Here is a 144,179-nt window from a genome sequence, read left to right on the forward strand (position 1 = left end):
TGATACTGTTTAAAAACAGCTGGGTTTCAGTTATGGAACTTTGTTTCCCTGGGGGTAGAATTTACATGTATTAAGTTGACTTTGGTTTACCATGGATTCTCTAGTATTTAATGTCTGGAACTAATTTGTCCACACTGAAGAACACTTCATGCAGATTCTCTGATGCACCATGAGTTTTGACCTTGGGACTAAGTGATTCTGCGTTCTGAAATTAACAGGGCTTCTCTTCAGAATAACATTTCAGGTGTACAGATTCTCCTTTCTTACTTTTGTTGTGTTCCATAGTGTGAATTATGAAGTTTCATTTATTGCTGTCAAAATTCATTTTGTAGGACTTCTTTCCTTAGTGGGTTACCTCATGTGTGATGTTTTCTTGGTAAGAGCTTTGATAGGGTTTTGTTTTCCTATATTTTTAGAGTAAATGAGCTCTGATCTCCAAATGAAGTTTTCCTCAGCTGTTTCTTCCAATATAAATTCTCTGATGGACTGAGTTTTGACTTCTAGTTTTTTCTTCCCCTGATATTGGGGCACTTTGTCATTGAGCCCTTTAATTTTTTATTTTGAGACAGAGTCTCACTAAGTTGCCAAGGCTGGCCTTGAACTTGAAATCTTCCTGCTTCAGCCTCCTGTATACACTTTAAAACATGTTTTTTTGGTGAGGTTTTCCCCATTCTAAACTCTGTGACTTAAAGTTAGAATGACTTCTTAGTAAAAGTATTTTCATGTTGACTGCACTTTTAGAATTACTCCCCAATGTGAGATGTTTCTTATTTATTCTGGCTTCTGGCCAAAGATTTTCACATACTCCTCACCGTCATCCTCCCTGGCTCTATGATGGTAATTGTTTTTTCTTCCCTAGGTGCTGGGGATGGAACCCAGGATCTAGTGCATGCTAGACAAATGCTCTACTTGTTGAACACTGAACAATGCCCCAGTCCCTGACGGGAACTCTCTGAATGAGTTCTCGCTTCCTCTGTGGGCTCTGTCACATGCAGTTTACTTGCAGGTTATCTCCACAACATGAACTATTTTGTGTACTGTGGGGCATCCTCTATTATTAAAGGGGTTCTCATATTTAGTACATTCATGGGGTTTCTCTCCTTTCAGAATTCAATGCACTTCAAAGGGATAATTTCTATAAGAGGGCTTTTCCGTATTCAGTGTATATAAAATTTCCTCCTTTCATCTTTGTGTGTGTGTGTTTGTGTGTTTTCACAGGAGGCCTGACAACACCCTAAAGATTTCCCCATAGTTTTTTGCTGCCTAGTTTTGAATTCCCTGATGTTCAATCAAACAAACTCCTGAATAAAGTTGCATTTTTTTTCAAAGTATGGTTTCCCTTCTGTTGAATAAGAGCTGAGTTATAACCTGAAAGCTTTTTCTTATCATTGCCCTTGAATTATTTCTCCCAGGTATAAATTATGTTCTAGTGAAAGCAGAGTTTTGGATTAGAGGCTTAGTCCATATTTATCACAATTACAGTTTTTTCCTCCAGCACGAGTTCTCCAGGACAAAATAAGATTTCATCTTGATGCCAACTTTACCCACCATAACAACTTTATCTAGGGTCCTGAGAGCTTTTTAATATTAATTATGTTCTTAGACTTTCACCAGTGTGAATTTTGGGACACATTTATTACACAGTTTTGTCACATTTATTTTATTTTTTGTTCCTTTGAAATTTTTATATATTGAAGTCTCTTTTATGAGGGCGCTAATCCCCTTCATGAGGGATTAGAGCCACTTTCCTTGACCTAATCATCTCCCACAAGAATCACCTCCTAACACAATCACATCAGAGGTTGGGATCTCAACACTGAAATTTTGGGGTGACACAACATTAAGTCTATAGCAACTGCGGTGGAGGATACTAACTAGTCCTCTGCTTCCCCTCTTATTCATCCTACATATGAATCAGAATAGTTGTTCCATGGCACATGTTGCTGTGACCAATTGCTGTAGTCCCAGTCCTCTCCTAGCACCACAATCTGGTTGTGATTCATTCTAATATTTAGCTATACTAAAAAAAACCCACACAGAAATAGCAGGAAGGATACTTTAATCTAGGGGATTCTGGCCCCAGGTATAGTTCACTGATATAATATGCTGGATTAAGTACTCTCAGGTTATTCTACCAAAGTTCATGAATATTGAATTAATTTGTAGTGTCAACCTCTGAGTTATTTTTCCCATTGTGATTTGACAGGGGAAAATCAGTCTCCTTTGCCCCTGCTAATCTATACTTCCTTAACTCAGCTTTCACATCTTGAAGTCGTATTATATGATGGTTGAGACTTCTTGAGATCAACTCCAGCTCTGCTGCTCACTAGCCAGGTGACCATGGGCAAGACCATTCACCTCTCTCACAGTTAGTCAGCTTCCTTAATGATCCCTGCACAGATGCCCCAGCCACCACTCTCACATATCCCCTGACTCTCCCAGTTCCACCACACATCATGCATGGAGACCCCACTGATTAATCAAACCTCACAGCTGAGCAGGCCCAGGACTCAATCTCATACCCAAGGGCTCCCTAATCACTGACTCCCACTGACTGCTCATTCATTACTATTCCATAAGTATCTTTGGGTGCTTATTCAGTGGACTAAACAGAAAAAGCTTATTTCCTTCAAGGGACTTAAACCTTAGTCATAGGGACAAAGAATGAACAATGTACAATATGAATTAATAAATCACATAGTATGTTAGAAGGGGACCAGCACTGTGGAAAATGGAACAGAAGAGTAGCCTAAGTAGATGAGAAACTAGAGGGACAGGCAGCAAGTTTGACAGTGTCCAGAGGAGGCTTCAGTTCAGAGGTGAGGAGTCATCCATGGGGATCTTTGGGGACGGGGGCATCCCGCAGATGTAGTAGTGAGTGCAGAATCCCCAGAGTCGGGGTATGCCTGGTGTGTTTGGGGATTCAACAGAGACTGGATGGCGTAGGTGAGGGAAGGTGAGATATCAGTCATGGTTCTCCAGAGAAATAGAACCAGGAGGATCTACCTATCTACATTCTATCTATCTATCTATCTATCTATCTATCTATCTATCTATCTATCTATCATATCTGTCCATTTTGTGCTAGTATAAGAGAATATTGCAGACTGGATAATTTATAAAGAACAGAGGTTTATTTCTAAAAGTTTGGGGAATTGGGAAGCCCAAGGTTGAGAGGCCTGCATGTGATATGGGCTTTCTTGCGCCTCATCCCATTACAGAAGGAAGAGGGCAAGAGGGTGACCACAAGTGGGCTGAACCCATCCATTGATAACTGCCCCATGAGCACAATAATGGCATTAATTCAATATAAGGGCAGAGCCCACTTAACTTAATCACCTCTTAAGGCCCCACATCTCAACACTGTTATGTTGAAGATTCATTTTCCAACACATGAACACATTCAAACTAATGTATACACATAATGTAAAGTGATATCTTTTAAGAAATTGGCTCACAATATTGTAGGAGTTGGCAAGTCTGAAATCTGTAGGGCAGGCAGAAGACTGGAAGCTCAAGCAGGAATTGATGCTGTTGCCTGGAGGTAGAATTTCTTCTGGGAAACCTCATTTTTTGCTGCTGAGGCCTTCAACTGATTGGATGAGGCCTACCATATTATTAGGCATAACTCCTTTGTCTTAAATCAACTGATTGGAGATGTTAACCCTGTAAGGTCAGGCAAGAAGCAGCAACCAAAGGAGGAAGATTTAAAAAGGCCACTGAACAAGGCGTTATTGAGACTCACTCCTGGGCGGAACTCTTATCAGACTGACAGAGTGGACAGGAGAAGGGTCTGAGGAGAAGCCTGGTGGCGGCGGTGGAGGGAAGCGGGGGCGCTCCACAGGACTGGAATTTTATGGGGCTTACGACAGGAAGGGAAGGGCTTGGGACAGGAAAGGGATTTTTAGAGTCCCTTGTCCCAATGGAGTTGGTCAGGGGAACTGGCTGAGATCCAGGATTGGCCAGGAGACCTGCTGATTGACAGGCAGTACTATAGGTGCCAGATTGATGTTTCTTTCACGCCAGAGGGCTGCTTGGTGCTTTGTTCCTAAGTCACCACCAACAACCTGACAAACCTCATCTATAAAACACCTTCATAGCAGCACCTAGATTAGTATTTTATTAAATAACTAGGTGCTATAGCCAAGCCAGTTAATACACACAGACTAACATATGAGGAAATGGGAACATATGTGCAGTCCCCACAGGCCATTATAGGTATGGGACTTCCTTTTACTGTGAGATGAGGAAACATTGTAGGGTTACACTGGAGCATTTTAAGAGAGGAATGAAATGGTCTGACAAATTTAAAGGACCACTTTGGCTACTGTATTGATAATATATTAGAAATAGGCTTTTATGTGTGTGTCTTTTCTGTGTATATTACATGTGGAGTTGTATGGCACATTCATTCACTGAAACAACCCTGTTCTCATTCATGCCTGCAAGGTGCATTTCAGAAACCTTTTTTATGTATGTCTTTAAAAAATGTCTTATAGGCAGAACCATAGAGCAAACACATTCATCCATTAACATGCACTGTCCCAAACAAGTACACACTGATATTTTTAGGAACATCTGATATAGTCTTATATTTTGGGAAGAAGATAAAAAGAAAGAGAGAGAAGGTGAGCAAAAAACTTCTGTAAGTCAGAGAGACCCACGAGACTCCATCTGCCTGGGGAGCTTTCTTGGGCCTTGGCAGAGGGATTTGTCATGAATCCGAGACGTTTGTTGCCCCTTGGTGCCTATTTGTAAAGTAATAAACCTCTGTATGTAACTTGTGAGTGTTCTGTCTCACCAGACTCAGGCAAGTAACCAGTACACAATGGGCCTGCTTTGAAAGTATTCTATTCCATTTTCTCATTGTACATACTACAATTACTTGCTAATTATTTGCATTTCTTTCTTTCTTTTTTTTTTTTTTTTGGTGCTGGGGACTGAACCCAGGGCCTTGTGCATGCTGGTCAAGCACTCTACCAATTGAGCTATATCCCCAGTCCTATTTGTATTTCCTTTTGAAATACCTGTCTTTCCCACTTAATGCTCATGAAGGCAGTAACTATATTCATATAAACCACTGTATACTCTAAACAATCTCCCATTTCTATATTTCTGGCCACTAGGCTCAGCTTTTCTCTTTTAGAACACCTCCAAAACAGGCATTACTACCAATAACCTTCTCATCTAACCAGGGCCCAGGACTTGCTGTGGTTATCACAGACTGTGCCCATGAGACATCACAGGGCTATGGTGTCAGGCTCAGATATGTCTGTGAACCCATGGTTTCTGGACTCTCAAGGTTGGAAAGACACCTTGAACTCCTTCCACTACGTTAATCCGGGGCTAAAGAAGGTCTTCTTGTGGAAGAAGTATGTGGTGTGCAAAGCCAGGCTCAGAAACACAGTTGTAAGACTAAGGACTCACCACACAGTCTCCCACTCATGAGCTCCTGTTAGGGTCTGTAAACAAGTCAAGATGGCACCTGGCATTTTGCCAGAGGTTGGGGTTTGTGAAGTAACGCCAGTGAGCCATTAAGTGTGGAGATTCCTTATTGGTTGACTGCTGTATCTAGTTTATGTTAATTAAGATAAGCTGTGTGTAATGTATATATACCCCTCCTGTCCTACAATAAAAGGCTCCCACTCCTGCTGTATCAATGTACACAAGTTGCTCGTCACCCCCCCCACCCCTGTTATTTTGCTGCAGCCGGACTGCGGCAAGCTCCACCCCAACATCTTAAGCCAAATGGCTCTTTAATGTGGCCTACAACACTTCATAAAAGAGGTGCCCTAGAGCTATATCATCTGGAGTTTACTCTTTGATTCATCATTTACCAACTGTGTGACTTACAACAAATTTCAAAGTCTTCCATCAATATTTGAATTTTTTAAAAAATTGAACATTTTATATTATTTTCTGCATATAACATTTTGACATCTTAAAGAAATCATGATGGCTGGGGAGAGACTACCCAAGGCTGGCCAGGTGTGTCTTCAATATGTAAATTAACCAAGCAGAGCCGCACTGTAGAGGCAATGTTCCTTGGCCTCAATCATCCAAGGACCAGGAACAAGGCAACCAGAGAGCACTCCTACTCCACTGTTGTTCAAATTAGGAAATCCTAAACCTTTCTCCCTGCCCTGCCTTGCCTTTGGCTTAGAAGCCAACAAAGGCTCTGGCCTAAGGCTTTCCCCTCTATCTTGTCTTCTGACTCTGACACCCCCCCATCCCCCCCACAGTGTTTTTTCCATTTGGCTGTGCGTTTTGAGCCAGGCCTGCCTTAATACACCTGTGAATATATTACACTTTGTTTTCTTGAGCCTGTTCCCTGTCTCCTCCTGTGGCTACATTTGATTAACTGTCTTATAAGAGAATACAAAAAAGGATGGTAGGAATAGCATTAAGTGGATTACTATGTACTTACACAGGACCTGGCACAAGGCATGTCCTCAAATGTCAACTGCTATCCCCAGTGATGGGTGGTAAACTCTTTATATCCATAGCCTGAACACTATAGTTTCTGGAACCAGGTAGAAACAGATGGTTATTTTGGGGAGACAGATTGGCCATTGAGAAATAAAAACACTGAAAAATATGACTTCTAGTCATGTTTTAGTGATATCTAACCAGATAACCAGGAAACAAAAGTACAACTTTTGTAGACCACTGAGTACTTTACTCATTTTATTTTCATAAAGACACACTGATGAATAGTTGTTCATCAACAATTTTTTTTGGGAGGGATATCGATGTGTGATACACAGAACACAAGGAGTATGTTAGTACTACCAAATTCTGGTACTTGCAGGGAATGATAATTAGCAAACTGAGAAATACAGAAGAGATGAGAAACAATCAAGCCTTGTAAATTTTTCCCCTTCACAAACTGGTATAAAAATACTGAAAGTGAAAATATTACCAAAAATATATTTAGTGCTATTAGGTTGGCCAAGGAGAATGGAACACCTCATGCTAGACAGAGAAGGTGTCTCTGTCTTTGTTTCCACATTGTCCTGCTAGCTAATCCAGTAGTTTATGGGAGGGTAGGAAAAAATGCAAAGGGAAAAGGAAGGAGAGGAATTAGACAGCAGGAGGCTCAGGCATTGCTAATGTTTGAGTGAGTTAAATTGTTTTCTCTACCAAAGGCATATAGTTTAGCGTTATTTTGTTCTAAGACTCTGAGGCTCAGGCACAGTCTGAGTCTGCTTTAGAGTCAAAGAGCCATTAAAAAAGCAGTCACTGAAGGGCTGGGGCTGGGCTCAGTGGTGCAGCGCCTGCCTCGCATGTGTGAGGTGTTGGTTTCAATCCTCAGCACCACATGAAAATAAATAAATGAAGATATTGAAAAAAACTAGACAATTAAAAAAACAAACAAACAAAAAGCAGTCAGAGGAAGGAAACACTTCAGGGACATGCTCCTGCCAGAGGTAGGTGAACTTAGAGGGGTAGGGAGAAAGAACCCCATTGTAAAATCAGTCAGGGGAGATGAGGAAGACCTGAGAGAGGAGGATTAGAGGAATTTGAGAAGGGAAATTTGCTAACAAGTCTTCCCCCAAAGAGCAAGCAGTTTTATGGCTGTTCATGGGAGCCCATAAACATGAAGAATAAACAAGTCTAGATATGACTCCCCTTCTCAAGTCTTTCTGATGGAATTGCCCACTGGGCAGCTTCGAAGGAAGAGAGGAAAGTTCTCATAGGGGAGGTGAGTCCTGGGTCTGCTTCTCTTGAGATGGCATGGTCACATGTGTCCTGGGAACTGTCTTTGTGTACTAGGTGGAGAGGTAAAAGAAGGTGGGCTGGCAGCTGCTGAAGATGGCACATTACTAGCTAGAGACCTCTAAACTCTCAGGGTCTCAATAATGGTCCTTTACTTCCTGCCACAGTCAGGGTATCTACGTGGCCAATTGACTAGAGAAGCAAGGATGGGGTGAACAGCTCTTCCTAGCACTCCCTGCATGTGTTGGGTATAATCTGGCTCAGAAAGGGGCAGAGAAAAGTTCTTCTGAGTAACTGCTAAAATCTTGCATGCCATGCAGGTCAGCTGGCAGAAGAGCTCATGCTGAGGAACTCTGGGTTCTTAAAAATGCACGGTTATGGACTGAGTCAAAGGTAATGCTGGGGCAGATTAGAATGCCTAGGTGGATAGCCATACTACCCCAAATTAGAAAAGTAGAGAATAGTGCTCAGGCAAGGGTGATTCCCTTAGTCAAGAAGCTCATACAATAAACTGTTAATCATACGGAATATAATAAAGCCACTACCAGGCAAGCACTATTAACCATAAATATATTCAAGTTGGCTCAGGAATATCAAACAGGCCACTTAGTTACTTTGTGGTTCCTCAAATATGGATGAATGAATGAACAGGCATTTCAGAGGTCTGATTTCAAGAAGACTCATACCAGAAGGAGGTGTACTCTGGGAAAGCAGACTGTAATCTCAGTGGAGGGCCTTCAGACTGCAGCCATTTTGATAGAATACATCTCCTGGATCTGTCACCAAGATGCAGGAGGCTCTTAACCTGGCAGCAGGCCTTGGCCCAAATACAGGCCTATGCCAAGTGGCAGTGATTCCCCTGCTTCCAACAAACAAAATGTACAGTGAACCCAGCTTAGCAATGCATTTCCCAGGGATTCAAGGCAAAGGCAGGGGAGGAGGTGGTAGTGACAGGACCAGGCAGGTCATGGAGATAATGGTACTAAAACATGGTTTTCTAGGCTTATTGTACAATCTGGAGGTGCCAGTCATGCAAGGCTACAAACGAATGTGTGTGTACCCAACATAACCCACACCAAGTAACCTCTTGAAATGCTGCTTCACATGCATGGGGACAAAGCATGAGGTGCTAGTCACCTAACAGGAGATGCCTATCGAAACACAGGTGGCTCTTTATTAGCCAGGAGCTGAATTTAGAGAAATTGGGCTTGGAAGCTGAGAGAAGCTTCTGAGTTTGTGTCAGCCTAGAGTCTGACATGATACTGAATATCCTCTTCTTTAATCTGAAGCAGAGGTGCAAAATTTAGAGGGGGCCAGAAGGTTGCCCAGATTGACAGACAACACTTCACAAACCAGGAATCTGTCCCTTTGCTTGCCAGAATTTGTTCTGTCTTCATTGTGGAGCATGTCCCAGGGTGCAGTAATACAGGTTCCTCCATTCCTTGTGGTGGAGAAGGGGAGAGTGCTCTCATAAGCTATGCATGTGAAAGTGCACAGATTTTTATCAAAAGCACTAAGGATTTAAGATGGTGAAAGAACTGTACCTGCAGGATTAGTGTGTCACTCACAATTTTGGACATGGCCACAGCCTTGGTTAGAGAATGTCAATGGTGCTGTGGACTACTTCTGGACCCATGTTATTAATCAATATATCGTTCACCACTATCAAAATGGCACTGTCTTCAAAGGGGTAAAGTGCCCAGATGAAGGAAAAGAAATGCTACTTTCAAATACAAAAACAGAAATTCAAGGCTGCCTGCTTTCCTATGGACATGGAATCATTACCTTTGGAAACATAAATAAACCTGGCCAAGGACAAGGATACAGCAGTTCAGTTATTTTGGGAGTAGTTAATAGGCTCTAATGTAGTGTGGACACAGAGACTCCAGTCAAGGGAAAGAGAACTAGAGCATTTTCATAACTGGCTCTCATTTCTTATGTCAATTGCACAGTGGGAAATGGCAAGTCACAGTAGATAGAGGTGGCTGGGAATCCCCACCAACCACTAGGTGGTTGGGATTATCATACTGGAAGCCCAGCAGACTTCTGACTGCTGTGTGTGGAACACAGCTGGAGGACAAAGGCTGCACAAGTAAATCCTCTTTTAATGGAGAGGGTTAGTGTCAAGCTGAGACCTGGAGGAAGAATTGTGGAACTCAAGAATTTTGATCAAACTTTGTCCCCTTGACTGAAATCCCGAGTTCTGAAAGTTGGATTTGGGTACACTACCCAGAATCATGGATATCGATTCTATTACTGATTCACAGTTGATTCTGTGATTCCAATCAACTAATTCAGTTGATTCTGACTCATACTGTGTAAGAGCTCAGATCATCTAGTTCCCAAGGGTGGTAGTAAGAAGTGACATGATTCCTTAACAGTTAGGAGTTAAGTTAGAAGAGGGTCATACCTTTCAGTTGAATTGGCTCAGGAGAATGCCAGTAAGAAGCTCATGGACAGATAGATCTGGGAAATCTGGCAAAAGATGATGTGAAGTTGAAGGTGGGAAGCATAATTTAAATGATTTCCAGGCTGGTGAATGGATGACTTCACTTTATTTATACTGGCTGTCAGGAGTATGGGCAAGGAGAGAAAAAAAGAGCTCCATTAGAGGTGGCAACTCTCTTATACAGAATACTCCAGTAGAATGAAATGCTTATGGGTCACTTTCTTACTATTTTGTTCTTTTAATTCTGGACCTTAATTTTTATAACTTCATAATCTTTTAACAAACTATAAATTTGATAATCTATTTTTATGTTGTTAACAAATCTCCATTTTGGTTCTGGTTCTTGATAATTCAGGTTAGTAAAAAATACTTCTATTGCTAGGCTTGGTGGCCCATGCCTGTGATCCCAGAAGCTCAGGAGGCTGAGGAAGGAGAATAGCGAGTTCAAAGACAAACTCAGTAAAAGCCAGATAATAAGCAACCCAGTGAGACCCTGTCTCTAAATAAAATACAAAATAGGGCTGGGGATGTGGCTCAGCGGTCAAGTGTCCCTGAGTTCAATCCCCAGTACCAAAAACAACAACAACAACAAAAAAACCCCAAACTGCTATTAATTTGAGGCCAGTACTAAAGAGTGGAAGGGTGTTTGCAATATTATAGTCTCAAAACCCATGATATTGTGACGCTTGACTCTCGAGAAATACAATGACTATCCTGATTTAAGTTTTCATACTTTTCTCTAGAATGGATTATCTTATATTCAATAGTTAATTTACTGAGTCTCAAAACTCTTCCATATAAACTTAATTCATGTCACTTATCTCCAATATGATGTCTCTGATGTTGAATGAGATTTGCTGTTTGGTTGAAAGCCTTCCCACATTTATTACATTTGTAGGGTTTCTCTCCTGTGTGAATCCTCTGATGTTGAGTAAGGTGAGTGCTTCGGATAAAGGCCTTCCCACAGACTTTACATTTGTAAGGTTTTTCTCTTGTGTGAATTCTCTTATGTTGGGTAAGAGCAGAGTGGTCACTGAAGGCTTTCTCACATATGTTACACATGTAAGGTTTTTCCCCGGTGTGAATTCTCTGATGTTGGGCTAAGGCTGACTGGTCCCTGAAGGCTTTCTCACACAAGCCACATCTGTAAGGTTTCTCTCCAGTATGAATTTTCCGATGTCGTGCAAAAGACGAATTATCTCTGAAAGCTTTCCCACATTCACTACATTTATAAGGTTTCTCTCCAGTGTGAATTCTTTGATGTTCTGTAAGGGAAGAATTCACCCTAAAGGCCTTTCCACATTCATTACATTCAAAGGGTTTCTCTCCAGTGTGAATTCTCTGATGCTGAAGAAAACTTGTACTCTGATTGAAGGCTTTCCCACATTCGTTACACTTATAGGGTTTCTCACCACTATGAATATTCTGGTGTTTGGTAAGATGTGCCCTGCACACAAAGGCTTTTTCACAAATGTCACATTTGAAAGGTTTCTCTCCAGTATGTATTCTGTGATGGTGGGAAAGATGTATGTTTCGGATAAAAGCTTTTCCACATAAATTGCATTCAAAAGGTTTCTCTCCAGTATGGATTTTCTGATGGTAAGTAAGTGAGGAGCTCACTGAGAAGGCCTTGCCACATTCTTTACATTCATATGGTTTCTCACCAGTGTGAATTCTTTGGTGATGGATGAGGTGTGTACTCTGGTGAAAGGCTTTCCCACATTCTCTGCATTCATATCTTTTCTCTTTAATATGCATTTTCTGACTTGTGTTGAGCTTTTCACTATGAAGTTTCTGATGCTTGTTAAGGGTAGAACTCTTAGAGAAGACTTTCCCACACTTACTACATTCAAAGACTTTTTTACTTGGCTGAAATTCCTGGTCTTGAACAAGAGAGGAGCTCAGGGTGCTGCCCTTCCCAGATTCACTGCATTCCTGTTCACTAAACCCAGATGGGGAGTTCTGTTGAGTGAGGACCACTTGCTGCAAGCTGATCTCCTGACCTTCCTGACACTGCCATTCCAATAGGTTAGCATATTTCCAGTGACTTTCTCTGGTGAATCTTTCCTTTATTGTCCACTGACCTAATTCTTCTTTAGAAATATCTGCCTTGAGAGTAGTTTTCTTACTCATAGGCATTGTCATCCAGTCTGAAAGACATTAAAAACAAAAATGTCTGTTTTACCTGAGTTCCTCAAGATGGCATGAGATTATGAACCTGTTAATAATGCTTAACAAGGAGGATGTGGTGAAGCTTTTTTGAGAAATTACAATAAGAAAGGAAAGAGAAAGAGAAGTGAACACAGGACTGTGGTGGGGTTCATCAATACTTCATGTCTAAGGCAGGGGAGCTTGGGCTTCTTCCTGTTCTCAGAGGTCATAGGCCTGGGGTAGAATCCAGAGTACCAATAATTATTTTCTTTGTGATCAGAGAAAAATTACCTGACTGTAATATAGACCAGAATATTCTAACATATAAGAAAAAAAAAGTATCTTCTCTATTTTAGTACTATGGTCTTTAAGACAAAGATTTAGCCTAAGGAAACCACTGAAACTAGACAAAACTAGGAAAAAACATCAAGAACAATTATAATACTCTCACATTTTACAGACTTATTTCAGTATGTAGATGGACAATAAAAAGCTAAGCTGCCCTTCAGTTTTTTTTTGTGTGAAACATTTATATCTACTAATAAAATAAGGACCTACTACTGCTTGTAAGGAAGCAATGTCTTCTAACCCATATGATAATGTGATATCAAATGAGGAAATCTACCATGGTGATGTTTAAGAACAGAAAATTAAGAACAAAGCAGGACATCTGCAAGGCTATAGCCAGTATGTCTCGGAAGGAAAGGCTGTAAATCTGGGTTAAGAAATATTCATTAGAAAAAGGACTCTATTACAAAACAGTCCCATGAATTGTCTAACAAAATAACTCTTTTCCTCTGACACACTGCCCGCTGCCCCCCCCCCCACCAAAAAAAAAAAATTCTCATGTAACAACCTTCTTACACTTCGTTTCCTGGGTATCTTGTTATTGACAAGAGTTCTGGATTGTGTGCTATTTTTCCTTACATTTGTGAATGGCCACCTTTTAACTTAAGTCTGTTTAAGACTTTGTACTAAGAAACATAATGCTAAGGACAAGATACTAATACAAGATACTAATTTTTCCAGGGTAAAAGAAGAAAGTAAAAAAAAAGATATTAATATGGATGATGCAAACAATCCTTGGAAATTCTATCCAGAACAAGCCTTTCTCATCTCCTCCTTTTCCAACTCCAGGAAATTTTACAAAGAAATACAATAATAATAGTAATTTTAAAAACCTTTAATTATCTGAAAAAGAAAGATGAACAGTCAGATAACAATGGTATCTGCAGGGAATTGATTCTAGGATTCCCCACAGATACCCATCCTTACAGATACCACAGAATGACTATATTGTCATTTAACTTTAATCATTTTTATTGTGAGCAAGCATATATTACTCTGAGTGGGAAATTTTAGCCTTACAATATATGTGTTTATCTTTCTAAAGGCCTACCAGAGAAGAAATTCTTTGAGGAAAAAAAACTACTAGGTATTGGGAATCACCTTCCTGTATTTTTCTTCTCTCCCAAATCTTAATGCTTTGGGTGATATGCCTTCAGGCAGATTTTTTTTTAATTCATATTTTCTAGTTGTCTTTTGCAGAAATTTGGTCTGCACAAGCTACTCTGTATTGGCCAGATGTGAAAATCCTTAATATTTTGAAGTTTGACAATACAGTCAAGACTCCTCTGCCACTGCATTTGCAGGTTACACATCTGTGGATTCAATGAACCATGGATTGTATACTATATAGTTAAGCTTATAAAAATGATTGCTTCTGTACTGAATATGTATAGATTTTTTCTTGCATTATTCCCTAAACAACAGAGTAAAACAACCATTTACACTGTATTAGGTAGTATAAGTAATCCAGAGATGATTTAAAGTTTATAAGAGGTTGCACATTTTATATAACCTATACACATTTTATTTAAGCAACTGAACCAAGAATTTGATTAATACTTAAGCTTTCCAGGGTAAAAGAAGAAAGTTTAGTAGAAATTCAGAATTTTCTATAGTCTTTTGACATTGTGGATCCCAAAACTATAGTTTGGGACCATCCAAAGAGAAAAGTTTGTAGTAAACATGTGAATCCCTTCTAGAAGTAAGGAAAAACAAGAAACTGAAAAAGCTCTGTAAACACTGGAACTCAATCTCTAGCTATTATAGTGCTTGGCTAGATTAAAATGGTTTGTTTATAGTCCAAAGCTGTACCAGAGGAAAAGGCAAATCTTCTTGGGAAGAAACAATATGCAGAGTTCCTATGTTCCTTCTCATCTAATGTCAGAAGTTCAATTTAAAAAAATTGAATGAGGATACAACAACAGATAAAAGAAAAAGAGATCGAATACCAGAGTTATCAGATATGCAGTTAAAAGTAACTGTGATTGATACATTTGAGAAAACATGTAAGATTAAAAACAAGTAAGATTAAAACAATTGGAACAAAAGAATCAAATGAAAATCCTAGAACTTATAAAGAATTGAAATTATGAACTCAATAGCTAGATTTAACATAAGCAGAAAATATCCATGTGCTAGGGTTTGAATATGTCCCCTAAAGCTCAAGTGTTAGAGATTTAACTCCTAAATTCATACATTGATGATATCTAGAGATAGGCCTTTGAGAGAGAGGATCAGATGAGGTCATGATGGTGGCCACGCCCCTATGGAAGCAGTAGTTATTTTTATAAGAAATGGAGGAGAGACCTGGGCTAGCAGGCTTTGCTCTGTCTGCCTATATCATGCCCTTCATGGAGTTATGATGCAGCATGAGACTCTTGTCAGATGATCAGCAGATACCAGTACCCTGCTCTCAGACTTCCCAGCCTCCAGAACCATGAGCCAAATAAACCTTTATTCTTCATCAGCTACCCAACCGAAAACAGACTACAATACCATGGTAAAAGATGCAGAGAGACAGATGAGACAGTGTCAAATGAGTGAATATATATATGACTGGAATTGTGTAATGAGAGGAGATAAAGAATGTAGCAAAATGTTATTTGGAAAAAAAAAAGCTGCAAAATGAAATTTGAGTATTCTATTGTGGTAACACAAACCAGACAGACTAATATAGCCTCTAAATTAAGTAATACATTTCTAAACAACTGATACATCAAAAAAGAAATCATGATAAAAATTAGAAAACAACTGAACTTAATGATGATACAAATAAGAATTGGAACTTATAAGACACAGCTGAAGTCACATGTGGTAGGAAATATACATACACTGACTGTCAATCTCAAAAACATTTAGGAAAACAACAAATTAAACCTAACAAAGATGAAAAGAAATAAAGAAAACAAATTAATTAAAAACTTGATTGACCTCTATTAAGACAAATGAAGATAAGACATATTACCAATATTAAGAATGTTAAGGTGACATTGGGACAGATTCCACAGATATTTACAAGAGAATAAGAACACAATGAAAAAACTTCATGGTAATACATTTGATGACTTAGATAAAAGATTCAAACTCCTAGAAAAACATAATGTAATAAAACAGGTACAAAAAGAAAAAAAATCTAAATGATATTATATCTAATAAATACATAGGATCTTCATTTTAAAACTTCTTCATCAAGCAATTTCTAGGCAGAGATATTCACTAGTGAATTCTTCCAAATTTAATGAATGAAGAAATAACATCAGTTTTATATTTTCAATTGGTTTTATGAAACTGACACACACCAGATCTGATGAGGATATTATAAATGATAAATTCACAGAGTATTCTCTTTTATTAACATAGATGCAAAATTCCTAAATAAAATATTAGCAAAAGAAATATGGTGATATAAAAATATAATATGTCACAAATAAACTGAAATTCAAGGTTGTTTTTGTATTGAATCACTCTTGTCATTCACATTAACAGAATAAAGCAGAAAAACCATACCATTATTTTAATAGATGCTGAAAAGACCTTTGACTCAATTCAATACCCAGTCATGATAAAAACTCATGGTAGTAGAACAGTAGTAGAACTCTTAATTTGATTGAGTTCTTATAAAAACTATATTAAACAACAGTTAATCATAAAATATTAAAAATATTCCCAAGACTGAGATAAAGTAAACATTTCTGTTTTCATTACTTCACTCAACATTGTACTAGAAGTTTAACAAGTTCAAGGTTAAAAAGGAAAAAAAGAAGAAAAGATTAGAAAGGAAGGAATAAAAATGTTATTTATCTGATGACATGACTGTGTTCATATAAAAACACAATATGGAATATTTCATGCACAATCTATTAGAATTAACAGGGAATACAAAAACCAATAGTGTACCTACACACCAGCTACAAATAATTGGAAAATGAAACTTTCAAAAGATATTAATAAATCCATCAAAACAACAAACACTTCTTATCAAAATCTTAGCAGGAATTTTTTAGACGATGAATAGCCAAATCTAAAATTCTAAGAGAAAAAAAAAAAAAGAACAAAACTGGAAAACTGACATTAGCAAGTATGACTCATTATAATGCTATAGTAACTAAAACAGTGTTCACTGGCACAAGAGTAGACAGAAGAAATGAAACAGGACAGACTAGAAATAAACTTGTACACAAACAGACCAAAGGGACAGATTATAGAACCCATGCTTGCAGCTGCACAAACATGACATGTACTTGCAGTCAACTTATGTCTGACAGAAATGACAATACAGAATAATGGGGGAAAAAAGTCCTTTTCAGTAAATGATTCTGGGTCAACTGGATGCCTATCTAGAAAACAGTGAAAAATAAGTCTTTCATGTGAATTGTAGACCCAAATATGAAAGAAAAAATAATACAGCTGCTATATAATACGTGTTTTCATGGCTTTAAGAGGTCTTAAGTAGGATATAAGGATTAACCATAGGAAGAAAAAGAATCCTAATAAATTAAACTATCTTAAAAATTCAAAACTTCTATTTATCATATGATGCCACTATTCACAGTGAGAAACAATATTTTTAATATATATATATATGACAGAAGACTCAAAACCTGAATGTACAACCCTATAAATCAATAAGAAAAAAATTAACCAGTCAGCTAAAATAGAAAAAGAGGAAAGACTTATAGATACTCTACAAAAGAGGATATCTAAATGTTTAATAGAGGGGCTGAGATTGTGGCTCAGCTGTAGTGCACTCGCTTAGCATGTGTGGGGCCCTGTGTTTGATCCTGGGTCAACATAAAAATAAATGAATGGAATAAAGGTATTGTGTCCAACTACAACTAAAAAAATAAATATTTTTTAAAAATATAAATAAATGTTTAATAGAAATAAAAAGATGGGGGCTGGGCTTGTGGCTCAGTGATAGAGGGCTCGCTTAGCATATGTGAAGCCCTGGGTTCCATCCTCAGCACCACATAAAAATAAAATAAAGGTATTATGTCCAACTACAACTAAATAAACAAAATATTAAAAATAAAAGAAAGAAAAAGATGGGTGGGTACAGTGGCGCATGCCTATGATCCCAGTGGCTCAGAAGGTTGAGGCAGGAGGATTGTGAGTTCAAAGCCAACCTCAGCAACTTAGCAAGGCACTAAGCAACTCAGTGAGACCCTGTCTTTAAATAAAATACAAAATAGGGCTGGGGATGTGGCTCAGTGGTTTAGTGCACTGAGTTCAATCCCCAGTACCAAAAAAACCCAAACAAAAACAGAAATAAAAAGATGATCATCAGTCATAAACTTAAATACTCCATACATCCTCTAGAACAGTGAAACATTTTTTAAAATGACAATACTAAGTGTATCAGAAGATATGGAACTCTCAGATCCTGCTGGTTGGAATATAAAATGGCAGAAGTATTTTAGAAATCTACCTGGCTTGGTCTACTAAGGCTTGCAGTTGTACAAGCACGACACTTCTATCTATATACTTACTCCAGGAAAATGTACATGTAATGCTCTAAAAGCTGTATAAGAAATGTGCACGGTAGTACTAATTAAATAGCTCCAAAATAGAAATATGCCCAATGTCAAGCAATGGTACAATGTACAAATATGGATAAGGTTAGATCAAAATGTTATACAGTGAGGGGCTGGGGATATAGCTCAGCTGGTAGAGTGTTTGCCTTGCATGTACAAGGCCCTGGGTTCAATCTCCAGCACAACCACAAAAACAAAACACAATACAACAACAACAAAACTTGTTATAAAGTGAGATGAAAATAAACCACAACTGTCATGACATGTGACAACATGAAAGAATATCAAAATACTGTTGACATAAAGATGTCAGACACAGAAGAGTAAATAACATGTAATACCATTTACATAGTTTAAAAACAGGCAAAATAGGGGCTGAAGATGTGGCTCAAGCGGTAGTGCGCTCGCCTGGCATGCGCGGGGCGCTGGTTTCGATCCTCAACACCACATAAAAATAAAATAAAGATGTTGTGTCCACCTGGGACTAAAAAATAAATATTAAAAAAAGCAGGCAAAACAAATATATGGTCAAGGTAGTTGTTACCTTCCGGACGAAAGAAACTGAGAGGGAGAAGGGGTTACTGGAATGTTGATGTTCTATTTTTTGATATGGGTGTTGATTATACAGATTTATGTGTTTATATTGCTAAAATTTGTTAAGTTGTACACTTATTATTTGTGTACTTTTCTGTATTACCTCACAAAAGGTTTACTTGAAAAATGTGGGAGCCAGGCGCAGTGGTACCTGCCTATAATCCCAGCAGTTCAGAAGGCTGAAGCAGGAAGATTTTTAGAGTTCAAAGCCACATTCAGCAATGGCGAGGCACTAAGCAACTCAGTAAGACCCTGTCTCTAAATAAAATACAAAATAGGGCTGGAGTTGTAGCTCAGTGGTTGACTGGCCCTGAATTCAATTTCTGGTACCCACCCCCCGCAAAAAAGTAGAAAATGGATTTAAAAATTAATCAATGAAAGCACTCACTTCTTGCTATCTTTTCTATCAGCTACTGAATACTTACGTCTGCTTAGTAAAGTGCTTTCTTGATTGTGATAATAAAAACACTTATCCTGACTTTTTAAATTTTTTATATTAGAGAATCAATATATCTTGGTTTTACTACACTGAAAACTAACTGAGGTGTGAGAAGACTAGACCCACTGAAACTCATATGATTGCAGTGTGACAGAGCAGGCTTGGTGGGAGCACTCGAAAGTCAACACTCACTGGGGTCACTGCAGATGGGCAGATTGAGGAGCCATACCCCTAGCTGTATTGGTCTATATTAAAAAAAATATAGTAGTTTTAAAATACACAACTCTAGGGTTTGAAGTAAGGCATGTGAGTAGTATCCTCCTAAAATGTAGTCAAGAGGTCACAAACAGGGAGGGACCAAAGTTCAAAGTCTCTGAAAAGGACTTTAGACCTCCCACTGTTTTGGCAGGCAACTACTAGGTGGCTAAGGAAAGCCTCTTATAAGAAAGACACCAAAATAAACAGAAAATCAAGGAAAACACAGCCTATGATGGGAGAAGAGGATGTTTTTGAAAACCAGTATCTTTAAAGAGATTTTTTGTTTTGTTTGTTTGTTTTTCAGTGCTTGGAATCAAACCCCAGACCTCACATATGCTAAGCATACATTCTGCCACTGAGCTACGTACACCCCCAGCCCTTAGAGAGAAGCTATGTTAACTGTGAAACATGAGTAAGAACTTATTTTAAAAAGCAATAGTCACAGAAACAAGGATTTGGGAAATCAAATGACTGTGGAATTTAAAACTCAATATACAATGCCTGTTGTAAACAATTCAAAAACAGACGAAAAAATCCAATAATCCTGTTTATAGACAATGAACAAACAGCAGTGAAGGATGGTGATGGAGGAAGGGAAACAAGGTAAGACCCTTGGATGCCTCCTGTTTAGTCCCTGGAGGCAGATTCCAGATCACACACAGGGCCATAAGGGCACAGGGTTCTCAATGTATTCAAGTGACAGACATCAGGCTCCCAGGAGGCTGAGGCAGCTAAAATCTATGGACCGCCAAACAGAAAAGCTGTAGAAACTAAATTTAAACTATCCCACAAATTCTCCTACTTCTTGCCCAGAAGGCTCTGATGGTATTATACCATTTAATGAAGAAACAACAAAAGAAAATACTACAGTACAGAAAAGAAGAAGAAGAAGAAGAAGAAGAAGAAGAAGAAGAAGAAGAAGAAGAAGAAGCAGCAGCAGCAACACCAATTCTACACAAAATCTCTCAGAAAATAGAAAGGGAAACTTCCCAACTGTTTTTTTTTTTTTTTTTTTTAAGGCTAACATTATTCTGCTATCAGAAACAAAGATACTACAAGGCAAATAAAACTAACGTCTTTCATGACTGTTGATGCAAAAATCCTTAATGAAATGTCAATAAATTAAATCTGGAGATATTCAAAAAGGATAATAAGTCAACACTAAGTTGGGTTTATCCTAGGAATGAAAATTTGATTTTTGATATTTAAAAATCATTTAACTATAATTTATTAACTCAACCATAACATCATCTTAAGGATTCAGAAAAATACTGGAAAATTAATATACACTTATGATAAAATTATCATCAAACCAGGAGTGTGTACAAACTTATTCACCTGATAAAGGGTATCTACAAAAAATACCCAGGTAACATCATAATGAATGAAATGTCATTATGGCTTTTCCCCTAAGATGGGGAACTAGGCTAGGATGCCCCTCTCATGGCTGCCACTTGATACTGTGCTGAAGGTCCTAACCAGTGCAGTAATGAAACAACTGGGTCTCATGTACATTGCTGTGGGGATACAAAATGGAACAGTTACATTAAAAACAATTTTCAGTTTAAAGTTAAATATGCACTTAATGCACCACCAGCAATTCTTTTCCTAGATATTTACTCTCATGAAAACTTACATCCACAAAACCCATGTCTACACAAAAACTCATACCTAAATGTTCACAGTGCTCAAACTGCAAACAACTCAAATGTTCACTAATGATGAATGAACAAATTGTGGTTTATCTATACATTGAGATGTTACTCAGCAACAGAAAGTAATTATGCTGTGCAAAATAAGGATAAATCTTAAAGATATTATGCTGTGTGAAAGAAGTCAGAGATGAAAGAGTACATACTGTAAAATTCTATTTATATGAAATCCTAAAAAAGGCAAGTAATAGGGAAAGAAAGATCAGTGGTTGCCAGGGGCTGGGGCAGGGAAGGATTAGCAGCAAATGGGGTAAGAGGAAACTTCCTGAAATAATGAAAATGTTGTTTTTATTACGTGGTGATAGCCACCCAATTGTATCCATTTATCAAAATGGATCAAGTTTTATACTTACATTTGCTGAACTTTATTGCATCTCAATTATACTTTAATGAAGCTGACAAAAATTAATTTTAAAACTTCAATAGAGGTTAGGCAATAAAACTTAGGATGTTTGTAAAACACTAGAGCAAAGAAAGTATTAAGAATGGAAATTTTCATAAAAAGATAAGAAAATTAGAAGACTAATGCAGGAGGTTCGATATTAATATCAAGCATTCTGCTAAAGAAAAAAAATTAGCAATAAGAGAACAAAATGTCCTAAAATGAAAGGGCAGGATTTTTGGATGGAAAGCCTCACCAAACAATCAAATGTTTGCTAATGCTCAATGTATGATATTCAAAGATATATCTCTGAGAAACTTAAGGTTATTCAACTAAATGAGAAGAACCTCTGAGTTTTAAGAGAGGAAAAATAGGTCCCAAATGATTACAAACAAGAATTATTCTTTTTAACAGCAGCCTGAGGTCTAGAAAATAATGGAGTAGTGTTAAAATTATGAAGGAAAAATGAGTTCCAAAGCTAAATTCTACCCATTCATAAAGTTTAAGGAAGAAAAAAGACAGACATATTATGTTATATAAAATATTCCCATACATAATTTCTGAAGAAGCTATTGGAAGGACAATGCCACAAAAAGATGAGAGCAAACCAAGAAAGATGACAACGTAAGACACAGTGAATAGGAGATCCAGAACAGGAAAGAGGATGATTCATAAGAGGATGATGGCTGGGCACCAGACATAAATGCCCAGCAACTCTGGAATGAAGCAGATTAGAAGGCTCCGGAAGAGACAAAGACAATTTAGAGAAGGACTAAGATCAAATTTGTGATCAATAAGTCAGATACAGTGGCACATACCTGTAATCCAAGTGATTTAGGAGATTGAAGCAAGAGGATCACAAGTTTGATGCCAGCCTCAGCAACTTAGCAAGACTCTTGTCTCAAAGTAAAAAATAAAAAGGACTGGGGAGGTGGCTCAGTGATTAAGTGCCCTTGGATACAGTCCTCAGTAGAAATAAATAAACAAACAAACAAATACAGAAATAAATTAGTGACTCATAGAAACTAAACTAAGACTAATGAAATCTGGGAATAGGTTGCTTAGGAAAATGGAAATTGTCAAAATTACGCTACATCTGTACTGGAGGACAGGGAATGGAAGACAATAAGCATGAGTAGTTGAAGGGAGCAGAGACTGGGCTTAATCCTCACTTTTTTTTATGGTAATTTTTAAATTTTAAAACAAAATAACTGACCTTAGCCAATATAGTTATCCAAAGCCCCCTATTAGGCTATAGAAGTTTGTGCCTTCACTTCCCATGGAGGCACAAACAACCCAGACAAAACCCAGCAGTCTCTTGAGGCCAGAAGGTTTGCAGAGTGGGAAATGTAAAATGAGGATGAGATTGGTTAAAGGTATAGGAAGGTCAGTATAAATAAGAGACAAAGAGGAAAAGAAGTATTTTTAAACAAAGTCAAACAGCAAAGAACACTAAGAAGCCTCAAGATTTCAAGGGAGACTGACATACCAGTCTAAAGGGCAGGATGCAACCACTAGACAATGGGACTACACTAAGGGTTACCATGCCTCAGAACAGCAGACCTTCCAACAAAACTCAAGCAAGTACACTAGAGAGGTTGCACTCCTGAAGGCTCAGAGACAGGCAAGAAAAGCTTCTACTGTGCTGGGATGGTGATTACTGGGCAAGTGAGCCCTAACTGTGCCTAGCTAAGAGAAAGGGAGAGGGAGGCAAGCCATGTGTTGTGGTTTTAAGAATTTTCCAGTGGTTTGTGTTAATTGGCATTTGGCTCAAAGTATTGCCATGGGTAAGGACACAGCCATGAGAATGAATAGGAAAACTAGCATCCTCAGTTCAGTCTCTGTGAATCCTCCAGCTCCAACCCCTCCCAACTCTATCAACAGTCCCAAGGAGGTGAACCTTGCCTGAAGACAGGATATGCTGCTCTTTCAATGGTCTGCTGATTATCAGAATTGGAGGGCAAGGAGTATTTGAAGTTCTGCCTGTTTAGTTTCACAATAAAAAATAAGCAAAGGAAGGAGGTGGAGAGCAAAGATGCTTGCAGCCTGAATCCTGTTAGGTCCTTTTGGTCAAGTCTCTGGATTTGTAGGCCACTCCTCAACTTTTCAGCTCCTGCACAATTCCTTGGGGCATGTGACTAGTGACTGCATATACACCTGGCTTAAAATTACTGACTCTCTGCCACCCGGAGACCCAGTTGTTCTCTAGACTCATCATCACAATGGTTCCATCAAAGGAAGAGCTGATGCAGTCATATACTATCTCTTGTTTTCCATTCATTTGTAGGTAGGCATCACAATCAGCACAACATTCATATTCAAACTGGTGGATTGTCTTGACCAGTGAACACAGAAGACAAGCTCACAGATGCCACAGATCGTAGACACTGTCTCCAAGGCCATCCTCTGGGATAAAAACAGTGGGGGACATGGCCACAGCCCCCACAACAGAGGAAGTAAACAACTCACTACTAATCCTCAATTTTAATAGAAAAAATTGAAAAAATGTTATCTAAAAAAAGTCAAGAAGTAGCATATAAACATGTTCCTTGGAGACATGAAAACAAATATATCAAATAATCAGCAAAAAGAAGAGAAAGTGGTTACTTCCAGAGAAGAGGAAATGGGGAAGGGGACAAGAAATCACTATTGTTTATAATAAATCTCACAGAGTTTCACTAAGCTGAATACTTGTATTATCTGAAGAAAAAATAAATACTAAAAAGAAAGAAAAAAATTTGAATAAACGCCAAACAAAACAAACAAAACAAATCAGCAAACAAAGAACTAAAGGAAATAAATAGTGAGGAGCAAAAATTAATAAAAATAAAATAGAATGGACTTGCAAAGTCAAATGTTTATTCATTAAAAATTCTAGTAAAAAAGGCAAACCTCTGAGAAGATATATATTTAAAAAGACAAAAAATAAATATTATTATAAATTCATTCCTCCATTCAACAAACCAGTACTGAGACCTGACATGCCAAGCATATGACAGCAAACAAGACTAAATTCATTCCTTAAGGATCTAAGGGGAAAAAAGATATTTAAACAGGAAACAGAAAGCACTAAGAATAAAGATCAAGCCAAGCGTGGTGGCACATGCCTGTAATCCCAGCAGCTTGGGAGGTTGAGGCAGGAAGATCAATAAATCAAAGCCAGGCAAATTCAAAGCCAGCCTCAGCAAAAGCAAGGCCCTAAGCAACTCCGTAAGATCCTGTCTCTAAATAAAATACAAAATAAGGGCTGGGGATGTGGCTCAGTGGCCGAGTGCCCCTGAGTTCAATCCCTGGTATAAAAAAAAAAAAGAAAAAAGAATAAAGATCAAAGAGATAAAGACTAATGTATTTTACTTCATTAAATAAGAACTCCTGCTAGAGACAGAGAGACATGGGGGAAAAACAACAAGAGTATAGATTCCTGACTATATGTAACACCTATACATAATAGAAAAAGATAAGCTATCATAGAAAATGGGCATAGAATAGGAATATTTAAGTGACAGAACACAAATAATCAATAACATGAAAAAAATGTTCAAACTCTCCAGTAAATAAAGGGAATACAAATAAAACCACAGTGATGCTATTTCTTGGGAGCAAGACTAGCAACATTTTTTAAGTTTTACAAATCCAGGTTTGGGCAAGCAACTCCTTAGACAAGAACTTGCATCAACTGTAAGTGTAATTTATAACAATTAACTTGACAAAAAATTGGGGAATATCTAATAAAGTTGAAGTAGTGTATATCCTTAAGCCTAGTATTGCTAAATCTGTGAATATACCCAAAGAAAATATGTATAAGAATATTCAGGTTGTCATTATTTACAACAGTGAAGAAAAATCTGGATATAGCCTATGTACCTAACCATCAGGAGAATGAATACTTTAAAAAAAAGTTTTAAAAAGTAACCTAGAGCTACATACCTCAATATGGATTTGAAAAAAAAGTAAGTTCTGGAAAAGCTTCCATAGTACAATACATATATTTATGGGAAGGAAGATGAATACTGCTTAGAGCTACAGATATATGTGGAAAACCCACAAAGAAAAGCTTGGAAAATACTGGTGTAAAATCAAGCTAATGGCTGTCTCTGATGTACAAGGAGGAAGATGTGATGAGGAGAGCCACAGTGGACTTCCATTATGTTGTGTTCCATTTCTTAAGCTGAATGGCAGGGCATGAGTACTGTTTCCATATCATCCTTTAAACTGTTCAAAAAATTATACACTCTTTTTTTTTTTGTATATTCAATGTAGAGTATTCAAAATAAATGTATTTCCAAGTAAAAAAAGGAAATGATAATGGTAAGTGCAGAAGTAAAATTATATCATGGAAGAATAATATATAAGAAATTATTCTCTTAAAAAAATCCCAGTAAATTTAAAAGAAAAAAATGCAGGTCAACTAGTAAAATGAAAAAGATAACCTAACACATGATGTTAAAACCTTAGATGAGTACTCTTCATGGTTGTAAACTCATGCATTTTATAGCTCAAGGAAAAAAAAAACATGTTAAAGATAAAAAGGTAAAATGTACAGCTGGTAGAACACAAACCTAACAGGGTGATAAATAAGAAACAAATTATATAAGTGATTAGCAAACTACTCAAATTAAGAGATCAGGTAGCCTTTTGTTTTCTGAGTTAATGAAATAAACAATTTCTGTGTAATTATACTTTTGGAAAAGGAAAGAAATGCAAGTTTTAAGAGCTGATAGATCTCATGCTGGTCTTTTGCCAATCTGGATTTACCACTTAATAGCAATAATAAATCAGTTCAGATTAGTTATCCCCCTCAGGCTCAGTTATCTGTGAAACAGGATTCATTGTACTTGCTTCACAGGTTGTAAGAATTAAATAGGCAGCAAATATATATTTCCTGCAAAATCACCAGGTATAATGCTCACATATTAGCTCTCTCTCCTCCCTTTACTACCTCATGGCCCAGAGAACAGAAAAATTAAAAAAGAAAACTCTCTGAAGGACTTTTTCTTACCACGATTAAAAATAACTGTCTATTCTAAACTAAGAGTAAGGTGTGCAACAATGAAAAAGTTCTAGATAGAATACATGGTGAGTAGCCCTTATTTGAAATGCCTGGGACCAGAAGTGTTTTAGATTTCTTTGGATTTGTATATACATAATGAGATACCTTAGAGTTGGGATCCACACTTAAACATGAAATTCAGACAGAAGGTAATTTAATACGATACTTTCAGTGTACCTGCATTTTTTACTGTGGCCTGTTCCATGAAATCAAGTGTGGAATTTTCTACTTGTGGCCAGCATGTCAGCACTCAAAAAATTTTGGGATTTTGGAGCATTTCAGATTTTGAATTTTTGGATTAAGGATGCTCAATTTATATTTTGAGAATCAGAAATAAATCCTATTATTATTCTATATAGTCTTTGGAGTCCTAAACAGTCATTAAGAAATGAAACAGAAATTAGAAAAACTAAAAACAAATTGAATAAACACTTTAAAAATGAATATGAATTAGAGTGACAAGAGGATAATATGCACTTGGAAAGGATTAGTATTTCTTTTTCTTTCTTTCTTTTTTTTTTTTTGTTTTTTTTTTTTTTTGGTACTGGGATTGAACCCAGGGGTGCTTAACCACTGAGTCACATCCCCAGCTCTTTTTAATATATTTTATTAAGAGACAGGGTCTCATAAATTTCTTACGGCCTCACTAAGTTGTGAGGCTGGCTTTGAACCCACAATCCTCCTGCCTCAGCCTCTTGGCCACTGGGATTACAGGCATGAGCCACCAACCATGCCTGGTTAGAATTAACATTTCTTTATAGCAGAATTTCCAGTTTAAAAAAACAAAAGAGGTGATAGTTCTATTAAAAATATACATACATGCATATACATATAAGTTATAATTTTAATGGGAAATGGAGTAAGAAGGAAACTATTGAGTTTTATTGAAAGATATAAAATAACACACCTTCCATGACTGGGAAAAGGACCTGGGAGGAACTGAACTATTACTGTCGGTGTTTTCATGTTATCACCCACACCTGACTATAAAACCCTTCTAGGCATAAACATCTTTCAAAAAAATAGTCTTTCCTGATTGTACTACTCCAGCACAATAGGAAATTGGTGTTAATGATGAGTAAATGGCTAACTGAATGATTCAAATAAAAGCAGTTATATCAGAGTGATAGAATTGTGGATAAATTTCTTTTTCTGAATCCCCTTTCCCTTGCTTGCTGGTTATAACTCATTTGTGTAACATAGAATGAAACATTAAAAATACCTGTTGGGTTGTAATACAACACAGAAACTCAGAGAAGATTCAGAATTCTATTGTAGTAATTTAAAGGATTTTGATAACTGAGTTTTGAAAATAAGATCGAGTCCCAGACATTCCAGGTGTGCAGTTATTTACTGTAAGATATAAATTCCTGCCTACTTCACTGGGTTACTATGAAAAAATAAAATTAAAGGTTTGCAAATATATTTTATAGGATGCAAAATGATAGCTGCAAGTGCAATATTATAGTGTTTTAAAATAAAGGAATGAGCCTTTTGAATATCAGATGACCATGGAAAGATGTACCCCCTACCCTTAAGAACCCAGACCCAATGGACTCCTTAGGACAAGCAATACCACTAAACTGCTGTATTCTCTGAAATCCCAAGCAAAAGGCCTTTGCCACTTACCAGGTGCCAAGCATTGTACTAGGCATGAGCAATACAGCAAAAGATATGACAAACCAAGCTCTCTAGCACAATGCCTGGCAAAAGGTAGAGGACAATGAAATCTTGATTGAATGTATATCCATGTGGATGAAGAAATATGAGGTAGTTGAAGAAATGTGCAATGTTTTGCTAGAAAGAGAGGAGCTTAATAGGCATTTAACTGGCCTTTAAGCTGCCCTGCTGTGTGGTTCCTCCCCACTAGAGACGTTTCAGTAGACATTATACTGTCAGATGTAGTAGAGGAAGCTCAAGCATGGGGTTGGGGAACAACGGCCCAGATGATATTTTCTAAAACTGAAACTATTCATCTATGCCAAACAAGGAGAGAAAAAAGAAATCATGGGGGGAGGGTTCAGAGAGGCACAAACTGGCACAAGAAAGGCATGCCACAATTTGGCAATGCATGCTGGGAGACATATGCAGCAACAGGCCTGGCATGTTAGTTGAGATTTCATGCCTACCCTGACCATTTGGGTCCCTCCCAAGGTCCCCATACTTGTGATTCTTACCAAGAGAAAAGTCTCCTGAGGTGTCCTCTGGGATCCATTCTTCCCCTTTTCCCAGTTGAGAAAATATATCTGGTTTGGGTCCTAACAGTCCTGTTTTTGAGGGGGAAAAATGGACCAATCTGTTCATAATAGTGATAAAAAATCATTGCAAGGATGAGGCCTGGTCCTCAGAACTTCCTAGCAAAGGTAATCTGATAGGAAGATCCAGAGTGGACAACATGTTCACAGTGAGAGAAAGAAGTGGCTCAGGTCTGACAATCTGCTTCCAGGCCCCACCCTGCTGAAAGAGTTCAGGGAGAATTTGACTCCTAGCCACTTTTGAGGCATCTCCACTTGAGACTCTAAAAGCCTGGGGACACCAAGGATAGGCAAGTAGCAGCTTTGAAGATAACATCCTTAATTGGCCCATTTCCAACCCAATGTTTAGTGTGGCTTCAGTTTAAGGGTCCTAACAAGATCCCCAAAAGTGAAGATAAATCTTTCAAGGCTCCCACCTTACCTAATGAGACTAAGTTGCTGTAGTTTTCCAGCATCACATCCTTGTACAGGGCTCGCTGGGCACGGCTTAGTTGCCCCCATTCCTCCTGGGTGAAAAGCACAGCCACATCTTTGAAGGTCACCGAGTCCTGTAATAGCAAATCCATTCTTATTGACCGGGGGCTATTCTGGGGAAGCTGAGACTGGCTGTCCCCAGGAGCTTGTTAGGATTCACAGGACTATTAGCTATAGGGAGCTGGTATACTGGGACAGGTTAGGCATTTCCTCTAGGTCTCTGAAAGGCTTATTTTTGTATTAAGAGTTTTTCCTCCGTTTTGAAGATATAGATGGTAGTGACTGAGCACTAGGACCATACACTTGCTGTTCATTTTGCCCTCAACATTTTCTCTCATCTCCCTCAATCTGCCCAGCCCTGCTTCTGGCCTCCCTCATATGACTAAATCCTATTTAGGTCTCAGCTTGGACATTCCTTCCTCAGCACAGCCTTCCCTGACTGCTTCTACAGTTACCTATGTGGGCCCATCAAAGTAGTGGCCCACTTTATTGTGATTTTTGGTTTACTTTCGGTCTCCCTCACTGCCTATTTTCAAGAAGGCATTAAGCAGTTCTATATCTCCTTTATTTTCTTAGTATCTACAATATGGTTTGAGGAGTCAGCACCTATTATAGTCATGCAACACATAATGATGTTTTGGTCAATGACAGACTGTGCATACAGAGGTGTTCCCATAAGATTATAATGGAGTTGAAAAATCCCTATTGCCTGGTGATATTATAGCCACTGTAAAATCTTAGCACAACATATTACTTTTGTGTTTGTGGTGATGCTGGTGTAAACAATCCTACTGCACAGTTAGTCATATAACAGTATAATATATATGGTCAAGTACTAATATATACTATACTGTACTAATATTTGATAATTATGGTAAATAACCATGTTACTGATTAATGTATTCTCTATATTATATTTTTTGTCATTATTTTAGAGTGTACAACTAGTTTACTATAAAACAGTATGCTGTGTTAATGCTGGCAAGAACCTCATATATCTAGTGTTTCTTGAATCTCTTCATTGTATCAAGATGCCACATTGAGTGACTGATCTGGACCATCTAGATTTTCACTAATACTCTTTATGTTAGAGAAAAATAAAAGGGTGAAATTGCCTAAGGATGCATTTCTCAGAATGTGTTCCATTGTTAAGTGATATAAACTGTATTTGTTTTTCAGCAATTCCTGCCTTTCTTCAACTGCTCATCTGCCACCCCCAACATATGTGCGAGCATGCACGCACACACACATATGTCCCATGTAAACAGTAATTCTGTACCTTGGGTCAATGTCCCCTCAACTACAAATAATCCTTTTCTTTGAAATTCTGTAACAAGGACAGAGAAGAAGCAGTCTCTATCAGGTATATGCAATCTAACATGTAAAAGTCAACAACTTTCACATCACTGGTCTTCTTGGCCAACAGAAGAGCCAAGGGAGCTGGTATACACTGTAAAGAGTTAAGCTGAAGTCAGAAAAGAAAGCCAAGGGTCTAACAGGAAGGACTTTCAGATTATTCTAAAACCCTCTTAACACAGCAAAAGTCTAGCTGTATCTTTGTCTTTGGCTTTAGATAGATACCTCAGTATCTTTCTAGTAAATGCCAGCTTTTGCTTATGGTAGTACTTGAAAGAATGCTAGTGGAAAGATTTTTATTTCAAACAAACCTGTGTTCCAGTTCCAGTTGTGCCATTGATGACCTTTAACAAGTTACTTAACTCCAACACCCGCTACCATGAGCCCAATACGAGTAGGGAGGGAGTGACTGGGGTCAAGTGTCTGGGGGAGGCTAGTGTAGAAGTAAAGCTCCAGCTCAGGGAAAACAACAGCTTCACACTCTTCATATCTAGAAGGCAATTTAGGCAACACTCTCTCACTCACCTGGACTATGGTGGGCAGGTAACTGACAGCCATTCCTTCTTTGATGAGCCCTCTTAGGGATAGGCAAAGTGCTGAGGAGGCAAGTGGGCAGCTTTGCAACTGCAGGATTCCTAAGAGTAGAAATGTCTAGAAACCTGTTATGAGGAGAGGACTGGGTCAAAAAAATACCACATAGCATCTGGGAGTGAGTCTGTAAGCATTCATATCCTGGGAATCCCCCTGTATCCCAAAGCTATGAACTCTTTGGTCTTTCTTTGTTCCCAATTTTCTTTCCTGCTTCTGAAAGCATTTTTCTTTTCCTCCACTGTTAAGTGAATTGCTCACCATGCAACTTTCCCCTCATCACATCTTTCCTTTACTCAAAAACTCCATGCCTTCCCTTCTGTATTTTAGGGAATGAAGTTTTTATTTTATTTTTTTTATGGTGCTAGGGTTTGAACCCACAGCTTAATGCATGCAAGGCAAGCACTCTACCAATTGAGCTATATCCCCAGCCCCTCCCTTCTGTATTTCAATACTTGGACTTCTTGCAGAAAGCCCTGCTCCACTGCCAGCTCTCACACTTTCTACCCATCCTCTGTCCTTTACTGCTTTAGCAGTGCTGAGGAGTCAAGAAATTGTCTCTCCTCCTAGGGCAGCTAACTCGGAGGAGTGAAGAAATCGGGAAGGGGGTGAACTTCCTCCTGAAAAAGGAGGCAAGCTAAGTAGATCTTCATTGTGTATGTATCTCTCTTAGGCTAAGCCCTTCTCTGGGGCCATATGGGCGACCTGGAACCAAAGGCAGGCCAGAAACAATGTATTTGTGGGAGCGGGGTGAGAAAGGAGTACGGGATCAAGAGTCCTTCCTGCAATCACCCTCGGCGGCTTCATTAGGTACTCCGGGGAGCTACTGCAAGGGCTGCACTGCAGCTGTCCCTGCACTAGGCAAGTTCCTCATGCACAGCTCTGAAACGCATCGGGAATACAACTATCCCCGAAGTATAAATGGGCTTTCCAGGGTCCGCTCCAAGACGTGCTAGAGGCCCCGCCCCATGGTCCTCCACAAGCACTCTGATTCGAACCCCAAGCCCAAGATGCCCATTCCAGACCGTCCTCCTTTTTTTATTCCCCCCGCCCCGGTTTGGAATCAAATCTCAGACATACATTCTGGAAAGTTTGGGGCATTTGGTCAGTATCCTCCAGAATGGACCGCAACCCAGAAATCCTCAGTTTCCCTTCCGCCCTTCTTCCCAGACCTGACCACCCCACAGCTGCTTCCGCTCTCCCTTTGCGACTTTGGTCACCGTGCCTGGTCGCCGCTGGGTTGCCCTTGCAGAAGCCTCCGCTGGTGGCGAGAAACCGCAACCACCACATCGCAGTCAGAACACAATGAGCAGGAGTCTGCAGCCTGGATCTGCACTGCGCTTGCGCGTTGCCCTGGGAACCGCGGAGCCGAATTCCCACAAGCCTTAGGTCGGCTGAGCTAGGGCTGCCGGACTCCACTTCCCAGGAGAATTGGCGGAGAAAATGATGGCGTGCGCCTGCGCGGACAATGATCTGCGCTCCAGCGCCCGGGACTAGCGGTTTGGGATGCTGAACTACGTTTCCCAGGAGCCTCGGCGGGTGCATCCTCGTTCGCCTTATTCAACTAAACCTCCACGCATAACCGCTGTGCACGGATTCTGTTCCGTTCTGTGCAGATTCGGCGTGGGCCTCTACCTTGAAATAAAGCCCGGGAAACTATACACCAGGAACAGTTGATCAGCGATGAGGGAGAGTCCAGCGGAGCGGCGCCTGATGTGGTGACAAGAGCGGATCGGTTAAGGTCTCCGGAGACAGTAGGAGAGCCAAATGGCACGTTCTTGGAGAACGGTGCCAAAAAGACTCGAAAAGCTGGCGGGATTGCGCCCTTTGCCCCGAAGAAGCACTGGGTATTACCCATCTGGCCCTGCAGTCGACCAGGGCGTGGATTCCGAGACGTCACGATAATTTCTTCAGTGGGAGGAAATTTCTTTTAGTGCGAGGACAGGGACATTGGGGTGAAGGCCCTTAGAGCAGGGCAGACTGCGACTCAGAACAGAGCTGATGGCAGCTTGAACCCGGCTGGTGACTGAGGGAACCCAGAACGCTACTGATAAATGCCCAAGATAGAATAGACTTAGGTCTTGATAACTTATCAAACAGGGCTGAGGGAGAGGAAGGGAACTTGGATCCCAATGAGTCTTATTCTTAAACAAGTGGATAATGTTTAGAAGTTGGTGTTTATTTTTATTGAGGATGCAGTGATGTGTAAGGATATTCCACTGGAGATATTTAGTTGCATTTGAATACATGACTTTCATGGAGCTCAGGAAGGAAAGATTAGAGGGTTTTAACTTTGTTGTTGGTAAAATAAAATTTAAAAGGCAAGAATGTCACTTGAGATTTGCCACTGAAGGAATTGTTGGCCACCTTTTAGGGAGCAATGTCAATGACTTTATGTGACACCACAGCATTCTATTTGGGGTTTTATTGATGATTTTATTCCACCAACACCTTTATCAACTCTAAATACCCTTCCTCAGGATAATGGCTAGTTCCTACATTTGTTTGCTAAACCCTGTTACAAGACCCCTGCAGTAAGGATGTAGTAAAAGCTTCCTTTAGCTTCACTTCCTATAACTTCCTTCTACTTAACGCCCTAAATATACACTGTATTAGCCTTCTTGTAGTTACTCCTTTATTCACACACACTCCCCCTCCCCCAACTTCCCATTTCCCTTGTCTTCTTTGCACCAACTGGCTCACTCCAATGGTACCCTGTGCTAGGAGCTACTTTGCAGTAGGGACTAGGGGTCTTTCATCCTAGAATTGATAGGAGCTGACTTACACACTATGAGTAGGAGCAGTATCTTATCATACTTGTTCAAATGTACAGTGCAAAAGCAATCAAGTGTGTGGACTGCAGGCATGAACTAACTTATGCCAAACGTGTATATACACAAGAAAGTAACCCACCTCAACTATATCCTAAGCACTCATCCAGATCTGGTGTGTGTGTGTGTGTGTGTGTGTGTGTATGTGTGTGTTTAGAAGCCCAATGCAGTCTCCATGATCATCCAAGTTTAGGGGGCTGTTTATGCATTATCTACAAGAGGGGTACTGGCACCATAGTCTGCTGCTCCACCTGTGTTAAAGAACCCAGATTGCTAACCTATTTAAGTGTGTAAATGGCCCAATTTGTCTTTTGAGCTCAGTTACAGATAAAATATAACTAATCACCCCATTCTGTGTAGTCGCAGAGGACCCTGCGTTTCTTGCTCTTTAGAAGTCATTCAATACATCCAAATTCTCTTTTACTGACTCTCCTGCCATGAATTCCTTTAGGGCTCTCGATCCCCAGAAACTACTGAGAAGGTACTTAGTAAATATCTAAAGGCATGGTCATGGCTATCTGTCTGCTGCTCATAGGCCTGACAACATCTACAGTGACCATATGGCAGCCTCCACCCCACCAGCTGATTGGAAAAGGGACAGATACTTGGCCAAAAAAGTGACTTTTAAGACAGAGCCTGTCTTAAAAGGATGATCTGGACCAATTAGGTTTCTTTCATGAAATTTTAGAATTAAGAGATACAAGGGTCAGATAGGAGACCTGATGATTCTGGGTCACATGAATTTAATTTTAAGTAAAGGAAGCCAAGGTAACTGAGATAATGGAAAAAACATAGCAATGGGAGCCCATATGGTGGTGGTAGTAGTGACAAGGGGAAGGGCACAGAGAGAGTGCACCTACAAATCCTTGGCTAATGATGGTTCTCAGTTGCCAGAGAGTCTGGCTATACTGCATTTCAAGTGGCACACACAAAAAGTCCTCAAATATTATAGAAATTACAATTCTACTTGAGAATTGAGACCAAAGTAAGACTGGGTTTAACAAGAGGACGCTATAACCAAGGTATTCTCGCTCAGACCCTTATACTTTGAATATTCTATCCAGGTGTTTTACAAATAAATATCCTCCTTTCTCTCATTTCAAGCACAGAGGAATGAGGAGGATGGAGCAAATCACTGGCCATGAGCTTCTCCACTATTCTTCCCCATTTCCTGCTTAAACACACCCCTTGACTCATCCTGCTGATTCTGGGGCTCCTTGACTATACTCATATATAAACTCATGGAGTCTTGTGGAGAGCCATTCTCACACGTGACTGGGCGACTCCCGGTTTGGGTCTGAGGCGCTCTGACTAATCTGTGTTGGAGCTTTCCCGGCCCTCTCCTGATGAGAGAACCCGTCCGTGTGGGGGTGTGACTGACCACTGACCCCGGGGGCCCAATCACTGAACCTGACCTTGGAGTGCGGCCCCCCCTCAACCTTCATTGGATGGAATTCTCCCCTGAATTTCTTGTTCCCCAATAAAGGGCTACTCCCTGGCGTGCTCGCCCTCTCTCTCTCCTGCTAGCCCTGAGTAATCCTTGCTGCCCTACGGGTGGTTCAAGGTTGGAGCCAGAGAGGGGAGCCGTCTCGGACCTGGTCATAGAAAAAGGTAACTGAGTCTGTGTGTTTTATTTCGATCTCTGCTAGCTAACTTTTATGCCAAGAACCTCATTAATGAAACCAGTGCGCTGGTCGCATGGTGGAGAGTCTGAACAGGCAAAGAAGGAATTTAACACTGAATTAATTGTATCCCCCGAAACTTAGACTTTCAATAATTACTCTTTCTTATATCCATTCTACTCCTTTCCCTTCATATGTTTGTATTCCACCTGATCTCAAGAGAAAGAAATGAATTAAGAAGAAGGGGGGCAGAGAAGGGATGGGTAGAAAAGAAATTAAAATGATGAAGACAGCAGAAAAATAAAGGTTCAAAAGGAAGGCATAAAACAAGGGGGAGAGAAAGTAATGAAGGTGCTGAAGCTTTGTATGACAATGAGTTGAAGTCAGTAAGATTTTAACCCTGAGTAGTGATTGCCCAGAGACTCTGGACTGCTTAGGAGCTAAACAATGAGAGATCATAGGCACTTACTCCACTATTGCCCACATTTTCTGGACCCACGATTTATTTATTCCAACCACTCTTATTGGAAAGTTTCCCTCCTCTTGTTGAAAGTATTCCTAAAGCCTCTGTGTGCCAAATCTTATTTTCCTCGTCTGAGCTGTACATCTACTCATTGCTGTCTCCTGACTCTCTCATGCCTCTTTTCAGTTGTAAACATAATCATCCTATCTTATATCATGCAAACGCTCCCTGGTAGATGGATGGCTAAATCAGCCCCATTCTCTAACCCCTTAATTGGCCTACCTCTACTACAAAGGCTGAAAGGGCTAGGCTCTCCTTTTTTTAGCCTCCCTTGCTGCTAGGAGTGGTCATGTAACAGTTGTGGCCCATAAGATGCAAGCAGGTGTGTGCTAAAGAGCTTCTGGGAAATCTTTTCTGATAAAAGGCACAGATATTGCTGGTCCTTCTCAAACCCTTTCTTCCTGATTTGAATGCAGACATTTTACCTGAAGCTATGGATGCCATCATGCAACCAGGATGGAAATCCCTTGAAATGTAAATCATTCAATTATTTTATCTGTGGATCAATGCTGACCACCTCCACATTTGTCATTTGAGAAAAACACCCCTACTTGCCTAAAACATTGTTAAGAAGGATTCTGAATATCTGTAGCCAAAGGTCTTCTAATAGGTAAATCCCTTCTCAGCCCTCATTTCCTTGGTCATCTTTCTAAATCTCTCCCATATCAGTAAAGCTACTAAGTCATTTTCAACATTTAACTCACTCTTCAAACACATTAAAATTTATGTGTTTTAAATTGATAATCAAAAACAAAGGTTAGAGCCAGGCACGATGGCACGAGCCTGTAATCCCAGCAGCTCAGGAGGCTGAGGCAGAAGGATCACAAGTTCAAAGCCAGCCTCAGCAATGGCAAGGTGCTAAGCAACTCAGTGAGACCTGTCTTTAAATAAAATACAAAATAGGGCCAGGGATGTGGCTCAATGGCTGAGTGTCCCTGAACCCAATCTTCATTACCCCCCACCCAAAAAAGCAAAGTACAGGGCTGGGGATACAGCTCATTTGGTAGAGTGCTTGCCTCATGCACAAGGCTCTGGGCTCAATCCCCAGAACCATAAAAAAATTAAAGTACTTTATTCTGAAGCATTTGATATTAACTATTCCCATCTCTGTTAAAAATTTCCTTTTACTTCTGTGGTTTCATTGCTTCCTGATTTTCCTGTTTATATTTTTCTTTTGATAGTTCATTCCTCTCAGCTTTTACTGATTCCTCTTTTGCTTCACTTTCCTCACCAGTGACAGTACTCCCAGTGTGCCCTGTACCACTTTTCTTATTCTACTTCTTCTCAGGACTCTTTTCTTGGATGTTCCAGAGACACATCAAAATGCCTTCAAACAGAACACATCATTGTTGCACAAAGATGGCTAATTTATGGGGTTTTAATTATGGAATCCCAATCTACACAAATAGGAAATTTAAGTCATCCTTCTATTTCAAATAGCCATACCTAATCAGTTACAGCTTTTTTTAGATTGTGCCAAATTATAAATTATTGCTTGACTTTTCTTTTCCTATCCCATTATACTGCCACTTTCTTAGTTTATCCTTTAAAAATAAAGAATGAATCTTAAATTATTTTGACTAATCATGTCTAGCCCATATTTAGGACTTGGCAAATTTGTGTGAAAGAAATGAAATTAAACTACTATTATCATAACAGATCTATAAAATATCCCTATGATTGTTCTGAATGTTTTGAGTTGCAAATATTGTGTTAATATGCTAAATTTCCATATTTCTTAGTGTTCATGCCTTCAGTCAATGTCTCTGAGCTCAATCCCTGGTATCAACTATCATTCTGATAGCTGAATATGACATAAAGATATGTATTTATTTGATTCTTCTGTGCTTAAATACAATATTAAATTATGTTGTTTTCTAAATAATCACCTAATTTAACAACAGTTTAAGACTATGAAGAACTCAAAATAGCATGCTATTACATTAAGATTTGTACAATTATTCTATTATCTGGTAGAAATCAGCCTACATTTTAAGGTAGAAAGTAATGCAGGGAAAGAGAGAAGGACATGGAAGGGCATTAGAAATTGGTAGAGGTAGAAAATTTTGACTCGAAACATCCAAGGAAACCTTACTGTGGAAAAGAAGCACCTAGACAACATACATAACAGAGTAAAAGGCCAAAGATTTCCTGGCATCATGGTTTGTAACATTTTAGCTAATAGGGATCCCTCAGACCTTTTACATCCAAAATCTCTCATTTACTAGGTAAGAAAATTGTGACCTGCTAAAAGTGAGTAACTTGTCCAAGTTAGCGGCAGGTCAGGACTACAAACCAGATCTTTGGGCTATCCAGTTAAGCACTGACACATTTTCTCTCCAGTGTGAATTCTCAGATGTCCCAAGGAGAATTTGCAGTATGATACAATAGAACTTACCTTGAGCATGAATGTTCACTGTTTATACATTACTTTTTCAAACCTTCTGTTAAAAAGTACATTTTATCTTTTGAATCAAGATTTCTTCACTTCCATATATATGATTTCTCTGCTGTGGTCTATGTTATCCAATATGGTAGATTGTACATCAACTAAAAATTACCCACAACTGTTACCTTTATTAGGTGTCTACCTCAACATGACTTTATCTGATTACTGAAGAGTTAATCATGATGAAGGGGACAGTAAACACTGTCCTTAGGTGTGAGTTCTTTGATGTCTTGTAAGGTTTGTACTCCGACTGAAGGCTTTTCCACATTCAGTACACTGATAGGGTTTCTCTCCTGTATGAGTTCTCTGATGTACTATAAGGGATGAATTCTTAATGAAAGCTTTCCCACACTGATCACATTCATAGGGTTTCTCACCAGTATGAATTCTTTGATGCTCAATAAGATATGCACTCTGGCTGAAGGCTTTTCCACATTCATTGCATTCATAAGGTTTCTCTCCAGTGTGAATAACCTGATGTACAGTAAGGGATGATCGCCCAGTGAAATGTTTGCCACATACCATACACTCATAAGGCTTCTCTCCAGTATGAATTCTCCGATGTTGAGTAAGTGATGAATTCTTACTGAAAGCTTTTCCACACTGATTGCATTCAAAAGGTTTTACTCCAGAGTGCAGTCTCTGATGTTCTATAAGGTATGTACTTTGGCTAAAGGATTTCCCACATTTGTTACATTTGTAAGGTTTTTCTCCAGTGTGATTTCGCTGATGTAGGGTAAGAGTTGAACTCTTACTAAAGGCTTTTCCACATTCACTACACTCATAAGGTTTTTCTCCAGTGTGACTTCTCTGATGAACAATAAGATGCATGCTTTGACTGAAGGCTTTTCCACATTCATTACATTCATAGGGTTTTTCTCCTGTATGAGTTCTCTGATGCACAGTAAGATTCATGCTTTGTGTAAAGGCTTTCCCACATTCATTACATTTATAGGGTTTCTCTCCAGTATGAATTCTTTCATGTTGAATAAGGGATGAATTCTTGCGGAAGGCTTTTCCACACTCTTTGCACTGATAAGGTTTCTCTCCAGTATGAGTTCTTTGATGAACGGTAAGATTCATGCTCTGACTGAAGGCTTTCCCACACTCACTACATTTGTAAGGTTTCTCTCCAGTATGAATTCTTTGGTGTACAGTAAGAGATGAGCGTTCAATAAAATGCTTGCCACATACATTGCATCTATATGGTTTCTCCCCAGTATGGATCCTCTGGTGCTTAAGAAGTGATGAGCTCTGGCTGAAGGTTTTCCTGCATTCATTACATTCATAGATTTTCTTTCCTACAAACATTCTTTGATTTTTCATTAATTCAGAATTTTGTTTGGAGTCTTTTCCTTGTGAAATCCAATTACAGGATCTTTTTGCCATGGAAATGCTTTGTGGTGTATCAAGGACTGAATCCTGATTGGAAAATCTTTCAAATTCATCCCCTCTACATACCCTTCTCTCTGTGAGGGTTTCCCCGTGGGTAAATGCCATTTGGCCCAGATGTTTCTCCTGTTGCCCCTCTAACCAATTTCCAGGTTCCCAGGTTTCCCCTAAGGTTGAATGCCAGACATGTTCCCTTTCCATTATGACCCCATGGGATAAATCTTCAGTAATGCTGGGTTTTGGAGCTGACTGTTTGTTTTCCCAATCTGGAAAAAAAAATTCAAAGGCATATTAGGAGACAAAAAATTGTATAAGGTAGTAATGAGAAATTAAACTAGAATAACTATTAGATATGTTTTAGAACTTTCAAAGATACCTTTACAATAACATAGAGAAATTGGAAAGGAAGGAAAAAACAGTGAACAAGTTGATGGAAAACAGGGGAACTAGAAGACAGGGATAGAAGATCTACTGGGCAAGCAGAGAAAGGAGTGAGCTCATTAAGGAGTGATGGACAAACAATGAAGATGAACAAAGGGGAAATATTCAGAAGACCTAGGATTGGTGGAAGATGACAGAAAGTCCTGCTACCTCATACTTGATATTCCTACCAGCAGTTTCTTTTTCTCCCATAAGGCTGCTTAGAATTATGTACCAAATAATCTTCATAAAGCATCACAATGTGACATAGTAAAAAGACCGTTGATCCTAGAGTCAGAAAAATGGGTTCAAACCATGACTTTTAACACTTTTTCCTTATTTCTCTTGGTCTGATTTTTCACTGATTTAAATTACAAGTAAAGAAAATCTTATAAGGAGTAGGTAAGATAATGTACACAAACTACCCTTGGGCAACAGACTTGTTTGCAACAAAAATATCTGGACATACTTGAAACTGATGTGATCCACAGGCTTTTTTTCCTTCAACTTTAAGTAGGCTCACAGAGTTAAGAGAATCCTAAAGAGTTCTACACTTTCCTAAATATCTTCTCCAGGAAGGTGAGAACTAGTGGCATGGCAGGGGCAGGCAAAGGAGAACTGTTGAGCTGCTGGAGAGGGCCTAAAGGAAGGAAATTGGAGTCACTCAGACTTTATTTTCTCAGATCCCATAGACAATGGGGGGCGGAGAATAGAAAACTATAATCTCAGGATTATAGTTGCTTATCCAAGTCAAGAGAGCAGAGATAAGACAATAAATCAATGATCTAAAGGCTGTGAGCACAGGCCTGACTGAAGCAAGAGATGCATTAAATGGGTTCCCCTCCAACCTGACCTGTTTATATAAAAAACATAAAAAGGGAAAAGCTAAAAAAAATCAAGACCCCACAAAGTACCCTGAGAGAGGAGATCTATGCAATTAAATATGAAAATATTTGCAGCAACATATGATGAAATGACAGCAGTATCTTGCTCCACCTGACTATGGTCATATCCAGCTATCCAATTCAAGTTCTTTGGGAATAAAATGCTACCCAGAAAGCAAAGCAGAATCCATTCACAAGGTTAGATAATAATAAAGTCTAGAAAGAATTGCCTCCATTGAAAGATACATGGTATCATGATACACAGAAAATATTGAGTTTGTAAAGTATCTAGAGATTCAGGAAATAAATTTTTAAAATTATAATAAGAGGAGAATAAGAACAAAAGAAGTAGCATAAAAACCAAAAGGGTGAATAAATGTTGAGATAATTAAATGTTTCCAGTTACCAAAGACATGAAGAAAGTAAAAATAGCTGGGTGGAGTGGCACATGCCTATAATTCCGGTGGCTTAGGAGACTGAGGCAGGAGGATCACAAGTGCAAAGCCAGCTTCAACAATGGCTAGGAACTAAGCAATTCAGTGAGACCCTGTCTCTAAATAAAATACAAAATTGGGCTGGGGATGTGGCTCAGTGGTCTAGTGCCCCTGAGTTCAATCCATGATACCACCCCCCCACCAAACACAAAACAAACAGAAAATAGATGCTATAGACCAGGAGATGATATGTACAACACAGGACCCATAAAGAACTTGTCCTGGACTTATAAAACAATGTCTATGAAACAGCTAAGCCCATTAGAAAAATGGGCAAAACCTTGAATAAGTACTTATTAAAAGTAAATGTGAATGGTTTGTAAACATAAATAAAGATGCCCAATCTCGGTGGTATACAGAGGAAGGCAAAATACAGGTGTAAAGAGATACCATTAACACATCTCTCTACATAACAAAATGTAAAAATTCAAATAGTTTCATATTTTGTTAAAAAGTATGGTAATGAGAACTTTCACGTGTGGCTGGCTAGTGGGAGTGATTGCTAAAAGTATTGTGAAAACAGTTTAGTACAACTGAGAATAAACAGATTGTGATTTAGCAAATCTAGTTGATAAAAGTACTTAGGTAAATCTGCCTTACAAAGGTATACAAGATCCATAATGCTTTGAGTAACATTATGCACAACAGAAGAAAATTGAGAAAAACCCAAATCTCCATCAACAAGAGAATGGGAAACTAAATTGTCCAATATTTATACAACTGACAAAAGTGATGATGATTAGAAGTGGAGAGAGTGGGTATCATTCCCCTGTTCCTGATCTTTGAAGAATGGCTTGTAGTCTTTCACCATGAATATGATGCTGTCAGTTTATTCATATATGGCCTGTATTATGCTGAGGTTTTTCAGGCCTGGTGGGAATATAAAATAGCACAACCATTGTGGAGAACAGTATAGCAGTTCCTCAAAAAATTAAAAACAGAATTACCATTTAATCCAGCAAATTCCACTTCATGGTATATAACTGAAAGGGTGCACCAATGCTCAAAGCAGCAATGTTCATAATAGCCCAAAGGAGGAAGAAATACAAACGTACATCAATGGATAAATGAATAAACAAAGTATGGCAAATGCATCGATGAAATATTATTCAGTCAAAAAAGGAAATTCTATAACATGGATGGAACCTGAAGACGTTATTCTAGGTGAAAAAAACCAGTCACAAAATAATAAATACTGTGTGATTGAACTTAAATGACATACCTACAGTGGCCAAATTCAGAGTCATAAAGTAGAATGGTTGCCAGAGATTGGGGGAAGTGTTTAATTGGCAGAGTGTCAGCTGGGGAAGATGAGAAAGTTCTGAAGATTGGATGGCAGCGGCTGCTGCATAACAATGTGAATGTATTTAAACGCCTCCAAACTAACCATTAAAAATGGCTAAAATTGTAATTTTCTGCTATGCATGTTGTACCATATACACATATACTAGCTACAGTAAAATAACACCTAAAATTAGTATTATATTGATAGTTCATAATATAAAGGACATATATAGATACTTCAAAAGTATTAGATAATACTCAACACTCACTTCTGATTTGCAAGAAAAAGTTAGCATTGCACTAAGCATAAAAACAAATAACTAGAAGAATTCTCACTGACAAGATCAAGGAAAGGGTTCTTACTATTTATTACTACTTCTATTAAATGTCATTCCACAATTGACCAATACAACTAGGCAATTGAGAAGAGAGGAATTCTCATTCTTCCCTAATTATGATCTATCCACAAAATGACAGATTATTAGAATGGCTTTACTAAGAATTAATGAAGTTTAGTTTTAAGGGTCAAGGACTGAACAATGTTTCAGTCTCTTGACACTTTGCTATGTCATTAAATAGGGACTTTATAAAGCACACAGCATTATGCTCTAGCTCTACCACTCTAAGGGTTCAATGATTATAAGCTTTTATCATTACCGTTATTGTTTTATATTAAGTAATAGGAAGTTCTGTATTCCTTTTTTCTTAAATAGGAGATTTTAGTGATAACTTATATTCCTTTATTGTCTTAGAATGCTTTTTCAGCCTTTCCTGGTTAACTTATAAGATTTCTATAATTTGGGGACTCATTGGGACATGAACAAGAGTCTCTATAACCAAGCACAGATCTTCAGTATTTATGAATAGAATAGGCCATAGCAGATACCAAGAGCTTACATAGTATTGGGGTAGAGATAGGAGGGTTGGGTAGCAGCCAAGGGCAAGTTTTTTTCTTTTATATTTCTTCCACGTTCTTTGTAATAGTTAAAGAACTCATAACAAAACAACTATTTCAGTACCCACCTGACTGAATTTCCTATGTATATACTTGCAATCCTACAATACAGTCTCCACACAGCAGCCAGATCTGTTAAGCATGATAAATCATCATTCACTATTTATTTATTGAGCCAGACACTTAAAAGTGCTTAGGATGAGCAATGAAAAACACAAAATTCTGTCCTTATGGCACTCATACTTTAGTGACAGGAAGGAGAAAAATCAATATAAAAAGTAAAACACCTATTATTTAAGCAGTATGCCTTATGGAATAACAATAAAAGCAACAAAATGGAAATAGGGAATATGAGAAGTAAGGTTTTCAATTTTAAATAGGGTCATTAGGACAGGCTTCATGGAGAAAGTGACTTTTTTGGCAAATTTTTATTTTTAGAATTACTATTACTATTATTTCATTATTTAAGATACACATGACAATAGACTGTATTTTGACATATTATACACATATAGAGTATAACTATTCTAATTAGGATCCCATTTTTGTGGTTGTACATTTTGTGGTTGTTTCACATATGAACACAGGAAGAGAAAATGACATTTAATTCAAGACTTCAATGGGCTGAGAGGAAGTCACAGAAATATCTAAGGGAGAGCAACCCAGAAAGAGGCTAGTGCTGCTGTCCTGAGATAGCAGTGGGCCTGTCCTGTTAAGAATGAACATGCTTTTGGAGTACTTCTACATTTACAATATTCTGTAGGTGAGAAACAAAGATGTGTATTCATTAACATAATGATGTTCATGTTGATATGAAGGCAGATAGGGACTCTGTAACAGTATATAATTCTTGGTGTGTGTGTATGTGTGTTTGCATATATTTACACACACACACACACACACACACACACACACAGAGTTACCCAGGACATCTATAAAAATAATTTAAAATCACATATAAACCACAGGCAATAATCTTCCACATTTAGGAGTAGTTAGGGGTAGCTTCCTGGAGAGCACAAAATATAGAATCCCCAACTATATTTTTAATTTTTACAAAAAAATTTAAAACTTATTTATTTATTTATTTACTTACTTATTTTTGGTACTAGGGATTTAACCCAGGGGCATTTTACCACTGAGCTACATCCCCAGTCCTTTTTTATTTGGACACAGGAACTTCACTAAGTTGCTGTTTGGCCTCAAACTTGCAATCCTCCTGCCTCAGCCTCCACAATTGCTAGGTCCAGTTTTAGGCCCAGTCTTAATAATAAATTTCTAATACTTTATATATATATTAACTAAAACTTTGTACATAATGTTAATTTTTGTTTCCTTAATAACTAAATATGAACTGATTTAAGTCTAATGACCACTGATTAAATTAAAATTCACTGCTTTCTATATTACTAATAATTTTTCTTCATTTAAACAATAACAAGCTAGCTAGCATTAATATTGGCATCAGGAACAGCATTTCTCTTTCCATTTGCTACTCATCTTTTTTCATACAAAATCTAACAAAGCACTCGATAACTATATAAATAATACTTTACTACAGAAAAAGATGAATCAAAAGGAAAATTAGAAGCTCTAGTTTTCTAGTTTACTAGTTATATTAGGAAATAATAGGAAGCCACAGCAAGGCAAGAAATCAAGTTACGATTTTTTTTTTTTAAGAATTAAACTTGGAGACCAAAACACCTATGTTGAATTCTGGCATGTTATTTCATTCTGAGTCCATTTCTTCCACTATAAAAGGGGCTAATAATACCTACCCTGTAGATTTGTTATGATGAGTGGATTAGGTGATGACTGGGGAGGAGCCGAGCACAGTACTTAGTCGATTCTTTCTCTTCTTGGCTTGGACAGGATACTAAGAGGACTAAATAGTAGATTAGTCTGGCAGTAATATCCAAGAAAATCTGGAAAGAACAAGAACTGGAGTTTGTAAGTCATCATGTTCTCTGGGTCTCATTCTTGACAGATAGTTTCTCCTTCTCTATTGGATACTTCTGTCCTTAGAGCTACAGTCAAGTCTTTCTCTTATTAAAAAACATACCAGAGGCATTATACCTCTGTCTGGCTTCTTTCAGTTCTTGTTCTTCCTTCCTTTTCCTTCAGAGCCAACCTTGTTGAAATGGTAGACTGTACTCATGTGCTTCTCCTTCACCTGCTCATTATTGTATTTTCTTGTTTGTTTCTCTGTCACTTTCCCCCCCAAAGAATACTTGCCTCAGCACTAACAGGGCTCTTCTCAGAGTGGACTTAGACCAAGTCCAGAGGCATTTTTTTCATTTCTTTCTCAACCCTGTTGCTTTCCCTCTGCTTTTCTCTCTTTCCTTGACCCAGCTCTCCTGGCAACACTGTTCTCCTCTCACATTCTTTCTGTCACCTTTATGAGAGCATCTTTGGCCCCCGGCCAAATGTTACCCCGGCCTCGGGGTTCTATCTGGGTGCTTCTGAAATATTCTCACACACTCTCTCTGATAATTAACCATTTTTCATTAATGTGAATTTCACAAATATGGTTACGACTGCCGAAGCCACATTTTTCACTTGATTTCTAAAAATTTTACTTGATGTCATCAACATTCACTAAATAAATACATTAAGTATTTAGTCTGGTAGGTAATGGAATAGGCAGGAGGTACAAAGAAATATATGCTCAATAAGGCAATTCAGTGCTAGTATGCAAATAGATATTCAAAGAGACAAGTAAAATACTGGGTGAAATACAATAATAAATGAATAATCTTTAGGATCCAACCCAACAGAGAAGCCTGATGGGGGTAAAGGAGTGAGAGAGGAAAACACTATATCAAAAATGTATTTTCTTCTGCTGTTACTGAATGCCCAGTAAAGTTACAACGTAGTCCTAAATAAACTCACTAAAATAATATAGGGAATGAGGGAAAAATCTTGCATGTATATATACCAACAACCCCCCAAACAACCAAAAAATAAATAAATAATCTTAAATATCTTCATACAAACAAGAAAGGTTAATTAAAAAGACTGCTATCAAAAAGAGGAGGAGCCAGGCATGGTGGTGCATGCCTATAATCCCAGTGGTTCAGAAGGCTGAGACAGGAGAATATCAAGTTCAAAGCCAACCTCACCAACGGCGAGGTGCTAAGTAATTCAGTGAGACCCTGTCTCTAAATAAAATACAAAATTGGGCTGGTGATGTAGCTCAGTGGTTGAATGCTCCTGAATTCAATCCTTGGTACCCCCTCTCCTTCAAAAAGAAGAAACATTTAGAGAACAAGAAAGTAGCTCATGGAAATAAAAAAATCTGATAGAAACATTTTTTTTTTTAATACAGAAGAAATAAAAAGAAATAAGCACTCTCCTCTTCTTCTACCTCAGGTCTTTGCACATGCTATCTCCTATAGTCAGAATGTCCTCCCATATGGCCCATCAATTTATTTGAGCATCTGTTCAAAAGTCACCTGTTCCCTGACCACCCCTATAAACAAAGTCCTGTTAACTAACTTAGTCCCTTTATCCTGCTTTATTTTTCCATGCAGCACCTACAACCATATTATAATCATTAGCTTTCTTTCTTTTTTTCTTACTCTATATCTTGTCTTCCTTTCCTCCCTTCCTTCTTTCATTCTTAGTTTATGGTGTCCTCCACTAGAATGTAAGTACCTCACGGCAGCTGCCTGTTTTTCTTACTACTATATTCCCACAGCTAGTAACAGGGCCTAGTATTCAGCAGACATTTGTGGAGTGAATAAGTCATTTACATATGAATAAACACCAATAGCAACAGTAATCAAAGCCAGAGTAAAAGACAGCTATAATAAAAGTGATTAAAGCTCCCCTAAAAGATCCTGTTTTGCCAAATAAATTAGCATTAAAAACATAAAATAGTTTCCAAAGTTACAGAATATGCAGCAAGACCCATTAAGATGTAATATACTCTTTGACCTATAACTCCACTCCTAGAATCTGATTCTTCAGAGTTTACTGGAAACCAGCAGTGATGGTCCTAAAGTTATTTTTTTCCCCTGTTGTGAAATTGAACATTCTTGAAGAAACTACTGTGATAGAATTTCTTCAGGCAAGCACCAGATGAATAACTTCTTTCACAGGGAACTGTAAACATGGGCAGGCTTACTGAAGTCCTGCAATGGAGGACACTAGAGGATTATAGGGGCTATTTCAGCCTTTAGAAAACATTCCATTCCTTCTGACTTTTGTACCTATTAGATGAACCTGTTTTAATGTTAGACTTAATTGACCAACCATAGCTTGACAAAGAACAGACTCCTGCCTTGACCAATTTTCTCACTAAGAATATAGTAATAATAGGTAGCAGACAGATATGAGCATATGGAATTGAGGGGAAACTGCCCACCCCCCAGAATTTCTTTAAAAAAGCAATTTCCCTAAGGTTACTCCTACCCTACCCTGGTTTAAGTCAATAGGATATGTTATATTCCTCAGCAAACAACCTGTTATCTGCAAAGCTACTATCTCCATCAAGAAGGAGAATATAAGTTACCCTAAAAGGGAGACCTTTATATATACCAAAAATTCCAGGACTCAGGAAGATAGGATAATTACAAACAAAGGTCAATGACCATAAAATCTGTAAGAACAAGTTCCAATTGGAACCAATAAGTACCCGCTGAGGTAACCTAGATTTGCTTTTAGATCTAAATTTAACATGTCCTTTTAACAGTAAAATTCCCTCCTCCCCCCAGTAAGTTTTGCTTGGGTACCTGTGGTGTGGGTAAGATCATGCGCAGTACGGACTTAAAAATCTGAGGCAATCCTACTGTCAGTCAAAAGTTGAAAGGTGGTAACTAGGCAGAACACTCTAGAAAATTTCCTAAGATCTCCAATAAAACTGGGAAACAAAGGGGGCTCATTGTCAATCTTCCCTGAGACTGTTTTGTTTCCCTTCTAATAAACTTTGCTATATTATTACTAAGTCTCGTATCTTTCTGAAATTTTATCATTGCAGAGCACAAGAGCAAGAACAAAACAAGATCTCCTGTATCACTACGATACCATTCAGTCCAGTGGTCAAATTTTACCACTCTATCTTAATTGCCTATGTAATGTCCCCAGATTTGTTATCTATTCAATGTATCAACTAACCTTTGTTTTAGGTAATAAGTTGTAACACCTACTATTTTTTTTTGAAACATTCATTCAAGAGAACTTGAATCTGTGCTCCTGGGCTGAGCCTTGTTTGGCTCAAACTGTTTTCTGATTTCCTTCAAGGTACAGTAGTTACTTTGCATGGATACTTTTATAATTTTTTTAAAATCTCTTTATGAAGGGTCACTATTATGGCAGCTATTATGAAGACAAACAACAATAAGTGTTGGTGAGGATGTGAGGAAAAAGGCACACTCATACATTGCTGGTGGGACTGCAAATTGGTACAGCCAATATGGAAAGCAGTATGGAGATTTCTTGGAAAATTGGGAATGGAACCACCATTTGACTCATCTATCCCTCTTCTTGGTCTATACCCAAAGGACTTAAAAACAGAATACTACAGGGACATAGCCACATCAATGTTTATAGTAGCACAATTCACAATAGCTAAACTGTGGAACCAAGCTAGATGTCCTTCAGTAGATGAATGGATAAAAAAAAATGTGGCATATATACATAATGGAATATTACTCAGCAATAAAAGAGAATAAAATCATGGCATTTGCAGGTAAATGGATAGAGTTAGAGAAGATAATGCTAAGTGAAGTTAGCCAATCCCAAAAAATCAAATGCCAAATGTTTTCTTTGATATAAGGAGGCTGATTCATAGTGGGATAGGGAGAGGGAGCATGGGAGGAGTAGATGAACTCTAGATAGGGCAGAAGGGTGGGAGGGCAAGGGATGGGGCATGGGGTTAGAAATGATGGTGGAATGTGATGATCATTATTATCCAAAGTACATGTATGAAGATACGAATTGGTGTAAATATACTTTGTATACAATCAGAGATATGAAAAAATTGTGTTCTATATGTGTAATAAGAATTGTAATGCATTCTGCTGTCATATATAAATAACAAAAAGAAAATAATATTCCTACAAGACAGCCCGCTAGAAAAATAGTGTGGCTTGAGAGGAGAGCGGGAAATTAGCCAAACATTAAACCTCTCCCAGTACATCCTTTCACAGTGACAGTGAGCCCTGAGGGAAAAGCAAACTTTCATCCCTTCCTGGGTTCATCCCCAGCACCTCCACCAAAAGCAAACATTCACCCTTTCTTAACCACAGTGGGTTCTGAAGGGAGAAAGCAGATACTGAAACTCTGGGCCCTGCACTTTTATCATTTCCCATTGCCAATGAGTCCTGGAAAGAGAAAAACAAATAGTGAAGCTCTAGATAACAATGGGTCGAAGAGGAAGGAAGAACAACAAGTTCTGAGCTTTTCTCAGTGACAAATTTTACAACTGCTTTCCTGAGTTGAAATTTTCACCTGTATAGCTAGGTCCCTGACTATTTGAATCACACATCCATCGTCTCCAATGACTAATTCACCCTCACTGTAAACTGTAAAACTGAGGCTCCTTCTATAACCTGGAGACCATTTCCGTATCCAGAAAATGAGTCCTCCTATGCCTGATGATTGACTCTGGGACAAAATAAACGAAAGCTTGATGATCTGTTTGAGGTCTGCTTCTGTCCCAGTTATTTGTATTTTCATTATGATGTCAAAACCATGTTGGTTATTTTTGATTATTCTTTTTACTTTGATAGACTTATACTATCCAGAGAGCATATAAATATTTACTAGCTCTTTAATATTAAAAAAATATAAAAAGATATGATTCGACTGGGGATGCAGCTCAGCAGTGGAGGACCTGTCTAATGTCAGAAAAATGACAATGGTGAGAACACCAGGTTAAGAGAATAATTCTATAAAATGGGCCCACAGTGCTGACCCTGCCACATTCTTTCTTTGCTAAAAACACAATTTGCATGCAGCCCTTCCTAGCCTAAGTGGACAGGATATGTCACATTCCTCAGCAAATGGAGGCAGGGGTAAAGGATAGGCAATCAGTGTAGGTAATGAATGATGGGGGTTGGGAGGGTGACAACTGGTTATCAATGGGTTGCTAAATGTTAACTTCCACTATTGTGCTCCCTGGTACTCTGAGTTGCTAACAATTAACTTCCCACCTCCTGCTCCTGTTTTCACATATATGGGGAAAAAAGAGAAGACAATAATTAAAGACAATAATTAAGAAAACAAGTTGTACCCCCTCCCACAGGTTTTCAGCTCTGAAGCCCCCTCCTCATCGGGGAAGTCTGTCCTCTATCACTTTCTTAAATAAAACTTGCTTTCTATGCTTGCCTTGGCATTCCTCAGGTATTTAATCGTCAATAGCAGGTTCCCAATCTACACTGGACAGGTATCACTAGCATGCAGGGTTCTGAGGCTTTGGTTCAATCCTCAACATCATGACCAAAAAAAGAAAAGATAAGATACTTTTACGTAACATAAGGAAAATAAAGATCTGAAATGCATTTCTGCAGAAATAAGCCAGTGATGAAATCTAAAAAAAGAACTTTTGGTGGTATGACCAGGAAATAAAGATTAAGAAGCATTAAACATTAAAAGGAAAATGCAATTGGATGGGTAGTGAATGCAGATTAAAATATTGGGGAATGAGGGTTGTGGCTGTCAGTGGTAGAGCACTAGCCTAGCATGTGTGAAACCCTGGGTTCGATCCTCAGCACCACATAAATATGAATAAATAAAATAATGGTATTGTGTCAAACTACAACTAAAAAAATAAATATTAAAAAAATTCAGGAATGAAAACCAAAATATATACAATGGAAGACTGATAAAAATTAAAATGAAGCTACAGTCATTTTTCATGTTTTAAACATAGACTAAAAAACACCTATCTGAGGTAGAGGAAGAAGAATGTTGGATACCTTTAAATGTGAATAAAGCTTCCAAATGTTAAATAGTAAGGGAAGGGAATTTAGGGATATAAGTTACAACTTGGAAGAAAAATTCATGAAAGACAATAAGAGGAGACACATTATTCAGAGGAGATAGAATGATAGAGATTCAATTCAAAGTCTAGATGAAGATAGAAGAGACTTCTAACATTTACTGAATACTTAGTTTGTTCTAGGAGATGAACAAGTTATACAAATGTAGTGACTCGTTTAATCCTTGTAATGTATGACTTCCCTCCAATATAAGGATGCAGGCAAGAGCTAGAAGAATGTGCCCCATCAGTAATCCGAGGTGTCCTCAGAATATATATCAATTGCCACTAGTCTCTCCAGACCCAAGGCTCCCTGAAGTGATTTCTCCCCATTGAAATACACTCAGGTATGTCTCACATAACAAACCCTGACACTTACCTGGAGAAGCACACCCTGGGAGTTCTTTGTTCTTCAGATTCAACTCTTCTTGTTCCAGCTGGGAGATCACAAGAGGTTTGGAAAGCTGATGCCCTGCAAGGGAGGAAAGAGAACAAGTTTGGGTTTTGAACTGAGTCTAAAAACCAATCCCAGTATTGTTCTGATCCCTTCCTTGTCAACGTTTCTGAAACAAAGGAAGGTGTAGCTTATGAAATTTCCCATTTTCCACTCTCTACAGAAAAGACCGTTCACCTTGAAAGAGGGGACACCGAGCAAATACCCTAAGACAATGCCCTATAAAAGCTAGGATTTCCAGTCCAAATTCACAAATTTCAGACGTTGTACAGGATTGGGGGGAAAAGGTGTCAAGAGGTAGGTCTTGAATTACAAGGAGAAGTCCTTACCCAGTGAGACCAGGTTCCTGTAGTTCTCCAGCATCACCTTCCCATACAAGTTCCTCTGAGCAGAATCTAGGTGCATCCACTCCTCCCAAGTGAAATCCACAGACACATCCTTGAATGTCACTGATTCCTGAAACTATAAATTCCTCCTCAACAAGGGATTATGCCAGTAAAACCCTCTGAGGGCCATGAAAAACCAAGTACACTAGGAGGAAAAGGGCTACGATAGAGATCTGTGTGAGAAAAACATGCTACCTTCTGACATTAAAACAACATCTGCAGTGAAAACAGATATTATTACGAGATATTATCAGAGATAAATATAACATAGAAAGTGGTTTGGGAGTCAAGAACAGGAAGAGTTGGTATAACAGAATGCTAAGGTTTGGACTTGGAGGGGGTGTGTCTCCAAAGATTGTGTAAGAAACTTGGTCCCCAGGATGGCAGCATTAAGAGGGTGAGCATTTATGGGGTGGGGCATAGTGGGAGGTTGTTACTAGTACCTCCCTACTCTCTTGACTTCCTATATTGCCACATGATCTCCTTTTCCATGCCCTTTCACCTCTGTGATACCATCTGCCATTAAGCCTTTACCAGAATCAACTAGAAGCCAGTGTCATGCCTCTGAATCTCTAAACCTATTAACTAAATAAGCCTCTTTTGTTAATAAAGACCCAACCATGTTTATTTTGTTATAGTAACAGAAAGCAGACTAATACAGGGAAAGGTAGTAAAAGCTGCTCTAGATTTCTACTGGAGAAGAGGTGATGATGTTCTGATCACTTCCTATTTAGATCATTGGTGAAGAAAGGATTTCCTGCCCTATTCATTACAAGATAACGAAACATATGACATTAGATACATGAGATGTACAATAATTTATTAATCACATCGAGTCATAGACCAGGAAGGAAGACCTCACACACTATGCAGGGTCACACAAGGGTTTCACTCAGAAACAGAGTGAACCAGCAGGACTGTGAGAAGCAGGCTTTGTAGTGACAAGAAGTAACCCATGGTTACTGTGGAATGATATGACTGGCTTATCTGAACAATTTCACAGGCTGACAGGGAGGTGCAATGGTTAGGTGGAGCACTAGGCAGAATACATCTGGTCAAGCTGATGGTGGAGATAATTGGAAGACAGCCTTTCCTGCTGAGTGAAGGCATATATGGTGAGAGCAGGGAAACTTGCCACTGGGTCTCATGGCCTAACTCCCCAGACCATGAGACCTAAAGATGTCAAGAGAGTGTGCTGGCCTTACAATACATTGGGAATCCCACTTATTAGAGGAAATTATGTGCAACAGGATTGACCTAGAATGTGAATTGTTTATCTTACAGAGACCAGCTTCAATTGAAAAAGGCATTTCAAATTTGTAAGTCCATTGCAGCCTTGTTCTCTATTCTCTATCCCTTAATAGAGGAACTAAAACACTGTAAATATTTAATACCTATTAAATGAAGGAACACATAACCAAGTGTGTGGTATCTATAATAATAGCTAGTTGACACTTTTTATTTCTTGGCATTTTAATCACTCATTTCCCATTATCTCCTGTATAGCTCCAAGTCATTAGTCATTCAGAGAAGGAGTAGCAAAAGTGAAGAACTACCTATAGCCAGTTGATATTAAGAATCTAGGCCAATGTCCATTAATGGAAGCTGATTAAGTAAACTATGATACACTTGCACAATGGAAGACAGAAGCCCTTTACATATTGATACGGACAATTTCCAAGATATATTGTAAAGTACAAAAACAAAAAATAAGACATGGGGTGTAGAATCCTGAGTAAATATTAACTTTTGTCAACTGTATAAAAATTAGGGAAAGTATATATACATATGGATTTTTGTTGTTTCTTCTGGAAGCCTCCATAAGAAATTATCATCATTGCCTTTGTACAAGAAGGGATCGCTAGGAGGCTCAGATCAAGGGGAGAAAGCAGAGATTTTTTTTAAGTGCTCATTAATATATATTGGTTTTTTTCTTTGTGTGGTACTAAGGATTGAATCAAGGGCCTCATACATGTATAAAAGCACTGAGCTAATAAACCCAGCCATTCTAATTTTATTTTGAAACAGAGTCTCACTAAATTGCCCAGGCTTGTCTTGAACTTGTAATCCTTCTGCCTCAACCTCCTGAGTGGCTAGGATTATAGGCCTAGGCTACCATGCCTGGCTAACTTACATTTTTCAACATCTGAATATACATGTGAATATATCAGCCATTCAGATTTCAATTAAAAAAAACTAAAATCTGAAATCATGAGCAAATATAAAATAAACCCAAACTGAGAAGCATTCTACAAAATAATTGGCATGTATTCTTGAAAAGTGTCAAAGTTGCTGGGTGTAGTGGCAGATGCTTGCAATCCCAGGGGCTCAGGTGGCTGAGATAGAAGGGTCATGAGTCAAAACCAGCATCTGCAAAAGCAAGGCACTAAGCAATTCAGTGAGACTCTGTCTCTAAATAAAATACAAAAATAGGGCTGGTGATGTGGCTCAGTGGTTTAGTGCCCCTGAGTTCAATCCCCAGTACCAAAAAAAAGGCGTCATCAAGTACAAAGACTATTCCAAATTAAGGAAAATTAAGGAGATATGACAATCTAATGCAATTTGTGATTCTGGCCTAGGTAAAGAATATTTTGGGAAAGGTGGCAAAATACAGTAATGTTTGCAGATTAGCTAATAATGTTGTAATCAGTGTAAGTTTCCTGATTTTGATAAGTGTATTTTTATTATGTAAGATAATGGCCTTAGTTTTAGGAAACACATAGTGAAATACTTTGGAGTTAAATCATGTCTATGACTTTTTCTCAAATGGTTCAGAAACACACACACATACACACACACACACACTCATATAAGGGAAGAAAGAGAATGAAAACAAATATGGTAAAATGTTAGTCCAGGTGAAAGTTATCCTAAAAATTCTTTTTATTATTTTTGCAACAAGTTTTCCCATCTGAAAAGTTTCAAAATAAAAGGTTCCTTTTTTTTTTTTTTTTTAAACCGTGAGATAAAGTTGGACATAGTGGTGTGCACCTGAAATCCCAGCTACTTAAGAGGCAGAGACAGGTGGAACACTTGAACCCACTGAGTTTGAGGCCAGCCTAGGCTACATTAAAAAACCTGCTTCAAAAACAAAAATTAAAATTAAAAAAAACTCCACACAAACAAAAATGAGACAGCATTTTCTATCCTTGGGAATAGCTAAAATACAATGTGTTACAGGTTGAACTGCATCCTTCATAAAAGATAAATTAAAGTCCTAATTCTTAGTACCTCAGAATGTGACCCTATGTGAAAATAAGGTCACTGCAAATTTAACTAGTTAAGATGTGGTCATAAAGGAGAAGGGTGGGCCCCTACTCCAATATGACTGGTGTCCTTATGAGAAAATGTCATTTGAAGACATCAACACGCAAGGAGAATACCATGTGACAAAGAAGGTAAAGACTGGAGTTATGTAGCTGTAAGCCAATGAACACAATGACTGCAGCAAACCACCAGAAGGAAGTTAGGAAAGGGCAAGGAAGGATATTCCCACAGTTTTCAGAGAAAGGGTATAGCCCTGAAATTGCCTTGATTTTGGACTTCTGGCCTCCAAAACTGTGAGACAATCAATTTCTGTTGTTTTGAACCACCAGTTTGTAGTGCTTTGTTACAGGAGGCCCAGGAATATGATATATCAAGCATGGCAGAGGATGCTGAGCAACTAGAATTCTCAGATCCTGCTTGTGAATATTTAAAATGGTACATACACTTTGGAAAACAACTGACTCCTATAAAGTCAAACATACACTTGAGCCAGCAATTTCACTCCATGTATCCATTTATTTATCTAAGAGAAATGAAAGCATATAGTCACACAAAGACTTATACATGAGTGCTTGTTATAGCTTTATTCATAATAACTAAAAACAGAAAACAAAATGTTTATGATGAGTGAATGGATGAACAAAATTTGGTACATTCAATAAACTATTAGATATAAAAAGGAAGGAACTACTGCTACACACAACAGTATGTGTGGATATATCTGAAAAACAGTGTGTTAAGCAAAAAAAGCCAGCACAAAAGTGTATCTCCTGGTATGGTTTCATTTGTGTGAAGTTCTAGAAAAGACATGACTAAACTATAATAATAGAAATCAAGCAGTGGTTTCCTGGGATGGGTGATATGGACTATGATAAGAGAAGAGTTCTGACATGTTCTAAATTAAGTTACAGACCTAATAGAGGGAAGAAAGAGATAAGATAAGGCTACACCAACCCATAGCTTCAAGGTAAGTCAACAGCAACAACAACAACAAAAGAACAACAAATGCTCCACATTCCTTGACTATATGCTGAAAATTACCCATCAAGGCTCTACCTCATTCTGCTTTTGAAACCAACCAAATGAGAAATAGCAAAAACTTCTCTTTATGGACTAACCTATCCCAGGACTTTGCCACCCCCTCATATAGGGCTCTATTTACTATAGGCTCGATGTAAACGATTTATGTTTCTTCTCCCAAAAATTTCATTATAAATGAAATGGACATTCTTCTACCTGATATCTGGCCATGCTGCTGGTGGCCTAGGATTGTCCCAGGACCCATCCTTCACCTTTTGGCTAGAATCTGTATAGCTCAAATACTTTATTTTCAGAGACCTCTTAGTCTTGAAAGCTTCACAACCAGAAGGGGACATGAGTATACTTTCTGGGGCAATGAAAATGTTCTACATCTTGATTGGGATAGTGGTTATGTTAGTACATATATTTGTCGCAGCCAAATAATTTAATGCTTTAAGTGGGTTATTTCATATTCATTATATCTCAAAAAAGTGGATTTAAAATTTTAACACTGAAAAATTTCAAGTAACATTATTATTATTACTACTACTATTATTTTGGTAGCAGGGATTGAACCCAGGGTTGTTTAACCACTGAGCAACATTCCCAGCCATTTTTTATATTTTATTGCTGAGTTGCTCAGGGCCTTGCTGAGTTGCTGAGGATGGCTTTGAACTCAGCATCTTCCTGTCTCAGCTTCCTAAGCCGCTGGAACTACAAGCGTGTGCCACCCTTAATTAACATTAAACAGCAAATCAAATCCAGGCTACTGATAACCAAATTACAATCTTCATTAACCAGAATCTTCCAGATGACCCACATAAACATTCCCCTCTTCTAGAAAACTCCCTTCTCTAATATTCATTATTGCTTTATGGTTTTTGTTTGTTTTCCATGGTGCTGGGGATTGAACCCAGGGCCTTGCACATGGGCTAGGCAAGTGCTCTACCACAAAAGCAACAACTACAGATTCCAGGAAAACTAGCAGGTTCTAATTTCAAGTAATAAGTCAGGGCTCCTCACTTCTGATTTCAATTTCATGGTTTCCTCTTTCTGATTAACACTGCTTTTTTTCCTACACAATTTTTCATTTTTATTTTTATTTTTATTTTTTTTGGTATCAAAGATTGAACCCAGTGGTGCTTAACCAGTGAACACTTCCCCAACCCTTTTTTATTTTTTATTTAGAGATGGGGTCTCACTGAGTTGCTTTAAGACCTCGTTAAGTTGCTGAGGCTGGCTCCGAATTCACGATCCTCCTGCCTGAGCCTCCCAATCTGTTGGATTTATAGGCATGCACCACCTCGCCTGGCTAGAAAAACTTTTATCATGCCAAGTCTCTTAACAAAATTCCTCAGACTGATCTCCCAGGTACCTCTTCCATCCCCAGGCCTGCCAGGTCAACATACATGCAAGCTCCTCTTTCCACTTGACTCCAAATAGGGCATTGGATTCCCTCTATGCCAGTCAAGCATGTCTCACTATCAGTGACTGCTACCCTCACCCCACCAGTGAAACTCTAAACTACCAAGTTCTTGGCTGGACTAATACTAAGGATGCCTAGCAATTACCAAATACCTTCAACATTACAGGAACCAAGCTAAGGCTCTTTTCACTTGCATTATCTTATTTGAGCTTTGAGAAAACCGATGAAGTAAATGAGATGAGCCATAGGTAATTCTTAACAATGCCAGATGTATGGCAGAAATTCAGTTAATGCTGTTATTTCTGTCATCAATATGAAGAAGTGATGCTTTAAGGAAGTCAAGTCACTTGCCTAAGGCAATGCAGATATTAAATAGTAGGGTCAGGATTTAATATTGGACACTCCAACTCCGTTATATAGCAGATCCTCAACATTTATCCATTTTCAACCCTTTAGATGGGCAAACACCCCCTACTTCTCCTAATCTCTACCCTGATATTTCTCTTCTCCAGACTCTGGAACACCAATAATCTGGGAACATAACCATACTTGATCTTATCATTATTTTCATGTTTAATCCTTATAATTGTATCCTGTACAGATGTGTCCTCTTTTATAATACCTGAGAGCCCATAAGCCCTATAAACACAAGGACCATTTCTCTATGATTTTTGTTCCTTTTCTGATCCTTGAACACCATCAAGAACCCAGCAGGCCAGGGTATCAGTGGCCTGAGAACAGAGGGACACTGAGGGAGGCTTTGCAAAAACTCCTCAACATTCTGATCGGCAATAGCTTTGTCCTGTGTAATGAATCCCACACACAGTATGAGAATAAGAAAGAGGTTTGAGAGAAAAAGATGTGTCACCTGAGCTTCCAAAGGCAGAGGCCCTGCAGCCATCGCCTTCTTCCTTCCTGTGGGGTCCTTCCTAGGGAATGTGGAGCTGAGGGAAGGACAGGAAATCATGAGAAACTGTACTCCTGCAACAACAAACAAAGTACCTACAGATAAATAGGAGTGTAAGGAATCTACATAGAGAAAATTACAATTTTTATTTGTAGTTTGCTCTATTAAGTTTATTTAGATATATAAAGAAAGATGAACATAGATATACATACTGAATTCCTGGATAGGATGTCACAGTATTCTAAGTTGTCACTTCCATGAAATGAATTTTTGAACTTATACTCCTAATTAAGCTAAAATGGAGTAACAATATTTTGAAGTTAATTATGCAAATTGTTTTGTACAACAGAAAGAAAAATATTTTAAAAAGAATACTGATGAAGCCGGGTGCATAGTGTGGCACATGCCTGTAATCCAGCTTGAAACAGGAGGATCATGAGTTCAAAGCCAGCCTCAGCAATTTAGCAAGGCCCTAAGCAACTTAGCAAGACCCTGTCTCTTAAAAAAAAAAAAAAAAGTGCTGGGGATATAGCTCAGTGGTTATGCACACACCTGGATTCAATTCCTAGTACCAAAACAAAAAAAATACTGATAAACACTATTATGGTTTGGATATGAAATATTCTCCAAAGCTCCTGTGTTGAAGGCATGGCCCTCAGTACAGCAGTGTTCAGAGATAGGGCTCTTGGGAGGTGACTGGATCAAGAGGGCCCTAATCTCATCAATGGATTAGTGAATTAATAATTTGATCGCATTATTGGGAGGTGGTAGAAACTGTAGGAAATGGGGGCTAGTTGTAAGAAGTAGGTCACTGAGGATGTGCCCTGGCAGAGTGTATCTTGTCCCCAGTCCCTTCCTCCTTTCTTCTTGTTTCCTGGCTGCCACCAGGTGGCAGCTTTCCTCTGCTATGTCCTTCTCCCAAGGTTTCTACTTCCATTTAGGTTCAAAGCAATGGGGCTGACCATGGACCTATGAAATTGAGAGCCAAAATAAAGTTTTCCTCCTCAAAGTTGTTTTTCTCAGGTATTTGTCACACTGACAAAAAGCTAACACAAAGACAAATTCCTCATGTTCACATTCATATGTGGAGACTAAGTAAGTTGGTCTCACAGAAGTACAGAAGAGAGGAGGGGAGAAAAGAACAGAGACAGGTTGACTATAAGGTATAAAAATACAGTTACACAGGAGGAATATGTTTTAATATTCTATAGTACAGTATGGTGACTAGAGTTAATAATAATTTGACGTATACTCCAAAATACCTACAAGAAAGGATTTTAAGTGTTCCCAACACAAATTTTTGATATGTATTTGAGGTCATGGATATGCTAATTATTCTGATTTGATCATTGTACACTGTATACATGTACTGACTGTACACTTCACCTGAACCTCATATAGTCAATTAAATATTTTAAAATAAAATAGAACACTGATGACAGTTTGCCCAACCAGAACTTTTAGTTATTGGAACACAGTATTACCAAATAGGCAGAACACTCATTCACCAAACTATCAACTGTATAAGGGGCTCACCATTTTAAGCTGTGAGAACAATTGTACGTAAAATAGATAAACTCTGTGCCCTAATGAATATTATTATCTAACAGGGGAAAGGACCAATGGAACAATTTGAAGTCTTTCCAATATAGATGATTCGTAAAAAATGTACACATAAGAATTCAGGGGCTGAAAGTATAGCTCAGTGGTAGAGCACCATAAAAAATTCAGGATATGAAAAATGTGGCATTTCACATTAGTGAAGAAAATTATTCAAAAGGACTTTCCATTTGGGAAAAACTTAAGATGTACATGTGTAATGACACAAAAGTATTAGAACAAAGTACAGATGAGGCTCCCTAATAATGATGTTAAAGACCCAAACATGAAGGAATTGTTTTATGTTTGATATGAATATGTAACATCTCTGCTCAGTTAGGAAATATGTGCTTGTATATCAGAAAATTTAAAAATAAAACAAAGGCTTGGGATATATAGATCAGTGGTAAAGTGCTTGCCTAGTATGTGTAAAGACCTGGGTTACATGCCCAGCATCAAAAACAAAAAAAAAAAAAAAAATAGTGAATGCCTGTAATCCTAGCAATAGTGAAGCCTGTAATCCTAGCAGTTGGGAAGGCTGAAGCAGGAGTACTACTTAGGGAGGCCCTAAGCAACTTAGCTAGAACCTGACTGACTCAAAAACTCAAAATAAAATAAAAAGGCCTGGGTACCCCCTGGTTTAAATCCCTGGTACCAAAAAAAAAAAAAAAAAAAAAAAAGCAAACTGCATAAAAATTCTCCTAAATGTTCAAAATGCAACTTAAACAGCTTATCATTAGCACCTCTCAGAAAGTTAAAGAGTAAGAAGACAGGTAGTATTAAAAGACATTGTGCCACTGACCTAGAAATATCCACTTGAAGAGACTGATAGACTGCGACAACAATGCAAAACCGTACCTAGCCAGATTGTCTATATGTATTTATATAAAAATATACTTATATATATTTTTAAAAAATTGGGATGCAAAGAAAATTAAGGACACAGCCATACTTTCCCTCATACTCATTAAATGTCGATGAGCTTTAGCTGTTTTTAAAATTGGTATAAGTAAATGTTTTCAGCATGTTTTTTAAAAAAGTTTATTCTTTATCTCCATTGAGTGGCAGTTACCCAAAAAGTGATGGAGCTTAAGATTCCTGCACTTTAACCTTGCAAAATGCATTTCATAACTCACTTTTAATGGGTAAATGGAGAAGTGATACTAATATTCATATTTCCTTCTAAAAACAAAGTGATAATATACTTATACACATGTACAGATTTTGAGAACTCTCAAATGATTTTTGCTCATCTGAATTTTCTAGTTGACCTACAGTTAAGTTTTAACAGGAAAAATTCTTCAAAAAAAAAAAATCCTGAAGTAGAAATCTGGCTTCCAGGTTCTTTTGAAGAGATGGGTCAAGGGGAGCCCACGCCTACGCCCTTTTTTGGAATCAGGAAACCACTGCGTGTGTTCTGAGTTGCGGTTTACACAAAGGGCTGGAGTGGGAGACCCCGGACTGTTGTTCAGCATCCCTCGAGACTTCCGAGGGGCAGATCCCCTTCACCTTGGCGACGAGTTCCAGGACTAGGATGCGCGGGGCCCGGAAAAGCCCTGGAGAAGAGACCCGGGGTCCGAGCTACTGGCCATGCCTTAGGCCCCCAATGACCCTTCGAACCCCAGAACGCCATGCCAAGTCTCCCGCCCCCGCCGCTCCCGGGCTGTGATCCAGCCTCGGCGCCCTCCTCGGACAGGTGGAAGGTCTGTGTCAGGGATATTCCTAGCTCTGGGGGTTCTCACCACGGCCTGGCTGCTGGGTACCTGAGGGGGCGCACCTGCAGCTCAGTGGCCCGGTGGAGGAGAGGACTCTCCCCGAGCCCAGCCGCTGCCGGCTCCGCCCCGCGGGCCGCAGAGGCCTCCCCCTGCAGTTCTGGGCTCCTCCTTCGGGATCCTCTGAGGCCCGCCGCGGGTGCACTGCATTCACCCTCTCGCAGAACAAGCCGGAGCGGCCAGCCGATGTACGCAGCCCCGCCCGACGCGTTGTACTACATTTCCCACAAGGCTGCCGGGCCACGACGCTAGCGTCAGAGTGCGCAGGCGCGGGGCCACCTTTGTGCGGCGGACGGAGGGTGGCACCTGTGCCTGTTGGGGTTGCCCAGAAAGAAATGGATGTGCATTATGTCTTTATCCCTGCTTCCCCAAAGAAACTCTTCTTAGATCCTGTCGGATGGTAGTGAGGACAGACATCCTTGGCTAAGCCTGATTTTTCCTTCTTGGAAATGAGAGGAACCTAGAGGACCCTTTGCAAAGGAGTAAAGTAGTGACACACCAGGTACGTGGTGGATACTCCATAAACACTACTATATCCGGTTCTCTAGTTCAGTGTCAGGAGCTTCTCTGAGAATTTCAATATTATCGCTGTGTAAAAATCCGGTAAAATCCTTCAGTTAAATGTGTGCCCTGCGTTGAGGTAGTTTCATCAGATCTGCCCCTTTGGAATTTGCTGAAGTGTTTGGCATTTTTGGTGCAGAAAAATGACACCTTAATTTGTAAAATTTGGTTTTCCAAAAATAACTGTTAATTTCTTCTGCCTCTTTGCTGAGACAAAGCCCATGTCTTGAATCAAACTTCACCCAGTCTTCTAGAGCCCTGTTTTGACTAGGTCTCTTGGGACTGCCAAGCCCAGTTTTAGCAAGAATCCTCTTAAGTCTCCCACCCTGGACTGTTGTAGGGACAAAGGAGGCAAGGCACTGAAGATAGTAGGAAACAGTTTTATTTGGCTGCAGCCAGGTTCAGAGGGTATAGCCTTTGCTGTAATCAATCAATCCCCTGAACCCCGAGTTCAGGGAGTTTCGGAGTTTTATACCCAGCATGTAAGGGGAGGGGCTCAGAAGTTCACAGTCTGCAGAAGTTCAGGTAAAAGCAGCTTTTTTCTTTCACTGTCCTGGGCATGTTAACTCTTCAAGGACAACACCTGAGAAGGGGAGAGCTTCATCTCCCCTTTCTTTTTTCCCCCCGCCAACTGTTACCATGGGCCCATTTGTAACTTATCTTAAAAATGTAGACATCCCTGTGAAGCCCAGCTCAAGGCCAGAGGCCTTGTTTGCACATTTCTTCAAAGTACTATACTGGATACCTTTGTGAAAAACTAGTAAGGGGGTGTCCAGCACCTGGAGTGCTGGTATCTTCTCGGCCAGTGGCCAAGTAAGCAGGGTGACATGAAAATAGGAAGTTTATCTACAATGGACTCTTTTGCTGATAGTCCTAAAATCAGCCATGGTGAAGAGGGGGTGCCACTTCAGGATAGCTGATCAAGTTCCTCATCCACTACCCTTAATGTATTAAGTCATTGGCCTGCCTTTAGCAAGAATCTACCAGTTGATGTTTCCTCTTAGTAATTTTTCATCCACTGACACTCTCACCCTGCTTGTTGGCCAAAAATCTGCAGCTGTCTGTGTTGTATTCAGAGTTCAGCTCTGATTTACTGAAGCTGCTCTCCCCCATTGCAATAGTACAGAATAAAATCTGGCTTTACTGCATTTTATTAATGTCTAGCTCTTCTCTTTCACAGTTGTTTGAATTATTTCAAAACATGGAAAAATATGAAAAATTTCACAATTCATACAAACTAAGGTAACTCAGCATCAAGCAATTTTACCAAATAAAAAAACCTGTCCCTGCATCGGGACAGTATTTCTCCAGGATTACAACATAGAAGCTATATGGATATATTCAACACAGTTTTTCTCGTAGAAATGGCTCTTGGTAAAACTTGACAACGTAGAATGTGCAATTTCCAAACAAGTACAAACAAATCAGAAACAGAAAAATTGGGAAAAATAGAAAGTATGTTAGAAAATAATAATAATGATGTGGTGGAAATACCAGGCCTGATTATAAAATGAATATAAGAACTTTATGATAGAGAATCAGTGCCTTGGGAAAGGGTTAATTTCTCCCCTTCCCCTCTGCCAGCCTCTCTTCCTGGAATCTAATTAACCATGGATCCCTATCTATAGGGGTGTAAATAGCTGTCTCTAGGAAGTCTGACAACTCTCTCTTGATATGTAAACATCTCTGTGACAGACTTCAAGACTAGAGATGCAACAGATGCCTGTGAAGTTTCTTCTTTTATTTTGTAAAATGTATAGGAATATAGCTACATCACTTAATTGCTAGTATAAATTTTAGGTCACTATGCCAATTAACTATAACCTCGTAGGCTTAATTCTTAGACATATACCTCTTAGGGAGATAAACTCAAGTCATTTTGAGCTACTGCTGCCTTGGAAAAGGACACTTCATGATAACACTTGCAAGTGTTTTATTGTCTTTGTTCTGCACCTGTGACCTATTTATAAAATTTCTGTACATGGTCCTTGGTCATGAAGTTCAAGTTGTAATGGTTAAGGAATGATGTCAAATTTACTATAAAGAGCCCCCTGTAACCCTAGCTCAGGGCCCAGAATTTCAGAGCACTACCTTTCTGGGTCCCCCAGAGTTCTCCAATCCTTTCAGTGGTGCTTGGTCTCTAGCTAAGCACGATTTCCATAATAAATCCAAATCTATCAATAATTATTAGATATTCACATAGAATGAACTTACCAGTTAAAAGAAAAATATTGTCAGATAATATTTTTAAAACTCTAGCTGCAGTAAGGATACACAAATCTTGAAAGTCAAAGGTCAGATTCTCAAGACTAGGCATGGGTAGCATGGATGAGGCACTGGGTTTGATCTTTAGCACCACATGAAAACAAATAAATAAAATAAAGGTAAAATTCTTATAAAAAAAAGACTAGACATGGAATCTCCAAGTTATAACCACTCCTCAATATTAATTATAAAGAATTAAAGTCTGCGTATTGCATCAATACTTGCATACTCATGTTTATAGCAGCATAATTCATTATAACCAAACCATGGAAACAGTCTAGGTGCCATCCACAGATTAATGGGTGAAGAAAATGTGGTATCTATACACAGTGGAGTTTTATTCCACCATAAAGAAAAAATGAAATTATGCCATCTTCAAGAAAATGGATGGAACTTGAGACCATTGTGTTAAGCAAAATAAACCAAACTCAGACGATCAAAGGTCATATGCTTTCTCTCATATGTGGATGCTAGAGAGGAAAAAGGATAAGAAAGGTGGGATGATCACACATAACTGTAAAACAAAGGGAAATTAATAGAATAGAGGAAAGGGACAGGGGTGGGAAAAGGGGAGGGAGGATGAAGTGCTTAAGAAGGATACTGGCCAAATTATATTGTTATATTGTGTGCATGTATGAATTTGTAACAATGAATTCCACCCATTATGTACAACTTTAATGCACCATAAAATAAATGTGGAGGGAAAAAGTCAAGGGTAGGAAAAAGATATGCCAAATATTAACATGGAAAGTTATATAGCTACATTTAATTCAAAGTAAGACAAAATATTTCTAGAGGTAGAGAAGGAAATTAAAAATGTTAAAAAGATTAATTTATCAGGGAATGAAAATATTCATAAACTTTTATACATTTAATAATGTAACTTCAAAGAAAAAGTTGGTAGAACTACAAAGAGAACTAACAAATATAACAGAGTTATTTTAAACCTATCTTTCTCATTAATTGACAGAAAAGATGATAAAAAGAATGATCATTGGCCAGGAGAGGTGGTACACTCCTGTAAACCCAGTGGCTCAGGAGGCTGAGGCAGGAGGATCATGAGTTCAAAGCCAGCCTTAGCAAGTTAGCAAGGCCCTAATCAATCTAGCAAGATTCTGTTCTTTCAATTCCTGGTATTAAAAAAAAAAAATCACTGAAGATATGGGATATTGGAAGAGCAAAATATCAAACTTGATGTAGTAATGATGTAGACTATTCCATTTCAAAATTTGAAAAGTCATATTTTAAGCACATATTTATAAAAAATGATCTCATAATAGTTCAAAGGTAACCCAAACATATTTCAAAGAACTGGTACCATACAGGCCATGTTTTTTTGACAACAATGCAAATAAGTTAGGCATTTTTAAAAAGACTAGAAACAAATAAAGGGAATATTTAGAGGAAACTATGAAGCTTTCGAAGTATTACATTAAAGAAAATAAAGCAGGTTGGATAAAACACTCATCTATTTTGTTTCCTCCCATTGTCCACTGTGGAAGTTCAGGACACACTACTTCAAAATATGGTACCTTGGTATTTGTGAAAACATCAAAATCAAGAAGGCACTCACACCTTCTCCCCTGAAGCAGGTCATAAAACGCAAGAAGGAATTTCTGACTTTCCCCTGAATCAGATCATAAGGTTCTCACATATGAGATGTGTCTTACTTTATATTTTCTTTTGTTGGGATGTTTGAAGTTTGAGCTGCTTTCCTGTCAAGACTATTATCGATGTAAATGACAAACACCAAAATAATATAGCCTGGGAATTGGGAATGAAGACAAAAGCAGCACATTGATTCTTTCCCAGTGACAGAACAATCCCTAGAAAGGAAGCCAAAGTATCGATCCTTCCCCAAATAGATCCTTTCTCAGTGCCAGTACAATGGGACCCTGAAGAGAAAGAGATAAGCTATGAATGCTGACCCCAGACGCTCCATTCTTCTTCAAAGCAATGAACCTTCTTTTTCCCTTTTTCTCAAAATGGTGTCCTCCTTATTGGATTGGCATCAGGGAAAAGGACTGAGCTTTCAGCAACAAATCTGGCACCCCAGATGGGACCCAAAAGCAGCCCCTGCTCTTTAAAATATTGCTCAGTAAAAACAAATTTTCAAATTCTCACCAACCAGTTTCCTAAGTGCTTAAAACTGACCACTGACCCCAGACTCCCTCTCATTTCACCAAGTTAGACAGACCCTGGATTCCTAAGTGCCCCAAACTGACAAGCCCATTAATTAAGTCACCTCTCAGTATAACCCATATAAGCCCAATCCCTTTCCTTGTCCAGTGGCTCCTTTTCCAGCAGAAAAATGGCTCCACCAGCATCACTGCATTCCTGCATAAAACTTGGTCCCTGAATAAACAGCCAATCCATGAAGTTTGCATCTAGCCCAGTCTTTTGGGGCTAACAAATACCACCACCAACATTTTGGTAAATGGATGCTATTTTCTTGGCATACCTGAAAAATCTCCAGTCAGAATAAGAGAGATAAGTGGCAATCTGATTTTACACTTTCAGAAATCTGACATAGAAATACAAATACCAGGTACAATACCAGTCCTGGAACCCAAGATGAGGGGTGGCATTAAAATACATATAGTTCCATTTGTCTAGTTTTATGCTTGTTGTCTGTGCTTTTGGTGTTGCATCCAAGAAATGATTACTAAATCTAATATTATGAACCTTTTGTCCATGTTTTCTTCTGTAGATTTTGAAGTCAGGTCTTCTTTTTATGAACTTAGTCCAGTTAAAAAAAATGTTTTTGGTATCAGGGGTTGAATACAGGGGTGCTTAACCACTGAGCCATGTCCCCAGCCCTCCATTTTTTAAAAATTCTTTTTAGTTATAGATAGACACAATACCTTTATTTGATTTGTTTATTTTTATGTGGTGATGAGGATTGAACCTAGTGCCTCACATGTGCTAGGCAAGCTCTCTACCACTGAGCTACAACCCCAGCCCTACTTGATCCAATTTTACTTAATTTTTATAGATGCAATATAAAGGCACCTCATTATTTTGCATATTATACAATGTTTTCAATAAATACCAATTGTTGAACATCTTGTCACATCTCCATTATGAGGTTTTGACATTTTGAATAAGAATATCAAGGCTCAGTCTTACTCAAAAACAGGTATAAACCTGCCTAAGATAATGTTTTACTTTAACAATATGGCTTTTCAATAGTTTTTTGTATTATTATACAATTTTGCAGGTGGAGTTGGTCTGTCAAAGGTTAAGTATAAGAAAAAAAGTGTCAAAAGTAAGTGCAAGAAATTTGTATGTGTACATCTGTCTGCTGTAAAAGTTCCCATCTGTCAGCCCTAGTTTTGGTGATTTTTTTTTTTTTTTTTGGTACCAGGAAGTAAACTCAGGGGCACTCAACCACTAAGCCACATTCCTAGACCTATTTTGTATTTTATTTAGAGACAAGGTATCACTGAGTTGCTTAGTGCCTCACCATTGCTGAGACTGGCTTTGAACTCCTGCCTCAGCCTCCTGAGCTACTGGGATTACAGGCATGCATCACTTCACCTGGTGGTGATCCTCTCTTGTCTGTTTTTTGTTTTTGTGACTGTTACTGGCCCTTTAAGATATGGGCCATGCTGCATTGATCTTACCAGTAGTCTCTTGAACACAGAGACCTTGGCTGAGCACAGAGACCTGTCTAAGAGAAAGACAATCTACTATAACAAAATCTGACTTTTGAATAGTTTTTCTGGATTATTAAACAATCTTGACATCGAAGTTGGTCTTTCAGGGGTCAAGTATATGAAAGAGATTCTGTATTTGCATGCATTTATGTAGTTGCATGATAAGGGGTCTGAACCATCAGGAACTGAGCTGAAGGGGCCAAAAGGCACAATCTCTGGTGTGCAAAGACAGTAGGACATGAGAAAAAAGGGTTAAAAAGACTTAAATCTTTTAAACCCATGTCTGGCATTAGTTGGAACAGATGAGATCAGACACCAAAGAATTTATTTGGCTGCAGCCAGGTTCAGAAGGAAAAGCTTTCACTGTAATTTATTAATCCTCCTGAACTCCAAGTTCAGGCAGTTTCAGAACTTTATACGCAGTGTGTAGTGGGAGGGCTCAGAAGTTCACAATCTGCAGAAATTCACACAAAAGTAGCTTTTTCTTTCACTGTTCTGGGCAAGTTAACCCTTCAAGGACAGCGCCTGAAAAGGGGACAGCTCCCCCTGCCAGCTGTTACCATGGAGTCCAATTAGTAAAATCTTCTCTTATCTTTGAAAGTAACATCTTCTCTTATCTCTTATGTACACATCTCTGTGAAGCTCCAGCCCAAGGCCAGGGTCCTTGTTAAAGAATCTGTCTCTCTTATCACACTTTGCATTTGCAAACACACTTGCTTGAAAACTTTTACAAACTATTATATACTGTTCCAATACTAGATAATCCATAAATGTTGTAAAAAACTAGCAAAAGAGTGTTCAGTACCTGGAGTGCTGATATCATTCAGGCTGTGGCTAAGTAAGATAGAACAACAGGAAATAGGAAGCTTAACTACATTGAACTCTTTTGTAGAGATTGTTTTGCTGATAAGATCAATTATGCTGAAGATTTCTGGAGAAGCTTAATTAAGATTTTCTGTGGAGGAGGGGGTGCCATTACAGATACTCCTAGCACTGTTTCTCAGCCTGGCCCCAGGAAGCCACAGATCATCCCACTGTGGTTAAGGATACTAGCACTAAACTGGCAGAAAACCTGGCCCCAACCCTGCCTTCCAGCCCCTTTTGCCCAAGGAGGATTGAGGCTGCTGCCACAAAGGATGTGGCATAAGGTTTCAGCACTGGGGACACAAATAGGCACCCCATTTGGCCAGGGGCTGGCTATCCATCACCAGTGCAAAAAAAATTCTTGTTATAACAGTATCCCCTTAAATTAAGTGCCTAGGGAAACCAACAGAATAAATAATGCACCCAGAAAAGAAAAAGAAACTAAGGCCAAGCCATGTTTTGAAGGTAGCCTCTGCAAAGGGATCTTCAAGGAAGCCTAAAGAAAAGGAAGGAAAGTGACTCCTCCACTGCATATCAATATTCCCAGTTACTAATAGGGCATTATGTAAAAATGTGGATGTGTAACCTATGTGAATCTGCAATCTGTAGTTGGGGTAAAAATGGAAGTTCATAACCCACTTGAATCTAATGTATGAAACATGATATGTCAAGAGCTTTATAATGTTTTGAACAACCAATAAAAAAAAAAAATAAAAAAAAGAAGAGAAAAAAAAATATTCCCAGTATAAGAAAAAGGCCCAAAAGGAGACTCTAGGTACAATTGACAGTGGGGAACTCACTTAAAGTTGATGCCATCATGATAATATACGGCAGGCAGGTCAGGCTCAAAAATATCCTGTGCTCCAACCCTTTGAATGCCACCTGGGAGAGAAAAAGATAAAGGCACAATGTTAGTATATACCATATTGTTTGATCATTCTCCTGGGATAAAATTTGTTGTGAAAATTACATGCATAGATAAAATTCACAAGGATTGCTTAAGAATATGAATTTAACAAAGGGTCTGAAACTAAAAAAGAAAATAAAGGTATAGTTATGGAAACATTTTAGTATGGAAAATTAGAGGGTAAAATAAATGTTTTCAGATGATAAAGTATTTTGTCTGGAAAAGTAAAATTCTTATGTTAAAGTTCAAGATGAAAGAGGACAAAACTAAGGATGTAAAGAAGCTGTGAATGTTTAAGTCACAGAAAATTTGTGGAAGGTAAATATCAAAAAGTGTGTGTTTGTGATTAAATTAGCACAGTCAGTTAAAGTTATTTGGACTTTAATGTACTGATATGAAGCAAAAGCTGAAACATTAATTGGCTTTTATCTGTCAAGATAATTTTTTATTAGGTTTTATTACTTGGGGAAACTATGTCTTAAAGAAATTAGGGTTTGTACCTGTTTTAAAGTCTTAAATAATTACTCTGTAAATGGTTAAATGAACAACTATTATAACAATATAATTAGGTTATAACAATATAATCGACACCATCAATATGTGTGACTAGGTAAGTGTATGCATCTGAAAACTATATCTATCTAAGCCTTATCTAAGTGTTATGTACAAGTTAATAAATTGAAAGTTTGTGTAGGTTTACCAGCAAGATAATCAATAAATGCTGTCTTTTATACATGATATCTGACATAGAAAGGTCACACTCTCAACTGAAGACCTGTCTTATATCTGTTTGCCTTGACTAAGTCCACTTCTGATCATTAACACTGTTTCCTAAATGTATAAGAGTTTTAAGACTATTTTTTGATTTTTGTTAACCCATGCAGACTTGTGATTATTGCTACTGTACAGTATGGGTTCTAAATTGTACTTTAAAAATTAAACTTAGTTAAATGTAAAGGTTAAGGGAAGCACTTTGCCAAGTTCTCCAAACTAAAATTTTCTGTAGCAACAGTCTAGGATTTATATAGAAATAACAAATTTGGTTGGTATTTATTCATGTCATTTGATGTTTTATAGCTGGATAAAGTAACCTGTTGTCAATAAGTTATATATACAATTTTGTGTTACTTTTCACACTGAAATTGGAATTTAAATGTATTTTTGGAAGGTAATAAGGAGAACCTGATCTGTTTAAAGGTGACATTGTAAAACATGAAAGAATTTTGCCACTTCTTCCACAAAAAGACAGTGAAAAGTTCTCTTGGCCTTTGATTCATGTTTCAGAAGTAATGTTGTATTATTTGTGAGGAGACCCAACTTACTTGAGATAAGGCTCATCTTTCCACCTTACTCCGTGTTAGAATGGCTCCAAAATAGGCTAGACTTCAGCTCATTTAAAGTTGTGTTCCAACATTCAATTTTTGTTGTAAAGACTACTATGATCTCAGAATAAACAGGGGATATAACATATCACTTAGTAAATTAAAGGTTTACTAGTTCTAAAATGTTTTTTTTGGGGGTGAAATCTTTGGCATTTTCAATATATAACATGTCAGGTGTGACAGATACTTTTACTTCTTCCTTTCCAATATGGCTTTTATTTATTTATTTTTTCTTGCTCTGGCTAGAACTCTCAGTACTGTTGACTAGAAGTGGCAAGAGTGGGCATCCTTTCCTTGTTCCCGATCTTGCAAGAAAGGCTTCAGTCTTTTACAATCTTGTCTTTTGCTGTCAGTTTTTCATACATGGCCTGAATTATGTTGAGGCAGTTGCCTTCTTTGCCTACGTTTTTTTTTTTTTTTAGTGTTGCTGTTTAATGAAATGGTGTTAAATTTTGTCAACTGATTTTTCTGCATCAATCAAAATAACTGTGTGGTTTTTGATCTTCCTTCTGTTAATGTGGTATATATATGACCTTCATTGAGTTTTATATATAGAACCAACCTCACATTCCCACATTTATTCCTTCCTTGCTTTTCTGGCTCAGTGGTGTGGTTAGGGTGTGTAAAATGTGAACATTTTTCCTACCCACTTCACTGTGTTTCTTACCTGAGGTGCTGCAACCCCTTAACTAGTTTCTGGCATTCTTACAAAAGCAATTTGGTTCACATTTTAATATTTAGTCAATGTCTCCATGGGAGAATGAAGGTGTGGGGCTTCTTATTCCCTCATCTTGCTGATTTTATTCCTCTGAGCTGGGAATTATTTTATTTCAGCACTTGAAAACTGTTGTGGCTTAATGATTTCTGATGAGAAATCTGCTTCCTTTTTTTAAAGAAAAAGTCACTTTAGAAAAGGTGTCATTTTTCTCTCTTTCCTCCTTCCAGATTTTTCCTTTGACTTTGGTTATCAGAAGTTTTACTTTGAGGTGTTTTGGTGTGGATGTCTTTGGATTTATGATCTGTGAGCTTGCTCAGTGTTCTAAACCTGTAGCTGTATGTCTTTTGCTAAACTTGAGGAATTTTATCCATTAGTATTCCAAACTAATTTATTCTTTTCCCTCTTCCTTCTGAACTAATGATAAAAATATAAATTTTTTTGTTACACTCCTACAGGTTCCTGAACCTGCCCCCCCCCCAAATTTGTTATTTCTCTGTATTTAAGTTTAATTAATTCCTATTGTTCTACAATGGAATACAATGATGCTTTCCTCTGTCTACTGTTCTGCAATGGGTTTAAAACAGAATATGATACCTATATTTCTTCAGGTAAAAAATTTCCATGTATTTGTCTTTATCTCTTCTGAGACCTTCAATTTCTTTGCTCAGACTTTTGTTTCTAATATATCAATAATTGCTCATTGAAATATTTTCATACTTTATCACCTTTGTTTTTGTCAGATAATTTTAACATCTCTGTCATCAAATTGTCACTGTCTGCTGATTACCTTTTTAATTTGAGTGATACTTCTGGTTCTTGGTGTAATGAGTGTCTTTTTAACCTTAACATTTTTAGTATTACATTATGAAACTCAGGATCTTATGTGAACTTTTGCTTTCATCTGGTTTGCTTTGATGCTGCTGCAGCAGGAAGAATAGGTACTACCTCATTATAACCAGGTGAAATAGAAGCCCAGATCTCCCACTTGTCCTCTAGAAACCTGAGGTAAGAATCTCCTGTTTATTGCTTGGTGTGAGTGGGAGTTCAAGCTCCTCACTAGGCCTTTACTGATATTACCATAGTTCAGAGGGGGAAAGAATGCCTTTTTACTGATTCCTATTTTGCTTCTGGTGACACCATGGGGTTGAAATGTGGACAGTAGTAAAAGTTTTGACTGTACAGTAGCCTCCGCTGACACTATTCTAGCTGGGAAGTAGTGGGGGCTTATTCTTACTGGTTGGGGTAGAAATCCAGGTCCCCCACAGGGTCTCCACAATTATTAGCAGCATGGGCCAGGTGCCCATTACTAGCCAGTGTGGTCTGGTCTTGGTCTGCTCTGACACTATGCAATTGGGGTTTTATGGCCCATCTTTATAGCCTTGTAGGAGTGGAAATCTATGCTCTGGACTTGGCCTTTGCTGGTGTGTGGAATGATGGGATCACCTGTGTATTGTTTGCCTAAAAGAGTGGTTATTGTCTAAAAGTTTCTGGTCTCGCTAGATGCACCTTTCTTGGTCTCTAGATAGAAAAAAGAAGCTTTACTGAAGCTTGCTATTTTTTTTCTCTTTTCTTGGTGTTTCTGGGATCCCTGTTTTTTCAGCTTAATATCTGATATAGATGAGGCAAAAAGAATCACCAAAATCTTTTTATGCTTATATTATATATGAAGTACAGGGTTTTTAAAAAAGATATATTTAGTAGTAGAAATAGCAAGAAGCACATCTGTTTAGTCCATCACCATCTTCCTAAAATAGTTTAATAATTAGGGTGGAAATTTATTTCATAGAGCATAATTTAGTTATTTGAATCCAACAATACACAATAATGTTAGCAACAATAACATAGAAGTAGTACTATTTCTTTATAGTTCTTTGTTTTCTACTATTCACCTTGGTGGTCTTATACAAAAATGCATATAAACATTTAAAATTTTGAGTTTACCCATATCATTAAATCCATAAAGCAGGATACCAAACACCACTATGGAATTTTTGAAGTTGAAGAAGACAGAAATTATGTAACTTGAAACAGAATTCAGGCTAGAAAATACACAGTTCTCTTGATTCTGTTCATTGCTCTCTCACAGAAAATTATTTCTCAAGATTTTTTTTTTTTTTTGGTACTAGGGATTGAACTCAAGGGCACTCAGCCACTGAGCTACATTCCTAGCTCTATTTTGTATTATATTTAGAGACAGGGTCTCACTGAGTTGCTTAGTGCCTCACTTTTGCAGAGGGTGGCTTTGAACTTTCGATCCTCCTGCCTCAGCCTCCTGAGCTTCTGGGATTACAGGTGTGCTCCACTGCACCCAGCTCAGAAAGTTATTTCAAAATAAAAAAAAACCCTTTCATTTTCTATGGGAAATGTTATGTAAAAGTTGATTTTAACAACTTGAGACAGACTGACATACATGATACTCTAGTGAGCTTTTCATCACTGATAAAATACCTGAGAAAATCAGCTGAAAGGAAAGATTCAGTTTGGTTCACAGCTAGAGGTTTCAGGTCATAGTTGCTTAGTTCCATCACTGTGGGCTTAAGGTGAGGCACCATGTCATGGCAGGGAGCAAGTTGTGGAGTGAATCTGTTCAACTCACATAAGCAAGTAGCAGAGGAGTGGGAGGAAGAGGCCAAAAACACTATACAGTCCCCCAGGGAATGCCCACAAGGAATTACTCTCTTTAACTAGTTCCACCCCATACAACTTTCATCACCTCCTTTTCATTATTAGTCCATTCAGCAATGAATCTATAAGTAGATTAATTCATTGGTGAGATCAGAGCTGTCATGATCAAATCACTCCCAAAAGCCCTACCTCTGAACATGAACCTTTGAGGGAATCCAGATCTCAACCATAACAGATACTGAATTGTTTTGAAGGTCTGATTTTATTTATTTGTTACTTGTAAAAATTCTTACTTTTGACTGGACTCAGATTCAGAAGTGGAAGCTCTCAGAGAGGACAGCCTGCATCTCTTGGAAATCTGTTCCTGGCATTTTTCTTTGGCTTCTTTCACTCTCTTGGCCAAATGTTTGGCATATTCTGCAGTCTTTTTCTTATTCTTCTTAGTACACTGTTTCTTCAATGTTGGTGTTGTAGAGTAATGAGATGATGAATCTTCTGTGCTTTGGTCCTGGGTTTTTTATCTCCCTTGTTTAAGGGTTTTTCTGACAACATATCGGTGGACATCATCTTCCTTAGACTGAAAAGTTTGCAGAATTTATTAGCTCTTTTGGGATTCAGTTGATGAGGCACAGTAGTATTAGTAAGTCCAGGAATATCCTTTTCTCTCTCTTATTACTATTATTATTTTTTACAATAACCAAGTTGAGAATGCTCAGATTGGCATCCACAATACAACCTTGAACAGATTTGTGCTTTCTCTCTCCAGTTTACTTTGGTCTATAACAGGAATGCCCCTTACTCAGCAGCAGGTGAACACAGCCATGAGTCAAGAGATACCCTGCTTCATGGGGAAACCTTGCTTGTCAGTCCCATCACTGATTTGAATCACATAACCCTTCTATGCTTCACCCAGAGTGTTAGCAGCAACTTCTTGGCCATAAGCTTCTCAAAGTATGAAATTTGTGTCCACCCTCCACTTCAATGAGTTTCTGGTAGCCAGTGGCTTGGAAAGATAGTCAGCTTCATCTTGGTACAGCTTCAGATACCAAATTTTATCCTAGGTTTTGAAAGATGATTACATATTGATTTTGAAAAAATAATTATCATATGAGCTTTAATTAAGAATTTTACCAGCTTGGGGTTTGGCAAAATGCCAGACAATTGTCACTAGGAACAGAACTGTATCTTTTCTTCTGAGAACATTTTTTAAAGACTCCCAAACTCCTCCAAGAAGCAATTCTTCCATAAATTTCTCAAGCCAGATTAAACAAATTATCTTTGAAATGACTGACCCATCAGAAATTCTCCTTAAAACATTTGCTCCCCAGAAATAGAGTCAATTAATATTTCCCCTAGGATTATGTCAAACTCTTTCATTTTTAGACTAAAGAAAAACCATTCAAAATATCTCTGACAGCCTAATTTTGGCTTTCATATCAAATAGCATTTTTCTCTTATCAGGAGCACTCTATTCCAGCCATGTGGGTCCCTACAGATGCTGGATTCACTCTTCCTGAGCCTCTCACCACTGCAGTATGCTTGGCCTTGCTTTCCTCTTCCTCTGTGGGTATTGCTATTTCACCCATCCTTCATAATTGGATGGTAAAAATTTATTTCTGCTCTTAAGTTTTTGGAAGACATTCCTGGTAACTTCAATCAGGTTACTACTAGGGAAGAAACCTGATCAATACACACACACACACATACATTACATGATGATACATCATAACCCAAAAGGATTTATCTCAGGAATAGAACATCAAAATTAGGACAATGTAATTCTCTATTAAAATAATGAAGAGAAAAACAATATGATCATTTCAATCAATGCAAAAGATGCATATGACAAAAATACTATTCCCTTTTATGATAAAAACTCAGCACACAGGAGTAATGTCCTTTTTCATAACAAGAGAATGTCCTTTTTCATAACAGATATACATAAATTTCAATTTGTTTGCTAATATATTAAATGGAGAAATACTGAATATTATTTCTATTCAATGTTCTATTGAACCATGCTATGTAGCACTGCAGTGTAAAAAAATAAATAAAAGGTGTTATAATTGGAAAAGAAAAATATAACGTGGTAATCATGTACAGATAACATGGTTGGATAACAAAACTACTAAAAATAAGTAAACGGAGCAAAATTGCAAGATACGAGGCCAATATACAAGTCAGTTGTATTTCTACACACTAGTAAAAAAACGGAGAATGAAGTTGAAAAATACTACTTATAGTAGTACAGACAGCACGTTATGTCCTCTCATGCCTTCTTGCCACAGTGTATGCTTTTTTCCTTACTTATTTCCTTCTACCTTCATATACCTGTTCCAATCCTACATTTCTTTCCAGTCTCATTTTAGACTTTTCACTCTATTAAAAATGTTCTTTCTCTCTGTCCTTGAGTAGTTCTCAAAGTTTAATTCATCAGCAAATCCTTTCCTTAAAAAAGCTAAAGTAACAGATTTCAAATATGCAAAACTGATAAAAGTGAAGAATTCTTAATGAAACAATAAGGAATTAACTCCTGCTTTCCTTAAAAAGAAAAAAACAAAAACAAAAACAAAAACAAAACAAACAAACAAACAAACAAAAAAAAACAATTCCAGAAGCAAAGATTTGAAGCCACTATGATTAAGTTTTTGTCACCTGAATAGAAAGGGCTGTTAACTGAATCTTTTTTTTTTTTTGGTACTAGGGATTGAACCCAGTGGTGCTTAACCACTGAGCCACACACCCAGTCCTTTTTCATATTTATTTAGAGACAGGGTCTTGCTGAATTGATTGGGACCTTGCTAAGATGCTGGCTTTGAACTTATGTTCCTCCTGCCTCAGGCTCCTGAATTGCTGGGAATACAGGTGTGCACCATTGCATCTGGCTTGTTAACTGCACCTTAAAAATCGAGACCTTTTCCCTATCTTAGTGAAAATACATCAGCAACCAGAAATTCCTTTACCTCCAATCAAACTGATTTACATTCCCATCTCTCTGTAGACTTCCCCCTTTCATAAAGTTAAGATTAATTTCTTTACCTTTTTGCAGAATTCCCTCATAACATTTCAAAAATGTGTTCTACCCAGTAATCTTTTTTTTTTTTTTTTTTTTTTTTTTTTTTAATACCGGGGATTTAACTCAGGAGGACTCAGCCACTGAGACACATCCCCAGCCCTATTTTGTACTTTATTTACAGAGAGGGTCTCACTGAGTTGCTAAGTGCCTTGCTTTTGCTGAGGCTGGCTTTGAACTCGCAATCTTCCTGCATCAGCCTCCAGAGCTGCTGGGATTATAGGCATGTGCCACCACACCCAGCCTACCTAGTAATATCTTCTTTAATCCACTCCCAATGTGTGTAAATCGTATTGCCTAAGTCATTAAAATAGACATATTCCCTAAATCATTCTTTTCCCTTCATTTAAACTTCCTGAAAGTCTTTAACATGCTATTAGTTCCTCCTTCATATAATAATCTGGCTTCTGTTCACTCTACTGATATTGTACTTGCCAACATCTCCAGTGATCTGCTTAGTTACCAATTTATTCTTTCCTTATTACTTGACTTTAGGATCAACACATGAACTGTGATTCAGTTCTTTTTTGGATACATGTCATCAATCTTATGGCATTTCTCCTACTTATATAGGACTGCTCCTTTTGATCTTAGCTCAACTCCTCCCATTCCCACCCAACACACCTCCATCAACTTCTATATTTTTTACATAGTTTTATCCATGATCTCTGTTTCTCACTTTAATCTGTTCACTCTCCTGGCCAATTTCATGCACCATGATTTTCACTACCTACTATATTTTACTCATAATTCTAGTTTTCAAACTCACATTTCCTAAAATTGTGTGCCAAATTTAAAGTACAAAATCAATCTTGATAACTTTCAAATTGCCTGTCTTGGTGCATTGTACCATCATCCACCTGGGTAACAAACCTAACTTACCCTTCTTTTTACTCACCAAACACTATTATTCAATTGCAAGGACTATGCCTTATCTATTCTATACAGTATTAATATTGTCACATATTCTTTACCTCACTGTCTTGTGTTTGGAGACTCATTTACCTATCAAATGACTGTAATGGCCTATGTGACTAAACTTGTTCAGCTGTGTTCAACATTCTAAATTCATCCCTTTGTCGCCATAACTGTCTCCCTTACTTAAAATTTGTGCCATAAAACTCAGGGTAAAATTTAAACTCCTTATTATGACAAATAAGATGTTTTGCTATCTCATTTCTGCTTTCTTCTCAAGATTCAGTCTCATCACTTCTTTTAACAACAGACTTTCTATAACTGTGCCATGCCACAACTTTGCATATGTGGTTTCCCCTATTTGGAACACTCATTTCACCTTCCAAAGAATCCCTACTATTCTTCCAAATCTGGGCACAGGTATAACTGTTTCTGAGACATCATCTCTGGTCTCTCCAAGCTCCCTTGGTTAGTCTTCATTCCTTTATTCTGCATCCTCCTGTAAACCTCTATTTGTTCTGCAACATAATATCATCACAAATTACCTAGTTCTCTGTGAAAAATCACTTACAATTTTTTCATTTGCCGTTTCCTTTAACTTCCAATTTCCTACACAAATTAATGACTTCTTGAAGAGAGCCTGTTTCTTTCAGCCATACAATTTCTAGTGCCCAGGATAGTCCTTGGCCTAAGCCTAGGCATAAACAAATGTAAACCACTTCCAAAGTTCATGTTTTTTTTTTTTTTCTTTTGCAGTCTGAAATTGTAAAAACTAGAAGACCTCAAGTGAAAAAATAAACTTTTACTTCATGAAGTGATTCCTTTTCAAGACTTTCCCACTGGTTATAGTTTCTCCCAAATACTGGAATTTTTTTTTCCAACTGAGAAATATAGTTTTAATCTTTTTTTGGTGGGGGGAGGGAGTGAGTATTGAGGATTGAACTCAGGGGCACTCAGCCATGGAGCCACATCCCCAGTCCTATTTTGTATTTTATTTAGAGACAGGGTCTCACTGAGTTGCTTAGTGCATCACTTTTGCTGAGGCTGGCTTTGAACTTGAGATCCTCCTGCCTCAGCCTCCCAAGTTGCTGGGATTACAGGCATGCACCACCATGCCTGGTATAGCTTTAATCTTTACATGATTGCCAAAACAAACTAAAGTTCTATTTAAATTATCCAGTATCACTGTTCAGAGCATAGCAAGTATGGCTTAATAATAAATACGACCTCAAAGCAACTAAGAAAAATTATTCTGAAAACAAAATTAGGAATTGTGTAGAAATTTAAGAGCCTTTTAGGTGTAGTTTATAAAGTTACCGGAACCAAAAAGGAACATATATTTTTCTTTTCTTTTTTTTAAATGATAACCATGCCACTTTGACAGTACATTAGGAAAAGGTGAATTACAGACACTCAGAGGTAGCTCATAGTTTGTTTTCTTCTTTTATTTGGTCCTTTGCTCTAAAAATGCACATATCTTTAAGATCAATTCTTTTCTTTCTTATAAAAGTGTTAGTTGTAATAAATATGCTAGTAGTTTATACAGTTGCTTTTCTAGTGAGAAATTCAGCACCCCTGAACCCAGATGTTTTCCCCCCATATTTACATGTTGCACACTGTATAATGCTGAAAAAGACAGGGTTAAAAAAAGCCCATCTTTTATCTTACAAATGGCTACTATCATGTCAGCAACTGTGAAGTGTCTATGCAGGACATTTTAAAGAGTAAATGACAAATGGCTCAGTGGTGTACATTTGTAATTCCAGCAACTTGGGAGGCTGAGGCAGAATGACTGCCAAATTCAAAACTAGACTGGGCAACATAGTGAAACCTTCTCAAAAAATAGTAGAGCAACCCTTGGTTCAATCCCCAGTATGGCTAAAAAAAAAAAAAAAAAAAAAAAAAAAAAAAAAAAAAAAAGCAAATGACAGGTATGAAAATTTTTCTCATATGATTACATGGCCAAAGTTTAATCCTTGGAATTTATATCTAATGAAGACTCTATCAAAATAGTTTCTTGATATTCCTAATGTTCAATAAATCAATCTTAAGTACATAATCTCTGATAAGCTTTGGTTTAAGGCTTTTAAACATGCAAATCTGCTTTCAAGGAGCCCTCTTCTATATGAATTTTAAAATGATTTGTAAGGGATGACCTCTGGCTAAAGAGTTTCCCACATGCATTACACTCATAAGGTTTCTCTCCAGTATGAATTCTTTGATGTGCAATAAGTGAGGAGCTTTGTCTAAAAGTTTTCCCACATGTGTTACATTTAAAGGGTTTTTCTCCTGTATGAATCCTCTGATGTTGAATAAGAGCTGCACTTTGGCCAAATGACATCCCACATTCCCCACATTGATAGGGTTTCTCTCCAGTATGGATTCTCTGATGATTACTAAGGGATGAGTTACACCTGAATGTTTTCCCACACTCACTGCATTTGTAGGGTCTTTCTCCAGTGTGCATTCTCTGATGCTGAATGAGAGCTGAACTCTGCCTGAAGGCTTTCCCACACACTTTACATTTACAAGGTTTCTCTCCAGTGTGAATTCTTTCATGAATGATAAGTGTTGAATGGGAACTTAAGGCCTTGCCACATTCATTACAATTATATAATTTCTCTCCAGTATGAATTATTCGATGTCTATTGAGTCGTGAAATAGAAGTGAAACCTTTTCCACACTGATTACATCTATAGGGCTTTTCTCCAGTGTGAATTCGTTCATGTTGAATAAGTGATGCACTCTGACTGAAGGCTCTCCCACATTCACCACATTTGAAAGGTTTCTCTCCGGTGTGAATTCTCTGATGATAACGAAGAGATGAACTAGACTTAAAGGTGTTGCCACATTCATTACACAAATAGGACTTCTTTCTGGAATGAATTCTCTGACACCCTGGAAGAGATGTGGATGGCTTCCTACCTGGATTATATCTATTGGGATTTTCTCGAGCATGAATTTTTTGATGCATAAAAAGGCCAGATCTTCTGCTAAAGGATTTACCACATTCTTTACATCTATAGGATTTCTCCACAGTATGGGTTCTTAAGTGCTTACAAAGAGATGCACTATGGCTAAAGGCTTTCCCACATTCTTTACATATGTAGGGTTTCTCGCCAGTATGAGTTCTTTGATGTTGAATAAGACCAGAACTTTGGCTGAAAGCTTTCAAACATTCTTTACATTTAAATAATTTCTCTCCAGTGTGATTTTTCAGATGTTTACGAAGGGATGAATTGTGAATGAAAGCTTTTTCACATCTATTACATTTATAGCGTTTCTCTGCTGTCTTGATTTTTGGTTGGTTAAGTAAATTTGCATTCTGTTTGAAATTATTTCTTTGTATTTCATACGTTAAGGGTGTTCTTTCTCTAGAAATCCTTTGTTTCTTAAATATGACTGATTTTAGGCTGACGTTTTGGCCAAATTCAAAATTTTTATGGCTTTTGTCTATAGTAAGAATTTTCTTATGGGTAACTGAAAATGTTTTTAAGCTTTCATTTTTGTCTTGCTGTCTTTTTAACCTGTTTTCAGATATACAGGGTTTTTCTGATATAACGTCCCAGAGTTCATCCCTTTTTAGTCTTTTCCTCCTCAGCCCTTGAAATGTGAAGTCTTTAGTTTGAGTTGACTTTGTGGTTTGAAGACTGCTCTTATATCCTGAAAGAAAAGAAAAGAAAGAAGTTGCCAATGATTAATGTGATTGAGACTAAATTTATACAGGAAATGTTAGTGATATCTAAATAAGGGTTTGCTACATGTCTAAAAGACACTAGCAAAAGGTAAAAATAGGAAAATGAATGGTGGCAGATGTATTAGATAAAAACAAAAGCAAAGTGTAAGCTTGTTTACAGAGGGCATGCTTGACAAAGTGGAATGGAGAAAATGAACTAGAAGAGGCATATGAGTTGGGAAATGTAGTCTGGTATCTAAAGTCTGTGATGGATCTGTATATCACCTTACTTCTGAAATTATTTCTAATCTTCAATGTCTTGATTCCCTTTCCTATATGTTAAAACCCCTCTGGAACTGTCAGATTCAGTGTGAATGTTAACTCCTCTTACACCTTTTCATAACACTAAGCTTCAACAATCCATGCCTTTTCTTTATTATAAACAATGTGCAATTATGTGTCATAACCTAGATGGTATAGATTAATCACTTGATGTGACCCGTTGATGTGGTAAACACAAGATGGATGAGGCTGCTGCCAGGGTAACACAGCCTACTTAAACTTATCTATTTTCACAAGTAAAACACACTGTAAAATAACAATACAAAGCTGGGAGTGGAGCACGTGCAATCCCAGGACTTGGGAGGCTGATGCAGGATTGAAAATTGAAGGACAGCCTTTGTACCTTAGCAAGACCCTGTCACAAAATAAATAACTAAATAAAAAGGGCTAAGAGTACATACAGCTCAGTAAGTACTCTTAGCCAGGTGTAGCTCCCTGGTTTCAGATCTCAGTACTGCCAAATAAAAAATTAAAAAAAAAAAAAAAAAAAAAAGGGTACAATGGCTATGATGTTACTAAGTAGGAAATTTCTTACTCTTTTGTAATCTTATGGAACCAATGTTATGGTCCATCGTTGACCAAAAACATCATTAAATGGTACACAACTCTATTATTATATGTATATTTAATGGAAAAATATATATCTAGAGATACCAAAAAAGCTTTAAAAAAATCTTGCATTACAGATAATATAAACACGCACAGAAACAGGAAACTGGGGGATATTTCCACATTATGGTAAAATTCACACATACTTTAGCCCTACAGCTAGTACCTTACATAGTAAAGAAACACTAGGTGTATTTCCAATATAATGAAAACCAAGGTGAGAACATCCATTATTTCTCCTACTATTCAATGCTGTAGAAGTATTAATGCAATCAGACATAAGAAATCAATTATAGATATAGGGATGAGTAAAAGGTAAGTGAAACTACCTCCAATTGTTGATGGTATAGCACTAAGCCCCCCAAATCCCAGAGAATTAATGATAAAACTTATTCAGTGAAGTAGAAGCATTTGAAATTGACACACTAATTTAGCATGACTAGATGCCACTAGTACCTTCCTGATAGAACACTCCCATCCAGGTTATCATAAGCAAAAATCTTTCATGACATTGGCAAATGACAAAAGAGCACCTGGTACAGAACCACTGGTATCAATGGAAGAAAAATGACCATGAGTTGATAACTGTTGATATGAATGATGGACAAATGGAGATTCAGTATACTATCTCCTTACTTTTACATATGCTTGAAATTTCCCACATTCAAATTAAAAATTAAGCCTTCTTACACTTTTCTATCTTTCCTTGCAATAGGAGTAAGTTTCTTCTATATTTTCAATTCAAACTTAGCATTATAGGCCTTGCAACTTATTTTATATTCTCATCCCTTTTTTCTTGTGTTAAAAATGGGATTCTAATATAAACAAAATTATTCATTTGTTTTTCTTATAATCTACATTGTAATTTCAAAATAACATAACAGTATTATTGCTAAAAATATGAGAATTAAGAACAATGTAAGCTGGGCATGGTGGTGCACACCTATAATCCCAGTGGCTTGGGAGATTGAGGCCGGAGGATTGTGAGTTCAAAGCCAGTCTCAGCAATGGTGAGGTGCTAAGCAACTCATGAGACCCTACCTCTAAATAAATAAAATACAAAATAGGGCTCGGGATGTGGCTCAGTGGTCAAGTGCTCCTGAGTTCAATCCCCAGTACCAAAAAAACCCAAAACAAAACAAAACAAAACAAAAACCCCAAAACCGAAAACCAAAACCAAAAACCCCAAAACAAAACAAACAAAAGAACAATTTAACATTTGTTGGCAATTCTTTTTGTCTTTAGGCTATTATTCCACTAGGAAATTCAGTTGAAGTGCAGTGTTTTAAAGACACTGAAGTGATTCTTCTCTATTTAAGCCAAAGTTGAAACACAATGAGGTTCATTTGTTTCATTTTGTTTTCCATTTTTGAGGATTTCTTTATTATTTAATCTTGTTTCATAATCACATCAGAATTTTCATACTTTCAATTTAAAAACTATAAACAAGGTGCCTTCAGAAAAAAAATCTATCCTTATCCTCTTTTTTTGTCCTCACCTTATAATTAATCAGAGATGTGTATCATTCTTGTTTCTTATATAAAGGTGTGATACACACTGTTCTGCACTTCCTCCTTTATAACATATTCATAATGTATCTATCCCCTTCATTATATATTCTGGAGATGGAGATTCTAGGGATCCAGATTCTCCTAGGGAAATTTACAGAGGTTATCTCTTATTTCTTTTCTTACTGTTGCATAGAATTTCCTGTGTTGATATACCAACACAATTTCACTAAGGGACAGTTGGGATAAGTCTGATTTTTAAATATTCTCTTTTTATATTTTATTTAGAGACAGGGTCTCACTGAGTTGCTTAGGGCCTAAGTTGCTGAGGTTGGCTTTGAACTCACAATCCTCCTTCCTCAACCTCCTAAACAAATGGGATTATAGGCATGATCCCTGGAGCCTGGCTTAAGTATTCTGTTTTTATACATCTAGAATTTACACTGTTATGAGTGAAATACTGTGTCACAGGTATATCAGCACAGGAAACACCTCCTAATTCATTTTATGAAGTGAACATTACCTTGATATGATAATTACAGTATAATAAAATATATTCATGGGGCTGGGGCTGTAGCTCAGTTGCAGAACGCTTGCCTAGCATGTATGAGGCACTGGGCTCAATCCTCAGCACCATAAAAATAAACAAATAAAATAAAGGCATGCTGTCCATCTACATCTACAAAATAAATTTTAAAAAATATATCCACAGACCCATTTCTCTCATGAATATAAATGTAAAAGTCCTTAACAAAATATTAGTAAATATAACCCAGCAATATATAAAAGGAATTATACATCATGATTATGTGTGTTAATTCCAGTGTTGTGTGGCAGGTTCAACATTAAAAAAAAATTAAAGTATTCAACAATATTAATGGGCAAAAAACCAAAATAATATTATTCTATTAATATAAAAAATCTGACAAAATCCAGCTGGGTATGGTAGTGTATGCCTACAATCCCAGAGGATCCGGAGGCTGAGGCTGGAGGATATCCAGTTCAAAGCCAGCCTCAGCAATCGATTGAGGCCTTAAACAACTCAGCAAGATCCTGTCTCTAAATAAAATATTAAAAGGGTTGGGGATGTGGCTCAGAGGTTAAGCACCCCTGGGTTCAATCCCCAGTAACAATAACAACAATGACCCCCCCCCAAAAAAAAAAAAGTTTGACAAAATCCAGCTACCATTCATGATATACAAATATAAAATCACCAAAAATAAGGAGAAGTTTCTTAAATTAATGATATCTAAAAACACTTGACAGCTAATATATTTACTGGGGAAACACTGAATGCTTTCCCCCAAAACTGGGACCAAGGTAAGAATGTCTGCTGTAACCACATTTTTTTTTTGTGGGGGTGGGAGAGGAGGAGTTACTGGGGATTGAACCCAGGGGTACTCTACCACACAGCTACATCCCTAGCTATTTTTATTTTGAGACAGGGCCAGGATGGCCTCAAACTTGTGATCATCTTGCCTCAGGCTCCTGTATCACTGGGATTATAAGCATGTGCCAATAGTCCTGGCTTGCTTTTACCATTCTTATTCAGCATGGTTTAGTCAGTGCAACTGGAAAGAAAATAAAACACGCATACTCATACACACACACACATAAATGTGTGTGTATATATCAGAAAGGAAGAAACTGTCCCTACTTGTAGGTAACAGTATGTTAAAAATCCTAAGAAATCTGTAATACATTACATAGAAGGAAGGTTACAGGAACAATATTAACTTAGAAAAATTAATTATATTTCTACATAATAGCATTGAACAGTGAGCACTAAAATTAAAACTATAATGCCATTTACAATTGCTCAAAAATACTTGCAAGTGAATCTAACAAAATACATGCAGCACTCACATAAAAATTACAAAACACCATTGAAAAATTTAAAAAGCTAAAGAAACAGACATGCCATGTGGATTAGAACATTGACCATAATAAAGATCTCAACTATCCTCAAATGAATATACAGGTTTACTGTCATTCCTATCAAAATCCAAGCAAATGTTTTTTTTTTTTGTGGTCATTATTCTACAATTTGTATGAAAAAGCAAAGGAACTAGAATAGCTTAAAACAATTTTGGAAAAATACTGAGAGTAACCACTATATACATAAATTAAGGCCTATGTACAGTTACAGTGATCAACACTGGTATTGGCAGAGGAACAGACATAGATCAACTGGACAGAAAAGAAAACCCAGAAACAGACATCCTAACAACTATGTTCAACTGCTTTTTGACAAAGGTACTAAAGAATTCTGTGGAAGAAAAATAGCTTCTTCAACAAACAACGGAGGAACAATTGAATATACACAGCAAAAAAATGAACCTTAACACAATTTCACATCTAATAATAATTTAAGAAAACTTAAGAAGGGTCATGTACATAAATGTAAAATTTTAACACTTTTGGGGGGCGGGAACAGAAGAAAATCTTTAAGATGTAAGAATAGGCAGAGTTTTTCCACTTGATACCAAACAGACAAACCATAAAAGGAAACACTGATAAATTGGACCTCATCAAGATTAACACTTTTGCTCTATAAAAGACCCAGTTAACAGGATGAAAAGGCAAATTACAGACTTAGAGAAAATATTTGCAAAACACATCTGAAAAATTACTACTATTAAGAAAATAAGAATTCTCAAACTCAACAGTAAAACAACTAAACAAAACCCCAAAACAATTTAAGTAGAAAATGAACAAAAAACATAAACAGATATTTTTATACAGAAAGATATACAAGAAAACACATGTATCTTTTATACAAAGAAGACATACAAATGGTAAATAAGCATATGGAAATATGTTGAGTCCAACATCAACAGACACTAGGAACATGCAAATGAAAATCACTACGTATTTGATCATATATCCATCAGAATGGCTAAAATAAAAAGTAGTGATGTGGTAAAATGTCAGCAAGTATGCAGCAACACTGGATTACTCACACATTGCTAGTGCAACATAAAATGGTAAAATGGGACAGTCATTCTAAAACACAATTTACTTGTCTTCAAAACTAAACATTCAACTACCATGATGACCTAGCAATTGCACTCTTAGACAAAAAATAAAAACTTATGTATTTTTGTGTAAAACTTGTATATGAATGTTTACAGCAGCTTCATTAGTAACTGCCCCAAACTGGAAACAATCCGGATGTCCTTCCACAAGGGAATAGTTCTATAAATTGTGACAAAGCCATTCCGTGGCATATAATGCTGCAATCAGAAGGAATGAAGTACTGATGCATATATCACCTGGATGAACCTCCAGAGAATGATGCTAAGTGCATGTGTGCGTGGGGAGCCAATTCTAAAAGAGGCTGTAAACACTGTATTATCTTATTTATATAGTTTTTCTTCTTTTTTTGTGGTATTGGGGATTGAACCTAGGGCCTCATGCATGCTAGGCAAGTACTCTACCACTGAGTTATATCCCTATATAGCAGTCTTGAAAGGACAAAATTATACAAATAGAAAACACATAGTGGTTACCAAGGATTAAGGTTGAGGGAAGGTGGGGTATAGGGACAATAAACAAGGAAGGAAATAGGTGTGTCTAAAAAAGGGTATCAGGAGGCATCCTTGTACAGACTGAGGAATTCTTCATTTCTTCATTGTATCAGTGTCAATATCTTGGTTGTGATACAGTATTATACTATGTTTTTAGAATTGGGCACATGGGACATGGAATCCCTCTGTACCACTTCTTATAATTGCATATAAATCAACTGTCTCAAAATAAACACTTTTTGGGGAGAGAGGGGTACCGGGGGTTGAACTCAGAGGTACTCAACCACTGAGCCACATCCCCAGCCCTGTTTTGTATTTTATTTAGAGACAAGAGTCTCATTGAGTTGCTTGGCACCTCACTTTTGCTGAGGTTGGCTTTAAACTTGCTATCCTCCTGCTCAGCCTCCCGAACTACTGATATTATAGCCGGGCACCACCACGCCTGGCAAAATAAACACTTAAAAAAAAAAAAGTAAAATGAGACCCCCCCCCCCAAAAAAAAAACAGCACAAATTTCCACCATCTTCCAAATTAGTCCTCCTTCTAGATATTATCAACTCCTTGAATGATGTCACTGTCTATCCCCAAAAAAGCCAGAAACCTAGCAAGAATCCCTCACAACTCCATTTCTTCTGTTTTCCATATATAATCCAAGATGTGCTTTTATCTCCCAACTGTTTCTGGATTGGTCTCCCATCACCACTAACCTAGTCCAAGTCACTCCTGCTTTCACTATGTAAGTGGAAACCTACAATGGCCAGCCATTGAGGTGTTGTGTTGGGGAAAAGGGAATGAACAAAACAGGAAACACTGCATAAGGTAGCCTATGATGCAAAGGAAGAGAAAGATCATTAATAATACTAATATTAATAGCATGCTGAAGGAAAAAAAAGCATGCTAAGGAGATAAAAACGTGGAGAAATAGAGGGCTGTTTTAGATGCACTGTCTATTCAAGAAATCTCTGCAACACAAAGAAGTAAGTTATGTGTATTTGTGGTCAACAGAAAGAATGGTCCCCAAAAGGAAAGCAAATGCAGAGGCCCTGAGGTGGCAGTAGCCTGGTTAGAGTCCTCAAATAAAGGGCAGGGTGACAGCAGATTAAAGATGAAGAGGTAGCTGGGGCTAGAACAAGTAGATCTCTGAAGGCTGTGATGAGGACTCTGGATTGTGCTCCTTGGTGGAAGCCAATAGGGATTTTATGCACGAGAACAATACAGCATGGTTTTCCTTTTAAATAGATGCTTCTGGCAGCTAAAAGGAGCCGATGTGGTGGTAGTAAGGGAAGTGCAGGGCCCGTTTACTGGTCTTTGTTGGAGAGAACAGGGAGATAGGAACAACACTCATACAAATTAAACAGGGGTGGGCTGGGGATGTGGCTCAAGCGGTAGCGCGCTCGCCTGGCATGCGTGCAACCCGGGTTCGATCCTCAGCACCACATACAAACAAAGATGTTATGTCCGCCGAAAACTAAAAAATAAATATTAAAAAAATTATCTTTCTCTCCTCTCTCTATCTTTAAAACAAAAACAAAAACAAAACAAAACAAAACAAACAAACAAAAAAAAAAACAGGGGTGCTGAATACTATGTACTCACTTTGGCCGACTTTTAAAAACCATTACAGGCTATTTCACTGGGGTTGCTACTAAGTCCTCTGACACCTTGTAGAAATTGGGAAAACGCATGCTTCCTTCATGAAGATGCTGCCCCAGAAAATTTCACAGAGGACATCAGTTTTTCATTGGAAGGAATTGTATTAAAAATTTTTAAATTTCTGAGACATTTTCACATTTAGGCATGAACCAAACTTAAGAGATGTACAAGTCGGTTTAACCCCATTTTTCTTAGTACATCTATTCCAGAAAAATACAACTCAAATGCTTATGCTTTGGGCTCATTTCATAAAGAACAAAGCCAAATAAAAGATGAAGACCCTCTAAGCCATGTCCTTCCATTGTCAGCGTAAAACTAACAAACCCAGGGATGATGGAAGTTGTTTTTCTTGTAGGTTTGCTTTGCTTTTTACCTCTTTGTGAATAGTTCTGAAGTGAAAATAACTTTGTAAAAGTATATTTTGTGAACTGGATGATCTAGGGAGTTCTGCCCCGGGAGCATGAGCTTTCTGCTACTGGATGTTCAAGGGTTAGGATTTTAGTTCTGGTCCTCAGTTAATAATCTGAGGTACTTCCAAGAACAGGTAGATCTCCAGGTCTTTCAACTGTGCTCCGGGGGTGTGCAGGAAGGGCTATTCCGAGGTTACTAGAGTCCAGGCAGGTGACAGCACAGCTGCACCCACAGCTCCCCTAGAACTCCCACCTGACATACACCTTTGAGGAAAGGAAGGAGGGCCATCCCTCAAGAGAAATGGAGCAGAAAACAACTCTAGCAGCCAACCCTCCTTTACTCAGTAATCTACTAATAATTTTCCTTCAGGGCAGTTGTTCAGAGCTGAGGAGGGGGAGTTGAAGGACATGAAAACATAGCCCTTATTAGAAATAACAGGTTGAATAAAAAGAGGAAGATTGCGTCTAGGAGCCTGGGTTTTCCCTTCCCCATCACTTTTTTTTTTTCTAAGAGTAAATAGAGCAGGATTTATTTAAGTTAAAGGAGTCCCACAGTGGGAAGGAGGCTCAGTTGCAGAAAAACCCATTTTGGTGTGCCAGCTTAGGAGTTTGTATATGGTTCTGGGCAGAACATGGAGCAAAATGTATGTAAAATAGGCACTAACAAAGTATCAAGGCTCTTTGTCTTCCTTTCCATCTGGGTTGACCTATAACTTCCTTTAGGGTTTACCCCCATCTTCAGGTTTTCTACCTCTGAGACAAAGGAGTTGGCTGAAGTGTTCCCCCAGGTGAGTCTCAAGGTTTTTTCCAACTGAAATAGGCCTTGATGATGCTCATTAATATGCCTACAGTTAGCCTTCTAGTGTGGTTCCTGTGTGTGAATAAGACTGACCATTGACTGATATTCTTATTCACTCCTCCCTCTGAAGAAGTCACTTTTAATTGCTGTTAGAAGGGGAGCTTCTTTTTGGATTCCATTTGTAAGGTCATTTTCTTCCCCATCATTTCTTGAGGCCTGAGAACCCTAAAGGAAGTTTCCCAATCAATACTCCAAGTTGCACCCTCTTCTTACGCAGCCTACAGTGATTCCTAGATACCTGAAGCTTGCCCACTCACCGAGAGAAGAGTCTCCGGGACTTTCTTTCTCTACCTTCCAGGGATCTTCTCCTTGTTGCAACAGGGAGATCACCTTTGGTTTGGTGAATGGGGGTCCTGCTCATAGGCAAAATAAAAAATAAATAAATATACACATAAGTAAAAAAGACTTGGTCATATTTTGAATCATAGTATCCCACATCTGAGGATGATACAAAGATCTTCTGTGGGATGCTTAGGATGTACTCCAAAGATGTAAAGGTTGTATTAAGTAAAAGGTAAGTGATTTATAGAACATGATTTTGGTAAAATTCATTGTGTATGAGGGAAATATGATAAACAGGAAGACTTATCTTTCTGTAGAAAATGTCAAATGTGTAAAACTTTAAGCAGGTATCTTTGGGGAAGATTATGTACCAAGTATCTTCTTTAAATTAAAAAAAACAGTCTATGATCTCTTTTCAGAGACAGAGTTAACAGTGTTCATCTGGCTGGAAAAGAGAAGTAGAGAAGGGAAGTGGTAGGTTAGTCAGGAAGGCTAAGGTATGCCTCTGCTCAGGGATGAGCAGAACAAACAAAAATTATAGGAAAGGGTTGGGGTTGTAGCTCAGTGGTGGAGCACTTGCCTAGCATGTGAGGCATTGTGTTTGATCCTCAGCACCACATAAAAGAATGAATAAATAAAATAAAGGTATCGTGTCCATCTAAAACTAAAAAAATTAAAAAAAAAATCATAGGAAAATGTTGCCTCAACTGTGAAGGAATTTCAAATGTGAAACTGTGTTGATGGAGGGGGTAATAATCAACACCAACCCCCTTCATTCCCATACATGGGGCAATTCTACACCTCAATTCTCAATATTTATAGATATCTGATTTGTATAATCCTAAGGCAAAGCTCAGCTAAACTTTTTTTGATGACCCCCAGCTTTTATTCAGGGAAGCAGGTGCTGAGATCTCCCCATTTCTGAACTGTGTCTACAAGGGATTTCCTTACCCAGTGAGGCCAGGTTACTATAGTTCTCCAGCATCACCTCCTGGTACAAGCTTCTCTGGGAAGGATCCAGCTTTCTCCACTCATCCCGAGTAAAGAGCACAGCCACATCCTCAAATGTTACTGATACCTGTAAGAACAAGACACTCCAGCTCACCCAGAACCAACCCTCCACAGCATGTAGATGGAGGAAATGGAGTTAAACAGGCTACCATGAAATCCTGCTGATACTATTCAAGGTTCTCAAGAGGCCACTCATTCGTTTAATGGATATTCATCCAATGACAAAAACAGAGCAGCAGGAGGTAGGAACTGGTCTTGTGTTAACCACTATGAGAGACATATAGAGGATTAATGTAATCAGCAAAGGAGTTAATCAGAATAATCCTTCTGATGGAGATCTGATAATACCTTTTAAAAAGCTTAGAAATGGATATCTTCTTACTTACCAATTACCATATTTGGACTGTAAAGAAGAATACACAAACTGCATGCATAAGGATATTTATCATGTTGGAAATAACCTAAATGCTGATACAGACTAGGTAAAATAAGGTAGTATCTGTTGCGTCAAGCTTGAGGATAGTAATTATGAAAATTAAAATAGCTTCCAGTTATTAAACGCTTTCTATGGGCCAATAACTGCTCTGAGAGCTTTATGTTAATCTTCTGTGTATAATCTATTTGATGTTCACCAAAATCCTATGAAGAAGGAACTATCATTGACCCCATTATATATAAGAAAAAAACAAAGGTACAGAGAGGATAAGTGTGCTCCCTTGGCCCTTGGTTCATATCCCATGTTCTTGCCCACAGTGAGTAACATGATAGGAGGGCAATGTGCAAGCCCTAGAAAAAACACTGAAGTGTACAACTTTAACCTGACTCCATCTCTAGTCCTGCTCCTAGTTCCGGTGATAAGCTGACTGTGGTAGGAGGCTTCTGGATATCATCAGGATAGGGGCTCAAGGTTAAGTGGGTCAATAATTTAATCAATGTGCCTACACAAAGTCTCCATAAAACCCAAACTGGCAGGATTCAGAGGCTGAAAATTGAACATATGGAGGTTTTTGGAGACTGGTACACCCAGAAGGGATGTGGAAGCTCTATATCCCTTGTCCCATACTTTACACTATGCACCTCTACATTTGTAATCCTTTTTAATACCTTTTACAATAAACAGATAAATGTGTTTCCCTGGGTTCTGTGAGCCGCTCTAACAAATTAATCAAGCCAAAGGAAGGAGGTCGTGGGAACCTCAATGTGTAGCCAGTTGGTCAAGTACTGGAGACCCAGACTTGCAAATGGGATCTGAAGTGGGAGAAAGTTTTGTGGGGTCTGACATTACCTCCAGGTAGACAATGTCAGAACTGTACTGAATTAGAGGATGCTCAGTTGGGGTTCACCATTGCAGCACTCCTTACTTGGTGAGTGAAGAAAACACTCCCACACTCTTGGTATCCGAATGGTGTGGTGAGATTATAGCATATGAAAAAGAGTTTTAATGCTCATACACATATTTATTCTTTGAGCTTTTCCTGATGAGCATGCAATACATATATGATAAGAAAGATAATTTAATGGTATATGGAAGGAATACAATAAAGAATCTTCACCCTCAAAGAATTCAATAATACAATCAGCAGATAAGGAAAATGCATGAAATAGTTTGCACAATGAAAAAAAAAAGCTGTGTAGTGGGATCATATGCCATCTCCTAGTTCAATCTGCACTTTAGAAACAAGGAGAATAAGGTTCAGGGCAGCCAAAACCCCAGGTCTCATGTGTTTCTAGTGGCAACAGCAAGACCCGAACTAAAGTTTCCAACTATGAACCCAGTACCTTCTCTGATCCTTTACAAATAGTGTGGTACTGACACCTGGGCAGCAGGCAGGAATAAGATGCGGTAGGGGATTCACTGACACATGTGGATAGAGAAGGTTCTGAGCAGGAGAGCAACCTTGCTCTCTGGGAATGGAATGGGAAAAGCTTAAAGAAAACAGAACAGCTCAAACACACAATGGCAGGTACTGGTTGTTGCCTGAAAAATCAAATCCCACCATGCTTGTGGGTCCAAAGATGACCCCGTATTGCTAAAGTGCCCTGGTAACACATGGCTGGGTCTATGTTCTGAAAGATGTACCAGAAAAGCAGCTAGACAGTTCAAGCATGGATTGTGGTCATAAACTTGGGTTGACTTTTTTCAACCTTGGTTTCCTCATATATATGTAAAACAGGAATACTAACTGCTGTACTATTGTGAAAATAATAACAAACTCAAAGCCCCCTCACATTCCTCAACATGCTGGACACTCAATAAATAACAACTGTTAATGACAGATGAAGATGAGTAGAGAAAGGGCAGTATTTTCTGCGTCCTGGAAATACTGTATAGCACTTTCTATCTATTAACATTAATATTTTTATTAATATTGTATCTTTCAGCTACCACAATAGCCATACACAATTAGCTGTCACTGTGTGCTCCCCACCCCCGATCTAAACACTTCCTATGCACTAACTCATGTCATCCTCTCACCTACTGAGGAGATAGGCATGTTGCTATTTCTTTTACTGGTGAGGAAACTGAGGCACAGAGAAGTGGAATTATTTTTGCCCAAGGCCCACCAACAGTAACAACAGTTAAAACCTGGCTGTGTGGCTCGAAAGTCCAACTTTCTAACCACTGCGTGTTCTATTTCTCTACCACCAATACCTCATAGAACCCTCCTTATGTTTCCTGAGGAGTCTCCTCTTTGCCCTCAGAGAAAGAGATCCCTCCACCTGTGTCCCCTGCAACATGGCTATCCTTTGCTCACAGGTCATGTTACCTCCCCCATTTTCCCAGCCCAGGGTTGAAAATGGCAGGTTGAGATTAGTTTTCAGGAGAAGAGTACAGGCAAAGCACTTGATCTTTAGAATAGAGAGGGAGAAAAAATTAAAAACTATGGGATGGAGAAATCTGGAGGAGGTATCATGAGGATGCTCAGGGGTGACTATAAAAAGAAAAGCATTTTGTCAAGGGCAGGGAGGAAGACAAGAATGAATGAAAGATGCAGGGCCAGAGAGGAATTTTATCATGTTGTGTATGTTTATTCTGTCCCTAGTGATATAAAGTTATGTGACATCTTACCTGTCAAATTAGTGATCACACAGTGGATTAAGAATGAACACTGGACATGTGTTCATATGTGCGGGGAGTATTCCCTACAGAAATCTACCACTTGTAAAGGTGGACCGGCTCCCCTAAATTCACAGGACTTAGGCTCCAAATCCTAATGAGGTTTGTATTGCTATAGAACTTCAGTTAAGAGGGATAAAACCATCCAGCCACCATCACCACCACCACCACCACCACCACCACCAAATCCATCCACTAAGAACTGATAAGGCAATGAGCTCACCTGAGACCTTGATTCCCTTTGCTCAGGAGCCATGTTCTCTTTTTGGGCTCTTCTCCCCAGGATGGGTGCAGTCTCCAGGAGATCTAAAAGAAGAAAAAGATACCATGAGGAAGACCTTCAGTTTTCCACCCCTCAGAACCAGCAGTTCTGACTCCACATGTCTGTAGGGGAATGTCAGAAGGAGCTAGGAGTGGACAGAATCAGAGACATGGGCTGGCGTCCTAGGCCAGGGCTTGACTCTTCATGGTTCTGAGAATTTCCAGAAGCAAGACTGGGAGAAGGGGACTGGATTCCATCACAGCAGGGACTCACTGAGCCTCACCAAGTGCCAGGCACCATTAGCTTTACACTATTTAGTCCCACATCATCAGGTAGCATTGCTAACATCCCATTTTATGGATCAGAAAACTAAGAACAGAGCGGGGTCAATTGCTCCAGTTCCCCACAAGCCAGTGAAGATGGGACCAGGATTCCAAGCCCTGTACATTCGCTCTAATCTCACCGGCACCCCTGAGCAATTTTCCTCCACAAGCTTTTCCCAGTTTCTCTATCCCCTGTCAAGAAATCAATTTCCAGAGTTTTAACGCCGGGCCAGGGCAGGGAACGCGCTGTGGACGGATCTGCGGAAGCCGGAGGTGGGACTGCCGAAAACCTGGGCCAAGTGCCCCACCTGACGCGCCTGGGGCGACGTCACGGAACGGCTGGCGGAGGCAGGCAATAAGCGCCAGGGTGTCGCTCGTCCCACAAAGGATTCTCCAAGCAGCTCGCCGGCCTGTTCCCCTCACTCGGGCGCCGCATCCTCGGAGGCCCGGGTCCGCCTACCACCGCCCTCTGCCGCTCACCTCCTCGGGCTCGGGGCTCCCGGGGTAATGCCTCGCCAGGCCGCGCTCCGCATGCGGGATGCTCCGGAACCGCCCCGCTCGCCGCAACCTGGCGTCGGGACCCCGGCCGCCAGCGACCTCAGCTCTACAGCCGGAAACCTGGCGGCAGACACTCCGCGGCCCCGAAGGTCCAGGAGGGCGGGGCGGGGCGGGGGTGGGTGGGTGGGGAGGAAAGGCCGGCCGCTAACGCTTCTGGGAAATGTAGTTGCACGCGAGGATTCTGGGAAGTGTAGTTTTCTGCATTTGCCTGCGCTGAGGGGCTCTGCAGTAGGGTGCTCAGGCCCCAACAGAGCTCCCTCTAGCGCTTCTGGGTGTGTTTACACTCTCCGTGAGCTTCTGGACCCTGGGTACAAAGTTCTTCCAGAAGGGAAGCAGGTTCCCTGTGGGCGTTATCTTGTAGGTATGTATTTGCCTACATACATTTTGGTGAGGACACTAGATAACAGTCAGAACCAGACCCATTTCCAATGGAGTTATTCTGTGAATGAGTACAGAACACCTGCTATGTACCAAGCACTACAGGAAGTGGTTTAAAATACTCAGCAAACAAAAGGAAGTTTATTGCCCTGGAGAATTTTCTTAAGGGTATAGAAAGCAGACAATAAGCCATGAACACGATTATATAGCATTTAAGAGGAAAAATGTTATGGGGAAAAAGCAAACGAAGAACAGGCCAATATCCCTTATCAATTTAAATGCAAAAATCAACAAGATAGCTGCAAACTCAATTCAGCATTTAAAACAGGTTAAACACCTTAATCTGTGAGACTTCTTTCCAGAATGAAGAATAGTTCAACATTGGGAAATCAATGTAATATACCACATTAATAGAATAAAGGGGAAAAGTCCCTACATCATCGTTTCAGCTAATGTAGTAAAATCAGTTGTCGAAATCCAACACCTTTTCATGATCAAAAAAACCAAACGATGAACCTTTTTTAACATAATAAATGCCACATATGAAAGACACACAGTTAACATCACACTCAGTGATAAAAAAACGAAGGCTTTCTCTAAAATCAGGAACAAAATAAGAATGGTTATTTTTGCCTCTTCTATTTGCAACAGTGGATCACCTTGTGCTTTGAATATTGCTGCTCTTCCACTGCAACTGATTTTTAAAATGGACACGTTTCTTTCTCTTCCTCTTCCCTAATGTCTCCCCCTCCCCAATCTCAGGGGAAAAAGGATTACCTTTCTTCCCCATCCTAGACAGGAATATCTGTCCTTGAGCACTCACCCACCTGAAAGTGAAGTAATCCAGACTCTGGGGATGGATCTCAGAAATGACTTTTCCCAAGTTAACAAGTGAATTACAACTCCAACAGAGAACACGTGGAATGTAGCCTATGTATCATCTCTTTAAAAGGCCCCTGTTCCTGTTGATGGGTAGAATCAGAGCCTCTGGGACAGCAGTTCCCTGAGTTTCTCCTTTGCTATCAAAGCAATAAAACTTTTTTTTCCTTTTTCTCAAAACTATGTCCTCCTTATTGGATTGGCTTTGGGGACAAGGACTGAGCTTTCAGCTATGGTAGCATTATAGTTTTAAAAACAGAACTAGTGAGATTGGATATTTGTAACATCAGGTGTTTATGTGAACAAATGCATACATGTCTCCATTGATGGAATCTTTTGTGATTATGTACCATTAAGTGTTACAATTTTAACATTTAAAAAATAAGATTTGGTTTTACATCCTTATGGTTTTGTTGTTCTGTGAATAGTCTCTTTTTCTTAGTGAATTCTGTTAGCATACAGAAATGCAATTGACCTTTGGATACGAAATTGGCATTTAATATTCTATCTAATTAGTATCATTATTAAACTCTATTATCGTATCTATTTGTTGATATTGTCTGTGAATAATGATAATTTGTTTCTTCCTTTCCAATCCTGGATTTTATATATTTCTTTGCCTTATTGTATAGTTTGTATTGAATGTTGAATATAAGTGGTGACACAGGACATTCTGGTCTCAATACCAATCTCAGCTTTCCACATTTTATCATTAAGAAAAATGTTTGTAGCTGGGTATAGTGCTCAGGCCTGTAATTCCAGTGACTTGGGAAGTTGAGGCAGGAGTATCATGAGTTCAAAGCCAGCCTCAGCAACTTAGTGAAACTTTGTCTCAAAACAGCAACTAAAACAAACAACCAAAAAACAAACAAACAAACAAACAAAAAAACCCAACAACAAACAAGCAAACATATAAAAAGGGCTGGGGATGTTGCTCAGTGGTTAAGTGCTGCTGGGTTCAATTCCTTATTTAAAGAAAAAAGAGTGATGTTTGTTGTAGAATTTTTAATACCCTTAATTGGAGTAAGAAAACTCCCTCTTATTCTTGAATTGTGGAATTCTTAAAACAGCAAGTTTTCACTGTTGTTCATACAGATGTCCCTTAAACCTGAACTATTTAAATTTCAAAATGAAGGAAAATTCACTAATTGCACAGTTAAATAGAGGCTGGATTTCAGCTCTCCTATTTGGAGAAGTAGACAAAATATTCAGAACTCATAAGTGCACATTTGTAGAGACTCAAAAAATTCTCATTTTGCAATTTTGTTGGGCTCAGAATCCTTTGGAAAACCCAGCGTTAGATGATCCAATCAAAGGAAACCTGCTACTAATGATCCAGTCAAAAGATAAATTTGTAGTTGCTTGTGAAAGGAATTAGGCAGATATAATTAAGTCCTAAACCCTTAAATTACTCAACAGGGCAGAAGTCCTGGATGCTGGATGAGCCTATCCATTTAAGTCAGGTAGGTTAGATAAATTCTCTTGTGAGGCAAGATATTAATTAGTCTTTGTCTCCAGAGAAGAGAAGGATAACATGCTGCTGAAGAACCTTCAGAGAGTGCTGGATAATGAAGCCAGGACTCTAGGCTGCAGGCAGATATGCTGGAAGCCCTGCAGGAGCCCATGGCTGGCCTATGCGAACAGCTGCCTGTCCATCCAGTGGGAATAGCAGAAGCGGGTGGAGAAGATGGAGAGGGAGGTGATGGCCTTGCAGGAGAAAGTTAGGAAAATTCTGCCTCAGACTGTGTTCTGATTCTACCCGACATTTCCAGATACTTTGGCCCAACCCCACTGCTATCCTGGAAGAGGACTCAAAGGACAAAGATGGAGAGCTGTCAGTGGAGTAAAGTCTCCTTTGTCAGTAGGTCCTGGCTTTCTGGTCTTATTTGTGTTTAAGAGAGACATGAATGGATACACCAGCCAGGACCAGGTGGCAGCAGAACCAGTTATCCCATAGATCTGGAAGACAGCTGACCCTGCACCTGGGCCACCCAGCCCTTCCTTCCTGAGCCACATGATCCTGAGGACAATAGTGACAGCTATAGTCATTTGCTACCTATACATCTGGTAAAGGGTAATATATGAATATGCAAGAACAACATGGAAGCAGAAGAATCTCCAGATCAGTGATGTCATGTTGTGCCTAATCCTCAGACATCCAGTGGAGCTCAGTGTGGACAAAGGCTTTTCAACCAACCTGGGCTAGGGACAGTAGATCAGCAGCTGGAGAGAAGACCTTTACACTGCTAATGATCAAGCCTGGACAGGGATAGGGGCATGAGGCAAGAGGGAGCAGGAAGGAGTAGACACATGTCTCTTCAAAGTGAATGGACTGTTATTTGTAACCCCAAGGATGAATGTCATATGTGGAAACATTTTGTAAACAGTCAGTATAAAAACTGGTTCTTGGTGCCAGAGCCCTTACTGCCTGTTGTCAAGGGAGAAAGGAGGAATAGAAAATTCTACTCTCAACTATTTGGCATTTTCAGAGTGGGTAGCATCAGTGCTTCTCTCCCCTTTCTTATTTATAGAACGTACTGCCCCATACTTGTAAGGAAGACTCCCACTTCCTTTGGTGTGATTTTAGCATCTGTGGATTAATAGAGTGTGTAAAAACAACTGCTTATGTAAAGTTACCCCAACCACCAGGAATAGGAGAATATTCACATATTAGAACTGTCCTGGCAAATGACTTGTGCACCTATCATGCTATTTTAATCTGGGGTGGGTAAAGTAAGTTCTTGTTTGGTGCAGCTATTCATTCAAGTAAAAACATTTAGAACAAAACAAATACTATTGCTGTTGTGTCAGGAGCCACTCTGGACACCTTTAAGTCCTGAGTAAAGGGGTACTGAACAGTTATTACACCCCACAATACATTGGGCTTTACCTCCGCTGATAAGGAAAGTGTGGCTCCAGGAGTGGGCGTCACCCATGCGGTTGAATTACACCCACCTGTTCCTTTGTAACCCTACCCCTTTGCCCTTTTGGGGATAAAATGTTCCATGGAACCTCCCCTTGTGTGTCCCCTATATAAGAATAAAGAATTCCAGTGGCTCTCTCTCTTTCCACGGATCCCTAAGGTCACAGAGCCAACCCTGGATTTTGAAAAGGTACTTCTGTGTGTTTGCATGCTTTCTTTGCCATTTTCTCAAGTTATTGGAATAGTCAGATTTTGTGAACCCAGCATTAGGCCGCCAGCTTGGATAGATGGTGATACTGCTGTCTATGAGAAAGCCCCTTAATGACAGTGTTATTGTAATTCAGAATGAAGAAAAAACTGCAAACTCCAGTTTGTTATACAAAGTCAGAAGTTTTGGCACTTCAAGTTTGGGTGGAAATATTCCTATCAGGGCCTGGTATGAGTCCCCCGAGTTCCTTGAAATTTTCCTGGAAATGAAGTCCCATCCAGATCTACTATCCTTGGAAGGGGGGAATTGAACTCTGGACCAGTGGGAGTCTTTGATAAATATAGTGAAAAAGCATTTCCTCACATGTCAGGAAAGGCACAGGGATTTATTTAGGAAAGCAAAGAATACACAGTGAAGGGAGAATGTAGGCCATCTGGAGAATGAGAGATGCATTTTGGGGGTTCCTGGATCTTCTTTTAAAGGAAACCGGGTGAGGACTGGGTATGAGAAAGTATGTAAAAATGACAATAGTTTGGCGATCACAAGAGGGCTTATGGTGGTCTGGACATTCTTAGGATCTTTGGGATGATGTGATCTTCATTATCTGATTCAGAGATAATGCTGGAAAGTTCCCTACCTTATAGATTTCTTAAAATGCCCTGTCTCTATTTACTTAATCAATTTGTTGGTGAGTTAATTAACAGTATGTAAGGTTATTATAATAAATGAATGATTTAATGGTACCTCTAAGCTTTACAGATTTCCCAAACATTTGAGAATGACAGACCTGGGAGACAGACTGGCTCAGGGAGTGACAGGCCTGGAAAAGTATGTAGAAACTCAGATTGAATATACATTCTTGTCCTTCCTTTATGCCACCTTTATTCCTATTTTAAAATTTCTTCTATCTTATCTCAGTCCCGGGTTAAGTAGGCTGGGCCTGGCTTAGGGTGGGAAACTGAGAATGGACAGAACTGAGTGTGTGTGGGGGGGATGTGACCCACATGAAGCAAGAAAGTAGGGCCACAGGAGCTGGAGCAGGGTTGACACAGGAGCCTGGGGTCAGGGAGACATGTCTGCGACAGCGTCTATACAAAGAATCCTGGCAGCGATGTTGGTCTGAGATCCATGGAGACCAGGGAGGAGATGCTCTCAGAGTATGTGGGGTGAAGGGCATCTCCAGGAAGGTCAGCACAGGATTCCAAAGGTCCTTCTTTCAAGCCCTCAAAAAGATGCCCTGGGAGCCCCCAAAATGCCAGAAGAAGACAATGAATGGGACTCTGGGATTCTCTGCAAAAGCTTATGTGAATTCAGGGCTGCCAACATCTATAGGTACTCAAGAGGGTGTCATCTCCTTGCACCCCGAGACCTGGGATGCAAGGAGAGGGAGCAAAAGGCATATCCTCAATCATCTCCTTTCAGGAGTGCCTTGATGTTTTCTTAACTAAACCTAATGCAGTGTTTCTCATTGGGTGTGATTCTACAATCCAGGAAACATTTAGCATTTTTCTGGAGCTGATTTTTTTGTTATTGTTTCTGGATCCGCCCCCCCCCCCTTTTCCTTCTTGATTGAAGGGAAGCTACTGCCACCTCGTGGCTAGACGCTGGAGGTGCAGCTAATCCTGATGCCCTAGACAGCCCTTCACAAGTTATTATTTGGATCAAATGCTGAAACGGGAGAAACCCTATCCTTAAGGGAGGGATTGAGCGAACCCATCCTTGAGCTGAGAAGAGAATTCTCTGGCCATCCTCTGCTGATATGTTCTCCTTTCACCATAGCACATGATTTGGTATGGAACCTGCCCTGTTCTGAAGGGGACTATGGCTTCCCTCCTGCCTCTTGTCTGCACTTTCTCCCCAACTATAGGGGCTGGAGATGATGATTCTTTGCTCTGGGACACATCCAGAGTGGGCTTGACTCCTTGTCTAAGTGAAATGAAAGGCAGGGATTCAGGCAGAAGGCTTGTGCCGACCTAGTTCATTCTTCCTCATGTCTTCTCCCACACCAGCTCTGATGTTCCCTTCTTGCTTGCCTGGCTCTCCCTCTTCCCAAGTGCCAGTTCCCAGCCAGGCCCGTGCATTTCCCCCTGAGAGGCTGCTGTGTGCCTTTTTACTGAAGAAGTACACTGAGGACACCCAGGCACCAGGATGAATTATCTGTGGCCATCTTCACACTGGTCTCCTGTGTCTCTTCTGTCAGTCCTCACCTCTCAGCAGCATCGGAGTGCTTGGTCCTCACCCACTCTGAAACAGGTGCAGAATCATCATGCAGGTTTCACACTGGGCTCAAATCCACTTGAGAGAATATATTATAGTTCCAAATTCTGTTGACCGGTCTTCCTGTCCAGAAGTCCATTAAATTCCCTGTTATCTAAATAAATGTTGAAACTAAATAATGGCTATTGCTTATTTCTGCTCTCTATCTGAGGTTAATGGTCATTACAAAACAAAACAGGGAAAGGGGAACTTCTTGGCTCTGAGCATACTTTCCTAACTCGGGTTTGAATTATTCACTCTTGTTTGTATGAGGAGTCTGCTGCTGGGATTCAGGTACCACTGAGCTGTAATTCTGCCCCATATCTCCCTCTTTTCATTATTGTTGGATCACCTGATTTATCATGAGCCTTCATTTTGTCATGTTGACATTGGTGCTAAAGATGTACACATATAAGGGACATGGATGCTGAATCTCAGGTCTCATTTTCCATGTCTCCTGGAAGGAGATGATCGATGTGAATGTACATCTCCATATTAAATTTTCCCCACATATGCATTAAGCAAATTACACCTCCTTCAATGTTTCTACAATGGCAACTACATATGTCTGTGGGTTATGTTTATCTCCAGATGCCTTCCCATCCAGACTGCACACTGAGGGTGGAATCTCTGTCCACTTTCTTCATTCTAATGTTTAGCATAATGCCTGGTGCCAGGAGAGCAATATACTTCTGTTGAGTGAATATATAAGAAGCATGGTGTATGCTTTAAAGATATCACATTTTATGATAAGGGAAGAAAAGATATACAATCTATTTACAAAAATATGATGTATTTTATTTTGTAGGTGGTGTATAGATGATGAATGGGAGCCCAGAATAGAGACATTTGCTGGGACCAGATGTATCAGGGAAGATTTCTTGGTAGATCTAATACTGAAGCAGTCTCCTCCAGATGAAGAGGAGAGCTAGTGAAGAAGTGGAGAAAGGTAGGTGTGAGCTTGGTCATATCACTGGGACCAGAAAAAGAGGACTCAATGATGATGACCTTTGAATTTGGTCCTATATATGGTGATTCATTAGGGTCAGTGCTAGCAAGCAGAAACATAGGGACTTCTAAATGATATCTGATGTCCCCAGTGCTGGGGATCCAACTTAGCAACAAGTGATTCATTACAATGAATTTACTGGTGAAAAACTGCATGTAGACCATGCAAATGAAAAAATTGTAAGATTGGGATGAGGGAAGAAGTAATGGTGAGGAGAAAGTCTCTCCTGGTGAATGAGGAACACATGAGATAGACAGCTGAGTGGCAGATATCATCCTTAAGATGAAAAGCCATAAGAAATGAAGCTGTGTGAAGGTAGGCGGGCCTGCGACCCACCAGCAGAAGAGGAGCAGCTGCCTGCTGAGAGGCAGAGCCGCCCCCTCCCCCTGCGCTGGCAAGGTAGAGGGAACTGTGACCATCCACAGAGCAGGCCCAGCGNATGTTGTTTATACCTCTTTAAACATGAATGTTAATAAACATGTTTTTTCTGCAGAGGATGAGAAAGCTTTTTCTTCTACCTGTTCTGGGTTCTCTGTCAGGAACACTCTAAATTAGACTAACAAAAGACAAATTAATAAGAGACAAAGAGGAGTTTACTGGCATGTGCTTTGTACTCAGAGATTAAGAACTCCCAGGAATGATGAGAAAGGGAGCTTATACAGCATCTCAACAAAAGAGCAATAACTGTAGAAATGTGAAAGTTTTTAGGGTAGCAAAGAGAGTTTTTCGGGTAGCAAATTGTAGGAAGGTAAATATACAGAAGAACTAATGGAAGAAGAGGACTAGTTAGTAAACCATGATATCTCTTGGTTAATCAGGGTCTAGAGTTTTCTAAGGAGATTTATTTTTGTCCTTCCTGGTAGAGAGCAGAGAAGGGACCCCTTAATGAATTTAGGTCTTGCTTTTAGACAAACAAGGGTACAACACAAAGTTTTTCTTATGTTTGTTTTTCTCAATTGCTTTTAGCTCAAAATAATCCTTATAACAAAATGGCATGTTTGAGATGACAAATTCTGCTACCCTACAATTCTATGTAACACATATACAAAATTTAACTATGATACTCTTTGGCCATATTTATGCTATCTCTTTAAAACTGGTCCTTTCATCCCACTGAACAAAATATCTCTTACTACAGTTTATCTCTGGATTAGTTTTCTAGGACTTTAAACACTCTGAATAATCAACTTACCCTCTTAAGTTATTTGCTAAATCTCTTAGAGAGGGCAGAAACTAGAAATGTTTGGATCTAAACATGGTAAAATTCCAATAACTAATGGCTCTTACATTTTGTAGATCAGCTGGTTTCTTTTTATAAACTGTTTTGCTGCCATTTCCATAGAAGGAATCCTTGTATTCTTTTGTATTAAATCTTAAGTTATATAAAACACTTCTTTCTCACTACTGTGTTTCAAATCCTACAAGTCTGACTTAACCTATTGTTTCTACATTTTTGTTGAAAGGAAAGAAATTGAGTTTTCTTTGTTTCATTTTTGCTTTAAGGTGAACAGCAATGAGATTAGCCTTACAATTTCTGGTGTCAATTGCTGAAGATAGGAATACTCTTCTTCCCACTTATCCCTCTCCTATTTCTATTGTGAATTATGTTGTGCCTTAAAATTTCCTTAGATGTGATTCAAAGCCATCCTGTTGAAATGGCTAAAATTTTACATTACTAGGTGAAAACTTGAAGTCTGGTAAAGAACTGGGATAATTTAGCTGAAAGAAGGAGAGGGAGAGGATTATTTTCATAATAATAAAAAGTAGGAGAGCTGGATTCGTTTTTGACCTTTTAGGCAATCCACAACAAAAGATCATAAATTGTGTGGCTTATTTACAATAGAAATTTATTTATCTTATGGAGGCTGGAAAGTTCAAGTTTGAGGTGCTGGCAGATTTGATTTCTGGTGGGGGTGTACTTTCTGGATCATAGAGGGCAATGTTTTCACTGGGATCTCACATGTTTTGGGGGTCCTAACTAGCTCTCTTTTTTGGCAGATAAGGGCACATATTCTAATCTTGTGGCCTCTACCATCATGATCTAATCACCTGCCCAAACCCACCTCCAACTACCATCACTTTGGAGGTTAGAATATCAAAATATGAATTTTGGTGGAATGTAAACATTTAGTCCAAGTTTTTTATTTCATCATTTTCTTTTTAACAGTGGGGGTTGAATCCAGAACTTAGTGCTTGCTAGGCAAGCACTGTACCATTGAGCTACACCCTTAACGCCCAGCAGTTTTTAAATATTAAAATTTAAGAATTATTTTTAAGTAGTCAGGTTCCCTTTTTATCTCAAGGGAAAAGTAAGAGTAACTTTATAGCACAAAGCATTTAGGGTTGAAGCAAAAGAAGAGTATGCATCTAAAAATAAGTCATTTTTGGAGAATGTTTCTTGGGGTCACTAAAAAATAGAAATGTTTTATAAATGCAAAGATATTTATTGTACAAGTCCAAGGCTAGATTCACATTAGACATAAAATGGGACATAAGCTATAGTCCCTTCATTCAAGTCCATCACAAGAAGCAAGAAATACTAAGCAAGGGAAGTAATTATCCAAATATTGGAAGATACTCTAATCATCAGTGATTAAAGCACTGTCTGGAATAACAACAGGAACAGTTAGAAGGAAGAGATCTACAGGTTACCAATGACTAGAATATTCTGTAAAGATAATTAGTGCCATTAGAGTTTAAAGAAAAGAGGGGTTTTGTTTGTTTCTTTGTTTTCTGTCTCAGAGAGATTCATCTGGATTGAGAGATCAGGATTTAATTAGAATAGAAAAAACAAAAACTGTACAGAAAAGATTCAGAAGGAGAAATTGTGTGAAATATTAAGATTGGGCAAATAAACTACTGGAGCAGAGTACTTGCATTTAGTTTTATTTTTTCAGTAGCTTGTTGGACATCCTAAAGAGTTTGTACATTACTTCTTGGAAGAATTTTGCTTTTCTAAATAGAAAGGGGAAATGAAATAAGAAAAGAAAATAGAATCTTAGGAAAAAAATTAGCAAGATGCCGAGAGATTGACTATATTTCATATAGAGTGGAAATTTACATACTCATAGTACGTTGAGAAACACTGAATAAATTTAAATGCATACATATATATGCATAGGAATACACAGTCATATCAGTATCATATATGACTGTGTGTGGATATATACATATATTTGTGAATAATGTACACATACAAATGTATATTTACTGAATGATTTTGCAGAAATTTTAAATCATTTTGTCCTAACATCTCCCCAATTTCTCTCTCAAGTAAATATTTATTAAATTAGTTCTGACAAAAGAAACCTGAGCATAAAATCCTACTTTTTTTCAAAGTCTCAGAAAAAGGAATTTAGACTTTAGATCTCTTTTCTATAATACAGTAGCCATAAGCAACATGTGATCATTAAATTAAAATTAAATGAAATCAAAATTAGTTTTTCAGTCATACTAGTCACATTCTATGTGCTCAGTAGCCATAGTTAGTATTGAATGACACAGTACTGAATAATGGCATTGAATGACATATGTAGAATATTTCCATCCCTGATGAAAGTTCTATTAGATAACACTGCTTTAGAAAATGAACAATTATTATTATTATTATTACTAATTAGGGGGTTGAAATCAGGAATCTCAATATGTGAACACTGAAGACTTTAGGGTAGTCTTTCTCTTTAAAGAGTCTTGTTTTTCTTAAACTCCCACTAAGCTATTTACTTTCAATTTCTGAGTGATAAATGAGAAATTGTGTATTGAACTGTTTAACTGATGAGCAAACAATTAAGATAAGAAGCTTTAAACTTAATACTTAGAAAATACAATATTTGGATTATTGTAGGAATCTGATGGCAAACTCATCTGTCTACAGCTGTGACAGTTCATAAGGTCCCCCCTCAAAACTCTTCTGAATAATATTGGGTAGCCTATTCTGTAATGTTCAGAAGTAAACATCCATTTAAAAATGTTTTCTTTGTTAACAAAGGTTAATTTTACATTTCAATTGAAGTGCATAGAATAATTTTCATGCAAAAGCTTTATTTTATGGTGATTTGATCATTATATTCCTAAGATATTAGGTGATTAGTGAATAAATTTCATTTCCAAGACTTAAAAATGACAAGCAGGCCTTTTAAAAAACTTTCTTTAAGTACAAATTGCAAAAATGCTAATGTAGAGAATAAGAACCTCATTAAACACTATATATTCAACATTGTTTTTTAAGTACATAATTGAATGTGGTATTTTCATTGTGTCCTTTTGCTAAAATAAGCTAAAACATTCAGATTTTCCCCTCTAAGACATATATATATATATATATAGTTGAAGTTGGATACAGCACCTTTATTTTATTTATTTATTTTATGTGGTGCTGAGGATCGAAACCAGTGCCTAGCACGTGCTGGGCAAGTGCTCTACTGCTGAGGCACAACCCTAGCCCCAAGAGTTTTAAACTAAATCAGAGATTCGATGATGAGATGAGATCACAGAGATGTGTGTGTATGTATGTGTGTGTGTGTGTGTGCATGCGCGCATGTGCAAGAATATGTGTTGGGGCTGAGTTGAAGGATTGCATATAACCATGAGAGTAAGTTAATGGTGTGTGTAATTTGATAAATCATGTTTAACAGTATAATAATTGCTCTAAGGAAAACTAGAAAGTAAAATTCCTCAAAATTTTGTTGAAAGCAAGTGCTTCTCTGAATAGTTAGGAGTGGAAGTAGGGGAGGGGGGAGGGTGGAGGATGGGAAAGGCAGTGGAGCACAACAGACACTAGGATGGCAATTTGTAAATCAATGGATGTGTAACTGATGTGATTCTGCAATCTGTGTATGGGGTGAAGGTGGGAGTTCATAACCCACTTGAATCAAAGTGTGGAATATGATATGTCAAGAAATTTGTAATGTTTTGAACAACCCACAATAAAAAATTAAAAAAAAAAAAAAAGAAATGAAGCTGTGATTAAAACACAAAAATAGTCTGAGTGATTTTTTATTGTAATCCTATTTTCTTTCTATCAATTAGGATACTAAATAGTATTGTCCCTAGAGTGTAGTGAGTTAAAATAAATAGCATGCTTAAGAAAGTCCTTGGTACAGAATAAGTTTTTAATAAATGTTTGCTATATTCATTATCTTTTATTGTATTTCATACACACACACACACACACACACACACACACACGATTGGTACAGGGGATTGAACTAGGGTTACTTAACCACTGAGCTATATCCCCAGCCCTTTTTATATTTTACTTTGAGATCATCTTGCTAAGTTGCTTAGGGCCTTTCTGAGTTGCTAAGTCTGGCTTTGAACTTGTGGTCTTTCTACCTCTGTCTCCTGAGCTGCTAGGAATATTGTTTTTATGGAAAATATGTACCAGACAGCAAATTTGAGAAACATATTTCTGCAGTGATTGGAGAAGTGCTCCTTATTAGGGGCAGAAGTCCGCTCCCTCTCTAGTCACAGCCTGGAAGAATTAAACTGCAAAAGTAACCCTGTTCTCCTGGGTGCATTCAGTTTTCCTTGTGCCTTTTCTAATTTCTGGATACCAGGAAAAAAAACTCATGTTCTAACCAGCACATGTATATAGAGGACTTGGTGATGGAAAAGGGTTGTGTCCCTATAAATAGTGAGCCGCCTTGGCACAGAAGCCAAGAAATGCCTCTGCCTGATGTGCTTTATAGCAATTCTTGTGGACCTTTCAGAGAGAACAGTGTTCTTTACTCTCCTTTTGTGTCTCACATTTAATCTCCTCCCCTTTTCCAGGAAAGTTCTTGTTAGAACTCAAAGGAAAACCTAAGATGCTCAAGATCATGCAATAAATGACAGTACTGGGACTCAGACTCATTTATCCTCATCAAACATCTTAGTTCTATCTCTGGTTGTTTCTTTCTGTGCCTCCATAGGTGGCATCCACTCATGCTGCAACAAAAACCAGGCATCTTCTTTCTATAGATTTTACTATGGTATATATAGTTTCATGAATGAAACATTCTTACAGAAGGAAAATGTATACAAGTCTTTGCAGAAACATTTTCCCTATAAATATGTACATTGATCTCTAGTCCATGAATTGATTGCAAAGTTTACCACTTTGTGAGCTGTCACTTATTTTTCTGCTATTTTAATCCTATCCACATTCTTGCATTTACCTATGAATTTTAAATTTTCAGTAAATTTACTGATTTCTCCCAATGAACTTTGTAGTATGAATGCAATTTTATCTTTAAGTGCATGTCTTCTTTATTTTCTGTTTCTTTACCACCCATTTTATTATCCATTATTCATATATTCTTCATTTGTTTATATATTTCTAATTATGAGTAACATAAAATGGATCTTTCTATCTTAAGAACTAATCAGTCTGCATGAAAGGTCCAGGAAAACTGCCATGGAGCATTGGGAAGAGGAAAATATCCAGGAAGAGAGAAGGGGGAAGGCAGGTCTCTAGGCTTCAGCTGAGACTCCACCCCAGGCTGTCACCTCTGCAGCTGGAGGGAGGGTGCAGGGACCCTGCCCTTCAGGTCTTGGGCTACTTCTAGCACTGTGATATTCACTGCCTGAAGTGGGGCATACCCTACACCAAAGTAGAAGAGAAAGAAAACAGATTGATTCTTGAAGAAGTATTCAACCACAATTTGTGATACATAAAAGAGAGATCCACTGGAGAGATTGTAAAGACAGAGGCACATCTCCTGCTTGTACAGAACCAGGCAGTTACAGTTGTAGCATTCTCAAGATAGAAAATAACTCGTTCTCAAGTAAGAGAGATCACAACACCATTTTTATTTTGCGTTTCTTTAAAATAAAATTTATTTTAAATTCACTTTAAATAAATGGGGTAGCCACTTGTTTGCTAATTACATTTACCAAAGGAAAAAATATGCCTCCTATTTTATGGTTCCTGTCCTCCCATGGACACTGGGAGACAAAGATACTATCTCTCTTGATGATTCCATATCATAAAGATGACTCCCAGGTCCTTGAGAAAGTCATCCTTAGATTGGAAATTTGAAAAGAGACTTGTTTACCTTAGCAATTTACATACATCTGGAAGGGAAAAAGAAAAAAATTGTGTTGACAAGTTATTATTATTTTTGGTACTGGGGATTGAACCCAAGGCTTCATGCAGGCTAGGCAAGTGCTTTACCACTGAGCTACATTTCTAATCCTTTTTATTTTGTATATTGAGACAGAATTTCATTAAATTGCCCAGGTTGGCCTTGAACTCATATTCTTCCTACTTCCCAAGTAGCTGGGATTTCAGGTGTGTGTCACCATGCCCAGCACAAATGATTTTTTAAGAGTACTCTAAAAGAAAAATGAGAGGGTTCTTTTCATTTTCACACAAGAGAAAATTAATTGTTTCTTCATTTAAAAAATTCTTTTTAGTTGTAAATGGACATAATACCTTTATTTTGTTTATTTATTTTTATATGGTGCTGAAGATCGAACTCCATGCCTCACACGAGTGATGCAAGCGCTCTATGGCTGAGCCACAACCCAGCCCCTTCATTTTTGATTCGTATCTATCCTTACACATAAGCATGTTCCATGTCTCCTCCGTCCTCTGCTCTTCAATCTTACCCTTTACTTCAGCCACTCCTGTCTTCTCTCTAGTACTTAGTTCTGTGATACCCAGTTGCCTGTGCCCCCTCAAATTCTCCACAGTTTCCTTAACTCAGGGACCTCCATACTCACCTGGATCCCTCCTCCCTGCCTGCGTCTTTTGAGCCTTGCAGACTCTGAACTGGGGCTTCCATGGGGTTCCCTCCATGGGTTCCTGCCTCCAGGTCACTGCCTGTGTTCTTTTTAGATACTTCCAGTGTCTGAAAACATTTGGTTCCTGCATTTTATCTGCATTTTTATTTATGGATGCTGCAGGGAGTCTGATTCTTGTTATCCCATCATAGGCAGAAGTCAAAGTTCTGAATTTACTTTGAAATAAATTCTTGGTTACTCATATGGGACTGAGCTTGATTCTCTGTGACTTCATAATGACATACACATTGCAGCTTAGTTTACAGCAGAAAGAATGTTAGATAGTTATCTTGAATACTGCAATTTCCCCGATTGAACAGATCCACACATGAGGCATTAATAAAGTAATTACCTCACTAAAATACCTTTCTTTTTAAAAAATTAGATGACACTTGACTGAAATTGTCAGAAATCCTATGGCAGTGAAGGAAGAAAAAGTAACTTAAGGACAAGAGAAATCTTCAGGCAACAAGGTACTAGCAGCCTCTTTTCTTTTTCACCCAATGGATGAACAATGGATCTGCAAGTGAAGAACATGACCTTTACCATGTTTATGATCAAGTTTGTAGAGGTGGTAAAGAAATGGCCCAGAGAATTTATGGGCCCGGTGACAATCTAGCAAAAAACCTTTTATAGAGATGAACTAAGAGCGAGAATAAAAACCTACTGATTTGTTCCAAATAGCAATTGTTTTCTTGGGGGTCATAGGCAGAGAGGCTGAGAAGGATGATTTCAGTTTGGTTTGTGGAGAATCTCTTTTGTTTGGATAAATTTTTAGAAGCAGCCAAATAGCACTGTGGCTTGAAGAGATCCTTATGTAGCAGCTGTCACAAGGAATAGGGGCATGAAAATGAAAAGAGGAGGAAAGAATAAACATGTATCTCTTCAAAGTGAATGGGCAACTATTTTCAGTCCCAAAGACATGTGTCCCAGGGGGAATGGCATTGCATATGGTTGACATAAAAACCATATTTGGTTGCCAGATACAGCATTACTTTTTATTAAGGGAGAAAGGAGGCATAGTCAGTTCTACTTGCAACAATTTGGTGTTTTTAAAGAGTAGGTTGCTTCTGTGCTTCTCCAAGATTTTGGCATTTATAGAACATATTGCCCCACATATGAAGTGAGGACCACTTCCTTTTGTGTGCACTTGTAACTTGGGATTATGGTCTGTGAAAATAACTGCTTAAGAATAAAGTTACCTCCACCACGAGGTAGGAGTATGTTCTCCTATCAGAAATGTCCTGGAAAATGAATTTTGTCCCTATGGGGCTCTATTTTAATTTGGTGTGGGGAAATTAAGCTTGTGCTTTGTACTACTGTTTAAAACACACACACACACACACACACACACACACACAATGCTGTTACTGTCATCCATGGAAAAGACCATTAAAGCTTCAACTGTTTTGATTCTGGAATGAAGAAACATCTTTGAATTCCAGTCATATAACTGAGGCTGGGGCTTTGATACTTCCTCTTTGACTGGAAAATATGTAGGAAAAAATCAGGAATCACAGGTCTGCATTTGTAAAGACTTAAAAAGCTTTTGGGGCTACAGGGTGAGAAGGATATCAATTATTGCCAAGGACAACACCTTCAAATAGCCACCCACTAGACTCTACCTCTTAAAGGACCTCTTAACATGACCACAATGGTCATGTTAAGCTTCCAACACATAAAGTGTTGAGGGATAAACTCAGACCAAATCCAGACTATAGCAGAAGCATGTTGGCTGTGGGTTCAGCAGCAGTAGATTATGCTTGAACCCCTCCTTACCCTACCTGTAAGTCAAGTGTACTGTCCCGTTGGTGGAGTAAACAGAAGCATGTGGTAGTCATTTTCTGAGAGGGATGGGGAGGAAAGATGTGAGGGGAAGAGGGCAGAAGAAAATGTTAGATCAGTTTTTACCCTGCTGATCACCCCCCACCACACCACTGAGGTATTGAAGTTTGAACCTAGAGGTGCTCTATCACTGAGCTACATCCCCAGCTATTATTTTGAGAGTCTCCCTAAGTTGTCCAGACTGGTTTCAAACTTGTGATCCTCCTGTCTCAGCCTTCCAAGCTGTTGGGATTAAGGTGTGTGCCACTGTGCCTGACTTGCCATGCTGATTTTGAAGCTGTATCCTGGTGAAAAATCTTTGGAGTTGCACATTAACCTCTTTTTAAAAGTTTTCCCAATGATAAGCATACATTGCAGATTTTTATAACTCTCAAACCTTGCTCTCAGTCATCCACTGCCCTACTCCCCAGGTGCCTCTGTGACCTTGTTTGATTTCTTTACAACTACACGATTCCTTCACTAAGGGTCCTTTTCCCAGGCTGTTCCCAAGATCAACTGATGTCTAACCTTGGCTATCGTCCCCTTCCCTGATCTTGGAATCTGCAATGAATTCCCAAGATGCTCTCTCTGTGCTATGATTGTTTTCTTCACTTTTGTCATTATTTTTGGCGTTTTGGTTACTTGAACATATGATCTTTTTTTCTGTCAGTGCAAGTTCAGTGCGTGGCCAGGTGCCTGACTTCAGCCAACTTCTAATGAAGTGGGAGGCAGAAGCTTGGCTTGATGCAGTTCTATTTAATGAACACTAGAGAGAAGCGTTGCCCTGCTCCTTTCCTGGGAGACAGTAGGAGGCCCTCAGATTTTCCCCAGGATCTTCAGTGGTTGGGATCCCTCCCTCTTGCTCCAGGAACAGAAAGGAGAACTCAGCGTCTGTAATAAGCACCGTGGCTCAGGAGGACAGGAAATCGGGCCCCTCCCTCATTCAGATACTTCTAGGTCAGTCTCAGTCTGACAGGGGACACTTGGTCTCCACATTCTTCTCTTCATAGTGAGCCCTCTAATTGCTCCTTCAGCCACAGGACTTCTGTCTCAGGTGAGGAGAGAGACACTTTTACAGAACATCTCTAATCTTCACAGTACTTTTTAAGAATTGATGTCATATTCTTCCGAGCTTATTAGTGAAGAAAATGGAGGATTAGTGAAGTGAGGTCTTTTACTTAAGCTCAGTTGAGAGCCCAAACTGGTGAGCCTGCCCTGTCCATCGCAACAACCTCCCTACCCCCACTTCAGGGTGTGCCCATATGCCTAGGTGTGTCAGGGGAACACAAGGTGGAAGATGTCCCACAGAGCTGGGTTTAGGGCTACCTTCTTCAGTCCCAGATTTCTCCCACAAGGGGGCAGCACTGATAACCAGCCCCCTTACAGCTGGCATCTGAGGGTCCCTCCTCACGATGGCCTGGCCTGAGGGGCCTCACATCATCCATGACTTAAACCTCCTCTATGAGAGGAGGCGGTATGTAGCTTTACCTGTTAAGGAAAATTCTGACACCTCAGAAGCCCTGCTAATAGTGCCACAGCCCCACGGTTGTTTTTCTGTTCCATTAGGCTAAAAAAAGATTCTAAAGAGAAATTCAATGCACTTCTAAATAATCCCTAGATTAAAGAAGAAGTCTAGAAGTGTATAAATGCATAGAACTGAATAAAAATAAAAATTTAACAAAGTCAATATGAGGGGTGTAAATAAACCAGCGTGAGAGAAATGGACAACCTGAAATTAAAAGAGAGCTATGGCAAATTAGTTCTCTAAGTTCTATCTAGAAAATTAGTGAAACAAGAACAAAATAAAGCCCAAAACAAGAAAAAGGAAAGAAATAATGAAGAGCAAAAATCAATGAAGTAAAAAAAAAATAGAAAATTAGAGAAAACCAACAAAACAAAAAACTGGTTCTTTCCAAAATTAACAAAATTGATACATTTCTAGAATGGCCAAAACAAAGAGAGAAGACGGAAGTCACTGACATCAGAAAAGAAATAGGAGATATCAATACTGACCCTTTAGCAATTTAGAAAAATAACAAGGAAGTATGTACCACAACCAGCTTCATACTCGTAGATCAGCAGCTTAGAGGAAATGAATGATTTCCTTAAAACCCACACACTCCCAAGACTTAATCAGGATTAAATAGGTAATATGAATAGTCTATAAAAAGGTAATAAATTGAATTCATAATTGAAAAAAGCTTCTGAAAAGGAAATCCTGAGGCCAGATAGTTTTACTGCAGAGTTATAACAAGTGATTAAAGATCTAACACCAAAGTTACAAAATCTATTTCAGAAAAATAAGAGGTAGGAACACTACTAGTGAGCTCTTTATAATTTTATGTTGCTTTGGCATCTGTTTTAATATGAATTGGACTTTATCATTTCAGAAGCAGCACTTAGTCACCATTCATGTAGGTTCTAGTTCTCTACCTCCTCCTGGTTTTTCAACATGATCAATATGCATATCCCCCTTATACAACCACCCTCACCCCTGGTGACCACCTCCCCATGTAACTAACAATTAGAAACAACCCACTTGACTCTCTCCTCTAACTCCCACATTCCTAGTGACCACCTGGAATCACAGTGTGACTTGTGCCTGCTTGTTGCAGATCCACCAATTAGAATTTCCAGATGGAAACCTGCTTGGGTAATTCCCTGGACTCCAATAAAGCCTTTAATCCACAAGTCCTTTTCTCTATCTTGTTCCCAATCTATTGTACAGTATGTGTGTCCCAGAGGGCTCCTCACTTCCTATTGGGCCTGTAAGTTGTGATCCTATTTTTAGGATCTGTAAATAACATGTTGCTTCTGTTATTTCAAATGTCAGGCTGTCTGTTGTATGTCTCACCCATTAACACATCCAAACCTAAGTTCCCTCCTGGTGAGGGCTCTCCTAGACAGCGGCTGTCTTGATAGGAATAAACTGGACACAGGTCTGACCAGAGCCAAAGGGCATCTGCCAGTATAAAACCAGTTTCCTGTGAGAGGAATACCTGGTCAGGGATTGGACACTTAGGCATAATGCTGTCCAATAGGAAAAAGATGCATCCCATGAAAGGTTTTCTGTAAACAACCCTGGAGTCCCATCAGGGCAAGATTAAAGTTTATAGCCACTCTCCTAAAAGATCTCAAGACCAAATGAAGGGAAAATAATGATACTTACCAAAAGATTTTACAAGGCTATTATTGTCCTGATACCAAAACCCAAGAACAACAACAACAACACAAACCCCAACAAAAGAAAACCTATATAGACTAATATATTTATATTAGACTAATATATTTCCTGAACTTAGAAACAAACATCTTCACAACAGCAATGCATAAAAAGAATTATATATCATGCCCAAGTTGGATTTATTGCAGGTGTGTAATCTTGGTTCAACATTTGAAAATCAGTCCATGTAACTCATAATAATAACAATTTTGGGGAAAATTTAATCTATCATATTAATTGACACAGAAAAAGCATTTGACAGAATCTGACATCCATTTAGGACCAAACTTTCAACAAGTTAAGAAGGACAGCTGCCTCAAATTGACAAAGGACACCTACAAAAATCCTAGGCTAACATTAATACTGAAGGACTGTGTGTTGTTCTTCCAAGGACAAGGCAAACATATGAAGAAACAAGGGGAAAGAAGATCTAGTTAGCAGGTTTGTTATGTAAACTCCTATGGCTCTGTGTCTGGGTTCATAAGGACCTAGAATTTTCTACAGTGATTGATTTCTGTCCTTTCTGGTACAGAGGGGAGGGAGGACAGCCTTAGTCATGCATGTCCTCCTTTTTGGCAAGTTTGGGGAGGGCAGAGAGCTTATTCTGTGTCTACTTCATCTCAGTTGCCTTCAGCTCAAAATAATCCTTATACAGAAGTGGCATATTTGGGGGCAGCATATTCTACTATCCTTCAAGAATCAGTGGAATGATAGAATCCATTCATTAAGTGGCAGAAATGAATATAGAGAGGTGTTTTCACACTGTCAGTCACTGTGAAAAACAAAACACCAGGATCAAAGAAGAGAGGATCCTAAAGCCTTTAGCAGGCGAAAATCACATCACATATTAAAGGGACAAAGATTTTACACTCCACCAAATTCAACTCAGGTTCCCCTGAACTCTTCTTTTTTAACCAGGTCTTGAATTTTGTATTTCCACCTTCATCTCTGTGTTGTCTAATTTTAGCAAGAATCCTTCTAAAAAATCCTTGGTTTATCCAGAATCCCAATCCTTCATATCTGACCGATCTCAATATCCAATATGGTTTTTCATACTGTACCATACCCTAGGTGACATCTGAGCAATCTGGTAAGAATCCCGGTAGGTCACTTTAGCCAGAATCTCCCAACATTTTTTTATTTCTTCCTATGTTCGTTCTGTCTTATGACCCATAGAACACAGAAATGAACTGAAAGACTAAATTCTATGAAATTGGTATCATTCTATATATTTAAGGCAGAAGTTAATGCATTAATACAGTGTCTAAGGAATTGGGGTTCAGTTCTCTCAAGGAAACTCTTTTTGAGAAAGGCTAAAAACAAATGACAATTCATGAAAGGTAGTTGTAACACCCACAAACATATGTTCATACCCCTAATACACAATATCTCAAGCATGACTAAAAGGTGATTACATTAATATACAGAGCCACAGATAATTCAGAGGTAATGCAGAAAAGAAAACTTATACATTTCTAATAAACACAAAACTATTTTAACTCCCACTAGCAAGTAATGAAAATTTAAAAATAAGCAACAAGGAGCCATCACTCTCAGTTAACAAATTGTCAGAAGTCATAAAAGTCAACAAGGATGCACCCAAACTAACCATCCAGGTTCTTTTGGTGGAATGAAAACTAGTAGAGCCATCCCTCAGGATGGGGGGGGGGACTCGTTCAACAACCTTCTGCAGATACTGAAACCCAAGGATGCTCAAGTCCCTGATACAAAATGTTATATGTCTATGCACACATCCCAGTATACATAAAATCATCTCTATATTCTTTTAAATAACTAATGCAATGCTATGTAAATACTTGTTATACTGTATTGTTTAGGAAATAATGCCAATAAAAAGTTGGTACACGCTCAGTACAGATGCAATTTTGAGGGGAATATTTTTGATTTGCAGTTGGTTAACTCTGGGATGCAGAACCTACAAATATAAAGACCTGACTGTACTATCTTTCTGGAAGGCCGTCTGGCACAAAGAGATAATTAGAAAAGAATGCAAATGTTTAGTATAGGAATTTTGATTTCAGACTTCTCATATATAAAAAAACTACAAACTACATGAATTTCCATCACTAGAAGCCTGACTACTAAATATCCTTCTGTGGACCTGCCAATAAGGGAGGTAAGCCAACACATAAATAAGTGAATTACAAGTAAAAACAAGTATATTTTAGGCAATATGGTATAGAAACTGTAGGACCAACCAGGCTACATCATGATTCTTTTGGGAGGAGCTCAGATTAAGGCACTTTTTGGCAGGTCCTTTCCTAGGAATGATATGGTATGAGCCTCAGATGGTTTGTTCTTGGACAAATTTGCCTTCAATCAGAGTACTTCTTCTCTATCCAAACCACATATGTGAAAACATGCAACTGATTTAAAAATTAGGTTGAAGGCTCCTGTAGGCTAAGCTAGTCAGATCTTATTAATGAATTTCTTATTAGATATTGGAGAGCCATTCCTTGACGTTCATATTTGCAAAGGTCTCTTGGAGATGGGAAAGACTGGAGCTGAAGGAAGCAATGAAGATGGGAAGTCACAAAATACAGTGCCAGGAAAAGCAGAGGGTCTGTTGGCATGGGAAGAAGAGGGACCAACTCAGGAGATAGTTCTAGAACAGAATCTACCAAAGTGAATGGGGTCGTGAGTGATGGTGATGGGGAAGGGGGGGTCTAGGTAGAATTTAAATCAAAAGGCTTATTAAAATCAGCTAGAGCCAGGTGCAGTGGCTCTTTTGCCTGTAATCCCAGCAGCTTGGGAGGCTGAGGCAGGAGGATTGTGAGTTCAAAACCAGCCTCAGCAATGGCGAGGTGCTAAGCAACTCAGTGAGACTCTGCTTCTCAATAAAAATGCAAAATTGGGCTGGGGATGTGGCTCAGTGGTTGAGTGCCCCTTAGTTCAATCCCCAGTACTGCCTCCTGCTCCAAAAAATCGGCTAGAGACAGCTGGATGAAGTTCTTCAATCAGGACCTCAATGAATGAAGCCCCTCAAGTTCTACCTCGTTCAACCATCCCCATTCAACAGCAGCAACCATTTTCTCCATCAATATCACCCTTCCACTAGTCACCTCTACTGAAGCTTTTTAACCTATATCTCTTGGAAGTTCACCTCCCCAAATTTTCTCATTTCATCACCTGAGTGAGAATTCATCAAAAACAATTGTTTTGGTTCTGGAGATTAAACCAGGGCATTTAATCACTGAGCCACATCCACAGGCCTTTTTATCTTTTATTTTGAGACAGGGTTTCACCAAGTTGCTTAGGGCCTTGGTAAGTTGCTGAGGCTGGCTTTGAACTTGCAATTCTCTTGCCTCAGCCTCCTATCACTGAGATTACAGGTGTGCTCCACCATGCCCAGAAATATTTCCCATTTTAAAATATTTCCAAACTCTGAGCTGCCCCTTATCATATACATATACAAATACACAGATTTGTATCACCCTTAGAAGGGAAGGAAGCCACCCAATTTTCTGTTTTATGAGGGCCATAGGCTAGAGATGACCTTATTTACTAGTTTGACTCTAGTTCCAGGACTTTGGTGGCTCAAGGCTGAGAGGGAGCACAGATGGAGGTGGGGGACAGGGCAGATGACCAGTGGCTGTTGGGTGCAAAGTGGCATACCAGTCCTCAGTCTGGTGGGGTAGAGAAAATGAACCACCTGTGGAGGGCTGTGAGGGAAGGGCATGGTTATAGGGGTGAGGGAAGCAGGTTACTGTTGGAGGTGGTGTTGTGTAGGAATAGGGACAAGCAGGGGACTCTGGCAAGAATCCAGAGAAGGTGGCAGGCGAGAGATGGGCCAGTGGCTGGAGCAATGATCTTTCTTGCTTCCGTTGCTTAGCTCTGCGGTTCTGGAACCAGACCTGAGAAAGAATAGCCAAATCAGAGCTTCTATTTCAAATAGATGGCACTGTCACATATGATCCCCTTCTTCCAAGGACAGGAGGTTCAGGTACAGGGAGTAAGCATCTCCTACATCACCAGAGGAAGAAAAGTTCTACTAGAGGCATGGCTGACCTAGGTCTGCTGACAAACTGTACTTTTAACTCTAACCTGTCTCTAAATTTGCTCAATTTGTACAACTTTGGATGAGTAAGAACAGTCACCTTCCAACAAGAAAGGGATAAATATTACATAGTGACATTTTCTCTCTCCAGATATTGGGGAAATCTTCCATAGGGTTCAGTTTAGAGATGAAGACTATTGATAAATATAATTGTTATAGACAAGATTGGGTTTAGGGGAGGATTTAGACTTACGGTTAATTAACTCTGTGACTAGTATTCATCCTCAGGCTGGATGAATCGCAAGGTTGTGGTTAGGGATAAGGGACAAGGTTGTGCATGTCTGTGAACAGTTAGAATTGCATTTCTTTTGGGGTTCACATCATTATTAAATGTTGGGAGTAGTAACTCAAGTCAGATTATCTTAGAGTTAGGGTTAAACTTGAGTGACATTCACAGTGTAGAGGAGGCAGTGTTAAGTGATGGGTGAAGTTTAGTTCCAGTGATTGTCTATACTCAGGTAGCTCCCACTGCACTAAAGAGAATCTGCATTTTTTCCTCAAGGTAGGAGGGACCCTGAAGTATCACCTGTATTCTGGCCTCACTGAGGCCCGTGTCCCGTGCGAGACCCTCTCGGGCCCAGATGTCTGGGTACTGATTCCTCCCAAAGGCTGATTCCAGCTGCTCCAACTGTGCTGGGCTGAAGGTGGTACGGTGGCGGCGCCGGGAGTGCAAGTGACCCCTCTGTCCTTCTTGTGGAGAATGTCTTGGTCTCCCCACTCCTACGGCAGAGAGCCTTCTGTAGGGCTGAGTGCTCATGTCTGAGGAGGGAGAAGAAAGGAGGGAGACGTTGCTTATGAGTGGGATCACCCATCCATCACTGGACCACTTATTTTCTGCTCAAAGCCCCCTATGCTGATTCCCCTTGGGAAACCCAGCTCACACCAGAAATCCTTCTTCTTTAATAACCACTATTCCTAGACCAGCTTAGCCTCAGTTGCTGCTATATTTCTGGGACTGGGTTGTCTGCATAGGGTTACTTCTCAGACCCACTTTCCATCCTGGGTATTCATACTTTGTCTACCTGACAACTCCATTGTATGCCCAATCTGAGCCCCCTGTTACTACCCCTCCCTGTGCCTTTCCCCTCCAAGTACACTCCACACCCACCTGGGGCACACCTTGTGGGCCTTCTATTTGCTTTCATGCCCTAACAACTTTCTAGGTCTCTATCGAAGGTCCCCTTTGCTTGTTTCCTGCTCTCATGAGTTGCATTCAACTTAAAACTTCTTTATACAGCTCTTATCCTCCTGTACCCCAGCCTGGGAAGATGAAGCATTCTCCACTGTGTCACTCAGGCATACCCTCCCCTTACTTATGTACTCTCTGTCATTTCTCCTTCCCCTGCCCTGGCCCAGCCACCAGGCTGCAGGAACCTGAGCTCGTGGGAAAGGCTCGCTTCTCCTCCCTGCAGTCTCACTAAGCCCCCACATTAATTAGTCTGAGAACTGCCGGGGAAAGAGAGAACAGAGAGGGAAGAGGAGACACCTGGGAAGGTACAGGCTGAGAAAAGGAGATGTCTGGAGCAGACACCTATTCCCATGGGGACCTAAGTGTGGCTCCCACCCAGTGTTCACTGTCTCCTTTGGGGACTTACATGTACTGTACTGCTCTCTCATGATCAAAGCCTCGGCCCCTCCAGCTCCCTCCCTTACAGAAGGCAGTGTTCTGGGGCAAACTCTGAGATTAGGAGTGAAGGCATAGGCTCCAGCTATGCCTCTGCATCACCAGAATCCAGGGCCTCATTTCTGCCTGTGAAGCAAAGGAGTTCTATTTAAGGACCCCATGGTTTTAATATGCTAGGATTCTGGTTTTCATTTCTTCTCCCAGCCTTCCTCCATAGTGAACCACTGCCTCAGAGGAGACTAGACATGAGTCTCATACCTGTTGCCCACCTCAGGGCCCCAAGCCCAGCCTGGGAAGTCACTCACCCACTGTAGAGGTCAGAGTCCCTGCAGCTGGGTATCTCTCAGGTAAGAGGGTGCTGCAAATTCGCCCCTTCCTTTGCTTCCCCTGCTGGCTCCTCCCTTCAGCTTCCATGATTAGCCACCAACACCAAAGACAGTCCAGTCTCCTGTGTCCCTGAATCTTTGATTCTAGCTCAGTCTTTCCGTTTCTGTTGATCCCTTCTATGTTCGTGATCTCTCTCCTCCTTTTGTTGTACAATCTCTGATCTGTGTGTGTGTGTGTGTGTGTGTGCGTGCGCGTGTGTGTAAAGATATAGGTATATAGAGAGATGTCTCTTCACTGTCTTTTATTTTTTTTCTAATTCCTCATTCTCATTCCCCACATCGCTCTCTCCTTTTCTCTCTCTCTCTCTCTCTCTCTCTCTCCTTCATCTGATTCTCTATTTTTTCTCTCTTTCGATCTTCTTTCCACCAGGATGCTGCTCTCTCTTCTTTCAGCTGCCTATTTTCCCACACCACCTCTCTCTCCTTGAGTCTTGGAGGAGTGACCTCCTCCTGGCCCCTGTGGGCCCATCCAATCATTACCTGGTCACCAGAGCCCCCTTGCTCTGGGGAGGATCACAAGCCGGATGAGGGAAGGTGTTCTGTTGGAGGGTCCAGGGACTGGGGCCAAGAGCTCATATTCCCAGGGGACCAGAATCTTTTGTCCAGTTAAATCCCCTCCTGGGAGCAGGCAGAGAAAGAAGGGTAAAATACATTCCTACTAAGTCCCCCTTCTCAGAACCCCACTGTGGGGAGGGAGGAGGAAGGCGGGGACAACCAGGGGGTAAGAGGCAGGGCCTCTCTGGCATCTCAGTGTGCAGGTGATACCCAAGGACCTGTTTCTAGGAAACTAAAAAATGAAGAGTCAAGTACACGCTTGGTACCCTAATATCCCTTGGTACCCTAATATCCCAGAATATACCGGCCACCCTCTCAGAACAATCTGAACTCAATCCATAGGATAAATCTCCAGGGCACCAATGTTCTTATGTACTTTCTGATTTCTTCCTTTGAAAGTCACCTGCATATTCATCTAGAAATCTCAGGACATCAAGACCTTTCAAGGCCACTGAGATTTTTAAAAAAACCCTGATCCTTGAGCGCATGTGAATTCCAGAAGCATTCTGTCCTACCCAAACCTCAGGATACTCTGCAATAAACAGATTCCCATGAATTTTGGCATTCTGAGTCTTTAAGGAAACCCTGATATACCTGAAATGTCTGAGCAGTCAGGACCACCTGAACCCTATAGTACTCTGACTCTTGAGGTTGCTTAGACCCTGGAAGTACATTCTGTCATCCCCAGTATACCCTGATACTTTAAGGACAATCTGATATTCTAGGACTTTAGGATCCTCCATGACACTCTGAAACCTAAGGGCACTCTTGTACCCAGGACATTACACCTTTACTAGGTGATTCCCACCCTGTTACATGAAGTTCCGATCTCTTAGGACACATTGACCTGATGACACACTAACTTTCTTGGAACTTGTGTACCTATGGTTTGATCCCTAAGGTCACTCTAACTCCTTAATCACATCCTTTAAAAACTTCTTGACAATTCAAGAATGGAAACATCATAAACCTCTAAGAGCCTGATGTTTATAATATGGTCCAAAGATCATCATCAGCAGCAAATGGGAGCCTGTTAGAAATGCAGAATCTCATGTCCCACCTACTGAATCAGAATGTGTGTTGTAACAAGATCCCCAGGAGAACTGAATGTATATTTGTCTTAGGCAGGTTGGGATGCCGTAACAAAATACCACAGACTGGGTAGCTTCAATAATAGACATTTATTTCTCATAGTTCTGGGGACTGAAGAAGTACAAGATCAAGGAGATGGCCGGTTTAGTTCCCCAGTTGAGGTCTCTCTTCCTGGCTTGCAGATAGCTAATTTCTCACTGTGTTTTTACTTGGTGGAGAGAGAACCAGCTATAGTCTTTCTTCTTCTCAGAAGGAAACTAATGCCATCATGGGGCCTCCTCCTTATTACCCCATCTAAATCTAATTAACTCTAAAGAATTCCACCTCCAAATATCATTATACTACCAAATTAAGGTGCACCCTTATTTTTTTGGGGAGGGAGGGACACAAACATTCAGTACATAACAAAATAAAATCGAGAAGCCCTTCTCCAAGACACCAACCCATCTTTCCATATCCTAGCATATTAGTCAGTTCCACAACATTGTGAACAAAATACTGTAAAAAAATAAAGGAGGACAAGAATTTTTTTGGACTAGGAATATTTTGGATCATGGCTTCATAGACTTAGTCTGTAGTTATCTGGCTGCATTGCTTTGGGCATGAATTGAGGCAGAACATCATGGTGGAATGGCATGGTGGAGGAAAGCTGCTCAACCCATGACAGTTGGGAAATGCAGAGGGAGAAGAAGGGACTGGGGACAAGATATAGTCCCCAAGGTCATGCTCCCAAGGACCTACTCCTGCCAAATAAGTTCTACCATCTACAGTTTCTACTACTTCCCAATAATCCATTTAGCTGTAAATCTCTTGATGGATTAATCCATTGATGAGGTCAGAACCCTTATGATCCAAGTACTTCCACATATCTTCACCTGTGAATATTTCTGTTGGGGAACAAGCCTTCAACATATGAGCCTTTGGGGGGAATATTTCATATTCAAATCATAACATCCAGTATATCCTGGGATATACTGTGTTCTAGATAAAGTATATTAGATCTCCTACCCTGAACCCCATGGAAGCCCTTGCAAAACCCCAGTAGCATGCAATCAACTTGGACCCACAACAAAACACCAAATTACAATGAACTCTGGTGCCTCAAGATACCCTAACCCTACACAAGCACTCTGACTACCATCCAGGACAACCAGTTGCTCCAGAACACTCTGGTATTACAAAGAAATTCTGACTACTACCTTTGATCCCTAAGGACACCCAGATGCTATTTTTGACTTGACATCACAGGATACCATAATTCCTCAAGAGACTGGAACTTTTAGGAGCATATGTTATACCAGGGCACAATATTCCTATCCACAACCCTGACTTGCAAGGAAACCTGAAACCCAGCATATTTTTATTTGACATAAGGTAGAATGGTGGATTTGAGCCATGAGCTCAAATCCCAGCTATACAGCCTAGGATTTATGTGATTGTGGACTCATTGCCTAAAACTTCTAAGTCCTAGTTTCATCATCTGTGGTTAACAATCTAGTAAATTCTCTTTGTCTGAAGTAGTTATGCTCCACAAAGCCACCATGTGAATTATTGAATACCCCCTTTAGTGAGGGTCAGGCTATAATCTGTGTTATGTTTGAAATATAACCTTGTATTATATATGTTTCTGTATTATGTTTAATTCTATTTGAATTAACAATATTTGAAAGATAGTATCAAACTCATGGTCAATAGCACTGTAAATCATGCCTGAACAAAGCTTATCTAATGCTTGTATTTTCTCTGTAAGGCACATCATAGCCTTCTTACTCTTCAAAACAGTAGACTGCATTTCAGAACACATTTGAGCCCATTTTAAACTGCAAAACCACCAACAGAGAGCACAAAAATATAAAAACGACACCAAATATGTCATGGAAAGAACCTATGAGAACTGAAACAAGAATGTGGCCATTCAGTTTTCAGTGTTCTGGGCATGCATGTGGCTGCAAATGTCCACCAACATGCCAAAGAGTAATGCAAAAAATAATGGATTTAGGGGTCACAAATAGATGTTAGTAAGTAGGTGAATTCACAAATGTGGAATCCATGAATAATGAAGGTAGAGTGTACTTACCTCATGAAATTGTGATGATTGAGTTAATAAAAAGGAAGCATGTAGAATTATAACTTGAAAATTATCATCATCTGTGGTGAGCCGTTTCTGCCGTTTATGCAAATTATGGTCGCCATTACAAGATGGCGCTGGCTCTGCTGTGGTCTGTGATAAACAACTCCTTGTTTGGGAGAGTTGGCACATGACTTTTCATCACTCTATGAGAAAGCTCCACGTGGCTGCTTTGCATTGGGGCTTGAGATGCTTTATTAAGGCTGGGAGGGGCATCCGAGAGAGAGAACTGAAGAGAAAGAGAACTGAGGAGAAGAACTGTCAGGGGCCTGAATAAACTGCTGAAAGAAGATTCCTGAGTGTTGCGTCTTCCTTGCGGGCAAGGGGGCGCTACAATCATCATCATCATCATCATCACCATCATCACCGTCATCACCACAATTCCTAAGGATTCTAACTCTAAGAATAATTCTGTTCATGTCAAATCCTTGAATTTTGAGGGCAAAAAAAGATGTTTTCATTTTAGGAGAACATGTGCTTCCAAGGAACTTTGACCTCATTTGCTTATGGTCACATAAGTTTGAGCTCAGAATGACTCCATGACCCTCTAAGATACACAGACCACAAAGACATGGTGAGATGTTGGAATCTTTGACCCCAAAAGAAATTCCTTGACATGATAGAAGGCAGACAATCAAAGCAAAATTCCTCTTGCCCATTTAGAACTCCCAGCTACTCTATTCTTGTACAAGATATACCACCACTGAAAAACCACTCAATACCCAACCCCAGTCTAGGAGATACCCTGATTATAAGGCCTGGCCATGGGTCTGTGTGTGTGTGTGTGTGTGTGTGTGTGTGTGGTGCTAGGGACTGAACCCAGAGCCTCATACATGTAAGCAAATTCTCTACCCCTGAGTTACATCTCCAGTCCTTTCAATTTTCAGACAGGTTCTCACTAAGTCTCCTAAGCTGGCCTTGAACTTAAGATCCTCTTGCCTCGATCTCTATAGAAGCTGGGATTACAGGTATGCCCCACCTTGTCCAGCTCCATAAGATATTTTGATCATATAAAGACATAATCTTATTTTCTAAGACACCTGATCATTCAGTGTACCTTAGTACACAGAATGTCTTGATGACAGGACATTTGTGTCCAGTGTACTCTCTCACAGTCCCAGACTTCTCAACAGGTACTACAATCATTGCCACACTCTTCCTATTCCTGAAACACAGACAGCCCAGAACAGCTTTTGACACATGGAACCCCATGAGTCCACACAATAATTATCTTAAATCATCAAGAAATCTTGGCCTCTCAAGGAAACCATTCTTATATAACATACAACATTATATGTATCACACAGATATATAATGTCCTCAAATATCTTAACTTTCTTGGCATTCTCAGCTTTCTTGAGCTTCTCTGTTCATCCAGGACTTTCTGATTCCTGTGGATACTCTGGTGGTACAAACACACCTTGACACTTTATAGCAGATCTATTTGAATCTTTATAAATCCATAGGGACCACCATATCTTCAAAATACCTAATTCTCATTCATTCAGATGCCAAAGGGGTATGTTGAACTATATGAAGACCTTGACAACTATAGGCTTCCAGAGCATCCAAGAGTCTCTGAATCACCCAGATGGCCCAATTTATGAAATACTCCAACTCTAAGAAACAATTTGATCCTCTAGAACACTTTGAGATCAAAGTTGAGATAAGGACACTTCAAGAATATTCTGCATGTACAAATATGGCATAGTGAGTCCCACTATTATGTATGATTATAAAGCACTAATAAAAATGTTCTTCTAGGTGGCAGAATAAAGGAGGTGGTGCTCCTGGCCACGCTGTGGAATGAAACCAAGAAAACTGACAAGCAGCTTCTCAGCAAGGTCGGTTAATAACAACAACAACAAAAAGTAAGGAGACTTTACTAGAATTTTAAACTGAACATTCAAAGAAGATCAGGGACTCAGGAATTTGGATATAATAAAATAAGGGAGAAATCCCCAATGGCACAGCCACTGCCACAGCCATGTCAGAAGCTCCAGCTAGAGAGCTTCCTCCATGAGCATAGTGGAGGGATAAGGGAATTAAAAGGACCCACATATTTTGGAGACCCAAGGTGTGTCTGGGTACAGAGCATTTAGAGATCAAGGACATTGCTTGGCAAACCTGAAGGACACCCCTGCACAATATCCACATGTGGGGAAGAAGCTGCCATCTATCCAGGTGGTGTGTGGAGGACAAAGGAAAGAACCATTTTGCAGCTGCTCTGCATATCTGGCCAGGAACCCAGAAGAGTGGGGGTGGGAGAAATTGTTTAGAGACTGAACCCAAGACCAGGAAATATGCTGTCTGCAGGTGATGTAGGGGACTAAGAAATGGGTCCCCCACTACACAAGTGGACCCAGAAGAGATCCCTGGGGTAAAGTCTTTCAACATGGATCAGCAAGTACTGGGCACTGGAGGTGCACTGATTTAAAATCTCCAGACCAATTAGCATTGAGTGAAGAGCATAAAGCCCACCTAAGCCAAAACCCTGCTTCAGGAACTCTGCCTATGGGATTACCTCTTTCACTCCAGCAATCCAGAGGTTAGAGAATCACACTCCAGAAGACCCCTCCTAAAACCACAGAGAAGAGAAGCTGAAACTACTTTGAACTTGAATGGAAAAACTTCTTTAACTTTTCATCAAGATGTTTTTCTTTTCCTTTAAAAAAATTCTTTGTCACTGTTTAATTGTGACCTTAATAGTATATGGACATTTATATAGTCTCCTATTTTTTTCCCTTCTCATCTCTAGATTTTTTGAAGCCAGTTATTTTACATGTATTAGTTTTTGTGAACTAGGATGTTTTTGTTTTCATTTTTCTTTTGTATTCTTTTAAAAAATTATATATATATATATATATATATATATATATATATATATCCTACCTTTTTTCTTCTGCTAATAGCCAATCTCTATTGTTCTCTCTTTCACTCTTTCTTTAATATTTTTTTCTGTCTTCTCTCCTCCTCCCCCATCATAATCATCACATCCTATATTACTTCTTTTCTCTCTTTTGAAAATGGAAAATACTTTTGAAAACTTGCTGTTTTTATTATAGGCAATAATTGATCATATAATTTATGTTTATTGTGATAATTAATATTGTATATATCATAGAATAAATTATTTTGCTTAATGGTTATTTGGCATTGGTTGGTGTTATTATTTTTCTTCCCCTAAACAGTGAGGTACTGGACACCTTCAGGGACAGTATAAGTCCACAGGGTAAAAACTCTACTGCCTCAGATCCATACTGTTAAATGGGTAGACACAAATAACATGAATAAAACAAGGGAACAAATTGCCTAAAGCAAACCAATATACTCTAAGAACAGAATCCATAGACATCATAGTGAAAGAAATGTTGGAGAAAGAGTTTAGAATATACATAGTTGAAATGATCTGTGAAGTAAAGGATGATGTTATACAGCAAATACAAGTAGCAAAAGATCACTTCAATAAAGAGATAGAGCTTCTGGAAAAAATTACAAACAAATAAATGAAAACTCCTTGGAATGAAAGAAACAAGAAATCAAATAAAAATACAACAGAAAGTATCACCAACAGACTAGACCACTTGGAAGACAGAATCTTGGGTAATGAAGACAATGTATAATCTTGAAAATAGAGTGGACCATGGAGGAAAGATGTTATGAAACCATGAACAGAACTTCCAAGAATTATGGGATAACATGAAAAGACCAAATTTAAGATTTATTGAGATAGATGAAGGTGCAGAGATATAAACCAAAGGAATGCACAATCTTTGCAAAGAAATAATAACAGAGAATTTCCCAAATCTAAATAATGATGGAAAATCAAATACAAGAGGCTTACAGGACCCCAAATGTGCAAAATTCCAACAGACCCACATCAGGCACATTATAATGAAAATGCCTAGCATACAGAATAAAGATAGAAATTTAAAGGCTGCAAGAGAAAAGTATCAGTTACCTATAGGGGGAAAACAATGGATCTCAGCAGATTTCTCAATCCAGACCCTCAAAGCTAGGAGGTCCTGGAATAACATAAACCATGTTTTGAAAGAAAATGGATGCCAACCAAGAATTCTATATCCAGCAAAATTAAGCTTCAGACTTGAAGATGAAATAAAAATCTTCCATGATAAACAAAATTAAAAAGAATTCTCAACTGGAAAGCCTGCACTTCAGAATATTCTCAACAAAACATTCCATGAAGATGAAAAAAGTGAAAACCAGTGAAGAGAGGAACTGTGCTAAAGGAACAGTCAATCAAAGGAGAAACTAATTCAAATTAAAAACTAGAGAAAAACCAAAATGACTGGGGACACAAATCCTGTCTCAATAATAACCTTGAACATTAATGGCCTAACATCATCAGTCAAAAGACATAGACTGGTAGATTGGATTATGAAACAAGACCCAACAATATACTGTCTCCACAGACTCATCTCATAGGCAAAGACATCCACAGACTGAAGATGAAAGGATGGGAAAAAACCTATTACTCAAATGGATCATACAAACAAGCAGGGTTTCTATCCTCATATCAGATAAAGTGGACTTCAAGCCAAAGTCAATCAGAAGAGACTATGGCATTTCATGGTGCTTAAGGGAATTGTACATCAACCATACATAAAAATCATAAATATTTATGTCCCAAACAATGAAGCATTTATGTACATCAAGCAAACCTTTCTCAACTTCAAGAATCAAATCAAATAGATCACAGCACAATAATACTGGCACCTTTAGCACACCTCTCTCACTACTGGCTAGATATTCCAAATAAAAACTAAGGAAAAAAACTATAGAACAAAATAACATAATCAATAATTTAAACTTAGCATATATAGACTATTTCATCCATCAATGACTGAATACATTTTCTTCTCAGCAGCACACAGATCTTTGTTGAATACAGACCATGTTATGTAAGCTATCACATAAGTTGGCATACAGTTGCAATATCACCTTAATATATTTTTAGCATTTGGAGGGTTATTCTGATAGATCCCTTTCCATTGATGTTAATTTTTGTGTTCTTGCTTTTTTCTTGATTACATTTGTTTGATTTTTATCATATTTTAGCTGTATTATTTCTTCACTATTTCATATATTTCTGCTCCTATAATCTTATTCTTTTCTTCCTGCTACTTAATTTGAAAATAATTTGTTACTCAGCTTCTTTCTGATACAAATACTTTAAGTTACAAATATTCATCTGAGTACTGTTTCATCCCAGAGATCCTGATATTTTAAGCCTTTATTATCAGCTTAAAACACTTCTTATTTACTTTTCTTGTGCTTTCTTCCTCAACCTGAGAGATATTATAAGTGTGCCATTTGATTTTTGAAATAGTTGATGTTGGGGTAGTGTTCTTAAGGTGATTGATTTTTAATGTAATAAATCATGCAGAAAACACAGTCTGCATGATTTAAAATTTTAAAAAGTAATGAAAATGCTTTTTATATTGATTGTATTAGTTACATACCTGTCAAAACTGATCAAATTGCATACTTAGGCATTTTATTGTACTTTAATTTTACCTCAGTAAAGCTATGGAAAATGTGTTCTTCTGCTTGATAAACATTTCTTAAGGCCCAGGACACCTGCCTACCATGACATCATATCTCTCCAGTCTTCCTGTCTTTGCAAGATGCTCCAAGTCTGCCAGACTCTCTGACTTTCCTATTTCAGCTACATCTGAACTTTATAACTTACTTGGCTTCTCTAAGAATGCAGTTACTCTGACCATTTAGAATATTATAATGATACAAAACACCTGCAAGCTACCTGGGCATGCTTACTATCCTCAGATGAGGTGAACCCACAGGATACTACTCTAACTATGTAAGGACCAGCTGATATCCTCTGTGAATCAAGTCTCTATAAAGGTGTATTGGATAACATAAACCCTAGTTTATTCTGAATATAAAACACTCTGCCTTCTAGTTTATTCAACCATAGAGAGACATCTTAATGTCCTAAGACACTATCACTCCCAGGGCAGTCTAGCCATCTAAAGTGACTTAGATCCTCCCAGTACATCTGATACCTCAGGAAACTCTAACCTATAAGGACATCCAGCCTATTGAGTTCCCAGTGACCTTGCAGAATGATCTTAAGTTATCTACTGAACACCCAGGAAATTATGTCTCTTAAGGATGCTCTGATCCTAGAAGGATACCTTGTGAGTTTGACTCCCTGTATAAAGATTCTAGAACTAACCCTTTGTGATGTAAATTGCTTAGTCACTTCAAGCCTCATTTTCTTCATTTGTAAAATGCTGTGATTTGAATGAGCCTCTCCCAAAGGTTCATACACATAAACTTGGTCCCCACAATTGTGATATTGGAAGGTATCACAGATCTTTAAGATGCAGGGCTAGTGGGAGGTCCTTAGGTCACTGCGGATGCACCCTTTAAGAAATTAAGGGACCCAATATGTTCTTGCTTTCTGTCTTCTATGATTCAAGATGTGACCATTATTACACATACTCCTGCCATTATGCACTGCCCATACCAGAGGTCAAACCTATGGGGCTTCCCAACCTTAACACTTGAATTTCCTAAACTGTGAGTTAAAAAAATCTTTTATCTTTTTAAAGTTAATTGTCTCAGGTATTTAACTGTGGTGACTGTAACCTGATTAATAAAAGTACAAAGCTAGGACATTCCTTCTGAGACCTGGGCAGGCAAGGACAATACCTGTCTGCTGTAGTGCCCCATTCTGATCTCAGGGCCCCATTCTGATCTCAGGATAATAAATAGAATGAATTTCAAGAATGGGGCCAGAAGCTACCTTTACTTAATGTTAAGAGCTTCAAATTTGTCATCTTTAAATATTATTTATTCTAGAGCACAAGGTGGACTAGGAAGGGCCAAGGTGGTTCATGCATTAATAAAACTTCTTAAAAATAATATTGTCAAATATTCTTGGTTTTGGGTGAGATATTCTTGGTAAGATAGGGATGAAGGTGATTTTTTCCCCCAGAGGGATGAATATTCCATTGTCCCAGCGTTAAGAAAACACTTTCCTTTTTCTTTTGGGCAGGTGGGGTCTCACTATGTTGCCCAGGCTGCTCAAGATCCTCTCACCTCAGCCTCCCATTACCATGCCCTGCTCAAAAACACTTTTCTTTCCTCATTACTCTAAAGTCCACAAAACATGCTGAAATTTTGATTGGGATTATTCTGAGTCAATGAATTAAAAAGATGTTTTAAAGAAAAGTTACTTGTTCAATAAGACAAGGGTGAGTATAATAGTGCAGGAGAAAGAGGCTGTCTTTGGAAGGCTCTGACTAGAAGGCTGCTCCCAAGTCCATCTTCAATGTTGAGGACTAAAGGAAAATATTTACCTGTTGTCTTTGTGCCTTAAAATCTAAACTGAATATAACATTTTTTTTGGATCACTTTCTCCTCAGGAACATCTCATGTTACTTTGGAGACATCTGTGGCCATTTGGATTTTTGGCCTTATTTTTTTAAAAAGAGAGAGAGAGAGAGAGTTTTTAATATTTATTTTTTAGTTTTCGGCAGACACAACATCTTTTTTTTTTGTATGTGGTGCTGAGGATCGAACCCGGGCTGCATGCATGCCAGGCAAGCACGCTACCACTTGAGCAACATCCCCAGTTCGATTTTTGGCCTTATTAAGATCTGGATTTTTTTTGGCTTTCTACAGATTTTTTTCTTGAAGTCCAATAGTTAACCAACTTATATCTTGGATCCAATAATCTAGATAAATGTCCCCTGAATTTTGGTCTCCTTCACACCATACAGGGATGAATAGTTGTCTAGATGGAAAAGCTCCTTTAAGAATGAGAGTTACTAGGAAAAAAAAAGAATTGTACAGATAAGGTCTTAGGGTTCTCTAGTGAAAAAAACTCAAAGGATATATGTAATAAAGAGAGTAATTACAGTCAATTGACTTATGGAGGCTGAGAAGCCCAAAGAACTTCAGTAAGCAAGCTGGAGACCTAAGAATTCCAGTCTTAAAGCTGGCAGACTTGAGACCTAAGAAGACTTTGCCAGTAAGAGGATAAATCTGGAGAATTTTGTGCTAAGTGAAATAAGCCAATCCCAAAAAAGTAAAGGTTGAATTTTTTTTTTAAATTTGTGAAAGCTAACCCACAATAAGAGGGGAACAACAGAAGTTCAGTGGATTAGACAAAGGGGAATGAAGGAAAGAGAGGGAAGATAGGAATAGGAAAGACAGTGGAATGAATCAGACTTAACTTTCCTTTATACATACATGACTATACCACAATGGATCTCACATTTGTGTACATCCATAAGACTGGGGTCCTAATTAGAATGATATATTCCATACTTGTCTAATTATACTAAAATGGAATCTACTGTCATGTATATCTAAAAAGAACAATAAAAAAGAGGACTGTAGGTTTCAGTTTAAATATAAAGGCAGGAAAAAATTATGACCCAGTTTGAGCAGCCAGGCAAGAGATGTTCTCTTTTTTACTAAAAGGAAGGTCAGTTTTTTGTTCTATTAGGGCTTCCAACTGATTGGACAAGACCCACCCATATTTGGGAAGATAATCAGCTTTACTCAGTCTACTGCTAGTCAAACATTGATTTCAATGTAAATACGTATCAAAATACTGCATGGTACCTCAAAAATATGTAGTTCTTATGCCTCAATTTAGAAGAAGTAGGCAGGTGTGGTGGTGCACACTTGTAATACCAGTTGGCTCAGGAGGCTGAGGCAGGATGATTGCAAGCTTAAAGCCAGCCTCAGCAAGTAAGTGAGACTCTAAGCAACTAAATGAGACCCTGTCTCAAAATAAAAAATAAAAAGGGACTGAGAATGGGGCTCAGTGGTTAAGCATCCCTGCATTCAATGCCTGGTACAAAAGATAATTAAAATTAGAAAAATGTTAGTCTCATCCAAAAACACTCTCACAGATACACTCTGAATAATATTTGATCAAATACCTGGGTACCCTGTGGCCCAGCCAAGTTGACATGTAATTAACAATGACAGATAATATAGTCCCTCTTCCCCCATCAAATTCACAGTCTAATAAGGAATAAATAAAGCCACCAGTCTTGAAAAAAGTATTTAAAAAAATAGTTCAAAGAAATTTGACTTATTCTGGTGCTTAGCTTTTTAAGTTCTTTTTATACCCTAGAGATTAGTGTTCTATCTGATGTGAGAGGGGTAAAAATTTGCTCCCAGGATGTAGGCTCTCTGTTCACTTTGCAGATTGTTTCTTTTGCTGAGAAGAAACTTTTTAGTTTGAATCCATCCCATTTATTGATTCTTGGTTTTAATTCTTGTGCTATAGGAGTCGTATTAAGGAAGTCGGGGCCTAATCCCACATGATGAAGATTAGGGCCTACTTTTTCTTCTATTAGACGAAGAGTCTCTGGTTTAATTCCTAGGTCATTGATCCACTTTGAGTTGAGTTTTGTGCATGATGAGAGAAGTTTAATTTTATTTTGTTGCATATGGATTTCCAGTTTTGCCAGCACCATTTGTTGAAGATGCTATCTTTTCTCCAGTGCATTTTTTGACACCTTTGTCTAATATAAGATAATTGTAATTTTGTGGGTTAGTCTCTGTGTCTTCTATTCAGTACCATTGGTCTACCAGTCTGTTTTTGTGCCAATACCATGCTGTTCTTGTAACTATTGCTCTGTAGTATAGTTTAAGGTCTGGTATAGCAATGTTACCTGCTTCACCCTTCCTGCTAAGGATTGCTTTAGCTATTCTGGGTCTCTTATTTTTCCAGATGAATTTCATGATTGATTTTTTTATTTCTATGAGGAATGCCATTGGGATTTTGATTGGAATTGCATTAAATCTGTATAGTGCTTTTGGTAGTATGGTCATTTTGATAATATTAATTCTGCCTATCCAAGAGCAAGGTAGAGCTTTCCATCTTTTTTTTTAAAGAGAGAGAGAGAGGAGAGAGAGAGAGAAAGAGAGAGAGAGAGAAAGAGAGAAATTTTAATATTTATTTTTCAGTTTTCAGTGGACACAACATCTTTAGTTTATGTGGTGCTGAGGATCAAACCCAGCACCCTGCGCATGCCAGGTGAGCATATTACTGCTTGAGCCCCATCCCCAGCCCAGAGCTTTCCATCTTCTAAGGTCTTCTTTGATTTCTCTCTTTAGGGTTCAGTAGTTTTCATTTTATAGATCTTTCACCTCTTTCATCAAGTTGATTCCCAAGTATCTTTTTTTTGAGGTTATTGTGAATGGGGTAGTTTTCCTCATTTCCTTCTCAGAGGATTTGTCACTGATATACAGAAATGCCTTTGATTTACGGGTATTGATTTTATATCCTGCCACTTTGCTGAATTCATTTACTAGTTCTAGAAGTTTTCTGATTGATGTTTTTGGGTCCTCTAGGTATAGAATCATATCATCAGCAAATAGTGCTAATTTAAGTTCTTCTTTTCCTATACTTATTCCTTTAATTTCTTTCATCTGTCTAATTGCTCTGGCCAGTATTTCAAGAACTATGTTGAATAGAAGTGGTGAAAGAGGGCATCCCTGTCTTGTTACAGTTTTTAGAGGGAATGCCTTCAATTTTTCTGTATTTAGAATGATATTGGCATGAGGCTTAGCATAGATAGCTTTTACAATGTTGAGATATGTTCCTGTTATCCCTAGATTGTATAGTGTTTTGAACATAAAGGGGTGCTGTATTTTGTCAAATGCTTTTTCTGTGTCTATTGAGATGATCATATGATTCTTATCTTTAAGTCTATTGATGTGATGAATTACCTTTATTGATTTCTGTATGTTGAACCAAACTTGTATCCCTGGAATGAATCCCATTTGATCATGATGCACTATTTTTTGATATGTTTTTGTATTTGATCTGCCAGAGTTTCATTGAGAATTTTTGCATCTATGTTCATTGGAGATATTGGTCTGAAGTTTTTTTCTTTGATGTGTCTTGCCTGATTTTGGGATCACGGTGATATTGGCCTCATAGAATGAGTTTGGAATTACTGCCTCTTTTTCTATTTCCTGAAATAAATTGAAGAGTATTGGGTATCAGTTCTTTTTTAAAAGTCTCATAGAACTTGGCTGTATTCATCTGGTCCTGGACTTTTCTTGGTTGGTAAGCTTCTGATGGAATCTTCTATTTCCTCACTTGATATTGATCTGTTTAAATTGTGTATATCTTCCTGACTCAATCTGGGCATATCGTATGACTTAAGAAATTTGTTGATGTCTTCAATGTCTTCTATTTTATTGGAGTATCAGATTTCAAAATAATTTCTAATTATCCTGTGTATTTCTGTAGTGTCTGTTTTGATATTACCTTTTTCATCACGTATGCTGGTAATTTGAGTTCTCTCTCTCCTTCTCTTTGTTATCGTGGATAAGGGTCAGTCAATTTTATTTATTTTTTCAAAGAACCAACTTTTTGTTTTGTCAGTTTTTTCAATTGTTTCTTTTGTGTTTATTTCATTGATTTCAGCTCTAATTTTAATTATTTCTTGCCTTCTACTGTTTTTGCTGCTGATTTATTCTTCTTTTTCTAGGGCTTTGAGATGTAATGTGAGGTCATTTATTTGTTGACTTTCTCTTCTTTTAAGGAAAACTATTTAGTTTTTAAGGGGCAAGAAATTTGGATAGGAAACCCACCAAGAAATACATACAATATGACTAACTTGGAGGAGAGTTTGTAAATTTCCTAAAACATTAACTACTCAGCCATTCCTCTTCTATTTATTTATTATGATTGATACAGGTTTTGGATCAGAAGTGTTTCAGACTTCATATTCTTTTGGATATTGGAATATTTGAATGTACAGATCTTGTGGATAAGACCCAAAATCTAAACACAAATTTGCTTCATGCATTTTTACCAATTATCTCAAAGATTAATTTTTTAGCAATATTTTAAATGGTTTTGTGCATAAACAAAGTTTTATGGCTGTGTAGTTTCTTCTTGTGACATCATAACAATGATCAAAATGTTTTGGATTTTGGGGCATTTAGGAATTCAGACTAGGGATGCTCAACCTGCATTTGCATTGGGAAGTAGGAATCAATGGCAAAGAGAGGAGGGATATGTTTTCTTTAATTTATAAATAATTTGGCTTCAATTTTAACTTTGATATGGTAATTATGAAGGACATTCTTTTTAATTTATCAGCTGAACATTTCTTTTTACAACTTAGGTTTTGGATTTCTAATGTTTGACTTTGTGATCAGAGGCTGTGAGAAAATAAACCCTATGAAATCAATTTTGAGTCTTTGCTGTAATCCAAGAAAATGGCCAATATTTGTAATTGTTCCTTGGGCATAAAAGAGGATGTATTCTCTATTTAAAAGGAAGAAAATATACATTTATATGTATACAGTTCTTCATTGTATACATTTTTATTATTTCATTGTATTCATTTTTCATTATTTAAGCAAAACACTTATCATGAACTACTTTATTAAATTTTAAGAAGTATATATTCATATCTATTAAGACATTTATTTAATTAAGTTTTTAAAAAATGCTTTGTGATTCTTTGTCATACATAATTTATTGTTTCTGTTTTTGCTTAAGGTTTCATAACTGTTATCAAGTTCCATGAATCTTTTTATTACATTGTAAAATATTTACCTGTGATTAATGCTTTGCATTGATTTAATTTTGACTTTATCTGTAATTAATAGTGCCACTCTTACTCTTTAATTTTTGCTTTTATCTAACACATATTTGCCCAATTCTATATTTGTGTTCTTTTTAAAGTTTTTAATGTGGGTTTTAAAAAAATTCATATTAATTTTTTTTTGGTTTTATATAAGACACAAAATAGGTACTTCAATATACTTTCACACCCATTCTCAATAGTATAGAGATTCAACATATTTAGATTACAATATACACATCCTGTACTCAGTATTCCCTACCTGTGGGTAGGCCTGCAACTCTAGGTGATGTGTCTTCTGTTTTTTTCCCCCTCAAAATGCTTATCTAAATCCTCGGGTTAAAACTTAAATATTTCCAAATGACATATAGATACTACAAAAGTATAAGTTTCTAGCCCACATTGTGCTACTGGGGTGTCAATATTTGATCAGCTTCTGTATAATTCTTTGGCAGAAAAAAATGAAATAGGTTCCCAGACCCACAATCCCCTAAGACCATGTGAAGTGAAGCTTAATAATTAAGGTTTGGTTCTCCTTTTTTTTTTGAGTCAGGATCTTGCTAGGTTGCCTAGTCTGGCCTTGAACTCCTAGACTCCAGCATCTGCTTCAGCCTCCCATGTAGCCGGGTTCAATCTATCCATCTGAGGCTTTGGTGTTGCTCTGCAGTTACTTGAAACACTGAGCTCTCTGAATAACACATATCATAAGGGTCTAGGAGAGACTTTGGAGATGCCTTCCAAAAATTAAAAATATATTTCATTATTTTAAAAAGTGTTTTAGAGGGAAAAGGGATTATTAATTAATCTTTACTGCTTCCTTGGAAGAATTACAAAGAAATGAGAACATCTCATCCAGGAACTTTCCAGTTTTCTATGTCAAGAATGAATTAACTATAACAGAGATTAAAAAACAGAATCAAGTTTCTGTTCTTAGACATTACTTTCTTAGCAAACATTAGCAAATCAGACCTTAATCTTGAAGGCTTAGGGTTGTACAAAAGGCAGTCAGGGCAGGAGAAAAGTCAGGGTGAAGAACAAAGTTGCTGTGAAGTTCTGTGGGCCAATTTCTCTAGCCTCACAATTTTGGTTCAGGTACATTCTGGGCACAAGGCAAGGGTCCAGGTATATTATTCCTGTGACATTGGTATAAGACATACTTAAGGCGGTAAGAAGCAGAGGAAGACCAGGGTGCATCAGGACCTGATATAGGAACAGTCTCTTGTGGCAGTTTTGCTTTGGGAGATTGAGCAGAATCAGGCAAACTGTCAAAAGTGTGGAAGGGAATTCAGGTTAATCATTTTTAATGGTCAGCAACAGGGTTTCCAAAGGAAGGTAGGCTGGCAAGAGTAGTGGAGCATGGCACTGAGGACTCAAAAAGCAGGTAGATATTATGACCCAGGCTGGCTTTCCTTCTTTCTTTTTTTTTGGTACCAGGAATTGAACCTAGTGGGGTATAACCACTGAGTCAATTCCTAACCCTTTAATTTTTTGAATTTTATTTTGAGACAGGGTATTGCTAAGTAGCTTAGGGCCTTGCTAAATTGCTGAGACTGGCTTTGAACTTGTGATCCTCCAGCCTCAGCCTCCCAAGCCACTGGGATTATAAGCATGAACCATAGCACCTGGCAAAACCCAGGCTTTATTGAAGGGTAGAGACTGTACTGGGGCAGAAATGAACCAAAGTCTTGGCAAACTAGCAGTGGGTCAAAAAACTAGGTTACTTCTATAAATCCCAGCTACTTAGGAGGCTGAGGCATGAGGATCATAAGTTTGAGGCTAGCCTAGTGAGACCCTGTCTCAAATAATAAATAAAAAGTGTTGGAGATATAACTCAGTGATACAGCACTTGCCCAGTGTGTGTGTGAGGGCTTGGGTTCAATCTCCAGTAACACAATACACATACAGCTAAGATTACAGCTCTTGAAAAAGTGCTCCACAACCTGGAAGCCTACCTTTGGTAGGGTACCTTTGAATCCTGGGGTAACACAGAAAAGTTGAAGGTTAATTTGATTCACAGAATATTAAGATTTTGTTCATTTCAGTATGGCTAGCTGATTGCACCATGTTTAACCCCAGGGCTGCAAATGCCCCAAGGATATTGTTTACTGATCCCAAGGAAAGAACTTGTAGAACTCAATAGAGAAGTTTGAGACATTTTATTACTCATGTGCTCCTCAGCAGGGGTAGGCTGGGATACAATGGAGGACTGCACCATGTCTACAAGCAGGGGAAATATATAAGATAGGTTGCATGCCCATTCCACAGGTAAATATTTTCAAATATTTTATGAGTACATTCTTAAGCCTTACAACCAAGGTCACTCTGCTTTGATTCTCACCTAAAGATTGGAGAAAATAGAAGTGGCCAGTTTCCATTTCCTTCATTATCACATTCTTTTTTAAAAATTGATTTTAAAAAAATGACAGCAGAATGCATTACAATTCTTATTACCATATACAGCATAATTTTTCATATCTCAGGGTGTATATAAAGTATGTTGACACCAATTCATGTCTTCATACATGTACTTTGGATAATGATGTCTACCACATTCCACCATCCTTGCTAATCCCCTTCCCTCTCCTTTTCCCTCCCACCCCTCTGCCCTATCTAGAGTTTGTCTATTTCTCCCATGCTCCCCCTCCCTACCACACTATGAGTCAGCCTCCTTATATTATAGAAAACATTTGGCATTTGTTTTTGGGGGATTGGCTAACTTCACTTAACATTGTCTTTTCCAACGAAATCCACTTACTTGCAAATGCCGTGATTTTATTCTCTTTTATTGCTGAGTAAAATTCCATTGTGTATATATGCTACACTTTTTTATTCATTCATCTAGTGAAGGGCATCTAAGTTGGCTCCACAGTTTAGCTATTGTGAATTAAGCTAAGCACCAAAAACAAAACAAAAAAAAAAAAACCAATCAACAAATGGGCCAAGGACCTGAACAGACACTTCTCAGAAGAGGATATACAATCAGTCAACAAACATGTGAAAAAATGTTCATCATCTCTAGCAATTAGAGAAATGCAAATCAAAACTATTGTAAGATATTATCTCACTCCAGTCAGAATGGCAGCTATTATAAAGAGAAACATCAATAAGTGTTGGTGAGGATGTGGGGAAAAAGGTACA

At 38.5% G+C, this 144,179-nt stretch overlaps 4 protein-coding genes and 2 pseudogenes across 23 annotated transcripts; all 6 read right to left on the minus strand.

Moving 5' to 3' along the window:
* Positions 1-10,257: 10,257 nt before the first annotated feature.
* On the minus strand, positions 10,258-32,639 carry Znf454 (zinc finger protein 454). The gene is made up of 5 exons (XM_015506406.2): positions 32,390-32,639; positions 31,247-31,380; positions 29,313-29,439; positions 28,814-28,903; positions 10,258-12,318 (listed from the first exon to the last, which is right to left on the minus strand). The coding sequence occupies exons 2-5, from the start codon at positions 31,277-31,279 to the stop codon at positions 10,982-10,984; spliced, it is 1,587 nt and encodes a 528-aa protein (XP_015361892.1). The 5' UTR covers positions 31,280-31,380; positions 32,390-32,639; the 3' UTR covers positions 10,258-10,981.
* On the minus strand, positions 22,890-23,989 carry LOC107159760 (annotated as a pseudogene).
* A 5,010-nt stretch (positions 32,640-37,649) lies between the features above and the next one.
* Positions 37,650-63,186, minus strand: Zfp2 (ZFP2 zinc finger protein). 17 transcript variants are annotated; one of them, XM_048784961.1, is made up of 5 exons: positions 62,984-63,186; positions 59,569-59,644; positions 52,527-52,619; positions 45,942-46,088; positions 37,650-40,392 (listed from the first exon to the last, which is right to left on the minus strand). In XM_048784961.1, the coding sequence occupies exon 5, from the start codon at positions 40,325-40,327 to the stop codon at positions 38,942-38,944; it is 1,386 nt and encodes a 461-aa protein (XP_048640918.1). In that variant the 5' UTR covers positions 40,328-40,392; positions 45,942-46,088; positions 52,527-52,619; positions 59,569-59,644; positions 62,984-63,186; the 3' UTR covers positions 37,650-38,941. The 17 variants fall into 17 exon arrangements, with proteins under 17 accessions (XP_048640918.1, XP_048640870.1, XP_048640860.1 ...); XM_048784913.1 differs by lacking the exon at positions 45,942-46,088 and adding an exon at positions 52,931-53,057; XM_048784903.1 differs by lacking the exon at positions 45,942-46,088 and adding an exon at positions 52,931-53,063.
* A 5,538-nt stretch (positions 63,187-68,724) lies between these two features.
* LOC107159761 lies at positions 68,725-78,323 on the minus strand (annotated as a pseudogene).
* A 3,044-nt stretch (positions 78,324-81,367) lies between these two features.
* LOC107159786 (zinc finger protein 354B) lies at positions 81,368-98,167 on the minus strand. Of its 3 annotated transcripts, none has more exons than XM_015506405.2 (5): positions 98,011-98,167; positions 97,169-97,251; positions 93,768-93,894; positions 92,792-92,887; positions 81,368-83,610 (listed from the first exon to the last, which is right to left on the minus strand). In XM_015506405.2, the coding sequence occupies exons 2-5, from the start codon at positions 97,199-97,201 to the stop codon at positions 82,034-82,036; spliced, it is 1,833 nt and encodes a 610-aa protein (XP_015361891.1). In that variant the 5' UTR covers positions 97,202-97,251; positions 98,011-98,167; the 3' UTR covers positions 81,368-82,033. The 3 variants fall into 3 exon arrangements, with proteins under 3 accessions (XP_015361891.1, XP_048640849.1, XP_048640845.1); XM_048784892.1 differs by lacking the exon at positions 98,011-98,167 and adding an exon at positions 97,839-97,857; XM_048784888.1 differs by lacking the exon at positions 98,011-98,167 and adding an exon at positions 97,671-97,693.
* Positions 98,168-121,878: 23,711 nt separating this feature from the next.
* On the minus strand, positions 121,879-128,433 carry Prop1 (PROP paired-like homeobox 1). 2 transcript variants are annotated; one of them, XM_015506429.2, is made up of 3 exons: positions 125,124-128,433; positions 123,160-123,392; positions 121,879-122,430 (listed from the first exon to the last, which is right to left on the minus strand). In XM_015506429.2, exons 2-3 carry the CDS (start codon positions 123,388-123,390, stop codon positions 122,092-122,094), a joined length of 570 nt encoding a protein of 189 aa, XP_015361915.1. In that variant the 5' UTR covers positions 123,391-123,392; positions 125,124-128,433; the 3' UTR covers positions 121,879-122,091. The 2 variants fall into 2 exon arrangements, with proteins under 2 accessions (XP_015361915.1, XP_015361914.1); XM_015506428.2 differs by having other exon boundaries at positions 124,229-128,433.
* Positions 128,434-144,179: the final 15,746 nt, after the last annotated feature.

This window comes from Marmota marmota, unplaced genomic scaffold, assembly GCF_001458135.2.
Source record: "Marmota marmota marmota unplaced genomic scaffold, marMar, whole genome shotgun sequence".
NCBI lineage: Eukaryota > Metazoa > Chordata > Mammalia > Rodentia > Sciuridae > Marmota > Marmota marmota.

Bases quoted from the DNA above. Each gene is read 5' to 3' on its own strand.
- Znf454 (XM_015506406.2), bottom strand. From the start codon at position 31,279: ATGGCTGTCAGTTACCTGCCCACCATAGTCCAG. The intron at 29,440-31,246 runs GTGAGTGAGAGA...TTGCTATTACAG, and splicing joins ACCTGCCCACCATAGTCCAG to GACTCGGTGACCTTCAAAGA. The intron at 28,904-29,312 runs GTAAGGTGGGAG...CCTCAAAAACAG, and splicing joins CAGCAACTTAGTCTCATTAG to GACTGTTAGGACCCAAACCA.
- Zfp2 (XM_048784894.1), bottom strand. From the start codon at position 59,667: ATGATTTCCTGTCCTTCCCTCAGCTCCACATTCCCTAGGAAGGACCCC. The intron at 52,620-52,930 runs GTAAGGACTTCT...CCTCCCTTGCAG, and splicing joins CAGGAACCTGGTCTCACTGG to GGCATCAGCTTTCCAAACCT. The intron at 40,393-52,526 runs GTAAGTGTCAGG...TTTTTTTTCCAG, and splicing joins CCCAGGGTGTGCTTCTCCAG to ATTGGGAAAACAAACAGTCA.
- LOC107159786 (XM_015506405.2), bottom strand. From the start codon at position 97,201: ATGGCTCCTGAGCAAAGGGAATCAAGGTCTCAG. The intron at 93,895-97,168 runs GTGAGCTCATTG...TTGTTCTTACAG, and splicing joins AAAGGGAATCAAGGTCTCAG to GTATCAGTAACATTTGAGGA. The intron at 83,611-92,791 runs GTGAGTGGGCAA...CTTTTCTTTCAG, and splicing joins TCCCGGAGACTCTTCTCTCG to GATATAAGAGCAGTCTTCAA.
- Prop1 (XM_015506428.2), bottom strand. From the start codon at position 124,250: ATGAGAGAGCAGTACAGTACAT. The intron at 123,393-124,228 runs GTAAGTCCCCAA...CTCCCTCCTCAG, and splicing joins GAGAGAGCAGTACAGTACAT to ACATGAGCACTCAGCCCTAC. The intron at 122,431-123,159 runs GTGATACTTCAG...ATTCTTTCTCAG, and splicing joins TCAGTGAGGCCAGAATACAG to GTCTGGTTCCAGAACCGCAG.